Below are 124,842 nucleotides of genomic sequence, written 5' to 3' on the forward strand. Positions count from 1 at the left end.
TGAAGAGTTTTGAAGGGCTTTCACAAGCTGCTCACCAATGGACAGAGTCATCTGAACTGGGAGCCAGGGTGTGTGTATTTGTACCCCGTGCTGAAATACGTGCACCACGGCAGCCCTGGCTGATAAGGACAGCCCCTCCTGCAGTTGGATCACAATTTGCTCTGAATAAAACAATGGATGGGTAAAGCTGGAAGGGAAAGAGATAAGATCTCAAGGACTGACTTTTTTCCATCTCTGTGTCATTTTAAAAAGGTGTTTTTCTTTGGATACGCTATGGTGGATTTTACATCTGTTCGCTCCTAAGCAAAGTCTTGCAGAGAAGATGATGGACTTATTTAATCAATAGAACAAACTAACCAAAAAAAGTTGAAGCCCTGTCCTTTACTCTCTTTTCACATTTGTAATACTCTAGTAAAATTGGACTTTTTCCCTTCAAATGGTAAGAAATAGAGAAGGCGATATTCCTTAATGTTCCTGTGTACCTGCAGCCATGCAATACCAAATAATTGTCCTATTTTCCCAGGACTTAGGCCCATTCCAGTGTGACAGAGAATAAAGCCACTTAGATATTTACTAAGTGACCGTGTTGCTGTGAGAATCAAAGCTTTGTGAGTTTATTTTTTCTCCCTTCTGCTGTTACGAATGGTTTTGAAAATCCCACTCTGAATGTATATGGCTGTCCTCTATTACATGGATGTCAAATTTCCCTCTTCTTATACCCAAAGGCTAAAGTTTACTCAAAGCAAAGAACAGCAAGGATCACATTGCTCTCGTCAAAATAGCTTACAACATGCAACCAATAAGTAGGTCACTTATCTGAATGGGATACTGTATAAGTAGCATGTTTGCCACAAGAGACTTATGAGCGAGTCCCCTATGGTGCACATATAATAGTCTGTCAGTCTGATTCAATTCCCACAGATGTTTCAACTAGACCTTGGTTTAAATGGGGCTGGATCAAGGGGTGTGCATCACGTATGAACTGTGGATGGGCCTTTTTCCACAAGGGCTTACTGAAGTCGCTAGGGATGTCACAAAAGGCCAAAATTGATTGTATAACTTTTTTCAATCTTCACAAACTACTTGAATGATCCAGACATATTCCTGCAGAAAATGCAGGGGAGGAGAATAATGCACATGGCAGCGTTAGCTTGGGGCATCGATGAACTGTTCAAATCTTGCAGATGACCTGACTCTGACCCTTTTAGCAACTAAAGAATTTCTTTTAGGTTTGTCTTCATTCTCTGCTGGCTTTGGAAGAATTGCTCAAAGTTGGGAGGAAAATGACAGAGACAAAATTCCCAACCAAAGCAAAGGAATTCTGAAAGTCTTTCTGGAGAAGCTGTAATTTAGGGAATTGTCTGCTGACTGCTTTTGCTAATGGAGCACATTACATCCAACAGCAATAGTTTGGGAAAGGAGTTGTGATTCCAGGCTTGGAGGTGCTGAAATTCTCTTCTAGTGCTGTGTGTTTCGGCAGCACTAGAGGAAAATCTCCTTCCCTCTGCAGTGAAATTCCATGTAGGGAAGAGCATGACCCAATGTGTTTAAATTTTGACATGGCTTACGTGGAAGATAACCTTTGACTGCAAGGGCCCAGCAAAGCACTCACTTCAGGAATCATCCAGCTGAAATCTCAATGACGAGTTTGCTTCCCTCTGAGTTTTGAAGACTGTGACTATAATTAGGAGGTGCCTCTGATGGATTCCACCAACACCTCTTCCCCAAAAGGACAGAAGTCAGACTTGTGTGGCTAGTGGGAGATCAAGTGTGAAAGCCAAGACTCCAACTGTATTGCAGTGGACAACCACAAAGAAGGGGTCAGCATCAACACTAACTTAAAACTATTTAAAATGCTGATAACGAGACAGAGAGAAAGAATTGGCACTGAGAAAAGATTGTTCTTCAAAGACAAGTTAGTTCTTCTGCAGTTCTCATTACAGAAATTGCCTTGCTTTGGGGAACTGTTCTTCAGTGGTAGAGTACAACATTTTTAAGTGATTTTAAAAAACACAACACTAGAAAAAAAACAGCTCTCTTTGCCCTTTGCATAACTGCTTACGTTCAAAGTCTGGTGGGTCAGTCTAGGGTAGAAGAGTTGAGCATTGAACAGAACTGAACTAGAGCAGACTGCTGGACTGGACACTACAACCACCTGTTGTTTTGTAAGGGAGAGGAGATGCCTCTGGATGTATTGCCCTGGGTATAGTATCTGGAGTTACCTGATTTCAAGGAACATAGAAAGGAAGAAAAAAGTTGTGCCTTACTAGATGCTCCATAAACACCTTCCTGATTCCACTCTCGCTCCTCACCTTGATGTTGTTCTCCTTACAGGCAGCACAGGTTTTACACAGGTCTACCTTTTGCCCTCAGTATTTGCATAAAATTTCAGTGCTGAAAAATATGCTTAAACCAACTGTTCTGGTTAAGGTGTAAAATTAATTGTGATCATCACTCATGCCTGGACCAAGATACTTTACTTTAAATCTGTGTACAGGAACCCTGGGTGCTGCCATCACAAATTATGTGTATGTGGTGTGTCACAGAGAAGGAACGTGTGACCAGGACTTTCATTAGATGGCAGATTTCCACACTAAAATGAACATTAGCAATTTCAGCCTCAAAAACACTTCTTCCTAAAACAGTTAAAAGGCACTGAGAGCAATAAAGTATTAATCATTAGTAAGAAAGTAAAATCATTTCTCAAGGGGCATTTTGTGGTGCTACAGCTTTGCCTTATGCACAGTTTCCTATCTCACACTTCCTTCCTCATTAGGTTGGCATTGGGATAAAAGAGCAGAATGGGTCAGGAGGTCCTGTTCCAAGTAATTAGAGAGTTGCTTCTTTTATCTAAGTGTACCTTGTTAAAGTGTATCAGTGTCAGCCAGGTTAATTGGAACTGTAATACATAATTGATGCTAATTTATGGTTGTTTTTGTTCCGGGATGCTGATGCAGACCCCAAAGTAAGGATACAGTTTTCTTGTTATTAATTATATACTGAAAACCAATATCACGTTGGAAGGAGACCTACAACTTACTATGTTCTATAGATTTTCTGCCACAAAACCCCTTGGTTCACTTTTTGCATTGTTTTTTTTTCAAAAAGCTCCTACTTAGCCTCAACAAAAAAAAAGTAAATGTTTATTTGTTTTCATCCATAAACTTACTCAATGGAAATGTTCCTCAACTGTGCTCCTGTAAGGAGGGCAGGACTCCAACTCTGTAGCTGAACTATTGTTCCCAAAAAATGCTTTTCCTCCTCAAATTGACAAAATATCCATGAAGAAAGAAGTAAATGCTATTGCTGCATTTTAATTAATTTTAAAAGTGAAGTCAGGGCTGTGCATTGGTGGAAGCTATGAGAAGGAAACACCTAAAAAAGGTGAATGAGAGCCAAGTGCCCTGAACCTTTGAAGCACATGGATTTCCCCATCTGAGGTTTGGACTGCCCATGGGATGGAGGAAGCAGCTTTTCCTGAACAGCATTATTTAGTGTGGTTGGAGGACTGAGATTTTCATGGTGGTGTTTCATCTGAGGCACCTGGGAGTCTTTTTCCCTTGCTGCAGTGACCAGGAACTACAACAGAGGGGGTGTGGGTCAGTCTGCAGATCCTATGTAAGATACGGAGCTGCTTAAGAGAATCGCAGGAGGTGTAGGATGGCCGGACCATGCATTTTTTTCATAGTTTGCACATCTCAGATTCAATGGCTATGGGCTCTCAGTACTTGTACAGGCAAAACATGAGGAATACTTTTCCCTCTTGCCAGTTTATCTGAGATTTTAATCAGATTTTCTCTAAAGAGGGTTCTTGTAGCATCTAAGTACGGCAGGGATTGCCCAGATAATATGCTGTTATCAGATGTCCCTGCTTAGACATATCCAAAAATAATGCTGTTTCTGGGGTTAATGATGGTCCTGCAAGTACACTGGAAGTTCTCCTGCTCCTGTATGTTGCCAGATATTTGAACTGGTTAGATCTGATATGTGTACAACTGGTTCCTCCTTTAATTTGTTCCTCAGTTGATTTTGTTCTCTGGAAACCAAATGTGGCATAACATGATAACATACCTGTCGTGGGTTATACTGGAACATGACACAACATGTGTCAAGTTTCTTTTGAACTTTTCTGAGATCAGGTATCAGTCAAAAGAAGGTCATTTTAATTATCAATGATTAATTAATTAGATGATTGTTGGACAGATGAATCCAAAGATTATATAGCACTCTTAATCAGTGTCTGTAACCTAGAAGAAAAATGAAGATTGTTAAGATGAAAGAATGGAAAGATTGTTGCTCAAAATGTGAGTTATTTGTGTTACATTTGTGTAGCACTTTAAAAGTGATGAGGTGAAGTAGCATCTCTCAGTACAACCTCACGAACAGTGGCAAATAATTAGGAATCACACTGCATTTCAGAAACTACCTCTTGATTTAAATATATTCCTACCCCATTTTGGTTTTTAGATGTCCAAACTGAACTATTTTTATTCATGCTGCTATTTAGGGATTTGAGTGCTGTGTAGAGCCAGCCTGCGCCAGCAGTCCTTGCCCAGTTATTCCATGTGGATCCTCCTGCTGATGCTGCTGGCTGGGATGGCTGGGGACCTGCAGGGTAAAGTGATCCTGATCAAATCGCAGGCAGCACTGATCACATAAGGCAAGGTGCAGACATTGGAATGGGGATGGTTTAGCAGCAGAAAAATCCTTTTGGCCAGATTGTTTTTAACAATGCCTTGTGTGTTCCACAGCTCCGTAAATGCTGGGGCGCTGAGGCTACTGGTGCTCCTTGCTGGCTCTGAGCTGGACAGTGACCAGTTCAGCCCAGTCGTGTGCACAACTCAAGCACTCCTGTGCCCAGTACTGTACACAATCCAAAGTGTGGCCAAACTTCAGTACAAGAGCATTGCCTTTGAAAGGACAGCCTTTTGGAGACCAGTTTACCCAGGGAGGAGCTCAGGGGATGTTAGTGCTTTGCTTCCTACAGTATTTCACTGATGTAGCATTTGCCTTTGCTGCATGTGAAATGTCCACATTAGACAAAGGTCCACCACTGCCCCAGTCATGGTTCAATTCACAATGTGAGGGAGAAGAGGAAGGTCTGGAGGCCAGTCCATGTTTTCCATCAGCAGCAGAAAAATACAGAGGCACCACTGAGCTCCAGCTGCTGCAAAGTGATGAGGAGTTAGGAACTTTCAGTAATAAAACTGCATTTGTGAGTGCCCAGTCAACAGAAATTGTGGCAAAGAGGGCAGAGGGTTTGGCAATTTGATCAGGTTCCATGTTGCCTGGATGGCTCCATGGGCCAGTGTTTAATATGCCAATTTCCATGTGTCTATAACCACTCAAATTTCCTTGCACTCAATGCTCTTCGAGTACCAGGCTGTACAAGGTAAATATCTTCACAAAGTTTTGGGATCTCGAGTGGTTCTAGTAACTCACATGATGTTGCACCGTAACTTGCTGTGTAGTACTTCAAACATGGCACAGACTGGGTGGTCTTGGCAAATAAGAAGTGCAGCTCAGTATTCAGGGGTTTTTATTTAAGGAGTAATTTGAGTATCTAGCAGCACACTTTCCAAAGATGGTGAGACTGAGACAAACACCATTAAAGACTGAAGCAATCTTGAGGCTATAAGGATTGCATGAAAATCTCCCTTGGCTTTTTATCTCCTTATTCTCTCCTGTCCGAGAATTTCACAAGAGAGGACTGAGTGGAATCGATTAACCTCACAGAAACTCCAGCAAGTCTTAATATTCTCAAAGGAAGGTCACCAGGTTTCAGTTTGTGCCAGCACTCACTGTCCCGAGGTATTGAAGGCTGGGGAGCTGGAAGTGAACCCTGGTCTCCAGCAAAAGAACTGCAGGAATGTGCCAAGCGATTTGAATAGAAATTGATGTTGCAGTAATTTTTTTTCCTTTTTTTCATTTCTTTTTATTTCTTTTTTTTTTTTTTTTGGAAGTTGCTCCTGTTTTCAGGACTGTGCTCACCTCAGAAAGGAGGCTGGGGAATAAGGGAATAATGCTTCACATGGCTGATTGTCATTTTGTGGCACAAAATAAACAGAATGGGGAAGGCAGCAAGTGCATTAGGGCAGGGGAAATAAAGAAGCATTTCTAACCTCTCGCAGCAATAGGCAGCAGGGCACATAATGAGCTCTCCTGCACTTGTGTGAACTAAGGGAGGTTGTTCTTTCCCACCTCCCTCCTGATGGCACATCTACTTGTGCCCTGTGGAGAGCAGTCAGCCAGGGTTAGCAGCAGATAACCCTGTCTTATTAAGTGCAGGGTCTGATTTTAGGGGTTTCTTATTGGATTTGATTGGAGGATTTTATTCTCCCTAATGGGTGGCTAAGTAATGTTCAGGCCATCACCTTGGAATTGGCTGGAGTTTTTCCAAAGTTGGGATGGAAACTGTCCGTTATCTTCATTGTAGCTGCAGCTGCTCAGGTGAGGAGCCATAGCTGAAGTAAATAGCCCTTAAGAAAAACAAACCTCCCTTTTTCCTGTAAATGCTGGTAGTAATTATAAACAAATGGATCATGAATTGTCTGGGATACCCATAGCTTTGCATCTGTACAGGCACAGGCTTGGCATGGCAGACAGGCAAGTTGTGGGAATTTCCTTCCTCTCAGACATTTCTCAGCTCTTTCTGAGACTGCCTGCTCGCCCCTGCTGCTTTCTGCACCATATGTACTGCTTTGCATTAAATGAATAATGATAATGAATATATTACTGACTTGGGAGTCTCTTCAAGACAAGTAACATGCAAAAATATCTCAAGGTCACCTGTTTCTAAGCAGTCCCCCAAAGTCCATGGGTTTGTATTTTTATTTTTTTGTGGGAAGAGACTGTAGAAAACAAGGTATTTCACTTCTTAATAAACAGTTAACTCCAGCAGTGACTGAACAAAACTGGCTAATCAGGGTTCCCTCAGGAGGGCCAGCAAAACTGGGAAGGGTACCACTGCTCATGCCAGAAGAGTAGCTTTTATAGCTTCATCACCTGCTAGAAACACTTAAAGTGAGAAATACTCTCCTGCCTGGTCCCCAGCCCCGGGAGCAGCCCTTCCCAGCCATCACTGCCTTTGGAGGTCCTTACAGGTTTTGATTTTTTTGCCTCAGGGACACTTAAATTGGGAGGCTGTGCTTGCCACGAAGCAGATGCTGTTCCCTGGGGGGTTTTACTGCTTGGTGTTTAAATCACGCTGCCATTGCAGAACAGTTAGGTCTTTGTTTGGGTTTTTTGTTTGTTGTTTGTTTTTTGGTTTTGGGTTGGTTTGTTGGGGTTTTTTTTGGGGGGGGGCGGGGTTGGTGCTGTTTTCCTGGTTACAAGAGTCATGGGGTGTTTCTGCTGAACTGCCCTGCTTACCTGTCGCAATGTTTTGGCACCGATGGGCACTGATTGCACTGACGATGCTACAGGAATGCGAAGCTGCCGTGTGCTTTCCTGTGACAGGGTGATGTGCCCCTCGGCAAATACCGCCTTTGCGACCGAAATATTCCGGTGTTACACAGCACCCCTTCAAAGCCGGTCACATTAAATCAGTGGAGATAATTTATTTCAAACGTGTTTTTCTGTCCCAAGCTCTATGTGGTGCGTAGCTACATTTTTAAACTCTTAGCCTTCAAAAATTGATCACCAGAACTGGAGGTTTATTGAGCCTCTCTTGACAAGCTTAGGCTGTAAGTGGTTTTTACACCAATTACAGAGTTCGGCTCGAAAATACAATACATCTTGAAGACATTCCCGGGAAATACCCAGTGAAATGGTGCATATCTCAAATTTTCTCAACGTGTGCCCCGTTCCCCAAAGAGTTTGTAGCCGCTGTGTCGCAAACCTAAAGTGAAGGAGCAGATTTACGTTTCGCAAATGACCCTGTAAATGCCCCATTAATTCCACGTACCTGGTTAGTGGAGGAGGGAAGAGAACGGGTTTGGTGACATTTGAAGCGGGAGGCAGAGCCGAGCTCTGAGCCTGGAGCTCCCTTTAGCGACGGCGGCGGGCAGTGCACGGCTGCGGCTCCCGCATCCCGCCCAGCTCCCACCCCGGGGAACTGCTCACAGAAATCCCGGTTCTCAGCAGTGTTGACACGAATCTTAAAAGGAATCTCACTTTGAGCCGGGGATAGATGCCAGCGCTCCCAATTCCCACCTGGTAACAGGAGAGCAGCCGGTCCTTCGTTTAAAACGCTCCGGCGAGCAAAAGGCTGGACTCCTTCACAGGATGCGAGTCTGGGCTTGAACCCCCCAGCTGAGCTGGTTCTCCTGCTTGATTTAGAAAGCAAGTGCCTCTAATGCCGCGCTCTTAGAGCTGGGACTGGTGGGATTTGAAATGACGTTTTCCTTCTTTGGTCAAGTGGGTTACAAAAACAAGTGTGCTGTTGTTAACTCTGGGCTCCAGCCAAGGGCGATGGAAAACCTCAGGACCCAAGAATTTATCTGTGGAGAGTAAAAGAGGCCAGATGGCCTCTTTTGTCCATCAAAAGCAAAAGACAGGGAGGAATAATCTCCTCTCTCCACTGAGTGTGAATTTCCCTGTCACTACAAGGACACCCCATAGGACTCTCATCTCAAGTGCTGAGTGTGTGACTTGCCGGTTTCACCTCCTCTCTCTTCCACCCTGCTGAGGTGGCTGCACCTTGGGCGTTTGGAGCACTGTATCCTGTGGTCTCTTTCCCCCTTTTTGATCCCATGGGCAGACTGTGCTGGCTTCTCTGGAAAAGCAGGTTCTGGTGGTTTTCTCTGGCCTGTGAGCTCTGCTTCCCTGAGCCCCTGCTTTGGGAGTGGAAGCTATAAAGCCTCCTGTACCCCATGGCTGTGGATGTGGAGAGGTGGGGCAGATAACAGTTTTGTACTCCAGCCTGTTCCCAGCAACTTGTGTGCGTTGCCCTCAAATCCCTGAGGTGATGATGTAGGATCCTTTTGCTGTAGCCCTGCAATCTATGGCATCATAAGTTTTCAAGGAAGTAATCTATAGCTTTGATAATAAATATTCAGAGGGCACTGAAAAGCCTCTTCCCTGAAAATATATCTTTATAAGGAGACTCTAAGTCCAGTCTCTGTATCCATTCAGTACAGATAAACAAAAACCAGTGATCTGCATTGCTGGCAGCTTATACTGAATTTAGACTGATGGCCTGGATGTAAAATGTTTGATTTCAGTATCAACTGGTTGTCCGGTCTGCAAAAGCTTTTCTATACCCTCCACAGAGATATTAGAGTAAAAATGCAAATTTGAACCCCCTATATTATAGGATTTGGTGTGTTTTAGAAGAAGATAAAGAATGAATGTCTTCCTCAGGAGCAAAAGCCAGTGCCCAACTTTGGAGCAGAATCTACATTTCCTAAATTCCAGGAGTGGTCAGATCTTGTGCTACTCAGCTTCCAGCACACCTCAGGGAAGACAAGTTGCATGGAGTAGCACATTCAACAAATGGGCAGGAAATCAGCAGCAGGTCTAATTGATGACTTTGAAAGATGGGGAGCTGGCAGGAGAGAGCAAGGGATAAGATCTTGAAAACATTGCAACTTTCCATAAACTTGTTTTGTTTAATTCCAAGATTGTGAACATATGGTCCATCAACTTCTCACAAGCATTTAAATTTCATTTCCTAGAGCGACTGAGGGATAGCTATTAATGCAGGATGGTGGGAGGTGTGTTCACAAATCCGTTTATCAGATAATGGGATTAACGCGAATACCTCCGGAGCACTGCTTTAGAAACTTACTTCTAAATCTACATATTCAGCGACTACAGCAGCCACATTACAGAACAACAAATGAAAGTGCTGGACAAGCGTTTTAAGGCCTTCTCTCACCGTTCTGATAATAAAGCAGTGGCCCAAGGCAGGGACAAACTCTCTTGTTACTGAGTGGTTTGGAGGATGTGAGCTCCTCCACCACTGATAAAGTGAAACAAAGGCAGAGGAGATTGCAGCTGCGTTTGAAGCAGAAAAGAGCAGCACCCAAACACTGAAGGATGCTGTCCTGGCTGTATCAGCATCTCCTTTGCTTCTTATTTTAGCAGGAGACAGAATGGGCACAGGCAGAAGAGAAAAGATGCAGATGATTTAAAGATAAGACCAGACCAAAACTGTCCTATATGTCTCGCGATTCCACAGCCTGCCTCTTTGCATGCTCTGGAGTATTAATAATTTTTGTGGTTTCATATCTTATCCCACACAAATTCTAGGCTTTGGTTTTTTTCCTACTTTCTCCCATATTCTTTAGAGTTAACTGCTTTTTTAATACATAAATTGGGGTTTGAGGTGTTCCTTCTCTGCAGAAAAGTCTCATCTCTAGAAACAGTTCTTTGTGTTTAGAATATGATCAACCACTGCATTTTTACTATTGCAAGCATTTTATTTTCATTGTGAAAGTACAGGAAAATGCACCAGAGGTTCTCTATGTGAATAAGCAGAACAATGTTCTGTTCTACAGGGAGAAGTACCCTACTTAGAGTGAACTTTTGTGTTATATTTGGCCTGCCACAAAGCTTCTAAAAATTATTTCCATGGGCAAATACAGTTTAATTCAAACATTACCATTTTCTCTCTTTAAAAAAAAATCCTTGAATGGAAAAATACTATGGTGGGGTTTTACATCAGGAAAAGCATGGCAAGTTTATCTTTGCTGATAGAGACTTGAACAAAACTAAAGCTGACACTGTGAACCTGTAAGTGTTGTCAACACCACCTGTGGCTTTGTAGCACTGGCCTTTACAGTTCTCTCTCTGCTTGTTTATTTTTGCAAAGAAGAGATGAAGGAGCAGTTTCAACACACAGGGAGCATTCACCATTTGCAGAATGAGGTGGTTTCTAAGAGATGCTGGTTCCTGCATATGTATCACCTGGTTTTGGTAAGAAAGCCCTGTTAAAAATTCCCCTCCCCTATATAACCTGCTGCATCTCCTTGCTCCCCTGCTGCAGTTCCTGCTCCAGCCCTGTGGTGCTGACGGTGCCGGTGGGGTGGGCAGGGGTGGAGGAGACTTGCCTTACCCTGACTTTGCAGCTGAAAGCAGCACATCCAGCATCCCCTAAGTGCAATGCTCTCACAGTGCTTGTGTTAATGTCCACCTACTGAAGAACATGCACAAATTTAAAGATTAGCAATAACACAGCAAAGTATATTGTGAGATAGGATATGGAGTTTTATGGAGGAAAAGGATTAGTAGATATTGCAAAAAGCTTCTGCAGTAAAAGAAGTGCTGAGATTTTAATACCCTAGGGTATTAAGTTTTTATCTCCATTTTTCTAAAACTCTGTATCAAGGTTTTTTGGAGGCATAGGGAGGATTTACACACATGCATCATCTATTAATGGAACCCTGAAGTCAAGCAGAAACTCGAGGCATCTTGAGACAATTCAGGCTCAAGGTTAGTGGTTCTTCTCATCATACTAGTCCAGGGTGCAGGGACAGGGTCAATGTCCTGTTTTGGCTCCTACCCTTCAAATGACAAGGTAGGCTGGGTCTGTGTGAGTCCATCACACACATTTCTCCCTTTGTACAAGTAGAACATCGAAGCCATTTACTCTTCATACTCATAGAAGTAAGACTGTGTCACTGCATGTGAAAGGGGGCTTTTCTACCCTGTTCTGATATGGGAGCGTGGAGCCAAATGAACAAGAGCTTTTCCTTAATTCTCCCTGGTTGCACTGGCATGGTCAGCCTGTGCCAGCCAGCATATGGTCTCTGACAGGAGTGCTGTAAACAGAAGTAAGAGAATGTGAGAAGCTCAAGGTGGATATGACAGGAGCAAGAAGAGTAAAATATATGTGCAGGAAGTTTAAATCCTTAAGTCCCAATAGGTAGTCAGGGCTTTTTTCCTTTTTTTCCTAGCCCTAACTTATTTTTTCAGTTATGATTACAGCCTGACTCCCTTCAAAAGACAAAAGAGAACATTCCTTCCCAGGGAATCGAGTCCATACCCTGATTTATTTCTTTTCCTTAGTGCATATCACTCCAAACAACTGTGTGTCCAAATCTGACCTTACAGGGATTTATTTTCCACTAGATGGAGCTTGAGTATCTCCTCACCACACATCCCTCCAGCTCCCAGCATCCATGCTCTGCCCAGGAGCAGCAGCATCCAGCCGTGCAGTTATGGCTCTTGACCTGCACAGTCGGCATCGTTCTTGCCACACCATGTCATTAATAAGGCATTTATTTTCCTCCGCTGAAAACCACGAATTATTTCTTAGTGGAAAGCCAGAGACCCCACAACCTAATTCCTTGTGGGAGGATTCCTGGAGTCACACACTTGTTTGCATCACGTCCTACAGATAATCTGAGTGCTTTTATTTTGGAAATCTTCAGTGTAGCTGTGTTTCATCATAAGCTTTGGGCTTTTATGGTTTGGGAGAGTAACTTCCAAAATCTGTCTGGACTCTGTTCTGGTTCAGGGCCATTTGATGGCAGAATTGTCTGAACCCACAGACCTGTAGTGATGATGGTGTGGGGAGAAGGAGCCAGTGGGCTGGTCAAGCTGTGCTGTGTATTGGCTCTGAAGGTCAGTTACAGAAGGGTTCATGTCACTACTAAAATTCACTGCAAATGGTTCTAGACAGATATGAAAACTGTTCTGTGAGGGCCTCTGTGAAGACCAGATAATCTTTGGAATTTCATTGAAGCTTGAGAGGAATGAGGAGTTTAATTGTGTTTCCTGAAAAAAAAATCAGATTTCCCGGTCCACAAAGAAAAATAAAAAAACATCCCTTTCCTTGTATCTTCTGAAATCATCATCAGTAAGCCTACTGGGTAATTTTCTGAGGGTTTCATACTGTGTATGTGCCCTTCTCAACCCACGCATATGCTAATTTCAACTGCTTTTATATTGTGTATTCCACAAGCAAAGTCTTCAAGCTCTGAATGGAAAAGGAGTTTCTGTTATCAGGGGAGGAGGGAACTACCAGCTGCAGAAAGAATTCAGTGCTCAGGGGAGTAAAGTTTAAAGCAAAGTTGCCGATTTCCTCAGACCTGTGACTCTACATCTCTGAGATGATATAAATCAATCTTTTAAAACAGCTCACATAGGTGAAAAATAGTCCTCTCCTAAGTATTGCTTCCCTATACAGTTAGGAAAGATTGTTATTAATCTGTATCTGTATTAAATCTGTGACATAAAACTGAGCACAAGTAATTTTCAACAGTTCTGACTGAACACCGGGAGCAGGACTGACATCACCTTGGTGGTTCACGTGAGGCTGTACAGAATGTAGTATGACTAGACTGAAATGTCTTGGAAATCACAGCAATACTAATAGGAAGTGTGCATAAACACGGGGTGCACTGAGCAAGCAAGATTCCTTAGGGAAACATCCCATAGTAATATTATTTCCAGGCTATTTTGTTTGAGACTTTAGCTGCCAGACAATTTATCAGCTGAAAAATTCAAGATGCTCTTTAAACTGAATTTTGCTGATCATCATTAAACTCTGTTGAAGAGGTGTTTTCCCTTCTCCTGAACAGGAAAGTTGGAAGCTTGCTCTTGAAATAGCAGTTATTCTGCTATAAGTGAAGATTTTGGCCAAAATTACACCGGTCATCCTTGAAAGCCCAGGCAGGTCTGGCGCCCAGACAAGCTGCTCAGCCCTGAGCCTTCCCCAGGCGCTGGCACAGCTTGATGTGGGTGTCAGGTTTCTGACTCCCCTTGCAAAGTGCTTTACTGTGCTCGAGCCCCAAATGATCGGTCGACTGTGTCCTGTCTGCCCCAGCGAAGGGTGTCCCTGTGAATGGCTCCTGCTGCATTAGCTCCCCCAAAATACTGATTACAGGGATAATCAGTGTATGCTGGGAACTACCCAAAGTGATGGGTGAGCTTTTTGGAGCCTGCCTCTGTTGCACGCTTCAGTCACAAAAGGCATTGCCTTTTTTTCTCCTCTTGGTCTCTAGCTATTTTGAAAGTGTGTTTGGTTTCCAGAGCTAATGGTGACATTGTTTGCTTGCCAGTCAGCTGATTGGCCATTGTACTTTTAAATCAGAGGGATTTAAACTAATTCTCTCTAACTGTTCTGGAAAAAAATGTAACTTTACAACTGGGCTCAGATAGTGGCAGAGAGCAATGACACTCACTGTTGCTGGAGGGCTGCTTTCAAAATGGTCTGGGGCTGCAGTGGGGGAAAAATGTTGACTGGCAGCTGGTAATGTAATGATCCAGCTGATGTTTGGAGGATGCTGTTATAGATGGTTTGTCAAGGGCACCTGAAGAGTCAGCTATTGCACTGGAAAAGCAATGGAAAAGTTATCCTGGGAGTGCTCAGAAACTGATATATCACCATTTCAGGGTCATCCCTGCAGTCTTGCTTTGCATTTCCAAGACACATTTCTGAAGGGAAGCACTTGGATGATACTGCCTGACTTTGGTGCTTCCAAAGGCATCTCAGTGGGCTGGGTGCCAGGTCAAGGCTGAGGCTGGCTGTATGAGTTAAGCCTCTGTGAGTCCTGTCTGAAAGCTGGGGAGACAAGCACATTTAGGGCTGAAATCAGAAAAAGTCCAAGATGTGTTCAAAGGGAGGTAAGAAGTCTGTCACAAACCCAGAACACATCCTCCCCGCGGAGCAGAGGAGCTGTCAGACACACATCTCTGATCTGACTATTTACAGCATTCTCACACTCCAGGCTTTTTTATTTGTATTCACAGAGAGGGACAGAGAAGGGTGCTTCTGCTTTCAAATGAGGCTGGAGCAGGAGAGTAGAAGAGTGTACCAAGTGCTCCTTTTTATCTGCCATCTTTCCACCTGCCTGCCTGCAGTAATAATGCCCATGGGGATTTGCACCTCTCAGCTGGAGCAGGAGAAGTTCTCCAAGCCCAGGCAGGAGAGGGAGGCTCACCGTTTCAGAAAACACCAGAAATAAAACTGCCAGGCTCAGGGGAGCACAGATCAGAGACGCACATTTGAAGAGTTAGAAGGAGGGGAGCAATTCACCTGCGGGGATTAAGGATCCAGCTACAGGGCAACAGCAGTGCTGAGGATGAATGTGGAAGTCGGAGAGGGTAGCCAAAGCCACATAGCAGGTTCTTGGGCGCCGGGCTGTGTTTCTTCAAGGCAGCCATCTCCTCCGGAGGGGAGCACTTCATCTTGCAGTCGGTGCGTTCGTTTGTCAGCTGCCTTCACACCCAGCCCTCCCACGCTCTGCGGTGACTTTCTGAACCCTCTGATGCTCCTGTGCTCAAATGTATTTCCTTATTATTTTCTCCAGAGATGAATCTCTCTTGTCACTGCACTTCAGGCTATGCTCTAAGTTGTTTTTTTGTTCTGTTACTCTCTGTAAGTGCTGGTGTATAACTGAGCTGTCACAAGAACAAATCAGCAAAATAATTGTCTCTGACAGGGTGTTCACATCATGTAACTGCCAGTGTCTGGCACAGATATTCAAACTAGCCAGAGAAACCACTCTGAATCACAGAAAGGCTTTGATTTTTGAATGTGTTGTAGGTCTGAGTGTTAACTGCCCATCTTGTCTCACCCTCAAGGTCCCACTCCTACCCCACCCCAGCCACAGTTTGGAGGCAGCCTTTGCATTGCCATCATGTCCAACCTGGAATATGAATTGAATGTGTGAAAGATGGAGAAAACAATAATACAACTGTCTCAAAACAAGCCTCCTCATACTTACTACCCACAGTCCTGTTAGTGGCTCCAATTCACACTCAGGGATGGGGTTAAGGATCTGATTTAGGGGTGGGGCTGGTTGATGGGGTTACTACTGCTGCCTGTCCATCCCCTCATGCTCCCTGGAAGCTGGGATGGTTGTGGCTGAGCTCCAGCCCATCTTCAGCCTCCACCTCAGCAGTGCAAAACCAGGCAGAACTGGTAATACCAGGGAAGGGATGAGAAACTGCACTTCTTACATGGGCATCTTATTTAGGCACACAAAAATAGGCTGGTTACATGCTGGATTGTAATTTATCCTGTTCTCCCTTCATTTTGATCTCAAAAGGAACAAAGACTAAATTTTATGAAGTGTATTCAAGTATTTAACTAAGCAACTAGGAAATGCAATTTGAAAGTCACACTAATTGCCTGTCTACACCATTAGCCATTTAAATAGTTTAAAAAAAAAATCTATCCCCTTAGTACTTGACCCTGTTTCATAGAGCAACTTCCTTCCACTTGGGCACCCAGCCAGTACCCTGGGTGCAAAGGCGAGTGACACGGTGCAGGGGAATCTGCCTTTAAGAAAAGGAGTTTCTCCTGCAGCCTTGGGGTTTTTTTCTCCTCCCCTTTCATCTGCATCTTCACTCCTCCCTTGCAGACAGATTGACAGTAGCCATGAGAGGGAAATGCGTGGCAGTAAAACAGGGAGGATAGCTGCACTGGAAGTGGTGGCGGGGAAATTTAGGCAATTGAAAGCCCTGAGGTTGCTTTGACTCCCACGTAGCCAAGATCATTTTCAAAATCACTGACCCGCAGATACTGACAACTATAATATCCAAGTATACTGCCTGAAACCAACACCAGATTACAAGGAGGACTCCCTGAATGTGTCCCTCAGTCTCTTTCCCTAATCTGCTGCTGACTATTTTGGAAGACTGATTCAGGCCAGCTGTTCATATGTGTGTATTTATACACAGAAATATTTTCATCTGTGATTGCTGTATGGCTATGACTGTTAGATTCAAGAATGCTATCAACTTCAGAAAATGTTTATTAAAGGTTTTTAGTTAGTGATTTGGCTTAGATTACGTAAACATTGTTAATAGTATATCTTGATGAGGAGAGAATTACACCCAAGACTCATGTATGAAGACGTGTAATATCAGAGTAGCTCAAAATTTGTTCTTAATTCCATGTATAGAGATAAGATTTTTTTATATTCTTAGGTAGACTTTGGTACTAGAAAACTGCAAGCTACTAGCTAATTATCACTGTTATTAAATGTCTGTCTTAGTGCAGAATACAGCTTATGAGCTTTAAAGCTTACACTAATCAAGAAGCCTGATCAACCAGTGATGTAGGTCACTTACAGCTCAGCTGATACGTAGCTGCTCCTCATTGATGTCACTGCTTAAACATTTATTTTGATGAAATAAAAAGTTACAGTTCCATGATGTGAAGTAAGGGAATAATTACATTTTTGATTATTAGGAAGTCAGTCACCAGTCCCATTTGCACAAACACTCAAGCTGACAGAAGGACAGAAAACTAAATGGATTCAATAATACAACGTCTGAATTGTATTGCTTGTAAAAAGCACTGGAGCTTCCATGTAAGTCTTCATTGCTGTAATATTGTTATTTTAACCACAATTACTGTTTAACATTGCAGAGGTACTTAGAGGTGTGTGGTAATTGGGCTGTGGGCTATTGAGAGGGAATCTTTCTAAATCTCTCCTTTGTTTATGTAATGCAGAGAGGGTCCAACCCTTTTTTGGACAAAAGGACCTGAACACACATCTCAAGGGCATGTCCTGACCACCATGACATGTAAACCAGTAATTACTTTCTTCATTTGCTGCAAAACTGTTTCAGTTGGCAGGCTGCATCCCACGGCACACTGTCAGAGCTTTCTCCTAGAAGAGAAGTGATGCAGATTTGGGTCTGCATTTCACTCCTGACTCAGGTTGCTCTCTTTCCTTGGTTCCCAAGGATAGCTCCTGTGAAGTGCCTTAACATGCTTAGAAGAAAGATCTTGTATTGATGCTTGGAAATGACTAAGAAAGAAATCAGAGTATGTCAGCAACTTCAGAATAACTCTGCTTCCCGTGAACTACTGAGCTACTAATTCCTACTTATATTGAATTCTGGAGAACGCAACTTCATTATTTTTGTTTATTTATCATAATATAAGAACTTTTGCCTTAGAAGTTTAGAAACTTTTGTGCGTGTTAAGTCATCATGCTGGTACTTTCAGCTTGGTTCTCCTCTCATTCACACTGGTGTAACTGCAGAGTGGTTTGGTGAGAGGGAATGGAGACCAGCACAGTACTGCTCATTCATAGCCATGGTTCATAGTTCATAGTAACTGTGGTTCTTGCCCAGTAGACTTATACCAAGGTAAGGCACTACAACTTGAATTCAATGCCATAACTGACATTTTAATCCTTGAAACTGGAAGCAAGTAGTCCATGGCTGTGAGGTCTAGGGCTGCTTAGCACAAGTATAGAAGGAGAATATTCAGGAAGAATACAAAAAGGTTGAGAGTTTATTAAAGCTTAGGAAGTCATTCACACTCTTTCCTTGGATTACTTGGATATGTATTTTAATACTGTCTCCTTTCTAGTTGAAGTAATATTGAGGTCACAAACCAAAGTAGCAAAGCCAAGAAAGTTCACAGTTAATGGTGACAGTATCCTTAACCAGAACAGGAAAGGAGCCTTCATGATACAGCAGAGGACTCTAAGGACACAGCAGCAAAGTTAACTCATGTTTTACCTCTGGCAGTGTAGAGTGCAAGTGTAAAATAACTTAAATAACTTGGTTTTTTCAGTTGACAAACAGTATGGGGGAACACATGCCTGAAATGGGCTGCTAGGGATACAGCCAGTTTTTATTCTCAGTTCTTCACTTAGAGGTGCTCTTCTGGATTCTTTCATTTATATAATAATTTGCCCAGGGATAAAGAATCTTGTGACGATTTGGTTTGCCATTCCTTGTGCTTACCAGTGGATGGTTTTCCATGGAGTGCAGTGAATACTGGGTTAGATCCCAAAATAATTAATTTTCCAATAGCTTGTTCTAGAAGTTATTTTTAGTTTATCCTGACCATTGTCGTTTTGTGAAGAGTGCATTGGTAAAGTAATTCAGTCAGATGTACTATTAAACAGAAGAATCCATAAAGCAACATCTTGTGTAACAAGAGAGATGTAACCGGAGTTATCAGGTAGGAGTTAACATTTCCATCAGCTCATGGTATGAGATTCTGTGCAACATTAAACAATCCTGGTTTACAAGTTGAAACAATCCATCAATGTGAAACTAAACATTCACTGAGGAGATTTAAAACCTTAATTCTTGCTTTTAGCTATCTCTGGTGTAAGGGTACATCTCCGTCTAGGTGAACCCTGTTTCATTTTCCAAGCCTCTGCACCAGGAGGTTTGCAAAGCAGTGGCTGCCTGAACTTCTTACCATGTGGCAAACAGCCTTCTCTTTTTCCCAGCTCCATTCTTGTAATTGGCTACAGTTGTTTAGAGATAGTTGGTTTTGGTTTGGTTGGGTTTTTTTTTCCCCACAGAACTTGGCCTGTTGCTGATCCCAGCACAAAAAGTCACAGCAAAAATTTCAGAGTGGAAAATTTGGCCTCACTTTTAAACAATATGTTAAGCCACAATTTCCAAATGCAACTGCCTAGACACAGCTCTCTAACATGTGTCTTTTGAAGCCACCTGCAAGAATTTAAGAAGCAATTGCCTACATTTTGATGTGGCCTTTCTGACAGGATTCACCACACATGTCAAGGAGGGCATGAGCCCCTAATTCAGAGGCTCCAGTTCCTGCTGTCATACCAACACAGGTAATCTAAATTGATGATTTCTTTAGGATCAGCAGTGGGAACAACAGAGCTTGAAGTTAAGCATCTACTTGAAGTTGTGCATAATGCCAAACTGGCACCTTAAGTCTGCTCTGAGGCCTCTTAACATAAAGCTGAGTGTCTTGGCAGGCTTATGTCCACATTATTAATAAATCCTGGTGACACAACCCCTTTAAGAAGAACAGTAAGAGCTGAAGCTTCCTTAGTGGAAGCAATCTGCTTTGTTGTGCTTCAGTGTAGCCAGAATACTCGGAAGATCTTTCTATTTTATTCTGTGCTCTCTCTCATTATCTGAGTTTCCAAAAGCAGTATGGTTCAGTAATACTGTTTTAACTAGCTTGTTCCTTTATCTGGTTAGTCATTTTAAGAGCTATCTACTTGCTTAGAGAAGTCCGTGTGTTTTGATTTTATTTTTATTCTGAATGACTGCAGTCATCTGGCTGTTTATGTGAATGATTAAAGTCTTAAAAGCCCTGATGGATTTTTTTACTCTATTGCTTCTGTTACATTCCAGATTTCTGCAGATGCAGAAAAACATACGTCATTTTGTAAAAGCAAAGGCTGTTATCAAACAGTAAATAAACTAAACTGGGCTTCTATTATAATGGCAAACTAATGAGCCGAGTAATTTGAGTGGTATAAATAAGGAATGGCCAGAAGTGAGGGAGGCTGTAAGAGAGTCCATTGTAAGAGGAGACTGGGTTTACTAAAGCCTTTCAGCAGAGTGATTATTTAGTAAAGAGCCTTATAAGCAAATGTCCAGGCTGGAGCCTGCTCATAGCTCTGTATTGCTGATAACAGGGTAACAGTGTTAGCAGCATCTGGTTCTCTTGAGTTCCAGTAGAACTGGAGGGGAATCTGGTCTCATTGATAATCCAATATGATGCATTTGATATGTGTACATACAACAGATTTTGGAGCATCACAGTGTAGGAAATATGTAGGCATAGGCCCTGGAAATGACACTAAGGTGCAATAACAGATGAGCAGGACACTTTAGGGATTATCCTCAATCATTTGAAGAAAATGAGTGGATCTCATTCCACAGCACCAAGTCCTTTGCAGACATATTTCTGGACAGAGAAATGTTTCTATTACATCAGCTTTCAGAACTGGTTTATGTATATCTTTAAGACAGCTTCTTCCTTGCACAAATCCTGCCAAGGTGTGGATATACCCACGACTTCTATTTGTATAGGGTGAACTGAAAATGTGCTGGTAAAGAGAAATCCCTGCTATCCCCATATGAGCTCTTATGTGGCCAGTAATAAACATTTTCCCAGTGCATCAGCTGCCAACAAGTGGCACAGGATACTATAAGTACTTGTCACTCCTGTCCCATAGTTTCCTGTAATTTTTGATTGTGCTTACTTACGGCTGTGTTGAAAGAAGATGGTGTAAATTAGAGAGTTTTAGCTGTTCCATTGTTCCATTCTGTATTTAGGTTTTAAATTATTATAAGCTCATGCCTATAAAAATGTCCTTTCCATCACCTGTGTTTGGCTTCCAGGCTACATAGTGAAATTTATAAATACGGTGTAGCTTGCAGATGCTTTATTGAGATTTTTGAGGAACTGTGTTCCCATAGGCTTTGAAACTGAGACCATAATTGAGTGGAAATGGTGTTCAGGGAACAGAAAAAAAAGAACAGGCTGAGCAAATGCAGCTTCTAGTGAGAATAATGGCTAGAAGTCTAAAGCCATTCCAAAACGGCTGGGAGAGACTCCCGAGTTATTTCAGGCACTGCAGAGTAAATGTTCAGCCCCATTTGTACAATCTATGATATGATAAGAACCAAGATTCATCACCTCAGTTCTAAGGTATTGGTTGATGCCAGTAAGATTCAATTAGCTTTTCGGGCTGCCAGAAATCATTCAGTGCAAGTGAGAATGGCCCTCAGAGAAGGACCACTGAATGGCAAACTTACAGCCAATGTCTCTTTGGGCTTTGCATTTCCCCAAACCTGAATGTTGTGTCACCCTCTTCTATTTAGATGCTGAATGGCACTAAGGAATGGTTTCTGCTGCACACAGGGAGTGGTTTGTCCTTCCATGGCATTTCTGAGTTTTCAGAAATGCCCAGAGAGCTCTTGGGACCTTGCAGGGGCAAGCAGACAGACATCAATGCTTTTACAAAAATATATATGACTGGCACTGTGCTTTAAACTGAAAAAACCGTCTTGTAATATCCTTCATATATTTGTAGCGAGGATCTGAAATTGTAGCTTGAGAAATGCTGATAAAGCTGATTAGTCCATCTTATAATACAGAAATATTTGTGCTTTACAAATACTGACCACTCTTCTCTGGACTGGTTCAGCTTGCTTTTGATTATATTTTGAATTTGTGTCATGTTGAGTTTTTCCCTGTAGCAGGTGCAGATGAGCATGAGAACTGAAGCAGAGAGCAGCAGTGTGCTGCTTGGGGAAATGGGAAGTGTCTCTATAATTTACTCAGTGGTGTGTTTCTCCTTAATTATTGCTAATTCAAAAAAAATCACTCCAAATTGCATGTGAGCATTGTGTAAGATGAGTGTAGAGATAAAACATGAATACAACCTGTTCCTTGTAGGCTGACAAATTAAGTGTAAAGTTTGTTTACTGACTGCCTAAGCATGAGATGAACGATTATCTCTGCCCAAGGTTTCCAGAGGTATCAATCTTCCCATTTGTGATTCATTTGTGCAAACAGTAGAAAGCTGAGCATGTCACTGTGAAGGCGATTACCCGATTACTTCTCTGCCCCTTAAAAATTGTTGCTTCTCCACTCCCTTTTGAGACTCAGGATTACACTGGGAGGGTGAGCCCCACTGCTGGACATGACAGGGCAGGTCCAGACTCACGGTCCTGCCTGCAAACCTCTCCACGGGGAATCGCTGCTTCCCAGCAGCAGGATGTTTCTAATGAGCTCACAGGGAGTGGGAGGAAAAGCCAGATTCACCGAGGTGCATCCAGGACTGCCGAGGTGTGGGAGCAGCCTGTCGTCCCTCCCTGGCGAAGGCTGCACTTCTCTCAGTGTCAGGAGGCTGTGGGAAAGGGCTGGCTTAGGGTGTGACATCCTTTTTGTGGTCCCTGAGCAGAGTCGTGAGGCAGCTGCAAGGGGAGGGTTCCCCAGTTCGCACCGCAGCTGTCACAGCAGGATGAGAAATAGGTGGAGTCCTGGGCCTGCTCTGTGCTCTGCATGGCCCAGCTAACAGCAAACTCAAGGGGGAAGCTGGCCTGGGCAGTAAAAAACAAACAAATTAGTCAGGTGTGAGCCTGATGGGTGTTTGAGTCCTCTTCTAAACCCGGTCTTGCCAGGACAGGTAACACTGTTTTCCCACACCAAGCATTTAAGTGATGTTTGGCCTTCACAGGTGCTTCTTTCTTTCTGGTTTTGATCTGTAATACTTCATTCATTCCACTGCTGGCTGTCTGATTCCCCACAAAGCACTGCTTGTCTGCAAACCAGCCGGAGGAGTAAGCTGGAAAATGAACAAAGCTCCCAGTCAAAACTGTAGAAAGCTTAATCCATTAACACAAAGGTGAAGTGATGACTAGACAGTGGTTTGTAAATATTTACATAACTAAGGTATCTGATAGTATTGAACTCTGAAATCCAGAGGATACTTTAAATTAGATTAGGGATAAAGTCTTGCCTCCATTTTTAACAAGGATGGGATTGAACACTGCAACAGCTTCATAAGGGAGGGCTCGGCTGCTTCTCATTTGAAGTCATTAAGTAAATAATTGGTTCTTTTTTTTAGTCCTTGATTTAAAAAAAAAAGTACCTGGTTTCACTAAAAAGTAAAGTCTGCATATGGGACATACTGAGTGAAACTCCTCGGCCTGTGGGAGGAGAAAGTTTAGACTAATACGCCTGACTGGCCTGTGAAACTACACTATCATTAACCACTAGAATAAATGTTTTTAAATTAATTTAGCAGTTCACCAGCAGCTCTTGAAGAGAACACTAAAAAGTGAACTGTGGAACTGTAATGAAAGCAACACCATGACAAGACAGAGTCTTAATCTCCCAATTTACCAGGCCATTGAGGACCCTGGAGAGAAACCAGAATCACTTCTTGGTGTGTGAGAAGGACCTTAGAAGAGCACCTCGGTGCAGCAGATCTGCTCACTGGGGCAAATAAAACACCAATGACTTAAAAACATATTCCACATTGTCAAATGTTGTTAACTTTTGTCAGAACCGCTTTTCCTTTAATGGCAGAATTGGAAGGATGGGGACAATTGTCCCTCAGGAAATGCACTGTTGGCACAGCCAGCTCACAGCCCTATGGACTAATTAGGAACAAAAAATGCAAACAAACACAAATCATTATTTGACCATACTAGCTTTCTTCTGGAACTCAGTTTGGGTGCTCAAATAACGTGCACCCCATTAACTTCAGTCCTGAATGCTCCTGGTTTCCCCCATCCTTGTTTGTGTAGCTGAGTGTCTGCAGGAGCATCACTGGAACCTGATGATGATGAAAGAGGTTCATTCCCATGGATCTGTTGGAACTAATCTCCCAGATGACTGACTCTCCCTATCCATAAATCATTTCCTTTCTTTCTTCGCTCCAATTCACCATTGTTCAGCTTTTGTTAAAACTGAAAAAAAAGGTAATTTTTTTCTGCAGGAAATAGAGATCTCCTGGGGGAGTTTTTTCTTTTTTGTATAACTCTTAACCTAGCAGCATCACTGCATTGCTTTCAGAGTGGAAATGTAGACAGTACAGGCTGCAGCCTCAGTTATCTGATCTTATATAGCACAGTCTACTCGTGTACCAATTTGTAACACGTCCAAAGCCTTGTGAGAGCATCCCCACGTGTAGAATTACATGTGTCATATTTATTTAACGATAGATTTGCTAATACAGCTCTGCTCAACAGAATTGCAGACTACATTGAAATCAATCACCGCATGCAAACTGCTTCTAGCAAATGGGGTAGGATATCTGCCCAGCTGAACTGTGCAGATCTGTGTGCATCCGGTCATCTTTTTTAACATAGCTATTAATCTGGACTGTCAGACTTTTCAGACACATATTATACAGTTCTCTATTTCTACTGTGTTTAACTAGATGAAAACTGGTGCCCTCTCTAGACTTGGAACCAATTAAAGGAAGTCAGTGGGTGTCAGGAGTCAGGGCCTCTGTGTATTTAGGGAGAAAATTCAGTTTCCAGCCTAGAGCTCTCTCTAAAGCTAGAGTTTCTTCGTTGTGTGCATGTCCTGGAAGATGCATTTAGGGATGTTTGAGCCTGAAAAGGCCATATTGGGGTTACCACTTTCTGGAGATGCCTTTCTGGGATGCTTGTGGCTGCAGTGAAGTTCTCATGGGCTCCGACCTGCTGTCACCCTGGGTCATGTTCTGCTCGCCCTCCACATCAATATGCCTGAGAGAGGGAAAATCCCATTCCACTGTGGTGTGTTGACCTAAAACAGCCCCTGGGAAGGGAAAGCATGTCTGGGAGCCCAAGGGTCTCATTCCCATCCTGTTTACATCCCCGTTGTAACTCCACTGGCTTACCAAGACTTCTTCCTGGTGGACTAGCACTCCTAAATGCCCCCAAAATACAAAAATAAACATTTGTCTCTATAAATTTCAACAGAGTTTCCTTGCTTTGGAATACTGTTTTATTTAATTTGTGGTTTTAACATTCACTTGGAAGCTGGAAGTTCTTGAGTTATAAAAGGAGTTTTGTGCACTGGATGCAGCAGATTTGATTTCCATCATGAAAAATACCTGAATCATCAGCTGCAGGGTTATTTATGTGTTGAATGTTTCTGAAAGTGGCCCCCAGAAAGATGACCTAAAAGTTGAGGTAAACAAAAGAAATCTAGTTAGTTTGTGGATTTTTTTAAGGCACTGGTATTTATTATAATGTAAATAATGTGATATTAAATAAATATTACATTAATGATAATTAGTTAATGTTTAATTAGTGGTTCAATAAATTAGTTAATGATTCCATATTCTATCAAAGGCTGACATGGGGTTAATTGTACTCATCACTGGAGGGGAGAGCCAGAATCCTTCCATGATTTATATTAATGTCTTTTATTCACAGTTCTGGATGAAAAATGAAGTGGGTATAACAATTGCCAGTGTTTCTTTAACTTCAGAGGCAACTTTCATATTGGTGTTACAGGTTCTCACTGTCATAAATCAAACAAGATGGTTCATCACTTCCTTTCCATATACGCTTCTCACTTTTTGGTTAAAAGACTATTTTTCAGACCTGCCACAACAGTAAGCTTTACTCGCTCAAGTATTGGAGAGCTTTTCTAGAGCAGGAGATACCAACAGTAAAATTGTTGCTCAGCTGTAAGTGTGCCATCATTGTCACTCTAAAGGGCACTGGCAAATGAAAAATATCTGACAAATTGACAACTTGACAGCGACCCGAGATAGTGAATTAATCCACCTTGGCAGAAGGCTGTTGATGAATATTTAAATAGGTTAATAGTCAACATCAGAACCCTGAAATGAAATACAGGCTGGCAGCAGTAGGGAACAGGTAAATCTGATATCTAAATTATACTGTTAGAAGTGTGCTTCAGTCTCAGAATGAAAATCAGATCCTCAAATCTGAAATAAAAGAGTTAATAATCTTCCCTTACAGATATTTCTCTGAGCAACAGCCTTTTTTATTAAAAGAAGGTGCTTGTTTCTTTAATTTATGTGTGCCCTTACACAGGCAAATCCCCAGTTCCTTATGCAGCTCAAAGACACATGCATTCAAATAAGAAGATAGGTAAGTTCACAAAAGAAGAATATATTAAAAATAAGTAAATCCCACCTGAATTGACTCATATCCATGAGTCTCTCAGTTTCTCTGTTCTTTCTCCCAAAACACGAGAAATACTTCCTGTTTTGACCATGTATGACAGATCATAGTGTTTTTACAGCCAAGATCTGTACTCCTGAGGGTACCATCAGCCCAGCACCAGAGCTGGAGTTGCAAGAAAATGAGAAGTGAGAAAGGAACAGAAGGCTGTGTAGCAGTGGTGTAGATGATCCAACCTCAGCTCTTCACTGCGGTACTTTCTGGGTCACCTGCAGTATTGTTTTGGCAAAATGCAGAAGGGCAAACTCAGCTGGCACCACACACATTTACCTTCCAGAATATCATTAAAAATGTACAAGTTGGACAATGCACTTTGTCTGTATCACTTTCAGGCACTTTCAGGTGGCATTCCTCCAATGGGATGATGCAGTTCAATAACAATGGTTTTAACCATCTGTGGGCTCTGTAATGAATTCTTTGACTAACCCAGAATCCTGTTTGGCTCAAGAAAGGCTCCAGGGCAGCCAGGCAAGTTGGGTGCACTGGAATCTATCTGTTGTCTAAGGATAACTCAATTGCATGTTAATAATAAGAGCTAGTGCTGATCAAACCCATTTTCATTGTATAAATCAAAGAGTGGTTCTTGAGGGAGTCTGTTCTGGGTCCAATACTAATCAGTATTTTCATTAAGCACTGGGATTAGGGAATACTGTGTTACTATATTTGCAGATGATACCAGGATGGGAGGCACTTTGGAGGAGAAAAGGTAAATTCCAAAAAATCTTGGTAAAGTAGATAAATAGTCTGGGTGGTGCTAAAATAAAAGTGGTCATTTTTAAAAAGCAGGAATTATTTAAGAATAATAAATTGCATGAACAGTTGACTGACAGTGACTGATTTGGCCTGACAGAAAAAAAGTTTAAAATGCCATAGCAGAGCATACATTTGCCAGTAGTCAAAAGTGTAACAGCTACAGGGGAAAAAACAACCATATCTTATTATGGGTTATACAAATACATGTGAGATAAGTGAAATATTTTTTCCATTGCGTGCAGCACAGATAAGCCCTCAGTTAAAGTACCAGCTCTGCTTGGTACTTGTAAATTTGGAAAGGAAGTGGCCAGGATAATGTCCAGATGAGAGCAATAAAAAGAACAACAGATTTTATCAGAAAACTTAAGGAAACTGGATGTTCTTCAGGTTAAAGAAATAGAATAATTTTCAGATAGTACATGGGTATTGCTCAGTATTACGCTTCATATTTGGGCCAGGATAAGAAGAAAAAATTTACTTATTGGTGAAGAAGATCTAGGTTAGGGGTTCAGAAAAACTTAATGCTTTGGGGGATATTGAGCTTTTGTGATTGATTTTTAGGAGCAGCTGGATGACCAGGATTGGTTGGTGCAGCAGGCCTTGGGTAGGAGTGTGGGACTGGAAAACTGCTGCCCATTTTATTTTCTAGAAAACAATTGCTTAAGTCCCAGCTGATGTAAGTGATACTGAAATATCTGAATATATTTTTGTGGAACAAGCAAAACTGAGGATAAGCCGAGGAGGAGGAAATACAGTAACTAAAAAACATGGAACACAATTTTGTTTGCTATGGCTCATCATCTAACGGTTTCTTCCAGATGTATTTTAACAAATAGATTCATGGGCAGTATGATATTAAAAAAATAAGTACAATAAAATTGGGGAATATTTGCAGGTCTCATTCACCAATTTATAAATGTGAATTTTCTCTTCTTAAGAATGATTTTTGTTTCAGCAAGAAAGAAATAGAAGGAATAATATGTCAAATGTGTACTTCCAAAGAATAATTTCAGTAAGATCTACAGAGTAGGGATAAACCTGCAGTGGCCCAGCATTGTTCCTGCTCAAGTCGATGAAAACCTGCTATTTTTTTTAGCTGGACGATCTCACAGTTATTTTAGCAATTAGGTTCACATAATGAATTAATTACATAAAATTATAAGCAATTTGTAGACAAATACAAAGAAATTAAATTAACTGGATAAATTATATGCTGTGAACCACTCATCTGTAATACTTATCTTTTGCTATTGTGCACCCTTAGAAACATTCCAGATAAGACATACAGTTTAATAAAGGTGATTTTAAAAATATAATTGTTACAAGATTGTTTAATTGATATGTGGATTATTTTATAATTTTTTTGGTGAAATTATTAAGTAAATTCCAAAACATCTTGAGGAAATATATCACAAAACAGAATCACTAGCACACTCTCCCTTGTTTTTCTGAGTCCAGCATTTAACTCTGCACTGGATCCTGTCTCTCCTGACTGTTTTTCATTGAGCCAGTGAAATAATTTCAGATTATAGCACAAATCCTAGGGTAAAATCAGAAACAGGGTCAGGTTGGTCACAGGGAATTTCATATTCCAAAGCTAGAACTGATTTATTACCAACTAGTTTGTTTATAGCTATCTTTGATATCTTCTGGCTACTTTGAAGTATGCATTGTTGACATATCCTCAGCCAACCTCTACTGATATTAATAAAACATTGAAAACAGATATTCAGCTGAGGACAGAGCAAAAAATATTTAAAGATCTCCTGATTTGTTTCAACAGGGTGAGGCTTAACATAGCAATAACATCAGTACTGTACATTTGCTGTGATCAAACATACAGTACTGTAAGAAAACTGGCAGAAGGCTAAAAACCAAACTTCTCATTCCATCAGAACCATTAGCAACTAAAAATGTCTGCTTTCAGAAAGGCAGGAGATTGGGAAACAAAAATAAAAATATGTGAGGAAATCACAAAATATGGGAGATTTATAGATTTACAGCTGCAGCAGGCCTAGATGGAGAAAGTGAGACAGCAGAAAAGGGATTAGGATTAGGATTACTTATGCATTTATATAATGTTTGCTCTAAATTTGATTACAGTACTCAGTAAAATGAGAACTCAGTATTCATCATGCACAGCAAAAAACTTCACGTCAGCATCTTCATTTACATTTGCAAAAATAATTAGGAATAATATGTAAAATGCTTTAATTATGTTAATCAGTCAATGTTTTGCTACACTTTGAAGACAAAGCATTGTAGGAACGTCATACAGAGCGACCATATGTTTGTTTGTCTCATGGCTGTAGGAACATCATCTGTCATGTTCACAGCCATTTTTTTTTTGTCTGCAGAGTCCCCAGTTATCCCTGCATGGTAGATTATTGCACCCTACTTCTGGAATACTAGGCCATGAGGGGATTTTTTAAAAAATAATAAATATATGCACACATACTCTCAAATTTTGAGTATCCAGCTTCAGATTTATAAAGCTTAAGTGCTAAACACTTCCCATGGGTTTATTTATTCTGTAGCTACTTCTGAAACTTGACTGAAATTGTAGACAGGTTTTCAAAACTCTGAGCCTATGTGACTTTTGCTAAAGCTTAGCTGGAAGTGAAATGTGAAGATGTTGTAGAATCAGTGGTACCATGACCTGTCATTAGACTTTATATATATTCTTCCTATACGATACACAACTTGTCCTAAAAATCACATTTTGGTTATGGTACTCCAAACTAAAGGCCAGTAAAGTCTCAGTCCCCAAGAGCAGTGTAAATCAACCCGTTTTGCTCTATTTATGCCAAAATAAGGAGGGTGGAAGGGGAGAACCCAACCAAAAGCCTTTTTTGTGATTACTAGTCAAACCCATCAATGTGACCTAAACAACAACGTGCTGTGTCTGTGTGAGGGAAGCGTGAGTGACGTGCACAGCCCGGTCCGGGGCAGGGCTCCGGTGGGAGCGAGGTCAGCAACTGCTGGGAGCCAGCTTGGCATTCCTGCTGGACACACCTACACGGGAGATCTGCCCAGAGACATGCAGGGTGCTATTAGCATACATGTGAACACACTTGGTTTAGGTAGGAAGGATGGTGCTGAAAGGAAAGCTGCTGGAAAGACAGGTCCCATCAGAAATATCACCTGGAGGGAGATGTGATTAATTTACAGTTTCTGAAATGCCACTGTGTGGGAAGAAAGAAGTGGTTTTGTCAGCTTATTTTGTTGGTAAATGCTTTTGTTAAACCTTTTTGCTGTATAAAATGCACCTCTGTTAGCAAAAATTGCTTTTACAGCTGCTAATGAACAGCATCTCCAGTGTTGAGCAAGTACAAGTGATTTTGTCTTCGTCTGTGAGAACCTCTTCTACTCACTGACTTATTTGAAACCTGTGTTCATGGCCAACGTTGGCAGAGCTCTTGTATTTTGTCCTTTGTCACCCAAGGTGGCTGTATCAGTTTTAGATCAGGCACTGAAATTTTCTTCACCTCTCCAAGGTGTCTGTCTTGCCTCTCCAAGCTTCTCTGCCTTGTTTCCTGAGGCATTTGTGTAACCCAGACAGGCTGGAGCCCTGGGCTTTGTCATGGACACGCCTGTGCAAGGGAGTAACCACTACTCTTTAAGACACCTGTACAAAGCAGGTACAGGGGTAAAGTCAATGGACATGAATTTATTCTCTTACCCTTGAGAAAGGGAGGAACTCACCAATACTGGCTAATATCCTGCCACTTACCATTGAGGCACAAACATAAATAGTGAGGAATTGATGGGAAGCACTGAATTAAGGCTCTCTTAAATTATTTTTTTCCCTTTTCCCTTGGATGAGTTGAGAAAAAGGAGGACCCTTGAAAAGGAGTCTGTATAATCACAGCTTGTTGCTGCTGGGACAGGTAAGATCCACAGGCATCCAAGTTAGGTTTTCAGCATTCAAGCTGGGTACAATCCAGCCAACAGCACAGCAAGGACCACCTTCAGGAGTATCTACTTTGTAATTTGAGTGCAGTATAGGAACATGTTAGCTGGCTTTCTATGAGCTAACTCAAATACTGAAAAACTGAATCCTGGAAACATAAAAATACGTTATGTTAGTTATAACAATCTTACTTCATATCTAAATCCTACAGAGATTTATGTGACTTGTAAAGTCTGAACCAGAAGGTGCTCTCAGAAAACCTCTATCCAATCCAGCTGTTTTTCCTCCAAGAAATGGGAAACTGAGGTTCTATCTGAGAGTGCTCAAAACCCTACTTCCCACTACATGGAGAACATTCCATATAGCAGATGTTACACTATTTTGAAGCAAGCTATTAAGTTAAAAGAGAGTGTACAACCATGAACAGAATCCCTATGTTCCTTTCCCACAAAGCTCTCAAACTCCTTTCCAACGTAACATCCCTAGGTGTGTAACTGTTTGTATTACAGTTGTCACGGTAATGTTCCAGGTGACCGGTGTCAAGAGACCTGGACACCAGGCCCTGTGTTTATTCTCCAGAATTCAATCTTTCTTTATCCACTCAGTGGTCTGAACTGAGGAGCTACAAAGCAGAAAAAAATTCCTCGTAGAATATTATGAGTTTTTTATTGAGATGCATCATTTTCTGCCTGGCAATTTTTTACAAAGGTTAACCATGAGGTGATGCATGAATTCCAATAATCACCAGGGCTTGTAAATTAGAAAAGTAAATCATTATAGCAAGATGAAGATAAGAATTAATTAGTTGGAGAAGTGTATTTTTATAAATCATTAAATAAAGAGTCTGGAGAAAAATTACATTTTATAAGGTTATTCTTGTTAATAATACAGAATCGCAAGATTATGTCACTGTCAAGGATATACTAGAAATTAACTGACTTACCTTAACACATTTCCTCCCAAAACCCTTGTTTTGCAAGATTATGAGTCCTCCCCTGTCCATCAAGACAGGGTCATTGGAGATGTTCCAAACTTTATGAGCCATGGGTTAAAAAAATGTATCTCTTCCCTTAAAAAAAAACATAAGAAAGAAATAAAAGAGCATGAACAATCAGTGTTTTATTCTTTACCGGGGCCATACTCAGCTTCATGAAGATAAGGGATGGCTTTTCAGGATTTCCTATTTCCCCTAATCTTGGACTGCTTCTCTGGGGAAAAAGAAAACAAAACAGCTTTAGAGAAAGCCACAAGCTGAACATTATGGCCTACAGGCAACACGTAATTAAAAGGTAACAGTGAGGCTGAAAGGGAAGATGAATTTTAATGCTTTCCACAGCTTCCTGTTATCCTGGGGCCTTGCAAACTGAGTAGCAGTGATTGTAAACTCTCTTGACTTGCATTTAGCATGCCAGGCCATTCCACACAGCCAGGGATAAGGTAAGTGCAGAGCATCTTTTGGTGAAATGTGGTGCAGTGGAAAGTTCTCTGTGCCTGCAGGGGACTGACAGGTTTGGCCTTCTGTGTGTCACATGGAACCCCTCACCTGGCACTTGGGATCCAGCTCTCTTGAGCTTAATGTGTTGGGTAGAAGTTGAAGTTCTACACTCTAAGCAAAGCTCTCAAATGAAAAGAAAAAAACAACAATGGAAAGGTAAAGTTTTACATCAAGATCTAGGTTTTAACAACTGAGAGAAAGGGTAAGAAGAAATTAAAATTAACGCATAATTTTGGAGATCCAGTAGGTGTCTTGGAAATGTCACCTTGTGCACCCTGTAATTTAATCTGATCTTATTTCTTGCAGGGCATAAAAAAGGAGTGACAAACTGCACGCAAGATTTTCCTTTAAAAAGTTCAGTTTGTTTTCTAACTCTTTTACTTTTTCCCTGAAGACTGGTTGCTCTAGGTAAGAATGCACATGTGTCTTCAGATGAAAAGCCTTGTGACTGAAAATCAGCCACTGATTATCTCTATATAATTGATGCTTCAGCCAGTAATGCTTGTGGAATAAAGATGCCTTGAAGAAACCCTGTATCTCTCATTCTCTCTATGGATTAGAAACAAAACAGGCATTTTTACAGTGTACATTTTTAATTAGCACCATAGTTATCTAAGTAAATAATGCATAGATTAAAATATTCATTTAGAGAAATTACAAAATATTTAATTAAAACCAAAGTAATGACTGAGAGGAATTTTCCACCAGGAAAATGATACGGTAAGGAGTATTACTGGTTTCTGCTACACAAACCTACATCTCTATGCTGCACCTCTTTGGCTTTGCTGTTTTGCTGGCCCAAAGGACAGAGGTGTTTTCTAGATGCAACACAAGAGCCGGGCTGCCCCAAAGTCAGTGCACCAGAGCACACCACCTCCTTTGCTATCACGTGCCTTGTCTGCACTGCAGCAGCACCCTGGGAGCCTGGGATGGGAATGGTGCATCCAGGGATGGGGCAGGTGAAAGGGCTCAGCTGCCAAGCACTTCAGAGCTTTCCAAGGCAGGAATGCTGCAGGCAACTCACCCTCTGGTGTCAGTGCCACACTTCCATCTTCTCTCACCATGTACTGGATGTGGCCATACAGCCTGACAGCACCTCACCAGGTCCTGCTTAAAAAGGACCCCAAAACACCATTCAAAACTAATGGAAATGTGTTAATGTCTTGCACAGGAACAAGCTCAGGGAGCAGCACCAGCAGCCCCAGAAACAATTTGATGGTTGCGTGTTCAAGCAATGATTCTGTGGTTACCAAAGTTTAATTTTATAAACCTAAAAGTAGCACCATTGATTATATAAGAATTACTCATGCACATATAAATAAAAGCTTGCTGGACCTAACATTTAAGTGTGTGTTTTTATGTTTATGTAAATATTTCTTTATCAGACAGCATTTGTATCCTGATCTTGCTAAACAAACATCTGAAATCATTGCTCTCAGATACTTAAGTGGAAAGCTTGGAGTCTGATCTCAAGAGCCTGGGCAATGGGTTAAACCTCATCTTCAGAAGGTGACTTTTTTTGCAGCAGTTGCTTTTTTCCTGTATAAGCCTGCTGTGTGAATTCAGGTGAGGTTTCAGGGCACTATTTCAAAGTTGGATCTCTGATGTGGGAATCTTAATTCTTAATATAGTTGACCTCTGATTTGAGAAGTGTTGGAGTGTTACTGGCTAATCAATATCTGGCTTGGCTACTCTGCTTCAATTTTCTCTTCTGAAAACTATTTATCTCTCAAGGGTGAGATGAAACTTCATAAATGTCTAGTGTGGGCTTTTGAGCAATTTAAAAGGTTCAAAGTTTTACAAGGCAGGATGCTAGGAAAGGATGTTTTTCTAGTGGAATTTTTCTGTATATTTGAAAAGGTGCAGTCAGAGCCTTTGCTGCACAGAGCAAAATAATTCCATCCTATCAATATACTTTCATCCACTAAAATACAAACAGAGTGAAAAATACAAACTGCAGGGTTCAAATCACTTGCAAATTGCTTCCAAGTTTTGTCTGGTGAAACAGTATCATTACAGCAAATGTGGAACAGACAGCGCCAAGCAGCTTTATGTAACACAACTGCAAGCCATGGAAACAGAGGCTTGCAGAAAGTGCAACTCATACTTGAATTTGGCAGGGACAGAGTGACAAATACACTTGCACTTCAGAGTAATGGCACGTGAATCTTAGTGTGTAGTGGTCAGGACACTGTGCTACACCCGATGATAAAGGAGGAGCACGAATATTGAGTGTATCAGTCCAGCTTCTAGCTTAAGGCCACTCTCCAGGCAACGTGCCATAGCTATGAAATCACTCTGTTATTTTCAACCTCACATTAGATTAATAGGGTAGAGCAAGCTGTTTGAAACTCAGCTTTGATGTATTTAAATGTTTTGAAATAATGCCTAGCATTTAATACAGAGTTTTGCTAACATTAGCTTCCCTAAGTGCCTGATAAAAATAGTTTTATTCCCTGCTGTTTAAACGTTACTTTTCTAATTAAATGCAGATGCTTAAACCATCAGCACTCACCACGAGATTCAGTTGCTCAGACATTAGATCATCCATCTTAAATCCTGAATTACGTTCTAAATTTCTATGTGAACACTAAAAACTATAGCAGATACAATTATGATTTGTTGCTACAAATCATAATTCCCTGGGAACAAATGGGAGTGGCAGGAACAGTGCTCTTCACACACAGAAACACTTCTCTTTAATTCAGTGTCACTGACTTCGGTGACAACTGTATTTGGTCACAAATGCCCAGGTCTGCTTAAAAAAATTACTGCTTAAAATAATCTCCTTTAGTTCTTAGTCACACAGGCACAGAAGCTGCAGACTTGTATAGGTGTGTCCAAGTGTTTGGCGCTGAACACTGTTTTGTCTTCATAAGCAGCGGCTGTTTTTAGAGCAGAATCACAGATTTTTCAGGTTGAGAGGGACCTCTGGAGATATCCAGCCCAACCCCCCTTGCCAAGGCAGGGTCACCCAGAGCAGGTGACACAGGAACGCGTCCAGGTGGGAAGATTTCAAAGAGATCACTGTCTGACATCAGCACGTTTCTACACCCGATTTTAACAAACAGGAGTTCATGACAATGCTGCCAGCAGCAGGGCGCCAGGTCCTCGAGGCAGCACCTGTTCCTGCTTTGGGAGACCCCCACACCGTGCACTTGGGCTTTAACTCTAAATCAGGGATTATCTGGCCTCGTTTCAAAGTCTTTATTCCAACATGTGTACCCTTTGCATTTTTTACAAGAAAACGAAGATAAAACAATCAAGTTGCGAAGTAGCTTCATCTGGGTAGAACAGGGGGCCCTCATGAAGCCCTGGCTGAGGACGCTGAGCGCTGACGGGCTGCGGCCGGAGCCCGTGTGGGGAGCTGCGATTTTGCCCGAGGAACACTCGGGCCCACGCACGGCTCTTGTGCCCGAGAAGCCGTACCGCGGGGCAGCGGAGCAGCCGGCCCACGGCAGCCCAGGCCCGGGGTAGGCGACGGCGGCTCCCCCCTCACGGCTCCAACGCTCACACGGGCCCCTCTCCCCGCCCTGCCACGTCACTTCCCGGGGCGGCCGCAGCTGCCGGGTGTCAGCGGCCGTGGTGTGATGGCGGCGGCAGCCGCGGCTCGGGGCGCCGGCGGGGCTGTGCCGCTCCTGACTCGGCGTGGGCCCCGCGCCATGGGGAGCAGCCGCGGCGGGCGGCTGGCCTGAGGCGGCGGCGGCCACAGCGGAGGGAGGGCGCGGCACTGCCGAGGGAGCCCCGCTGCGGGGGCCGCGACCCGCTCCGCCGGGGATGCTGCGCTGGGTCCGGCAGCAGCTGGTAGGTGCCTCCCCTGCACCCCCCGCGCCCCGGGCAGGGCGGGCTCTCGGTTCGGCCCCGTCCCGATGGCGCTGCCCGGGCCGCGGGTCCGCGGAGGAAGCGGAGGAGCGGGGCCGGGGTGCGGAAGGGAGGAGAGTCCTTCCCCCCGCAGGGGCTGGGGAGACCCGCAGGCTGCACTTGGATCGTTATTGTCGGGTTTTTAATTTTTTTTTTTCACCTGTATTCGAGGGTTTGGGTTGTTTCGGTTTTTTTGGCTTTTGGTTGGGTTTTTTGTGGGTTTTTTTTTTCCTCGAAACCCCCTTGGTACAGAGGACAGCGCGTTCCCTTACGTGCGGCCCCCGTTGGGAAGGGCTCCCCAAACTTCCCGGAGAAATGACGGTGCCTTTTTCCCTGGACAGACACTTCAGAGATTCGCAGCTTCTTCCTCCTTCCCGTTGCGAAATGTTTTAAGGCTTTTTCACCCGACGTGCGTCTCTCTCTTATTTCCCCGTACCTGAGCGCTTTGCAGCCGCTGCGTGCTGAGGATTTGAAAGTGAAAGAAATTGAAGGAAAACATCCGTGAAATGTTTTTGGCGGGGAAAACCACTTGAAAAAGGAGGCAGTGAGGGTGCCTGTCCCCTACACAGGCGCTGCTTGCTGTGCTGGGCTAGAGCGAGCAGGGGAACCCAGGCGGCTGTGGCTGTCACGTCTGTGCTGCTGTAGCAGGAAAGTACATTGAGTTTCACAATTTTGATTTGAACTATTGGCCGGCTTCCTGCCCGGACCGGCATTATCCCACTTGAATTTTCTCTGAGGGAGAAATTCTTTCTAAATGATGTATTTGTAAAATGACTTGTTCCATTCATTGGAGTTACTTTGCATCACGGATGTTGTCCAGGTTAGTGCAAGGGCTTACATTAGTTAGGTTTTCACATTTTAGTTGTTAAAGCTTCTGTCTCACGAATGATTTGTTGAATTTGTTGCATCACTTTTTACAAAAAAAAAAAAAAAAAAAGATAAAAATTTTAGTGTTTTCTTTTTCCTCCTGTTTTTCCCTGACCTCGTTTCCCATGGCTCATAGATTTTCCCAGTTCTGTGTCTGAGGCAGAGTGCTTGTGGTGATGGTCTCAGTGGCAGCTTGACAGTGCTCGCTAGTTTGGTGTGACACCAAGAGTTACTGACCTGGAAATTAATTGCTCTGTTTGAGCTCTGACTGCACTCTTCTGTTCTGTTACAGTCGTACACTTGGTTTCTAGAAAAAAAGCCTGTTTGGTGTAATATAGCTGTCATTTTCCACTTGAAGGTGGCTTGAGGTTTGTGTGTGTGGTTTTTAAAGCAGCATTATGCTGTCGTCTGTAGAGTTTAGATTAGGACTGTATCAGTGCTAGCAATTCATGTATCAAACATGGTTGCTTTTTTCACTGCGAGTAGTACACTGACTAGCTTTCCAGAAATCTGTTTGCCCTTAATAGAAAGTAAAAGATAAGTGTATCAAAATGAGCAATAAACTTGGCAGTAGGAGGTTTTAGTGCTTCTAAAGGAAACTGGTGGAAAATGACTGTTTCAAACTCACAGTAGTCTTGACAGGGAAGAATTAGTGTAGTAGAAAAGCAGGACAATAAAAAGTCAAGATTCTTGGTAGACATTTAAATATGATACTGATGAGAAAAAATTATTGCAATGATATGTGTTTTGTGTGGTTTTTTTCTATTGACGTCACAGATGTTAATGGCTTGGTTGTTTCACAGCTCATAAAGATGAAAAATGGCCTAAGATAGGTATCACACTGCATGTTTCTTCCTAAAGACACTCAGACAGCTCATCCCTGTCTGTAATCACTGGTTTAATATAGATCCCACCATATGTTTGCTTGTTCACATGGCTGTGATGTTTAGGTTCTGAAAGAGAGTCAGAGGGCTAAAAACATGGGGAAAGATGCTGACAAAATAACCAGAATGAGTAGGAAGAGTGAGGTGTCAGAAATATTTGAATCAAAAGGTGCCAAAATCTGTGTCTGAGAGGAGAAGAGAAGAATGCGTAGGTTTGGATGCCTTTGGAACGTGCATTTGTACCTGTGCTTGATGTGGCAGTGGGTTTTAAAAAAAGGGTCCTCATCCATACAGGAGGGTTGGAATCAGGCAAATACGTGGGAGTGATGTAAGGGGGATGTTGTAGTAATACAAAAGAAAATCGTTGGTGTGCAGAAATGCTGGAAAAGTAGTAAGGGATTGGGTAAAGGGGGAGGTACTCGTACTTTGCTGAAGGTGCTTTTAGGTAGTTATTAAGTACTCTCTGTATGAAACCAATGAATTGTTTTGCAACTTCTTGTTTGCTTAAGAGAACAGTATTTCATATACTAAGTGCTCATGAATGTATATGGCCTTGAGAACTTGCATTGTCAAGGGTTGTAAAGGCAACAGGGAAAATGAAGCAGGTGAACTTAAAGTAAGGAGAGGACCTAGTACAGAATTCAAACTATTTTCGCTAAGTTTTTAAAGTGGTGGCTTTGCTGTGCTTTGCTCTGTGAAGACCTGTGCATGCCTGTAGAGCTACAGAAAGGGATAGAAAGACATGAGCAGTCCTCTGAGGAGACATGCTGAGAATGTAAGACTTCCTTCATCCTTATTATCATCTTACAAGTCCGTAACAGTTTTTTAACTGAAGTATTAGATGTTTTTTAGTGATTTGTTGTATCTGAGAAACTGGTGACAGTAGTACAGCCTTCAGTGCCTATGTGGCACAAATCATCAGGTTGTTTGGTATCTTGGCCTTCAGTCTGGTTTTTTTGCTCAGAAACAATTCACACCATCCTAGAGAGACAGTTTTTTACTTTTTCTCCATCTGATGCTGCCTCATGCTAAATAAGCTGCATAGTAAGTCATTAACTTTCTAGTTAATGTGATATTATAGTATGTAGTTAATAGTTGGAAGTACTTAGGTTTTAGTAATGAAAAAATATAGAGACAAATGGAGTTAGAATTCATGGCTTTGAGTAAAATGCCGTGACAAAAATAAGCTTTGGGCGGGAGAAATGTTTGGGTTCCAGCTCTGTTACCTTGAGAGCTCAGAGAGCAGTAGGCATGTGGATTTGGACGGTTGCATAACGCCGCAGGCACAGCCAACTCTGCTTGAAAAAAGCAACCGGATCAACAACAGTTGATAGGAAGCATCATTAATATTCAGGAATAGCACAGTATGTTTTATTTGCATTTCCAGATATGATGGGTTAGACCTCATGGCTAATCTGTGTACCAAGTGCTATTGTGGCTCCCATGGTCGAGTTCGTGCCGTACCAACACAAAACGAGAGTACGGTGACATTTGTAACACCCAGGGACTTTCTGTTCCACTTCTCATTTTGTGGGTTTATGACAGCGTTTGAGCTGTGCTGATGCCTGATAGTGCACAGGGAGTTGCACAGGAGCTGTTGCAGTGCTATTAACAGAAAGTAATGACACCTTTGGCAGGGTGGTCTCTGAAAATTGTGGTAGAATGTACGTATGATTTTAGCTGCATAATTTTGAATTATTAGTCTTGTCAAGTGGAGAAGGGTCTCAGGATTTCTATTGCTGTTATGAGGAGTTTGAGCCTTTTGATCTGTTGTCTAGCTCAATGATGTACAGAGGATACTGCATGAAGAAAACCTAAGAGCTGCCTGCCTAGCCCCTCTTTTATAAATGACAATTCAAGACAAGTGCTGTGCTGGATTTGGCAGAGTATCTTTGCAGTTTAAGAACCTGAATGCTGTAGTGCACAACAGCTTTAATGCTGTGGAGAGCTGGGTATTTTGGCAAAGGCAGCTTTCTTACTTAACTGTAAATCAAAGATAAAATCTATTGATTAACTGTGAAACGTAGTTACCAGACTATTTTATTTATTTCATGGTTACCAGAAGGTTCAGATTGGGAGGGATGTCAGGAGTTTATCAAATCCAGAAGTTCTCCATAGGCTGCATTGAAGGGTGATCACCAGGAATGTTTTTGACTGTTCTGTGTAGGTAGTCCCTGTCACACCTCACATCCTCCACAGCCAGCCCTGTATCTGTAGGAGTGTTCTTCTTCATCTTCTAGATGTGTTCTAATGAAAAATTTCTACTAATAAGGGGATGTTCTCAAATAGATTAGCACTAGAGGATTGTATGTCTGGGATGGTTTTTTTTCCCTTTCAGATACTGGTTACTGTTAAGATGTTCTGAGAGGACAGATGGTATTTTGTAATACCTTGCAGTTACTGGCATTCTGAACAAGGTGGACAGCGTTTATCTCATTGTTAGCACTGACAAATGTGTATTATTTTTACTTAATCATTTTACTGAATACAGTTACCTTTTTCTTTCCCCCCCAAAGAATTCCCTCTGTTTTCTGAATGCCAAAAGTACTTTAAACTAATCTAATGACAGAATCTAGCTTCTGAAATCACCTTGCTAACCTGGAATACAATTTTCCCCCTTTTATTTGTCAATGAAGTGTCTTCCCCTTTCTGGTTAAAACTAAGTGGGTGCCTGTTATTTTATGCTAGGAAAATAAAAAATAAATGCTTATTTGCTCAGAACAGTTCCTGTGGTTCAGAGTGCCCAGTTAATACCTTCTGAACTGTGCATGTTGGAACAGCCCAAAGGTTGTGTTGCTTTGCTAGAGTAGTTTGAGAGCTGGAGGTCAAGGACTCCCCTCCTGTAACTTAGTACAGGAGAAAATGTGGCCCGTTTTTTTTGCTAGAGATATTCTTTGATCTGCTGGACTAGTGCTCCCATGTGTTTGGGTCTTTTAACCTTATTTTCTCTTTGTATTCTGCGACTGCTGAGGGCTGATACATTTGCAGCACAATGTGTTCCAAAGCGTGCAGAACCTGGCCCTGTCTTCAGCCAGCTGTCTGCTCCAAATGGAGACATCCGTTGTGTCCTGTGTGTAATTCTTAAGTCTTACCTCATGAAAATTAAACTCTCAATCTGCATACCAAAACCTAATCAAACCAGTCTTGACACTGATTCTTTCAAAGACTTTAAAAGACATTTAAAAATGGGAAGATTGGTGTTGTCTGATGTGCTGCCTTGCTGTGAGACTTGGATATTCGACCTGTATCTTTTCCCATCCTCTTTTCTTTGTTTTCCTAGCCATGACCTTTTTAAGCAGCAAATTTTTGTTGTGCCATATTTCCACTTACCACTCAATAATAGGACTATTTAATTGACTGTATGATATTCCTGCACTAACAGGATCCTGCTCCCTTAATAACTTCTGTCTGCTTATGGGTTTTATGTGACTAAGAGAGAAGAGGGAAAAAAATAAGGGAGAAAAATAGAATTTTGTTGACAATGAGCAAAACTTATTTATGTTCTGGTCAGTAGGGAGTATCTGGTGGGATGGGTAGAAGGCTCTGTTTACTGCTCAGAGATTGTTTCTGTACTCTCAGTGGAAGATAAAATTAATAATCTAAGGCAAGTAAATATGTGCTGAATTTAATAACATTCAACATGTGCTTTGAATAACATTGGTATTGGTTTTTTTCTGGTTTTAAATGGGTTGGCTGACTTCATTAAATCTGACATTTGCTTTCCTCTGGGATGGAGAGACAAGTTATAAAAGAAAAATTTAACAATGTGTTTAAATTTCATTAAAAGCATCATGACTTGTGACTTTCACTGATGATCTGCTCTTGCTTTTAATTGACTGTATTGTGATGTGCTTAGTAGTTATGACTGGTTTTGTAATTATGTCACCAGGAAAAAGTTTACCTCTGAAAAAAATCCTTCAATTTCTAGCACTAAATCTGTTTGTTAAGCCAGCAGATAAGAACTGCAGCAAAATAGATGTGGCAAAGTGTCTCTGTAAATGCAAGGTCATATCTTCCAGCAAAACACAGGTGACATATTTGCAGCTTGACTATTTTTTTTAATACAAATGTCTTTCCACCTGCTGTTGAGAAAACCATTTAACATTACTACAGACCACGGTAGAAAAGATAGAAAGGAGGACTGAGAACTACACTGTGAGTTAAAAAACAAACCCCTGCAATTCCTTGGCCTCCCACATGCAGTGACTTAAGAGGATTTTTTTCCTTGTTTACTTTGAATAAAAATAAGTCTGGGAAAGGATAACTTTCCTGTAAATGGGAAGGAGAGATAATGATGTAGACAAAAGGCAGACTGTTTGTTTTTATCCTGAAATGTTTTACTAGGGGAAGAGGTTTTGTATGGTTTATCCCCCAAAATACATATTGTCATCTGTTGTTGCATTTCGTTACTCCTTTGCACGTTTTTGTGCTCCTTTGTGTGGTTGTGCACATTTTTGTAGACATTTACATATCTGTTTGGAAAGGGAATTGCAACAAAATGGAAAGGAAGCTTAAGGTTTACCAAGCTTTAAGGATAGACTACTTTGTACACGTGTCTTGAAAGCAGGCATTCAACTGGCGCTTAGGTTATAAATCACGTTCGAAATGGAATTAGAACTAAAAATGCTTTTGGATGGATGCAGTAGACTCAAACTGTAATGTTTTACAGAGCAGGCTTTCTCAAGGCATGTTAAAAGGAAGAGCTAGACACTTCCAGCTATGAACTAATTCTCTTCCTGTGAAATCTATTGAGCAGCCACTGTCAGCAATTGTCAGTATAATTTTGGCACACTTTTTGAAAAAGCCTTAAGATTTATTATTTAATGGTGATTTTGGGGGAAGATGCTTTTGGAAAGGATTTGTTGGGTTTTTTCCATGCTGAAAGAAAATGTGAATTAGACTCACAGCGCAGGAGCTGATTGGCATAAGTAGCTATTGCCTACTAGAACAAATCCAAATATTGAAAACAGGGGTTTTCAATAATGGCTGTATGAGTACTCCAGAACAGGAGCCCTTCATGCTGGTGTAAAATACTTTTATAAATGATTCTTCAAAGCAGAGGGTAAACAGCATTTCATTTTAAGATAATAACGTATATAGAATGCCAGTATGTGAAGGAATGTATGATTGCTCTGTATTTTTCCTGTCATGGACTTGACAGATGTAATTTTTTTATGGTGAAATTGCTATCTACAAAATTTGAGCTGCTTTCTAGTTTTAAGAGAAAGTTCATAGCCTGTCACAGATTTGAATGCTTTATTTAATATTGAAAATATTCTATAAACCTACTTAACAAATGCAGGGAATGTACAGAAAGGATGCACTTGGGGGGTTCTTTTTCCAAGATACTATGTTCATTCAAGATATGTGAAGGATTTGTATATTAAATGTTTCATTTCTTGCATTGGTTCTGTATTTCTTAATGTGGCCGGTTTAATAGCTGCTATTTCTGTGATAGATTATTGCAGAATTGTAGCACTTTCCGTGTTTAATGTAGTTTATATATTTTGAGAAGTCTTCTGAAAAAGTGGCTTGTGATTTTTGAGCTCTCAATTCTTATTTTATAAAGTGCGATGCCCTATGGTTGTCTCCTGATGGGTGTCTGAAGTCACCCTTCAGCTTTAAAAATCTTGCCTACTCTCCTTTTGTACACACCTGACAGGACGATGATATTGCAGATAAAGAAAACTTAATTGCTGGAGCCCACAAAGGAAAACTTTCAGTTCAGAAATTAGAACTGTGTGGTTGGAACTTCAAAAGCATCTTCATTTCCATGTTAGAGCAATGGGCTGCTTTGGGAACAAATGGCAAAAGACCAAGCATTTTGGACCGCAGATACTGTCAAGCCTCAATGTCTCTTCAACTTCTTGGACTTTACATAAAGCATTTTTTTAAAAGAAAAAAAGAGTTAGAGAGCACTGACTGGCCTTGAAATGTAACTTGGGAGCCACTAGCCCTGCCTCTGGGATTGAGGCTTGCGTGTTAGAACCTAAATGTTAACTAAGTTTCTTCCTTCATTGGAGCTGAAGACACATTTATTGTAAAGTCTCTTTTCTTCCAAAAAGCATCTGAGCAAAAGTTATTGATGATCTGTGTGTCTGACAGGGAGGATCCTAAAATAAAGCAAGGACGAGGATGCGTTACAGGCATTTGGTTGGTTAAACACATTGAGGCAAGAGGATAAGCCCCATCCAACCTGGCCTTGAACACTTCCAGGAATAGAGCATCCACAGCTTCTCTGGGCAACCGTGCCAGGGCCTCAGCACCGTCACAGGAAAGAATTTCTTCCTTATATCTAATCCAAATCAGCCCTCTCTCAGTTAAAAGCCATTCTCCCTTGTCATATCACTACATGAACTTGTAAACAGTCCCTCCCTGGTTTTCTTGTAGGCCCTCTCTGGGTACTGGAAGGAAAACTGTGAATCTTGGCATTCTGTTGAAGACAGTCATGAAGGAGCAGCTGTTACAAGGTCTTAGGCTTGTTTTATCATATGAAGTCCAAAATGGATTATGCTTTATAAATTCTGTGATTAGAATTGTAGAGGAGAGTAAGAAGCCATTTCCTTCATTGATGCAAGTTGGACTATTTTAGAGTTAAACAATTTACCTGAATCTCTATTCAAATCCTTTGCTGCTAACAAGAACTGGACATGCCATAGCAGTCTTTCAGAGTGCTGCATTAGAAAGCATAACTTGCCCGTTCAGCTCATTTTTCCTTTCTTATTTTATTGATGTTAATAGACCAGTATGTTTGGCATCAGTGACCTGAGCAGAGAAACTGGTGCAGGGCAGTATGTTAGCAGTGAACGAGGCCAGTTTACCTTGTTTGTTATGTTTGCAGATAAATAAAGAGGAGATAGGTGATTTTTTAAATTTTAAGTAGGGATTTTTCCAGGTTATATTTGGTGGCCATCTTGACAAAATAGAAGGTAACATAAGAACAACTCGAGCTCTATGTAACCAGGACTTTGTGGCGAGCACCAGTATGACTTTTCTTAATACAGTACTAGGCATATTTTAACTTTGTGAAAGGAAGGGTTATTGCCCCATGATTTCTCAGGCCTTGTTGCCTAGAGGGTGTGTTTTCACAAAATAATGTGATCAGGTTATAGGTCTTTTAGGAGGTTACAACATGATTTATTATCAGATATTTTGAACAGCTGTAGATACAGTAAGTGGGAAGAGGAAGTTGCATGAGTAGTGCACAACTTTTAGTACAGTTTTATTTCTTTACTGCAGTGATATTTAAAAGGGGGGGAACGAATTGCATGGCACTGTGTACACATCAGGGTGCTTCAGCTGATTCACTATTTTAGTTGTTAGAGCAGTGTTTTAAATTGCTGTGAGAGGCTGTTTCTTCCTTCATGCTAACCTTTGATAAGGCAAATTCAGTTTGACTACTGCCCAGTTACGTGACTGAAAGAATTATTGGCTCACTGTATGGAGTACAAATTTACACAGACTTCTGAAAATGGGCGTGGAGTGGGAATAGATCATCTTATCTGACAGAGGGAAAAGTATTCTATGTATAGTCAGAAGAAAATCCAAAGCAAGAAAATCCATTTCCTCAAAACACCTTTAATCAAAATATATCTTGACAGCAGTGTAATAGCAGACTTTTGGGCTGTCTGCCAGGAAATGTGGTGTTCTGCTTCTGCAGCCACAATCAGTCAAGTCACTTCCCTAGGAGAAAGGGTTTCTGAGACCAAGTTTTCTTCTGTTTATTAGCTTTATTAAGTAGTATATGATACTCAGAAGGTTTTTGGGGGAACTGCTGCTTTTGTCTGTAGTGTTCAGTGTGGCTTTTGAAAGAAGGAAGAGGCTCTGAATGAGACTTCCTTCTTTCAAATCGCTTTCACTTTTCAGTAGTCACATAGCAGAAGTTCTTTTGGCAAATATAAGTTTGGTTTTTCTTCCCCCCCCTTAAAAGCTGTGAGTAATGAATAAGAAACCCTGGGAGATGATATTAAAGTATACTGAGTTTATGCAAGTCATCAGCAAAAATCACCTGTCAGATGATTAATGATTATCAATGCACGTATTGCAAAGCTTGATAATGAGATTGATGTGTTGTTTGTTGGTCTCACGTCACTAATCCTTGCTGAAGGATTTGGATTTCTGCTAACTTAACAGTGCTGTAGAGTGGGGAGGGGGGCATTGGTGCACACTGACATGCATTAGTAGTGGTGTTGAAGTGCTAAGACTCTTCAGTAGATGTGTATGTTACAGCAACAAGTTGACTGCAAAAGCGTTTTTGTCTTTTCTTTGTTTACACTTGCAGGTGTTAGGAGGGTCTTTTTTGTAGTGCTGCTTCTCATGTGCTTCCTCTCTGATTTCCTGATTTGTTATCCGTGTTATTGAGGCTTCCTCAGCAGCAGTGTAAAACTCTTCTTTCACGGGGAAGCTTTTTATTATATGACCAATTGGTATGACATATTAAAAAAACTGGGGGAAAAAAAACCCAAAACAAAACCAAAAATACAAACCAAAGTGGGGAAATGGTGATTTGGTTGGATCTGTTTTCCTTACCTGATGGCTGATGGGCAGTTCTCCAAGTACAGTGGTTGAGATGCAGACAAAATGTAGGAAAGGGTTGTTTGGGGGTGGCTGTTGAATCCCGTTTCTTTCATGAAATACATTGCATAAAATTGCAGTCAAATATTTCTCCTCAGTTCCCCAGGATATGTTTTCTGTGCTGATTTAAAGGGGCCTGATTACTGCACAGAGAATGTCTAACTTTTAGAACAGTAATGAAATCATTGCTGAAGAAGTTCAGTAAAAATTACTTCGACTTTGCTTAGAGTAATTGAAATTTATAAAAAATGAAAACTATGAATCACTTCTTTCTTTCTTTTTTTAAAGGTTATTTTCATTTGTGCTTTATAAATCAGTTTGACTCAAGCATCTCTGTACTGTATGTAAGTGGTGTGCTTTTAGGCTATTTTCAAAACCAAAAGTTCATTTGGGTGCAGAATTTCTGCTGGGGAGGTGTGTATCAAAGATTAAATGAGGGCTGTATTCCAAGGGTAGATAATGCCTGGTTTGTGTTTATAAATCATCTGAAGGACTGAACTTTAGCCAATAAATCTGGATTTAATTTGCAACATGAAGGGGAGAAAATCAGGTCACTTCATCTTATGGTCAAGTTTTATTTAAAGGTGATTCATGTAATATACATGCCTGTAATATACCTGGTCAAGAAGCCTTAAATACCAGTTCTTATAATATATTCAGCATTATTTGTTTTGAAATCAGTCATCTGTGAAGTGGGGTAGAAATAACTTCACTTGATAACTGCAGGAAAACTAACTTTTTTTTGGAAAGAGATTGGTGACAACTTAATCACTTTGCAAAACTCTAATTTAAGGTTTCTCTGCTCATGCTGTTTAGCTGCAGAAATCCTTTGACAAGGGCATGTTACCCTACTTTTGCAGCTAAGTTGGAGAATGACGTTAGAAAGAGAGAGAACTGTCTATTAAGTGAAATTAGGAAACAGTGTGCTTTCTGCACAGCTTTGCTGGCTGCATAGAATTACCATGGAAAATCCCTTTGCTGGGCAGAAATTTGGACTACAAATCAGTTTTGTGTCAGGAGCAGGCTCTGTGACCAGCCCCATAGTTAGAGAAGAGTTAAAGGCATTTCAGCTCTTTTACAATGAAGTTCAACTCCTGTGCAGAATTTTCCTTGGAGAGATGTGTAATTAAAATTTCTCTGGAAGATCTGCTTGGTTATGGTCTCATCAGCTAATTATGAGATGGCAGAGTTTTTAGCTAATTTCAAGTGATTTTTAGTAGTTATGGTCATAAAACTTAGGAAATACGAGTTTTGTTCCAAGCTCTGACACTCACTTCCCACTGTGACTACAGTCAAGTCACTGAGGTTGTCAGGGATGTGTCCTTTTCCAACCACAGCTCTGACAACTGAAGGATTTTTGTCCCTGGCCTGCCTTGCATGTGCATTGTGATCTGCTGACTGCACAGCTTCTGTGCCTTCTCTGTGGCAAATGTCAACAAAACAGAATTAAATCTGTATAGACTGCAAATTCAAGCTCTTTTAGCTCCACAACTGCACCTGTAAACTGGTATGGCCTGAGATTCTGATTTATTTGGAAAATAGAGTTCTTGCTTTTAATCATCTGAGTCTGCTTCAGCAGAGGTATTCATTCTAATAGAAGTGCTTGTGCAGTGAGGCTGGAGTTGTACAGAGGTCTTTACTCTTCATCATGAAATGTCATCAAACTCATCAACCTTCAGGTGCTCAGAAAGTGGCCTAAAAAGGGCATATAAAAAAATCAGTGATATTCTAGTCACTCAGTAATCTTTGATTTATCTTTTAATAGCGTTCAGCAAGTGGCATGCAGGTTAGAATTTATCACTGTCAGAAAGAAGACTGCCACTTGTTTTCTTGCTCTTTGTGGTTTTTTTCCTTGCTTTACATCTGTTTGATTTCGAGTGGAATTTTTTCAGGCTGTAGAATCTGACTTTCCAAAGTGAGGATGTCTGGCATTTTGTAAGTGCCAGACATTTTCTGAGATGTAGAAGAGAGCTGTGTACGAAGTCTTATTAATTAGGTGTGCTTTTTCTTGCTTGCAAAACACTTTTATTTGTGGCATCTTCTGGATTGATTTAGAAATACTGTGTCACTAATGTCAGCTATCCAAAATGTTCTGCTACAAATGCTGTTCTCTTTGAATTTTGTGTCAGCAGTTAACAGGTACATTTTTTTTCATTTTCCTTTCATGATTGTATTTCTTTTCTTAAAGCTGTGAACAGCTCCTTGCATTTTGCTTTTGGTATCCTGTGTATTTTTTTTTCCATCCTTTCCCCTATCTACTTTTTGTCTCCCTGCTCCAGTCTTATCTTTAAACAAGTTTTCACTCTGGAGCATGTGACTAGACCAGCCTTCCACTGCTTGTCATCTGAAGTTTATTCTCCTTCAAATCTCTTTGAAAAATCCCCCTTCCTTTCTTTCTCCCTTCATTATTCTGGACCTCTTTCTTTCTAAAGCAGAATGTTTCTGTAGTAATGATGCCAAACACAAACATTTGTATGTTTGAGAGGATTTTTTGATTATTCCTTTACTTTAAAATGACAGCATCTTGAATGTGAACATACCTAATGACCTGCATTAGAGATATTAATGGATTTAAAAAGTTGTTTGGTTTTACCAAGCATTTCTTATGTCAGTCATTGTACTCACTGTTCATCTTCCATAGTTAACTGGTGGAGTTATGTGAAGTGTCACTTTTTCATGAACAAACCTCTGAGCCTCATTTACAAGTGGAGCAACACAACTGCAAGTACATTTTCTTCACCTGCAGTAGTGGAATTGGTAATGCCCTTTCTAGCAAAGGACACCACCAGTTGTCCTTGCACTTGGCGTCGAAGAATAAGGAGATTGTGTAAACTCTGCAAGTTGGTTCTAAGATTAGGAATGTGTGTGATGCTGATGCTGGAATTCACCACTTTGCAGACAGTCATTGATTCCCAATCAAACAACTGTTCCAGATTTAATTCACTAATTTACTTCACGTCTTAAAGCTTTTTGCCTTTTACTTTAGTAGTTTTCTTGGCCTGTTATCTGAATTATTACTGTTTTGTTGTCTTTTGCCATCACCTGCTTCTCCGGGTCAGAAGGGAGGGTTCTGGTGAGTCATGTAGCCCCAGGAAAGGCTCAATTAAAGATAGACTTGAATGACCTAGATATAAACCCTTGTGTTACAGACATTGCAGCCTTCCCTCATGACTTATTTTGGTGCTGAATTATTCCTTTCCACAACGAAGGAATTTGTTTGCTTTCCAATACCCAGACATAAGTTTTCCTACCTGCAACTTAAGCCTACTTACTTTTGTTCTTCTTTGTCCTTCAAAGTAATGGAACAACCTTCTGTGTATCAGGAGATTTACTAGGACATCCCAAGTTTCCTCTTCTCTGGGCTAAATGACTCTAATTTGTGTGCTCTTTGCTTTTTAGATTGTTCAGCCTTGCATTATATGTCATGTTTTCAGGATCTCTTGGGGCTCATGTTCCACTCCTCTGGGTGTTGTCCAGTCAGTTCACAGTGCTTCAGCTGTGGCTCCCACTCCTCCTCCAGACTCCTCTGCACTGAAGGCCTTTTTCTCAGTGGGATCACATTGATGACTCATGTCTAGCCTGTGATCTGCTATAGCCTTTGACATTTTTCTACAAAATTCTTTTATGGGCTTTTATTCTCTTTTTCTAGATGCTGTTTCTTTGTGCTGGATCTTTGTGTTCTGTGCATCTGGTTGGTCAAGAATTTTCTCTTATTTGGTATTCTTGCAGTCCCAGGGTGGTGTCATCTGCAGGTTTAACACTTGTGTTCCACTTCAAGAGGGAGATGATGAAAACACTGACCATTAGACCTGAAACAGGGCTTTGATTCCCAGAAACCTCACTCAGATCATGTGTTTTGGCAGGAAATTATTGATAAGTATTTCTGAGTATGCTTTTTTTTTCCCCTATGAGTTTGCTTTCAGCATTGCCAGCATTTATGTATGAATTGGTGGTAATGGCAGGAAATTACATTCGAAGTGAGACAAAGTGTTAGTTCTTGGAGATAGAACTTGTTTGGAAAATTGCTGCTGTCTGGTCAGATGCGTATGCTTTTGGCTTTTCTGTGGTGAGAATCTTTTCAAAGTCCAGTTACCGCAGCATACTTGTATAGCTTGTATGTTTTGACCTTTTATTTTTCTTAATAACGTGTTTTATTAGGGTTATCGTGAGCGTGACTGTGAGGTTTTGTAATTTATTTATGTTTTCATCTCCATTTCTATTTCTTCCTTTTAAGTTTTGCAGGGCATCAAGTTTGCATGGTAGCAAGTGTTCTCTATCCTTCTTGAGATGGGAGTTTTTTCTTTCATTTTTCCCCCCAGTTCTTGAAAATTCTCTGGACACAGCAGACTTCCATTTTATACAATAATTTTCTTTGCTTTTCAAAAACTACTGCTTGATATCTGAATGCCCTTTTCCACAGAATTTTACAAAACAGCAGTTAATAAAATTGACTTTCTTGATTATGTCTTTTTTTATTTTATGTTTTAGGGTTTTGACCCACCGCATCAAAGCGACACAAGAACTATTTATATAGCAAATCGTTTTCCCCAGCATGGCCATTATGTTCCTCAGAAGTTTGCAGACAACAGAATCATATCATCTAAGGTAAGGAATCAATTTGTCATGGCAAAACCACTTGATGTGTTACTTGGGAAGTCGTGTGGCAGATGTGCACATCTGTATTATGTCTAGTGGTGCATATACAGTATTCAAAATGAAAAAAGCTCTGAACTGTTTTGATGGAAAAGCTAGGTTGCTTCATATGTGGTTTGTCTCATTCTTTCACCCTTCTTTCCTCAAAACTCAAGTACAGAGCAGTTAAGCAAGTTGGTCAGGCTTTCTGAAGAAAAGTAGTTTTTAAACCACTGTTGCCCAAACTACTTAAAAGGCAGGATGAAGCTGGTTATGAGGATTTTTAAAATAGCCAAGTTGAAAGCCAGTACTCTGCATAAAATAAATCAGCAGTGGACTGCAGTTGCGGATTCCCTCCCGGTGTGTCCTTGGATTGAAATCAATAGAGCTGATGCTGGGGATGTGCCTTGTCGCTGTAGTGTTGGAGGGAATGTTACAGCTGCAGGAATTAATTTCTTCCCTCCTACCCAGGATACAAGCAGCCAAATGACTCCAGCTGCCCCTGTCCCAGTTGGAGGAAAACATTTTAAATTTGGCCTATAGAGGCAATGCAGTTGCTACCCTTACTTCCCTGCTAGCTGTACTTAAAACAGAAGAAATAAAAAGAAATCAACAAAAATTGGGTACAGAAGTTCTGTGTGGGAGAAGAGTAAGGTTTGGGGGAGGGGACTTGGGGAATGAGAAGGTTTAGGTTAGGACAGTTCAAGGGAAGCAGAACTGAACTTCACTGAAAAATTGTATGTTGTGTTGTAATTATTCTTCTCTCTCTCCTTTTTTTCCCTTCAGTATACAGTGTGGAATTTTGTTCCAAAAAACTTATTTGAGCAGTTCAGAAGAGTAGCCAACTTTTATTTTCTCATTATATTTTTGGTTCAGGTAAGTTGAATAATACTCAGGAAATTGCAATTTTTGTTGTAAATTCTGCCACTGATTTTTGTTCTGTGAATTTAACTTCTCTACTTACATATTCTGTCTGTAAAAAGAACACATTTCCAATTTCTCTAGGCAAAGAATATAACTTTAAAACTAATTATGTCCAAATTTAAGTATTATCCTTAGGTTTTATCTTCATGAATGCTAATGTATTTAAGTGTGCAGTTTCAAAGTCCATTGCACAGGGATTCAGTTGTCTGCCTCAAGTACAACTTTAATCTCGTAAGTTAGTAATGAATTCCAGATACCCTTTTTATTTTTGTCTTGCTTTTGTAAATCAACAGAGTATCATGATACAGTTCTAAGATCCTCAAATTCAATTTGTTCACATAAAATGAACACGCAGATGTTACAGTTAAAATCGATAGTTTGCCAGTTTTGAAGATCTCAGTTAGTGCTGTTATTGTTACAGTTTATGTTAGAAATATTGCTGTGGCTTTTGTAGCAGACCGTACTTCTTTTAATTAAAAACATCCACAAGTAGATTAGGAGAGTCTGAAAATTTTTGTGATCATTGCCCCTCCAGTTCTGTAATCTACCTGAATTCTGTGGAGCTATTGCAGGCTTAGTAGGTGAAGGATAAGTGGGAGAAGGGTTCAGAGGAGAGATAGTAACTTTTGAAAGACTGATTAATACCTGAGGCAGAGACAAGATTTTGGGCTACACAAACTTTTCTTTCGTTATAAAATAGAATGTTTTGAATACGTAGAGCCCTCCACAGTGATTCACCAACATTTAGAGTGTGCATCTGAAAAGGATGGCACCTCATCTGACAAAGAACGGGGAGAGTGAAGAGTTCATAAAACTTGTCTTTGATTGTGTAAGGTGTCAGTATCAGGGCCACATCTGCAACTTTTAATCCATTGCCTCCTGTGTCACTTGATCTTATTTTTTCACATTTAGAAAGAAGGACATTTGTTGGCTAAAAATTCCTGTGCTGGACTAAAGTCATACAGTTCTAACTTAGGCTGACAAAGTGTGTTGTCCACCACATCTACCTAGTTAAGAATATGGACTGTGTAATTCCTGTTGCAATGTTTCATGCTGTTGAACATATTGCAGCATGAGGAAGATGGGAACATGCTGAAGATGGAACATAAATGTTAGTAAAGTAACCGCAGGCAGCGTGGCTTTTATTTCTTTTTAATGCAGATTTACCTCTTTAGTTCGATGTGGTGTCACAGTTTTTTCAAACTGTTGCCTTTTGGTAGTATCTAAATGTGACATCTGTGAACAAATAAGGATCTAAGGGCATAAATTCTGTTCTGAGTGTAATCCTCTTCTCTCAGTTTGTGTCAAGTGGATGCCCTCACATGTATGGGAAATGTCTTGTCTGTCTGCTTTCTTGGAAAGAGAACAGCACAAAAGCTGCAGTCAGTTTTGTTCCTTTGTTAGAATGGAATTCTGTTTTTATTCAAATCCCTTTTGGAAGTTCATTAATATCTAGTATTTTTTCTTTTTATAAGACAAAGGTGCCTTTTAAAGCTGACCACCATGGTACCTTCCCTATCCTATGAATCTCGTGTGGCCAACATGCAGTGTCTTTCATTACCACCTTTTCCACTGGGGATGGCAGAGCTGGGGCAGGGTCTCATTGTGTGATTTCAACTTGCTGCACAGTCCAGTCCACATTGTTCACCACACATGTGCATGCCCAAAGCAAGGTGACAGACTGCATTTTGGTGACACGAGGTGTGTGTGATGGATGTGTGTCCAGCTGTGTGGCAGGCAGGGGATCACGGTGTCCTGGTGGACGAGGCAAAGTCAGCAGGCTGGCATGACAATTCCAGTAGCACAGAACCTGCTTCATTTTCATATATAACCTTCTCTTGAGAAAGAATGAGAGAGTATAGATGGCAGAAATTTCATGATTAATCCTATCCAGCCAAAAATCAGATGCTTTTGGTATGAGTTTTCTTGGTCAATATGCTGCCAAGCTGAAATTGAAGTGCTACAGTTAAAGAACAGACAGTATTGCAGGCTAGATCTCATTTTTGTTGTGTTCTATAAATCATCTGTGAAAGAAACCAACCAAAAACCTCATGTGTGCATTATAAAGTGGCATAATCTCTTTTGTTTGTGAGGTTCTTCCTCTGTTAACAGAGTAAACTTCATGTATGACTTTTCTTTTCTTCTTTAATGATTCCCAAAGCAATGCCATAAGTCTCAGGTAAAGTGAATCAAATCAATGTCTGTGGTTTTGAATAGTTCTTGTGTATATTTCCTTTTCAGCACTTGACCATGTTGATTTTTTCCTGCAGCAGAGGAGAACCACTAACATCCCCCCACATACAGAACCTTAGTGTGTACACTGCACTTTTGGCATGCCAGCAATAATAGCACAAACTGTAAAAACTGCATGTTAACTTGGGGCAACCAGAAAGATGCAGTCTAAAAAAAAGTGTTTTCTAATATCTAAACCATTAGAAATTACTGTTCTTAGCTTTATTTTTACTTCTAAATGTAATGATGATGTTATACGCTACATGGCTGGTAGGCAGTAGATCATATAGAATGTTGAAACAGCTTCATGAAATGTAGATTTCTTTCCTTTGTAATATACTTTTGAATTCATTTTTGTAGGATGAAATTATACCTTCTTTTAGTAAGGACCCTTGAAATTGTCACATGCTTTACAAATGTGCCTAAGGCTGCTCTGTGCTCTAAAACATCTGTTTGCATCATTATTGACGTATTATTTAGCTGTCAGAAACTGAATTTTGCTCGAGAAAATCGGCAGGAAATGCATAAATACAGGTTATAATGAAGAGTTTGGAAAATAGTTGTCATCTTGCTTCATTTGGGTTTTTGGGGTTTTTTTTGGAAGTACAATTGTAAAAATAAAATTTGGGCTAATTTTCACATTTTCTTTTCTTTTAGCTCATGATAGATACCCCTACCAGTCCTATTACCAGTGGATTGCCATTATTCTTTGTCATAACTGTGACAGCCATAAAACAGGTAAAGGGGAAAAATCTCGTGGCATGAAGTCCTACTAAAGTAAAGTTACTTCAGTAAAAGAGTCTGACCAGGATAGTATTTAGCTACTAAAAATATATAAAAATTGTGTCATTTTTAGAAACTTTTGTATTTAATATTCCCAGTTAGATGCTTGAGCTTCAGCATTTGGTTGGTTGTCAAGCACTCAATGACTCACTGCAGTACCCTAAAATGGACAGTGGATGACTGTCAGGCAGCATTTTTGTCTAAACATTACATGTCACTTGTTATCAGACCTTTTCTGAAAGCTCCTCACTTATTCCTTTGGCACACCTCGCTGCCTGTTAGAACCAGTCCTCCCACATCACACCCCGAGAGCGGAGCTTGGGCAGATGAAGCAGTAGTGCAGGGTGTGTTTGTCAGTAGTTAAAAGGCAAGTTTTGCCCCAAGGGGAATGTTTCATGGTGTAAAATGTGTTTTAACTGTGATCCTGTACCAGGTAGAAGCTCTGTTTAGAAAGCTCCTGGTCTTCTTTGGTTGCATAAAACATTTGAGAGTGTTTCATAGCACTTGAGATAAAAATCTTCTGAGTTTAATAGAAATCTTGTTCAAGCATTGTATTACATCCTACTGAGACCTAGAGCCTCTGGAATCAGAATATAAAAATAAAAGAAAAGAAAAAGAAAAACAAAGTCTTCTGTTTTCTTTATGCCCTTAAAGCAAGAGGAGAAAGAAGCAAGCTCATAAATAAAGAAGTGATGTGGGTAAAAATTATAATCTCTTCTGCAGGGAGGTAATTTTCAGGAGCTGTCCTCTTCAAGGGGTTTGACAGTGCTGTCGGGAATAAATGCAGCCCTGCAACGGAAAAATAAGCAGGAGACTGTTTCAGAGCTGTAACTGGAATTTCAATTTGCCTTCTGTGCCAGAAAGACCCAAAGCCACCCAGAAATAGGGCAAAAAGTAAAAATATTTCTAGCTTTCAGGCAGATAGAAAGGTGTCCAGGACAGAGTGGTTCTTAATGCTGGAGTAATATTTGGACTAACATTTCATCTTGTTGCTGGGCAATTTGTGTATGTAGAGTGCCCTAATCCTATTCAATTGCAGTTGTTACCATCACCCCCCAAAAAATCACATGTTCAAGAGCTACAGTCATAAGTAGGAAATGGATAATAAAGCTGTGTGAACGAAAAGAGATTTTGAAACAGAGTTATAAATATTAGATCACTTTTTCCAGAAAGAAGTTAGACTTGTGTAAGTCTAAAATAGTCCAAAATAATCTTAACACCACCTTGCTTCCAGATGCCCAATCTTATATTGGGAAATTTAAGTATCTTATCATCAATTGCAAAGAACAGAGATTCTGTCATTCCTTCTGGAAGCTTTGAATCATTCATTACTTGCCAGACATCAAGAGATTTTCTGGCTGTCTCAGTATCTCTGCAAGGACTATTGGAATCACCTAAACTGATCGAATGGACTCTCATGTTTCCCCTACCTGCTGCAAAGGAGGCAAGCAATATTTGCAGGCTGTTATCTTGAAGGGACAATGAATTGTGCTATTTCCAACAAGCTGCCCTCAGACAAGGGAGAAAGATAAATTTGTTGGAGTGCAGAGGGAAAAATCCCCAGTATTGCATCAAAATCAGTTCCCATTTTCTCTAAACCAGAAGTGTAATAGGAAGCAGATTTTAAGGAAAGAACCCCATTTTGAAAGCTATGGGGCACTGGTTCTATACAAAGTTACATCAGGATAAATGTTAAACTATAATTTAGTATTCTCTCAAAAGATGAAGGGGAAAAATAGAAGCATTAATCATACGAAGGTTTGAGAAGCTTCGCAGTGGATGGAAAAACTCCCCTGCCTTCCAGAAGACCAGTGAATGTGGCACCTCTGGCATACCTCAGGACTCAGCCTTATTTTAATCTCAGACAAGGAGACAGAACTTTTTCTACTTGGAAGTGTAACTGCACCTAGGTCAGAAGAAGGACATACAGGACTGCAAAGTGATGCAGCTCGTGCTGTGTCATTTTGTCTGTCTTGTTAGCCAGAGCACTTTCCTCCTTATGCCTATGAAGATCTGTATGCAGTCCTCCAAGGAGTTCAAAGTTACCAAATAAATAAAAACAAAACAAAAAGTTAAAAAAAAAAATCCCAAGCCAAAATACAACAAAATAAAGGTATTTCCCAAGAAACTTTAGGAAACTTAGTCCATTTTAGTAAGTTTTTTAGGTATTTAGCTGATGGATCATAGATGCTTACTTGGCTGCCAGGTAAATTATAAACAACTACTTTGCAGGTTTTGATTAACTATAGACCTAAACTGAGAATGACTGGTAGTATAAAATGCAGAACTTTTCTCAATTACATTGATGCAGTTACTTAAGCAGGACTTAAGAATATAATTTAATCGAGGGATTTTAATCTTTAGTCTCTTTCCATGCAAGTAAGCAACATTCCCTGTATTCCTCTTGCATCTTTCTTTTCCACAGTATTTTTCCAGTGTTTTCAGGTGAGGCTAAGGAACTCTCAAAAACGCTGCACTGGGTAAATTTGGGGGGAATTTGAACTGACCACACTAAGTTGGCTCTTAAGAATTCCCTGGTGTGAGGTGTCACCCTTGTGTTGGAGGCAGGAGGTGTCAGGTGGAGAAAGCGCTGAAATCTGTACTTTCTAAAGAAAGGTGATTTTCAGTTCTTTGCCAAATGCCCACATTGTTCAGCTGTTCAGGTTTGTGAGACAAATGCCCCAAGGTTACTGGATGTTAGTTAAATCCTTGTTTTCTTCTGTCAGTCACCTTAACAAGGAGCTGTAGGTACTGACTCCTGCTTTTTCATTCTGCTTAGGAAGGATTCTTAAAAGAGTCATACTTAGGGACTGTAGGATTCTGATGTCCCAGTAAAAGAAAGCTGCTTAGTTTATCAGTTAAAAGCTCGGTTGCTGCAGACTGTTCCATTAGGAGTCAAAAAGAACAAAAATCTTCTCAGTCATCTTCTCTTAGTGGACAGAGCTGATGTGTCAACAGCACGTCACACAAAATTGAATCTTGAGATTTTGTGCATAGGCTGTGGCAGTAACTTATAAGAGATGCTATATGGTATGAATCCATATAGATCAAAGATTTATTGAGTGCTTGGTCAGAAAATGTCACTGCCTGTTTGTTTAAGAGAGCATGGGACTATTAAGTTTCTTCACCACTTCTGCTTTATTTGCCTTTACTTGTTTGTGTGAAGTGACAAGATTAAGGGGTTTACCAGGTTCTTGAGTAACAGCTGGAACAGAAACTCAAGAGAAGTTAAGAACTATATTGAGACAATGTGGGAAGTAGTTTGAACACATTTTCTTAGAATATTAAATTTAGTCTATTTTTTAGTTTTCTTGCTTAAAAAGTAGATTTTTGTGTGTTTTCCACAGGGCTATGAAGACTGGCTACGACATAAAGCAGACAATGAAGTCAATGGTGCTCCAGTTTATGTTGTTCGAAGTGGTGGCCTTGTGAAAACCAGATCTAAAAACATTCGGGTATGTGGCTGAAGGACAAATTAAAGTGTTTTTATCACACAGCTAAAGCTCTTGTTTTATTGCTAACCACTGTGGTTTGGTAACAATTCTGAAATGAATTCTGCTCTTTAAACCTCTCTTTGTATCTTTCCGATCTATGTTCACTTTGTTAGGTGGGGGACATTGTCAGAGTAGCCAAAGATGAGACTTTCCCTGTTGATCTGGTGCTCCTGTCATCTGACCGAGTTGATGGTTCATGCCATGTTACCACTGCAAGTTTGGATGGAGAGACCAATCTTAAGGTCTGGGTTCTTCTATGAAATAAAATGTAGTAAATTTGTGGTGCCATTTTTCCTTCAGCCTGTTGAAATACCCACCCTGCTGCCTGGTAGTCCTGTATTAACCCAATGGGCACTGTTTTACAGACACACGTTGCAGTCCCAGAAACAGCAGTGCTGCAATCTGTTGCCAACCTGGACAAACTGGTAGCTGTTATAGAATGTCAGCAGCCAGAAGCAGATCTATACAGGTATCACTTTATTGGTAAATATTTTGAAATTAAATCAGAAGGAGGTGTTTAATACTGAGAATGTTACAGGTCTTGCTAGGATTAAAATAGCTTCAGACATCTGCTTGAATTTCAGGTTTTAATAATCAGCTTGTGTTTATACATACGTGCTTACTGAAAGTTGTAAGTGACAAGTTAAATTTGAGTACTTGAGTAGTAAACCAGACATTATAATATTTATCTTTTTTTAGTTTAATTATGTACCTTTCAGTTCTAATCAGTACACTTATTTCTAGATTTTAAAGAATTAAATGGCCTACAGTTCGAGGAGGGTGAAGAAAGTTGTATAAGGTCCTGCCAGGAGATTTCAATATTATATAGGATATTTTTAAAGTGGAATTGACTCAAGTCTAATTCTAAGGATATGTGTTGGTCATATTTATTTTACATATGCTCCAGAGAAGATTTGAACTCTATTCTTCGACCAGCAAAACCTTAGATTAAAAACAGGCATATGTGTTTGTGTGCTTTAACATCAGCAACCAATGTCATAGACTCTCTAAAACAGCGTTGTGGGTAGCAGAAGTTGAATTCCCATCCAAGTCTCTTCTGAATTGTATAATGGAAAATGGTAGCTATGAAGTAGTTTTTAAAATCCGAGTATATCATAGCAGCTGTTCTTAAGAAGTTTGGAGATCTTTGAGAAATATTAAGTCTTTTAAAACTAAGATACTTAGTTTGAACAGATGTTCAAATATTTGATATTTAGCAAATTAAGGTACAATCACTATGGTGATTGTACTATATGTACAATCACAATTATGTCCCTGTTTGTAGCTGGGTCATGCTAAATATGCACATGTCAGATTTTTAAATGCATAGTAGATTTGCTTTATTAAATGAAAGTTACTATTTCTCGTGGGTAATATGCAAACTTATATTTTTTGAGGAATTATTTCTTACTGAATCATCAAGAAGTCACAATCTGTTTTAAATGAATATAATCTTTTGTGGTAATTAATCAGAGTTAATAAGCTTTCTCAAATGACTATTTCTTTGAGGGATAAATGTTTCTGTTGCTAAATGCCTCTTGTAAAATTATTGCCAGTTTTGCCATATTGGTTTAGTTTGTTAATAAAAGTTGATTTATTTTTTACTTGTGAACCATTAAGGACTTTTTTGTAAATATAGAGAAGGTTTTTGCATTTTTGAGTCTTCATGTATTTCTAAGACATGTCCATCTTTCATAGATTTGTTGGAAGAATAACTGTAAGTCAACAAGCTGAAGAAATAGTACGGTGAGTAAAATTGTATAAGATGATTGTTTAGAACACGTGGAGGTGGTTAAAATCTTGACCATCACAAGAGTTACTGTTGAATATATGAAAGGAGAGGTATTTTTACTAAAAGTATCAGTTGCAGCTGCATAGTTCAGATGGAGATGAGAAAAAATGAGCGAAATAAGTCATTACTACCCAGTTTTTCAGATTTAATACAAGAGTTCTGGAAAGCTTGACTGTTGTGAAGCGGGTAATTTTTAGTCACTGCTTATCATGTGGTAGCTTTGTTGTTATTTGTTAATTAAAGCATTTATTGATCTGGAACAATTTCCACTGACACATTACGTAGACTACAACAGATCCCCTGTTGTCACAGGCACTGAGAAGTTTTTGCAGTTGAAATCCCTAGGAAATTCCTGGTTTAACAAAGCCTCTGCTGCAAATTTGTAGTTTTTAGTATCTATTTCAAACTACAGCTGGACTGTGCAGATAAGTGCTTACATCTGTCACAGACAACACAACTGTGTGCACATAATCATGTGCTCACCACCTTTCCTTGTGCAGTCACAGCAAGTAACAAACACATGTGCAAATATAAAAACAAAGATGTGAAGCCATTTACAGACTTCCATGTGGACTTCCTGGAAAGATTTCTAATTGCTGTGGGTTAGTCCCAGCTACCAGCCAGGCATCCACACAGCTGCTCATTCTCAATCCTGTTCCTCCTGTTTTCTCTCCTATCCTGTTGTGGTGGGGGGAATTGAATGATCATGGTTTGAAATAAAGACATAGAAATCACTCACAAGAAGTTACCAAATTTTCAGAAATATTTAGCGTTCAAAATCAGTTATTTTATCTTGAGAGTTGTTGATTGTCCAGCTTCCAAAAAACTTTGTCACCTCTTCTGAAAAGGTGAAGTGCTTGTTCACAGAAACGGGTAAATCTGTTCCAGTTCTTTCACTCCTGTCATGTCCAAAATGTTATCTTTTACACTATTTTTTTTTTTTTTGGTGATATTTCTACTTGAGTATTAAAAGAGTACTGCTTTCCATGTGATATGTGCCTTCAGTCTGAGGACCTGAATGTGTGTCAGTCTGAGGCTGGCAAACATCTGTCAACTTTAGATGGGAGTGACATGGAGTTCAGAGTAAATTGAGGAGTTTTCAGTGGTTTTGCAAGAAATATGGGGAGTGTAGAAGCCAGGTCACTTGGCCCCAAGTTCAGTGGCTTAGTCACCCTCACCAAAAAACCCCACCCATGGCACCCCAAAAAACCCACACAGCTGTTTGCTAAGGTCACTGTACATGCTACTTCACTTAGAGCTTTTTAGAATTCAGTACTGCTGAGCTTCACAGGCTCAGCTTTGGGATGATCTATTAAAAAATGATTCAGTTGAGAACGTAAAACAGAGCTGGTTTAAAAGGAGTGTGAAAAAAGTAATTGCAAGTTCTGACTACTAGTGGAGCTGTATGTTCTGTCTGTCAAAGGTAAACTTGCCTGGTCTGTGCTGCACTGATTCAGGTTTGGTATTTTGGGTTTGTCGGACTGGTTTTACAAAATTGAACTCAGAAATATAAGTCATGTTTCTTATATGAAAATTTTAAATGCTCAAGCATTTAGTTGCTTTTAGTTCATATTTTCAGTTGAAGTTTGAGTCTAGCCTAAAATACTAACAGATGCACGTTTAATTTAAAGAATCCATCATAATCTGTGTGTGTAATTGGTACACATGGTATTTGTGATGGTAACTGTTACATTTGCAGTAACACTTAAGTTAAACGTTTGACTGTGGGAGGTGGGTTGTGGGTTTGGCTTTGAGGTTTTTTGAATAACTTCAGATGATACTTTCAAAGGAGCTTGAAGTTTAAGAGCTTTGTTTATATAATAGTGATCATGGCCTGCATGTGGCACAGCTAAAGGAAAAGTAGGGTAAACCCAAGGGCTTGTGTGCCAAAGCACTTTGCATATGAACTTCTAATTCTTTTGCTTCTACCCAATATGTCAATCTGGCCAGTGCAGTTGTTAAATTTCTGCTTTCATTTCAAATAGTGGCAAAAATACTTCTTTTTTTTAATTTCAAACCAACCCTGCTGGCAGTTTCTAAAGATGATGCAGCTTCTGCAGTAGAACATACGGTTCTAACCTTATATTAACCTTGTTTCTAACTAGACCCTTATTTTCACAGCACTGTTTGCAGTGAACTTAGCCAAAGAAATGAATGTGTTATTGTATTGTGATACATGTGAGGAAAAAACATTACGAAATTTTACCTCCTGTGTTAGGAAACAAAATTTGCACTCCTGTGGTGCTGTCCATCTAATTGTTTGTTTCTTTGGTATGAATAGCTTTTGAACTTTCTAGATCATTTCAGTCTGACAGAGGGGTAGGGGATTGGTAGATTAGCCAAACCTAAAGCAGCACTTTGGGAGCACTGTGAACTCAAATGGGTTCACTGCTTGCTTCCCAAGTAACTTGTGGGTCTCTCTGAACCAGCCATTTGGAATATTTAGCCCCGTCAATAATTATGGGATATGGAACAGTGGTGGGGGAGTATGGCAGTGACCAAAGGAAACATGAAAAGAAACAGAGAGCTCTGTGGAGATGTGTGGGAGGTGTGGTGAAAGGGGTAAGATGGACTGATGGAGTTGCTGCATTGGGAATTTGTAGGGGATGTAGGACAGCTTTGCATAGGAAACTGGATTTCAGTAGTTCTTGAATACAGAACAGCTGATGTTTACATGCTGATATGTCTATTTCTTTTTAGACCTCTTGGGCCTGAAAGTCTCTTACTTCGTGGAGCAAGATTAAAAAACACTAAAGAAATATTTGGTTTGTAGACATCTAAATATTTAAAGAGTATTCTCTTAAAGCGTGTTGATGAACTGTGTTTTAATTCTACTTGCACTGAAGAAATTGTAATAATCTTGCTGACTGTTACCTGAGGGGATATGATTATAGATGAAAGTAATGATATTACACTGAAGAATCTCTAAGGGTATAAAGTTCCAGCTCTGCTCTGTGAAAATATTTGAAGTGGTTTGATAAAGGAATAACTTAACTTCAATGGATAAATGACTGTTCTTACTGTTACCTATTGTTCAAGGTTTTCTCCTGAGATTTACCATGCTGATTTCCATAAAATATGTATTGAAGAGCAGTACAGTCATAGTAATGAACACTGTTAAAGTAGGTGTCAAAATTACTTCAGTAGTACTGTTTTACTATAGAAGAGTATTGCAAATAGTACAAAATACTGTCTCATAGTAAACACTGAAGTAGTACCACCTTTTGCTTTTATCCTATATCTCTCAAAATGAAAAATTCTGCAAATTGTATTTATGCAGAAAATGAAATCTAACTCTTCCCCCCTTCCTTCCCAGGTGTTGCTGTGTATACAGGTATGGAGACAAAGATGGCATTAAATTACAAGAGTAAATCTCAGAAACGGTCAGCAGTAGAAAAGTATGTTTATTTTCTAATATCTCTCTTTTTTGTAGAACTTTAACTTAGTTTTTCCTCTGTAATCTTAAAACCCTGGTGGTCTCATCATTAAGTTGTAGGCAAAGAGAAGAGAGTGTTAATTGCCTTGCCTTGCAGTAGGAAGCTATAAAGATAAAATCCATTTCTTGATATTTCATCCTTTAGTAGTGTACAAATTGGAAATACCCAAGCTTGCTCCTTGTTGCAGGATAGGTGTTAGTATGGTAGATATTTATATTGAATCTCATGATTTATTTTAAAAGGAAAAAGAGTTCTGATATGTTTCCTTTATTCCAGTTACTAAAAATCTGAGAGAGCCCCCTGGCATTCTTGTGCAAATGTGGGATTGATTATTCCTCTATAGCTACATACAAACAACAAACATACATGCAAACTTAACTGTAGTGTGCACAAGAGAAGTTCAGTCACCAAAGGAGGGCTGGAAGGATGGTCTGGCTATGGCTGGTTACAGAACACAGAGGCAGGTGTGACTGTATCCTGCTGTAGGCTGGCCTGAGTTAAATACTCAGCTGCCCATGGCAGTGCTCTTCCAGCTGGGGAAAAGGTGCAGCCATGGGTTTCTGCTGTGCTTGTTTGTAATGCCTTCACAGCCTTGCAAGGTCCTCAGGGAAAAAGAGAAGATAAGTCAGCCCCACTAGTCTGGGACTGCAGGTGTGACACAAGTCAGGTGTTGGGGTGTTCCTGCACATTAATCTAGTCTTCATATATCTTAGATGTAGAATTTCTTTCCCATTCTGTTGCTTGCTTGTCACATAGAAAGTTTATATCCATATCAAGCACAGGATACGCTTTTTAAAAAAGGTCCGACAAGGTTTTGATCAAGTCATGTAACCACAATGTGTCAACAGATTAAGTAAAACTGAAGTTGCTTGCTTTTTTTTTTTTTTTTTGCCTCTTTATAGGTCCATGAATTCCTTTCTGATTATTTATCTAATAATCCTCCTCTTTGAAGCCATTTTGAGCACTATTTTAAAGTATGCATGGCAAGCTGAAGAGAAATGGGATGAACCTTGGTATAATGAAAAAACAGAGCATGAAAGAAACAGCAGTAAGGTAACTTAGTTCTGCCCACTTGTGTATCTGAGGACCACTCAACCAGTATACACTCGATGTAATGTATATTATGTGTCTATTCGGTGTGTAACCACCACATGATCCATTTGCCAGTCTGTGTGCTGTTGTCTCAGTGATTTTTGAGAGAGTTAGTCCCATGTAGCCTCACCATTGTGTAGAAATATTTCTATCTCTGTTACTGGTTGAACTTTTTCTTCCTTTTATTAGAAGACCAAGCTTTTTGAAAATTTTTGAAAAGGCCTTGTTAGGACATATTTCTGATGGTCTATGTTCTAGTTATTGTTCTTTAGGATGTCTTTTGTCATTCCATAAAGGAAAAGAGGAGGAGAATGGCTGTTCTTGTGTATGTTCTATTGCAGTGATTTCACACTTCAGGAATTTTGTACGTTCTGTGATGTTGGGATGGTTTGGGCAATTTCGTAAGGCTGTAATTTTGCTCAAGCTCCTGCTTGCCTTCTCAGTTCTTTTTAAGAGGGTGAAGGGATACTTTAAAGTGTTTCTGAAATCTGTGGTTCTGAAAAGTGTCTCTTTTTAATTAGTCTGTATTTTTCTGTGTTCTGTTTAATTTTTTATTGCTGTATGAGTCTACCTTTGTCCGAAGTATTTCAGGGGCTTAATTTGAAATAATTGCTATGCCTGTGGAGTTTTTCAGTTCTGAATAGAACAGGGATAAGTATTTCCTCAATCTTTCCATTCCTTTACCTTTGCCATCAGGAATGTAGAGAGCCATGTCTGTTTCTGCAGTGTCATTCTCCTTCTGTCATGTCTTTGTTTTTCTGTCTGCCATGTTGACTTCCACAATCTGCTTTGCATTTCTCAGCATGCTGGCATCCTTACTCAAAGTGCTTTCCATCTCCTCCTGTGTGTGCAGATTATTCCTTTGCCATTGCTGAAGAAACTCTCTAACTTAAGTGATTGTCGCTACTTCTCTTAGGTGAATTACTGCTCACACTTTCTATCTGTCTTCTCTGGTTTAGTTTGGAAGATCTCTTTAGGCACAGAACTTGCTGAGTTTTTGTCAGCTACTTTAATTATTTATTAAATACTGACAGCAGTGCTCCCTAATGAGGGAGAACAGACATTATTTAACTTTGCAAATTGTTGACTACTTTTACGCTTCCTTTATTTAAAATGTTCTCCTGCACCAATATCTGGTGGAGTTAAAAGAGGTGGCCTGGTTTTTGTCATCTCTAATCTCTTGCTCAGTATTCAAGTGTTGGTAAGAGTCTTCCCAAAGTACAATTTAGATACTGAGTTTGTTGTGCAGATGAAAGAGACTGTAGTGTTGCATTTTAGGGTTTGTTAAAATTATCATACCTAGTAAAGAGAAGTTTCTATCCTGTTACATAGGTGTTTGCCTGGAATGTGTGTGTGGAACACAATGATTTGAAGAGGCATAAAAGAAATCCCTTTCTTTTCGTGTTGTCTGGATCACTCAAGTCACTGGGGAATGCCAGCAGACAGGAGCCCTCTTGACTTTGCTGTCCTGAAACAACAGAGTACTTGCAGATTCCTCTGGCAGCATGGAAAATCACTTGTTTGCCTCACAATTCAGGGTTCTGTAGAAAAGCTTTTATGAATCATGCTGTTTGATGGAATGGGGAACACATTCGTTTTTCAGACCAAACCCTTTCAGAGTTCAAAACCAGAATCACCATGACAATTAGTATTAATTGGCAGCCCTCCTGACAGATTCAGTAGAGAGATAAAAATTAATGAACTTGTGAATTGAAACCTCCAGTCACAGCTTAAGGCAGACTTTTTGCATCAGTGTGAAGGCGTGTTACTGGGGCAACCTGCAAATGCCTGTGTTGTCTCTCTCATGTGTACGTGGGACTTGGGCTTCTCTGGCTCTCCCAGTTTGTCATTTTTCATGCATATTGAAGCCTAATTAAGTCACCATGTTTCACCTGATCACTGTGGTAATCTTCACGTTTTCTTTTTTTCTATTGTAGATTCTGAGGTTTATTTCAGATTTTCTTGCTTTTCTGGTACTTTACAATTTTATCATACCTATTTCACTCTATGTGACTGTTGAGATGCAGAAATTTCTTGGATCTTTTTTTATTGGCTGGGATCTTGACCTCTATCATGAAGAAACAAACCAGAGAGCACAAGTAAATACTTCAGACCTCAATGAGGAATTGGGACAGGTAGAGTAAAAAATATGTTGTCTGTTGGGTTTTTTTAACCTATTTTCTACTTAGTTTTCAGTACTAAAATCTGTTATTGCAGACTTTTTGTTACCTGTGATTTGATTTCTGATTAATTTTAAAATAAGGTACAAAGATGTGATGGCAGAAGTTAAAATTCTTATATGATTTAAAAAATGTGTATAATAGAGTGTGAGTGGATATTATTGTATCTTTTTTCTTCTAACAAGTACATGCGATTCCAAGTCTGGGTTTTTTTGTTTTATTTTATAAAAGGTAGAGTATGTGTTTACAGACAAAACTGGTACATTAACTGAAAATGAGATGCAGTTCCGGGAGTGCTCCATTAATGGCATAAAGTACCAAGAGGTCAATGGTAAACTAACTCCAGAGGGATTTTCTGAAGATTCTCCAGATGGAAATAGGCATGGTTTGGTAAGGCTCTTTGGTTTTCCCATCATTAGTCATCCTAGATGGAAAGTGTTTTATTTCAGAGAAATATTCTTGTACCATTAACATAAAAAAGACAAGCACCAAACATAAATCAGAATTTCTGAATAGTTAGAAGCTTTTAAGTGTTAATGGGCAAATAATATTTATTAAACATGTTGAGATGTGATTATTAAATATTAAATGCTTGACAGATTTTTAAGTAAAAACATTTTATTAAGTGTGTTCAAAACTGTGTTGTTATGTAAATGTTACAAATCAAGTTTTTTCTTTCTTACAGGTGAAAGAGGAAGAGCTCTTCTTGAAAGCAGTTTGTCTGTGTCATACAGTGCAGATCAATGCAGATCAGACAGATGGTGCTGATGGTCCCTGGCATGCCAACGGAATAACATCCCCGTTGGAATATTACGCTTCTTCACCAGATGAGAAGGCTTTAGTGGAAGCTGCAAGCCGGTGAGCAGCCCTGCCAGGACTGTCTGAGACAGGATCTGCCTGCGAGGGCAGGCTGTCCATGGGGAGAGCAACCGTAAAAATGGCTCAGGACATTGGTGAAGCCCAGGGCCTGGCACTGACACTTTACTGGGAAACCATTCAAATGTGAAATACACAACCCCCTAGGTGTATTATAAAGTGATGATTTGAAATATTTATGAAAATACTTGAGAAAATACAGTGGTCAGAGTATGATGTGAATAAAATACTGCAGAAATGGGCATTCTTATTTTGCCCTAGAAGCAGAGAAGAGTAATGGGGTGTAAGAGTCTCTCCTTTTTTTCCCTGCCGTCTTCCCATCCCTCCATTAATAGGCATTTTGTCTAAAGTGATAATTAAATGTATATTTCCTTTACTTTTAGGGTTGGAGTAGTATTTACTGGAATTAGTGGAGACAGTATGGAAGTAAAAAGTCTTGGAAAACCAGAGAGGTATTTGTTTTTATTCCTTGATTATTTTGAAGGACAGAACAGTAGTGAAGATTAATGTAATGTTCTCCTCTTAATCCTCTCTGTTCATAAGCAAACCTTGCCTTTCCACAGCGTGCTCTGTTTAATGCTTTTCCCTTGATGTCTTCAAGACACCTTGCATCTTATTCCTTACCAATTGTAGCTGAGATGCAAGAATTTTGTGTGAGTTACTCTGTGTAGGTGTGTGTTGTAACAGTTTGTATCTTTACCCATTCCTCAAAGGTTGAGACTGTAGCAGAGTTGGGAAACTGAATTGCTTTTTCAAGCCTTGTTTCAGCTCTAGAAATTCCCAGAATCAGTCTCATCAGTGCATAATCTAATTAGATATTTTAAACTTTCCCAAAATGAGTACAAATTATCGGTAACTGTGTAACTCCTTTTACCCATCTGATCTGTGTCAGCTAGTTGGCAGTACTTTGAAGTTAAATGTCTAAAATTAATTTTCTAAGCTAGTGGTAACATAACAAAAACTAGTCCCCTTACCAGGGCGCACACACTTTTTTGACAGTGAAGATTTTTTACAGATGTCAGAAACAAAATACAGTTTCCAAAGTTATACTTGAAGTAACAACAGAAGGATGAAGAAATAGATAAGAGCTGTTTGTAATCTCCGAATGTCAAGTTAGTATTCAGGAAACTATTCCTGTTGGTAGAAGAACCTTTTATTCTTACAGAATGGAGTTAAGCATATATAAACTGATAAAAAACAATGAACAGTGTTATTCAGTAGTGGTAGCATTGCTTTCAGAGTTTCTGTATAAAAATGACACTTTGAGGAAAGGTCTGTGGTGTAAGAGTCTATTTATAAGTAATTGTCTTTGGAAATTTATTTCTAAAAGTATTTTCTTCCCGTTCCTTCTTTTAAAACACAAAATACAGGTATAAATTGCTTCATGTTTTGGAGTTCGATCCAAATCGCAGACGAATGAGTGTCATTGTAGAGAGTCCCTCAGGTAAGTGATCACAAATTGCACAAGCAGCACTTGAGAGCTTCCTAAATGGCATTATTTTTAATTTTAGTTCTATCTGACTTTCTAGGGGAGAAGCTTTTATTCACAAAGGGAGCAGAGTCTTCCATTCTTCCTCGTAGCAAGAGTGGAGAAATAGACAAAACAAGGATACATGTGGATGAATTTGCTTTGGTAAGTGTATGTGCTTGCCCAGCTCCCAGCCTCAGCTGATCAGAAGGAAATTCATGCACTATGAATTGTGACTTGTAGTGAAAAAATTGCTGGTGACATCTTCTTAGATGGAAATCTTGTCTACTCTGAATGTAGTCTTTTATTTTCTCACAGAAGGGCCTAAGAACTTTGTGCGTGGCCTACAGAAGATTCACACCCGAGGAGTACCAGGAAATTGGCAAACGCCTTCATGAGGCCAGGACTGCCTTACAGCAGCGGGAAGAGAGATTAGCAGATGTGTTCAACTTCATAGAAAGGGATCTGGAATTACTTGGGGCTACAGGAGTAGAAGACAAGTATGCAGTGGAGTTACTGCTCTCTACGCTCAAACCCAGCGAGTTTAGGATTTATACCTGAAATACGAAGTGTGAAAAACTCTCCCACTATGACCAAAAGTTCTGTGCTGTTCTTGTTTAGTATATTTACCTTTGGATTGAGGCACATTCGAAACAAAACTAGTACCAACTGATTCTTTTATAATAGCAATGATGCAGTGTGTGTTGCATCAGGAGAGTTTTCATGTATGTGAAATGGAACAGTTGCAGTAAATATTTAGTGTGGCAGCAAATTCCTTGGGAAAGCTTCTACACACAGCTCCTTTGCAAAGCATTCTGCTTCTGCTTGTGCTCTGTAGGTCACAGGGTGTGTTGCACACTGAAGTGAGCACATGGGGCATGAGAAGCTTTTCATGCACCGCAGTAGCCAGGAATTACTGTGGACTGTTCTGAAGCTTCTCAAGTGCAGTGATGGTGCCTAGTTTAAATCAAGATATGCTTATTACAAGGTTTTGATCCCTTAGCGGGATTGAAGTTTAGTTTTTGTTTCATCAAGGCCTTTGTTTTGTTGCTGATAGCAGAATATCATCTGCCAGACTATGATTCTCTGATGATACATGTAACATTGGAAAGGGAGACTTAACTCACCATGACAGTGGGGTTACAGTGGTAACATGGAGTTACAGTGTGAGCTCTTTTGTTTGTAAAGTGTTCAGTTGGTTATTTAAGATTTTTCTTGTTTCTAGACTGCAAGAGAAAGTCCAAGAAACCATAGAAGCCCTCAGGCTGGCTGGTATCAAAGTGTGGGTGCTCACTGGAGACAAGCACGAAACAGCTGTTAGTGTCAGTTTATCCTGTGGACACTTTCACAGAACCATGAACATCCTTGAGCTTGTGCAGCACAAGTCAGACAGTACCTGTGCAGAACAACTGAGGCAGCTAGCCAAGAGGTAAAATACCTGACATGTCACTATCTCAGTGATGATCTTAGCTTGGGTTGCTTTCATTTTTAAATTTTATGGCAGTCTCTTTGATGCATGTGCCAAACAAAGAAGTTGCCTTTTAAAAAAACTATTTATTAATATAAAAACAGGCTGGAAGAAGCAGTCTCTCTGACAGATTAACTCCTTTGCTTATTGTCTGGCCAACAACATAATTTATAGCAAAATTGGAATTTTACTGTTAACACCAGTACAAAGTCAACATTTTTGTCCCCAAATAGAATAAAGGAAGACCATGTTATCCAGCATGGACTGGTTGTGGATGGGACCAGCCTCTCTCTTGCACTCAGGGAACATGAAAAACTGTTCATGGAAGTTTGCAAAAACTGTTCTGCAGTGTTGTGCTGTCGCATGGCACCCCTTCAGAAAGCAAAGGTAAGTGAGAGTGTAATCAGGATTGCCTTTGAAGTATTTTTATCATGCTTTGAAGAGGCAAGGATTTCTGAAACGGTTTTGTTTGTTTGTCTGACCTTTTTTGACTTCCGAATCCTTGTTAAATTCAGTTGGTGTGGAGTAATTTGCTCAGAAGTTTCTACATGTGTGTTTGAAAATTTGCAAGTGAATGGAGAAGTCAAAATACTGCCCCAAGCTCATCTTTATTCTGCCTCGAGTGTTCAGTAAGGCAGCATCTCACCTGATCACCTGCATGCTTTTGCCTTAGCTGCTCCATCACTTCTCCAAACCAAAAAAGCTGCATTGAAAATTTGTGAACCTGTAAGGAGCAACTGTGCTTCTCTAAATTCTTTTAAAATACCCAAGTTTGAGGAGGAAGTAAAAGGGAAGCCAAGACCTAGTCTTCAGTAGAGATTTGCCTTAATGCTCTCATCTAATACCATTTTTCCTTCACATGTACTGAATTTTACTCAAATACCTGTTGGATGAGATTCAAATTCAGATTTTGTGATTTTTTTTTTTTTTTTTTTTTTTTTTACTCCAGAAAGCTAAGCTATGAAGGACTGTAATATTCTTTCCTTTTGAAGTTTTCTCTTCATGAAAAGGCATCTCTTTACCTTAAAGGACTAGGAAACTGTTCTGTGAGGTACTAGATGTGCAAGAGGGCAGGCTGTTTTACTGTAGCTTTTTTACCTGTTTTGAGGTCACTCTTCCTGCTTCCAGCATTTGGCCAGAGTTCTAATGCAGTCTTTAGAATCAAATCAGTATAGAACTGTTCACCTGGTATAGTGCTAGTTTCAGTAAAATGTTAAAAGGAAGTTGTAGCTACACAGAGTAAACCAATCTGTTGGATATGTCCAGTCTGTACATTCTTTTAGCTGAAACTTTTGCCATCCTCTTTCTTCAAGGTGCAGTTACTTGTCAGTGTCAGGTCCTTGTTCTTATTTTGTCATTTAACTTGATTTATGTTTTGTACTGCTTTCCTTAATTCCTCTCCTCTCCAGCAGATAATGGATATTATTTCCTGTCTTGAGTCATGAAGTACAGTAAAATGTAATTTTGATAGCAGTGACTTTTTAGTTTCAAACATTGAAGTATATAAATGACCAAGACAAATGCCATACAACTTGAAGTGCAGGGAAGTTTAGTCTAGTCTAGCACATGATTTTTTGCTGTAGGCAGCCTTTTTGTAAGGTTTATTCCAAGATTAAGCTGGAACTCAGCTTAATATTTCCTGCATCTTTAATTATAATGAGTGTTAATGTATGGTTAGCAGTCTCACTACTAATTTTGGTATGTTTTATGACTCAAAACCTTTTTTAAACATCATCATGTCAGTCCTTTGGAGCTGCTGCCAATTGCTGCTGTTAAAATTTGCCAGAGGATTTGCCTTGACCTTTTCACAGAGATGGTTGTCTGTCTAAATTACCCAGGCCTTGGGGATCTTCAGAGGACTTATCTGGGCAATGTCCTGCAGCCTTGTTACCTCTCTGGGGCTGCTTCCTAGGATCTAATGCTAAATGTACTTGAAATAATTACCCCTTAGGAATGGGGAACCTTTAAACATGAATATTAATACCTGCAATTAGGGAATGTATTCCCACAATCAGGTGGATTTCTCTGGGCTGGGGGCTGTGTTTCATCACTGTTGTGTTCCTCGTGTGAAGTGAATTCCCACTCCTGTGAATCAATGGCCCTGACACTGTCAGCTACGACTCAATTACTCCAATACAGTTTTTTGTGTCTGCTTAACCTCATGCAGTTGCTTCATTGGTATTTCCACTTTGGGGTTTCTGGAACTTGAGGGGGAAAATGTTTTTCATACATATTTATTTTCTTGGTTTGGGAAAACCTCTTGATCTGCATTCATACCTTTGCCTGCAGCCCTTTTACAAGTGAATTAGTGAAGCTTCTGTCTTAAGCTAGAGCTCTGTGGGAGGTTAATGAATCACTAATTCACCTTAACCAAAAACCTCATCTAACTCCTCTGTATTTAGAATATTATTGACACTTACATTGAAGATCTGATACCACTGCTCCTCTTCTGAGTATTTTAGGGCCTTGCATGTCAACAATTTTTTCCCTCATTCTGTCATATTTTCTTGTTTCTTTGTCAGTTGAGAATACCCCTTGGTGATAATGAAGTTGCATTAGAAAGAAGCTATTTTCCTTAATAACAGTGTATTGATCTTTTAGCTAATGCATTTGCTTTTTCAAATTCTTCTTTCACCTGGATTAGTTCCATTAATTATAAATATGAAGAATCTGGGTTATTAAAGGGCACTAAAATTGTATTACTCAGTAAGTAAATTTTCAGTTCCAAATGTGACTTGACTTGACTTTGTTTTGTATGATAAAGCTCCAAACTAAGAGTTGTAAAAGAGCAATGAAATAAGAACAGGAAAATAGGCTCAAGGCAGATAAAATATTTAAATCAGGCTTGTGCTCCAAAAAAGGCAGCTTTCCTAAAGAAGGAATTAACATATGCATGTGATATGCCAAAGATTTTTTTTTACCCAAACATGCATGTTCATAAAACATATTAATTATATCTACAGATATGCAGCTAACTGAGATACTTGGGAATTGGTTTGTAGGTAAACTGTCTAATCTGAGAGTGTTTCATTTTCTTTTTCCAGGTAGTTCGACTGTTAAAAACCTCTCCAGAGAAGCCCATAACGTTAGCAATTGGAGATGGTGCTAATGATGTGAGCATGATCCAGGAGGCACATGTTGGCATAGGTAACTTGATTTTGTCAGAAGCAATAGAGGCTTTTTAATATTTGAAGCAGCATCAAATGAGCTTTTTCATTTAGATGTAAGTGTGAGAATTAATGTCTTCTTTTGCAACAGAAAGCAGCTGAAGTCCTTACAATGTCGAAGTGCGAGAAAACAGAACTGTAGCTTTAGATGTATGTTGTTGGGTTTTTTAAATTTGAGTTTTTGTTATACTTAACCTGTTTTGTGTTTTTTTCCCCCAAACAGGAATCATGGGCAAGGAAGGAAGGCAAGCTGTAAGAAATAGTGACTATGCAATAGCACGGTTTAAATTCCTCTCCAAGTTGCTTTTTGTTCATGGGCACTTTTACTATATTAGAATAGCAACCCTTGTACAGTACTTTTTTTATAAGGTGAGTTTTTTTCCCCAGTAAGAAATTTTTTTCAGATCTGAGATTTTTGTCAGGATCAGGTTAAATATCTTTGTTCAAACATGTTTTCTGGGCTTTTTTATTTTACATTTTAGAACCAAATGCAGTAGTTTAACTATGAAATTTTTCAGTCTTTCCACCTAGAAATAGGCTTTAGGTACCACAGTGAGTTTGTCTAGGCCAAGAGGCAGATGTGTTTGTTTTCTCAAGGCAGGGCTTTTGGTTGGTTGGTTGGTTGGTTGGGATGGTTTTGGTTTTTTTTATTTGATCATCAGTTTTCTTAACAAGTCAAAACTCACCATCTTCATGGAATTTTATCTGGGATTTCAGCTTTAGCTCCCAAGTCCCTTTTTATTTCCTTTCATTTAAAGGCAATAGCATGGTGTTATATTTTGGATTCTGCTTTGTTTGCTCCCATGCAACAAACTCACAATGAGCAGGGCACAGTTTTCTTGAAAGAAATGTGGAATCTATTTTAATTCTTAAAAAGGAACTGAGGGGAAAATGAATGGATTTCTTCTACTTTAGTACTATTTAGACTCCATAGTGAGATGTACTCATCAAGCACATATAATTAAGTTCATACTTTTCAGGTTCGTTGTCCCAAAGGACAAACAAACAAAATATGCTCTCAAGCAAAGCATATTGCTTTACTTTGCCAAGCAAAATGCTGAAATGCTTTACGCTCCTCCTGTGTATTGTTATCAGCTTATAAGAGTTAGCAATTTCTTTTAGGGCTGTGAGGCATGTACTGAGGATTAACTATTTCCTTCACTTGTCTTTATTTCAGAATGTGTGCTTTATTACACCACAATTTTTATATCAGTTCTTCTGTTTGTTTTCACAACAAGTAAGTACTGCATGCCTTACATCTTGGTAAATGTCTGTGAAACACTTGGGGTCCCTATTTAAGAAAATAGGAAAGAGTGACACGAGGATCAGTAGAGATGTTACACTTAGCAAATACCCAGCTTCATTTTCTGTATTTGATAGCTGATGTTATTAGATTGTTATATGAGTACAGTTGTTTTCCTAACTAGCAAATTCATGTAAGTAATCAATCTTGCTGCTATTAGTGTGCTGATAAATCTTAATAAATACAAACACTTTCTGTCTTTCTGAGACATAGAATATGTTTTGCTTTCCTTTGCAGACGCTCTATGACAGTGTATACCTGACTTTGTACAATATTTGTTTCACTTCCCTGCCTGTCCTCATCTACAGTCTTTTTGAGCAGCATGTGCACCCGCATGTATTGCAGAGTAAACCTGTGCTCTACAGGTACGTATGTCCTGCATCCATTCCCACAGGGGCACATCCTGAAAAGCAACAGTGGCATCTGCACAACTCTGGATTTGCTATTAGCCATTTATACAATATTTATCTGTAATTTAGGTGCTTTTAGTAGCTATCTTGATGAGGAAGAATTGAAGTTACATAGTTCTCATCCTGAAAGTTAATTTAAAGGAGTATTTTTAGAGAAGTGTCTTTTTATGTTAGCCATGTTAAGAGTGGAAGAGCATTGAGCACTTGGTCAGCTTACATGATTGGCAGCCTTCCCCTCCATTACATGTAGGAGGTGAAAATCACTCAGACAGGAAAATGAAAAACTAGGACACCGTGGTTTTGGGGAATCACCACAAAAAAATCCTTTACTAAGAGTAGAAGTGATTTCCTGTAGAATTAGATGTCCTCCCAGTGGTAGCATGTTGCACTGCATACTGCTTTTTGGAGAAAAAAGTAGATATTTTTGTAAAAAAGAGATGTCTCTCTGATGTTTCTCTTTTTGTAAAGGTCTTCTAAAGCAGAGCAAGGGGTAAGTATCAGGAGATGTGGATTTTTCTTCCTCTTACAGTTCCACCTCCAGGAACAAGAATTCTAGTTTGTGCTATTCTGAATTTGACCCATTAGAGACCCTTGCCTTTAGTGACCTCTGCTTAAAGCAGAGCCAAATCATGAGAGCTCAGAGTTCTTTTCTTGCCCGTGATTTATGTATTTTTTTCATATGTCAGCATTTGTTAAATGTGTCTCAGTGCAGTTGAAAGTTACATTTATTCAGAGAAGTAGCAGTCATGCAGTGTGGATCGCTGATGGTTATAGGCAGTGTGAAATCCAAAATCTGTTTTGTTTCTGCAGAGACATCAGTAAAAATGCCCATTTGGGGTTTAAACCATTTCTTTACTGGACCATCTTGGGCTTCTTCCATGCATTTGTTTTCTTTTATGGCTCATATCTTCTAATGGGAGAAGACACTTCTCTGCTGGGAAACGGCCAGGTACAATATCATAAGTGTTATTCTACCATTGTATTTTTGGTGATATTTCTTAATTTTCTTTAGAAAAATCCTCCTGTGTCGGAAAAATTTTGGTTTTATGAACTACATAATTATCAAAGATTCTTTTTCAGTCTTTGTGTATGCTCTCAAGAGTAACATTTCTTAGTATAGAAATTGTAAGGTGTTGTCAGAAAGCATATGTCCCTGAAAAACATATCTTTCAAGGTAATAGGTGTATCATGGCTGTCTTAAACTTTGTTGTATTTTGTAAACTGTTTTTGTCAAAATTGTATTTCATAATTTCAGCAAATGAGAATTTATATTCATTCATTCAAATCTCATTTTGAATTGGACTTAATTGCAGTGTCAAGCAATGGTTTCTTTTCAGTAACTGTTATAAAGTTAGGCTGAAACTTGACAAAAGTGTTAAAGCTTCTCCTGAAAATATATTATTTGGATTACTCAGAATGTTTTTTTAATTTAGTGGTGCAAGCTGCTTTTAAATTATGCTTTTTATTCAATAAATATTTTTAAGACTATAACTTAATGAAATCATTAAATACTAATTTGACACTTTCTGTTTTAAAGATGTTAAAATTCACAGGAAGAATCGTTTACAAAAAAACTCTAAAGCTTGAATGAAACCATTACAAGTCTGTTTCGTTATTTCCCCTGGTTCTGAGTTAGTTAACTCAATTTAGAACAATTAGATACTGATTTTCCTTTGTTAAACATGGGTAGTAATGGGAAAATACATTTGCTTCTCATTATGCCATTCTTAATACTGGCATGAAGAACTTGCCAATTCTCATAGCACTTGGCAGAGTTGCAAGTTATGGCACAAGGGACAAAACCAGCATCCTGCTGAATTCCCAGGGGTCACCTGGTGCCAGGGAGTGGGCGTGAGCTCAGGAAGTTTAGTCAGAAATACAGTGATGTATGAACAGTGAACAGAATGGTCCTGAGGGGCTGCAGGCTGAGCTGGTGGTTGGCAGCCTCCCTGTGGAGGGAGGAACAGTGAAGGGGGAGTGCTGCAGCCACCTGGAGCACTCCTTCCATCATCAGATATTTGATGAGAATGTTAAAATACTTGTGCTTTAGACTAAAACATCTCTTTCCAGCTGAGGTATGAGTGTGTCCTCTCTTGTCATTTGTTACAAGCTGTGGGATTTGAAATTCTTGTGAGTTGTAAAGGTCCTTCAGGACTCTTGTAATGAGGTAATTTTAGACTGAATCAGTGCCTGTGGTACATTCATCTTCAGTTGTCAAAGCACCTCACTTCAAAATTGCTTAGTAAATGTCCACAGGGCAGGAAGAGACTTCTTTCATTGTATTTAGTAACAACTGTTTGGTTTGGGGAATTGGCAGCTGCCCTTTAGCTTCTCATGTGATATGACTTCAAATAAATTCTAAGACTTTCCTGATTTTTTAGTTACTCTGCCTCTCTGTGTTCGCTAAATGGTGGTGATTAGAACTGGTAGAACTGTGTTGCAGTGAAGTATCTGCATTGCATAAAGTTTCTTGCAAACTTAATGTGTGCCTGGAAAAGCCAAAATTAAGGGCAAGAGGATTTTGTGCACTGCTGAAGTGCTTTCTTCATAAGTCCTCAAGAAGTGATCACCTGTAAAGATCTGTGATACAGGGTAGTGTTAGTGCAAGGCCTCACGTTTCCATTCCAAGTTCTCAGTTCAGAGCACAGCAGAACAGGAGGGATTGTAAATAATTTGTTAATGCTGGTGCTTTGTTAGGCTTACCTCAACACATTGTGCAACTACTTGATCTTTTAGTTCTTTTTTCTCCCCCCTTTTTCATGCTGTGCATGTCGTCAGATATTGAAACCTAACAGACAAATGGTAAGAGTTTAGAAGAGGAGGAGATACAAAATATTGTATCTGTTACTTCTTAGGATTAAAGGATGCAGCATCCACAGTGTAAATGTTCAAAAATAAAATGGTGGCAAGAACCTGTTCATGTTTTGTGTTCTAACTCTGTGACCATTGAGAGCAGCGTTAGCAAAGACACTTTCTTTCACAGGTCACTCAGGAGAAGAAGTTTAATTTTACTTTTAAGATGAATATTGCAGCAGTTCACAACAAGCACATTACTTGTCAACCATTACTGTTGGTGGGACAAGTAAATCCAAGGCTTCAAGAAGGCATGTTATAACAAAGATCTTTAAAATTATCAGTAAATCCAGACTCATGGCTGCCTCAGTTTTGTACCTTGTATATAGATGAGAGAAGCAGTTGTGAGATCTGTCCTCAGGCTGTTGGGATGTTTTTGTCAGAGCTCTGTAACAAGAACTACAACTGTGTGAATCCCAGTTCCGAGCCCCTGTGCTCTACTGACACATCAGCTCTAGGATGACCCTGACTGCCTCTCTGCATGTGGTACCTTCCTCCTTGCTTGCTTAGTCTGCTACCAGTAAACACAGAGTTGAGGATTCGGTCATTGTTCAGTTTGTCAGGGGCAAAACCAGCTATGAAATAGCAACATCTTCCCTGTGGTCCCCCAGCTGGTTCTAGGCTGGACCTGGTGTAGAATGGCAGTTCTGAGTAGCATGTGCATAGATAGATACAACCTCAGCATCCCTGCTTGGTTGTCAGAGCTGAGATTTTATTGTTGTAGACCTTGTTCAGAGTTTTGATAGTTTAATTTATGTGCACAAGAGAATACGAAAGTGACAGATTTTAGTGTTTCAGAATTGAAGCTTAATTTTGTGTTTATTAGCCTTGAAACAAAGTGTCTTTTCCTTAGAATTTTCTAAAATACAATGGCACCATTATTTTTGAATTGTAGAATTGTGCTTGGGGTTAAAAGTGAACCTTCATTTGATGCTGCATGTTTAAAATTATCTGGAAGTGTTTAAACTCAAAAGTGTTTTGCACTTAAAGTGAATACCTTCCACACAATGTTTCCTTTCTATGGACGCTTATAATTAATTGATCAAATTGGTATCTTCATTTCCTATCATTTCGTATTACTGTTTTGGCCTTTTTTTTCCATATTTCATGTAGCTTTTGTGGTGATTTGTTTTGAACCAAGAAGAAAGATGACTTGTGGGTTGTTAATTTTGCTCTTATCACAAGCTGTAGTTTTTCTAGTAGTTTGTGTTGTATCCTCCTTGCTTTTTTCATGATGATTACTTGTCACAAGCTTATGTCTTATTTCTTTAATGTAGCTAACTTGAAAAGATTCCTACTGTGAATGCTCTTAACTAATATTTTTTTCTTCCATGATTTTTGCCTTGCCATTTTCTTAGATGTTTGGGAACTGGACATTTGGTACTTTGGTCTTCACCGTTATGGTTATAACTGTTACGATGAAGGTATGATATTACTCCGACTGCTCTCTGTGTTTGGATGAATAGGCAAATATGCAATAAAGGAATAATTTAAAATTTATTCAAAAGTTATTGATTCTTGAGGATTCCAGATAAGTGACTTTTACGTTTAGTTTCAACAGTGGTTGAAATTTTTCTTTAGTTTTTTGTGTGTTGCAACAATATTTATTGTTTGGGCTGAAAGTTCATAAGTGTGTTCTGACTGGTATTTATCATTTTCTGTGAAGTGAGTGGAAAACAGAAGCTCATGGAAGTTATCTTTGTTTTAGATGGCACTAGAAACTCACTTCTGGACATGGATAAACCATTTTGTTACTTGGGGATCCATTGTATTTTATTTCATATTCTCCTTGTTTTATGGGGGAATTATCTGGTAAGTGATTCTTTTGTTTCCCCCTTTTTATTACATGTAATTTTGATTAAGCTAAAAAAACCACTGAAATATTATTTTCTACCATCTTGCTCTGAATTTTATGACAGGTTTGTGGAAAAAGATGTTTTAAACCTAGACTGGCTACTTGCTTTTGCTGATTGAAAAATTCAAGCAGTGCTGCTTTGCTGTCCTGTGCTCAAGGACCCACAGTACCTGACTCTGACAGCCTGTAACTGTAAAGGCATATTTAAGAAGTAAATAGGTGCCCAAAGGTGCTATGTAGTAGTTAAATAATTGCAACAGAAATAAAGATGCTGGGGTTTGAATCAGTAAAGTGAAGCATTTTTGCTTGTAGTTTGGAGTCTGGAGGGATAGGATGGTGATTGATTCTCTGCAACTCAATTTAAAACTATATCAGAACCTTTTCCTCCGAAGTTCAGTACTCTCCCTGGAGTTTATTTGCAGGTCAGGTCCAACAGGTTGCTGAATTCTACATGGACATGGTGCAGTTGTGACTCTGTATCCTGAGTCTCACTGCTTGATATAAAGTAAGATACTCTTGAGACAACCTGTGCTGTACTTCTGTTTCTAGAAGTTTTTTAGTAATTGCCACTTCTTTTAACTTTTCAGGCCATTTTTACATACCCAGGATATGTACTTTGTATTTGTTCAACTGTTGTCAAGTGGTTCTGCTTGGTTTGCCATAATCCTCATAGTAGTTGCTTGTTTGTTTATTGATGTTGTGAAGAAAGTGCTGTACAGACATCTGCAACCAACAAGTACTGAAAAAGCTCAGGTAATGTTATGCTTTTGTATCCAACTTGACCAATAGTTACCCTCTTACATTGCTGTCATGTTTAATGCAGAGAAGTGTTCTCATTTTGAAATACACTTGTTAATTTAAAATCACAAAAGTGAGGACACCATTTTACAAGGCAGTAATGTTTATGTTTAAGTAATTGATAACAAAAAGAATAGAATTATTTATGAAGGGGTCACTCAGTCTTTTGCATCTCAGCTTGCTGCTGTATGAAAGGATCATACTGTGCATTTTTATACTGCTTTGTAGAGGGTAACTTACTTTTTTCCTAGGCATTAGAAGTATTAGAAGCTGCCACTGTAATTGGCACTGAATAGTTCTTAAAATGTGATGGAAACAATAATTTTAAAAATTACTTTAGTAAAACTTGTTTTAATTAGTATTTCTTAAATCTCAGTCATTTCATATGCTATGTATTTGATTGTTGATTCTGTAATTAAAGCTAATTACCCATGTGGCGGTTTCCCAGATTCATAGACAAGGTCTAAAGTTATGCTGTGGTAATGGAATCTCTCTTCTGCCTGACACAGGCTGCAAAACAATCCTTTAAATCATTCTGTTGAGATTAGGCTGTCTTTTAGGTAAATATCTCATCTCTGTTTGAGGGTTTTCTTTTTAGAGACAGTTATGGAGAAGTCACCCTGACCTATTGTTCTAGTAGTGACTGCCTCTCTGGTTTCAGTTTTCAACATTTTATCTTTTTGTACTTTTTCTGCTAACCTGAGAAGGTTTCTATTACAGTTTTTGTTTTATTCACAGTTAGGTTTGTGACCAAGTTAATTTTAGCACTGGTAGGTAGATTGGACTTGCATCTTCTGTCAGAAAGGTTCTTTTAGAATCTTTTCATCATTCTTGTGTTCCTCCTGTAATTTTCACCATTCTTCAACCTCATCTTGAATTTTGGATTTCACCAGTGGACACAGTATTTCCAGCACAGCAGACATCAGTGCCAAGTATGGAAATAATGAGTCCCCATTCAGATTACAGAATAACATACATCAATCACCTGTTGTCTTCTGCTTCTTCTACATCTGCAGGTGGTGATTAATTTCCTTCGGGTCATTGATGAGAAGTCAATTAGCATAGGGCCAGAAACAGTGAAAGTGAATGAAGGACCCAGCTGTCAGAGATATCCCATGCACAGTTGCAGCCTGAAACCTGTTAGCAGTTTCTGTCCATCTGTGTGCCATATTAATTTTGTAATGTCCTAATTGCTTAATGGAAATGGCACTGAGCTCTGTGCCATACAGAACTCCTGACTGCACTGCATCAGTGCTGTTATCTTCAGCATTGAACCTTGTCATTACTTTAATGTAAGTGCACGTTGATTTGCTTAAATTATATCACCCTTCTATTTTGTGTGGTAGAAAAAATCCATGTGAGACGTTCTCTTCATTTGTCTAGGGATCAGCATCATGCTGACAAGCCTACTGCTAGCCAAAATACCCCATTAGTCCCTTTTCAGAACTGGAATATTGGCTGCTTTTTCCTGTCTTGGAATTTTCAGCTAAAAGCTGTGGTAAATAACCAATGACTTTCAGAAGACTGTTCAGCTAGACCTGATAAGACTCTGGATTGCACATTACTGCACTTCCTGGATTAGAGTGTCTATAGGCAATGATACCTACCTATCTTTTTTCCCCCTTCAAAAGCTAGTGGCAATATTTATCAAACATTCCCTTTCCTTCCTTGTTGTACATCAGCTGTTGCTGTCTGGCAGTGTATTGGGGTGGTTCTTGAGGTTTTCATGTTCTTGAAGTGCTTGAGTTAAAACCCAAAAATCCATATGTTTTTTTCCTGCCTTTATCCATATACTTCCTGCTGCATTCTCTTGCTTTAGGAGTCCTTTCTAAAGAATTTTTGGGTTCAATTTGCTTCCATTACAGCTGTGCTGTCAAGGACACAGTAGGGCCTCTTATTTTTAAGAAGGAATCTTGATGAATGTCTAACACCTTTCCTGTGGCTATGGCTTGATTCCTGGCCATGGGGATTTTGCTTTGTACATCTCTTTTAGTCAATTTTTTTTCTTTTTCTTATTTGCTTTCTACTTTGCATTTGACAGAGTCACCATTGAGTCTCTATTTACCAAAATACTGTCTTTTTTCTGAAAATTCTTAATTCCTGATGCTGCAATGTCAAGGTGTCTGAAATGGGATTTGACCGGAAATTCTTCAGCAGCCAATGGTTTCTCTTTGTGTGTCTGATAGTGAAATTGTAGTTAAAAATGTATTTGCAAAAAGATGGCACCTCCTTGTTCCTTTCTTGAGGTTAAATCTGCTTTTAATGAGACAGTCAGCTCCACTGGATTTCATTCACTGTTCTTGCAGTGAGGAAGTAGATGTAACTGAAGAGGAGCAGATGATCAGCTTAGCACATTTGTTGTCAAGAAGTGACAGAATGCTTCTTTTACGATCATACCTCATCATTTGTGTTTAAAAATCCTGGTAAATATTTGTCTTTCTGTTTCCAAGCAGAGGAAGAGACCGACTTTCAGATAGAAAGGGTTTGGAGAATGTCTTTGTCCTAAATGCTGAGGGTGATGACTGATGCTAGGGACTTCTGTGGAAGTCATTGAAGGAGTAAATATGGAACTTTGTATACTGTCCTTTTAAATTATTTTTCATAGTGTAAGTGCACCCTCTGTATAACTGAATATTTTTAATCATTCATTTTTAATTGTAGGACTACATTAGTATATTTTCATATTGGGGGAAAGAAAAAGCTTGATTTACAGTTACTGTGGTTTTGTCATGGCAAGACAAATTGTTACATGACCTAGTTCCTTGTTTTTAAATTGCAGCTATTTAGGTTATTTGTTTCTGTTTGCCATCATTTAAATTCTAAAATCTTCCCAGCAGTAGTGAGCAAAACACAGGTTTTTCAGCTGAAAATGCTTGCTCCTATTGTTTTAATTTTTCAGAAATTGTTTGTGTGTGACCTACCCGACTTAGTGCTTTGAATTCACTGTATCTGTAGGAATCTGCCTTACCTTGATTTTATATCTTTTTTCTTAGTAGGAAGTGATAGCATTGAGAGTGAGTTTGCCTCTGATCTGTTAGATGTTACATGTAGCTAAGTTACTCATAAGAGAGCAGAGAAATTTAACTGATATGAGAGAGAAATTTGATAGGCTTTTACCTGTAAATATTGTTCTGGCACAGCAACTTAAATCTCAGTCGTCCATTTTGGGAAACTAAAAATTAAAAATTTGGCAGGCAAGCATGAGTTGACTTTTTATAGAGAATGAGCTTGGTTAATTTTACGTTCCTTAATGCACTTAAGGTGAATGTGTGTTACTTCATTTTATGTTAGTTTTGCTGGGTTCCAAGGGTTTTTTGCTGGCCTAAAGAAAAGCTGTCTTATGTTTCACTTAGGTCAGTTGCCCTGAAGTAGCTTGTGGGCAATTTCTCAATATAGGTCTGTTACAGAATCTTACAGGAGGAATTGGACAGTAAGGTAAATGTGAATCAAAATATAAATCTCTGGGTAAAGATAAATCACAGCACTATTGAGGGGAGAAGGCAATACAGAATAAAAGTGTCTGGTAAAGCACAGATGTAAAAGTGTGTAGGCCTTTTCTCTCGGTATGAAAGCAAAGGTACTTTAAGAATGGTCCTACCAAACAGTGACTGGCTGTGATGATCCCAGGAGCTGTCTTGAGGGTACCAGACTTGTGTTCTGTATATGATGTGTATTCCACTTAAATAACAATGTGTTGTCCTGTGTCTTTCTCTCAGAAAATTACTGCTGCTACTTACTGACATGTATGTTCCATCCCTTCTCTGTCCAATTGTAGATGTACTCCAACAGAGTTGCTTTAAGTGACGAGTTCATCGCACTGCAGCCATTGTCCAGGGCAAGGAATCAGCTGAGCAAAATTAGGTAGAGTAGGAGGGACAGTTCCTCATCAACTCTTATGCATGCTCAAGGTGAACTAACCAGTGCTGAGAGAGATGGGAAGAGGCATGAATATATATTAGTGGGGTGAGAGGGCAATACCTCTAGTGCAGAAACATTCAGTTTGGTGGTTTCTTGGCTTTGCTCTGTGTTTCTGAGCCAAATGCTTCTCCTAAGTAGCATGTGTTGGACATACTTTTTTTTTTCTTTTCTTTTTTTAGGAAAAAACATCCCTAGCATGATGCTCAACTTTCAGAATAAAGATCAGCTGTTCTTGCATCCATTTTTAAATAACCGTAATTTCTAGCATGGTTATAATGCTTTTAGTTTCTTTATGATAAAAATTAACAGTGCTTTTTGCATGCTGGATAATTTCAGCTTCATAAGGCTGTGACAGGAAGATCCATGTACTTCAGGCAGCAATTTCTTGCAAGTTATTTGGCCATTTTAATTTGCTTTCAATTGTGTCGAAAGAGCAGAAAATGTTTGAAGCTTGGGTGTGTCCATACCCTTGTGCAGCTGAGGCTTTTTGTGTCTGTTTTGTGCAGCTATAAAGTGAGTGTTGTTTGTTTTCAATGTGTATAGATACATATTCCTAAAGGCATTTGGCTACAAAGTCCCAGAAAATTACTCAAAACAAGATCAAAGCGTACATGTGTCTGTGTAGGTAAAACATGATTCTGCAACTCTTCAAATGTACTGAGTTCAGCACATGAAATGCTGTCAAATGCTGATTCTCTTTTGTAAGACTTAAACATTCATATGCATCAGTAATGTCTCAATCTCAATCCCACCAGTATCTACTTGTACATCCTACAGCAAGAATTAATGCAACGATCTGATTCCTTTTAAATATTTTTCAAGGCGACTTTGTTGTTAAAAATGTACGAATAGGTGCCTAGGAGAACCAACTAACCTACATTTTAGGAACTTAATTGCAGTTTGTTTAACCAAAAGAGAAAAGTTTTGTGTTTTCTCTGGGAGTGCACTATACCTTTACAAGGCAAAACTTGAAATGGCCATTGTGTTGTGGTGTTAGTGACCCCACTGTGGAACACACCGCTTTGGATTTCCAAATCCCCAGGGGGATAGTGGTGGGCTGGTTTTATTTTGTTTTGTTTTGAATTCAGCCCTTAATAGCTTTAAAACAGGCAAAGTACAATATACCTTTTGAAAGCTGTTAAACTTAGCAACATATTGGGGAGGTTCCTCTGCAAAAGCCTTTACAAGTTAGCTTTTAAAATTCTTGGTTTATCAGATATCTTGGTTTATCAAGTTACCTTTTAAAAACTTTGGATAAGTGTATGGAAGTCTCTGTTTTCTCAATGAATTATTAAAGTGAATTACATCACACATCATATCTACGCCAAAGGTTTTAGAACAGAAGATTCTGTTAAAATTTCAGAAACTAGGCACATTTGAATGGTTTTGCAGCTGGATAGTCACAGGAAAATAAAGCTGTCTAGGAATGCAGCACTGTAGCCATTAAAATGCTAAAACCAGGAGAACCCTTGCATTTTTTTGTAAGGCAAGTTTTTTGTGAGGCAATTTTCTTCATATTAAAATCAGGGAAGGGTTGGAAAAAAGGGGAAATCTGTTTTGTCCCTGAGTTACAAATGATCATGAAAATCCAATTCTCTTGTAAGTCAGAATTTTCGCACTTGAGTATCTAATAGTACCTGAAGTACAAGCACTGGGTGCTTTCTAATATGTACTTGAGCTTGTAAAGTGCAGCAAGAAGCAAACAAGGATTTGGGTTTCTCTAGTTTATTCTGTCTTTGGACAAAGTTCAGAAGTTATCCTGTGGATCCTTGCCTAAAACAGTGAAAAGGAAAATCAGTCGATAGACAGAAAGTACTCCCTTCACTATACTAAATAAAATCTAATTTGGAGGGAAGAACATGGGTTGGTTTCTGTGGTTTTCCCAAAGCAATGTGGCAAAGAAGGCAAGGAAAACTGTAGGAGGATGAAACAAAACAGCTGCCAGGTGAATGTGTAGCTGTAAAGCAGCTAATCTGTCACACCTCATTTGTACATGCCCACCCACAGACTGAATCCTTTGTGACTCCAGAATGCATGGAGGTTGATGAACAGACTCTGGCAGGTTTTTGTTGTTTGTAAATATGTATTAAAAGTCTCAAAAGGAGCATAACTCCAGGTTAAACTGAGTTATGCTTTGTTCTGCCAACATGCTTCCTGTTCTCTTGGAATCAAAAGGAGACTCCCTTTATGAATGCAAATTAAAAGAGAAGTATGATGTTGCAATAATGTTTTATTTCTGTAGGCTTCACAGCGTGCAAAAAAATGTTCAAGTTTATATTGAGTATGTTGGTGATGTACAGTTAAGATCTTTGAGGGGGATCTTCTAAGTGTCCAGGTGATACCTGTAAGTCAGAATTGCAGTCTTGTGTGTGCCTGTTAAAGTCTTGCTTCTAAACTTCACTGTCCCTTTTGGAACTTGGGATGAAGAGGAAATGAGGCAGCACAGGCCAGGTGCAGGTGTTGTGCTTAGCTGGAATCTGGCTGAGCACTGCTTTCCTCCATAGCTGTCTCTCCTGTTCTTGGAATGTGTGAAATATATGTTTTAGGGTACTAGCTGGGTCCCATTGTATCTCATTCCATGTTTTTATCTGTAAAGAAGGCGTTCTGTCTGCATGTATGTCAACATGTCCTGTGCTTTGTAAGAACTGTCAGAAATCTTAAGCCACCTTTGAGCAGGACAGATGTTTTAATACTGCTTACTTGATGGGATTAACTGGGTTTATAGAGTTTCTACCTTTGGACAGTGTGTTATGAACTGTACACAGAACTGGGGAAATGTAAGACACCAGAAAGGGTTTTATTTACAGAGAGGGCTGTCAGTGCACAGTGTTATATCCAGGGCTCTGGAGCATTTAGCTTGTCACAGCCAAACCCTGTTCTTTCCCCATCTCCAGCCCCATGAGTCTGTTGCTGCCTGGTTTTCCCTTCATCTCAGTCGAGATCTGCTCTTCAGCTGTCTCCAGAACTCCAGGCCCTGGTTGTATGGCCTTCATTACTTGTCTGTATTTTTAACTCTAGCTCCTGTTCTGTAGGATTCCCCCCCTATAGCCTTCTGGTCTGACCCAGCCCAGCTGTGCCAAGAGCAGAGAGGTCTCTGTTCCTTTTACAGCCTGTGTTTTCTGTAAGGAACGTGTAATTTCCAAGAAAACTGTCCAATGGAAGCATGAATTCCCACTAGTGAGGTGTACTAGAACACCCTGATGTGCTGCACTTTGATCCAGGGTAGTCTCTTCCTTTACAGGCCCGTTCATTGTGTTAGCATAGCTTGGTGCTGATCTGTTGGCTAATCCACAGAATCTGTTGCAGGAAGATGAGGAAATGAGTAAAGAATGCACCATTTTGGATTTGTCTTCAGTCACAAAAGTGCACATACTACTTACCTGAAGATACTTTTGTCTAATGACTTGGAAAGAATGAAATAATTTGGCATTTGTTGGTTCATTTGATGCAAAGAGTAGAAAAAGAAGTGCTGAAAACATCATGGCAGTGAAGTTGTTAGATGTCAACATTCCTATATACTTTCTTTAAAAATTTAAATCTAATTGCTTGGGATTTTGGTATACAGTGTATTAAGGGTTAAAGAAAGTGAGTTTTACAGTAGGGAGCAAGTTTTAACTTATTTGTGGAATAGTAGTAACCATATATATCTTTTTTGAAGCATCCATGTGGCATCAGAATATTGGCAGCTGGGACCTGGGCTCAGGAGAACACCCTGCAGTGCCCTTAACTTAGTGTACAGGATTAAACACGTGCCCTGTTCCTCAAAGTCCCAGCTTTTCAGTGTGATTAAATGTTGGGTTGAAATGTCTGTCCTGTGGCATATGGAATAACCTGCAATAAGACAAACTGAAATGGTCCTTTGTGTTAGAAGGGGGAAAACAAAACTCTAAAATCTAAGAATTGTAGACAGATTCCAAATTGGGTTTCCATGTAATCTGTGGAGCACAAAAAGACCAAACACTTTTAACACTTGGGTGCTGAGAAATTTTTGATCCACCAAAAATAAAAAGTGCCTCTTGACCTTGTAAATATGCCTTGTTCTCTCACGACCAGACCTGTGAAAGTTCTTGTAACAATGGTAACTGTTTTAAAGCAATTCAAGCGCGGTGCTTTATAAGATCTGTTGCTTTTCTGTCCTTCCAGATGGAAGAAGATAAGGGTTCAGTCAGCTCAGCATGTGACTTTGCTGAAAGCAGGCACAGAGGGGAAGACAATAGGCAGCTGCTAGACCCATCTTGCCTGCTCGACAGTTCTTACCTCCACTAGGTAGTACTCCCACTGTACCCTAATGTGTGTCTATTTATTTACATATATCATATAGAGACAGTCATTGAGCCATCTCCAAAATGCCCATGTTTTTGGTATCTACAAGAAAAATTGGATCATAGAATGTTGGTTTGATTTTTTTTTTTTTTCTTTATCAAGCTGAATCATTCTTTAAATCTGCACCTCAGTTGCTTTTTGATTTATTGCATCCAATGGGCCATTCTCATATAAAGTATTATATTTATTGAGATCCTGGATTTTACCTTATGAACATACTTTATTTGCCACTCAAGTATTAATAATATCTGGTATTTCTCTATACTCATTAGTTTTTTTAAAGCATTGTCTCTCCTGCCTTCTGTTTCCTGAGGGTTTGTTTCAGGTCTTCAGGGAACATTATGCCTTCCTGCCTTGCCATGCCAGGTTTTACTTTGGTATAAAACTATGACCATATTTGTCCTCCACAGAGAGAAAGGGAAAAAAGGGACTCTGTAGCGTATGTGTCTTCCTTCCAGGTAGTGGATGTAAATCCACGTTGACCAGGCAATGATAAACAATATAGCTACATATAAAATTGAGTTGGGTTTTTTTGTCCTTAATGTTCTCACAGTATTACTTTACACTTAACAACTGTTCTGTCAAACTCACAGTTGTTTCCAGGCTTATGTAAGGTCTCATATGAAATTTTTTAAGAAAGTAATACTAACTTTTCCATAAGTTGTGGTTCAAGCATGCTCCTAGGTTTTTATATCTAACTTCTGAAGAATAAAGGAGATTCTCCAGAAAAAGAGACATCAGACCTCCAAAATCCAGAGTTGAGAGTTCACTCCTTGGAAGCTCGTTTGGGTTACTCTTGGTTCCTCTTTCTGATAGCCTTTGGATAATATCCAGGACTGCTGGCTCTCAGGGTAGCAGATTCTAAGGAAAAAAATGGTTTGGTTGATCTGATCCAGCATACAGCCACTGTAAAGTGACTTTCTGCAGTAACTTTAAAGGTCTGCTTGAGGATAATGGATGAACTAAATACTCTGAAATTCTGAGTGTAGGAATGTTCAGTTTTGTAATGCTCTGACCACAGCTATGAAGGTCACTCCATCTGCAGCAGGGGGTTTGCCTGCTGACCTCCAGATGGGAATTTCTTCTGCTCTCTGTAATCTCTTGTGTCACAACTCTGGGAGCACAGTCTGAGGTGGCTCTGAAGGTCATATTTGCAGTGCTGCAAAGTGTGCTATTCCTGATTTTGGTATCTTCTGTGGCACTGCAGTTGGGACCACTCGTGGTGGCCCATCGTAGGAGGGTGTTCAGGGACTCAGGCTCTGTTGAGGTGTGTTTAGTTTGTCTTTTAACCAGAACCCCTTTCAGACCTGTCACTTGCAGTTCTTCTGCTCCTGCCTCTCAGGTACAGAAGTTCTTTGTCACAGTTACTGTTCCTTTTGTGTCCCAAAGACCCCCCAGATGAGTGTGTGAGTTAAAGTGTGTTCTGCCTGTACTCAGCTGCAGCCTGTGAGCTGTGGCATCCACAGGATCAGGGGGCTCAGTTTGTAGAGAATGCTGTATGTTCCAACAGCTGCTGAGTGCCAATCCTGTAAACATCACGATGAGTGGTGTGATGGGAAGGTCTGGAGGGGCTGTGGGGAATGTGGCATGGAGCTGAGGAAGGGGCAGGCACAGGAAAAGGTGCATGGAAACAAACACCAGTTCTGCCTGTGGGTTCCTCCTTGTCCTACCAGTTGGGATTTTTCTCTTGTATTTCCAAATGCCTCTTGTTTCTGTTAGCTGCCTCTTCTTTGTTGTGTAGGCTGTTCTGTCGTGAAGCTGTAAATGTGTCCAGCTGCCTGTTTGGGGGAATTAGGAAGGAGAGTGTGTCCACTCATAGTAAACCATTCCCATAGGGAACTCTGAGGTTCCTTGCTTTCCTTGCAGTGTTTGGCAGCTGTGGGTGGCATGGAAGAAATCGGGGCTTGAAAATAGAATCTTCAGACAACAGTCAGTGACCTTTGGTGTCACAGTGAGAAATTGTGGGAAGGCCTTAAGTGAGCTGTGTCCTATCATGGACTAAGATGCCTCCTTCCAGAATTCTTCTTTCACTGGTGTGAGGAGAGAGTAATGGATGCTTAAATTCAGCCTGTGTGTTCAGTATTTATTTGACAGAATGCTCTCATGGAGAGCTTAAAATTAAATTAAAAAGCATCCCCACAGTTCACATTTTTATTTCTCTTTGGAATGGTTACTACTGAAGTCAGTTTAGGATATTCTCTGTGCAGAAGTAGGAGATTCCAGTTATGCTGCCGTTAGTGCTGCAGTGCTGTAGAGGAGCACACTGGTAGGTGGCACTTACACCCATACATCTGTTACTGCTTTCTTTTCATTTTATTTCTTTTATTCCTTTTTTTCTCACCTACAAGACATGAGCTTTTGAAAGAGTTTATTATGCTAATGTTGAATTATTCTTCATGCTGGCATGAACGTGACTAAACCTTTTTGACATCGGCCTTGTTTGCTTTTGGAGAAACCATGTTCACACAATCAGGAATGTGCTTTTGTTCCATACCAAGCCAAGGGTATCTATGGTAGTGATATAATGTCAATTGTTGTAGGAAGCTGCATTGTGCACTTGAGGAAAGATTACTTGGGATAAGATTGCTGTGTTGTATTCTGCAGCCTGAAGCTTTCTCTTGATAGATTTCCCTTGAAACAGGGCTGAGCTGGTATAAATTGCTGTAGGGCCACAGAAGTGAATCAAGGCATCCCAGCTGAACGTGCATGTGCTCTGCTGTGGGGTTTGTTGGAGGGAATTCCTAACCAGCTCATTTCCAGTGTTAGGCAGATGCGGTGCCAGACCATTTCCATGTGCTCACCAAGGCTGCACTCAAACCTTGGGAAGAGCAAGTGTATGTAGACCTTAGGAAGTGGTAATATTACTATTGTAGTTCTCCTATAAAATTGAAAAATATTCAACACTCTAGCTTTAAGAAAACCTGCTTTTCCTGAATATTTTTTGGTAACATCTTCATTGCTAGAATTTGTGAGTACTGATTTTCCTTTTTTTTTTTTTTTTCCCCTTTTATTTCCTCTTTCCAGCTTACTGAGGCAGGTTCAGGTATCAACTGCTTGGACTCCATGTGCTGCTTCTCAGATGGGGAAACAGCATGCACATCTGTTAGAAGAATGCTGGAACGACTAATGGGAAGGTGTAGCCCAACCCGGGTCAACAGGTGTGGCATTTCTCTCAATAGCCTTTGCTGCAGACGATTCTCCTATAAACTGGAACCTGATGAGCCTGCAGCAATAGATGTCTAGAAACCAGCTGCAGGTTCTGCTTATCTAAGTAGAAAATGCAGCTCTTTATTGTACTTTCTTTCATCTGAAAAGATTAGCTTCTTGTTTCTTTTTGAGTGGTTTCTTTTGGGATGGGGAGGGGAAAAACGGTTTTCAAAAGATTTCTGTTAAAGTGTTTAGTTTGGCGTTACAAGTTCTTGTGTTGTATCTATCATAATTTTCTCTTGATTTGTACATTCTTCTCTTTAGAAAATCAAGTCTTGCTGCTGTTTTTGTTCTCCTTTTTATGATTACTTTTTTTGCCTTCACGGATCAGGAGTTGTTTGTAAAGTCAAAAGACTTTTCCCTTTGGTTCTTGATGTACAACCTCCAAATATTTACCTTGGAGCTTGCATTACTCCTGAAGGTATACAAAAGGCTCACATTCCCCCCCTTAAATATAACTTCATTGTTAGGAGGGGAGCCTTTAAATCTTTCAGCCATCGATTGATATGAAGATGAAATATTTTTGTAGTATAACTTTTATAAGCTATTTCTAAAATCAGAGTGATTGATAGAACAGAGTCTTCAGGTTCTAAGAATTTTAAATGTTTTTTGGGTTCCAGAAGGTATATTGTCAAAAACATGTGTGCCATTCCAAAGCATGTGCTAAATAAATCTTTCCTTCACAAACCACATGTGAAACAAACGTCAGTGGGGTAAAAGCACGTTGAGTAATTGAATATATCTGAGGAGCAGCACTGCTCTTGCAGTCAGCCCAACTGGAAGAGGAGCTCTCACTGAATCCTCCCATGTGCCATCTCCCCATTTCCAAACCAAGAGGGTTAGCAAACAAATATGGAAATATTTGGGGGTAGAAATAAAAATAGTCTTTTGTACATCGTAATGTCTGTCCCTGAATGATACCATGGTCCTCCATTGGTCAAAAGGCAAACCTTAAAACACCGAACTTCACACATTTTCAAGGAAACTCATTTTGTAATTGAACAGCTTTGTCTCTTTCAGTTAAAGGTTGTGAGATCGTTCATTGGGTATCAAATCTCGTGTGGGTAATTTTCACTGACAGCTTTGTCAGCTCTGATTCTGCCTTTAGGTATTGCCTGGTCTGTAGCTCATCTCTGTTGGAACTCTTGTGTTGAACACGGTGTCTGTGCTTTCAGTCAGTCTCTCTCTTCTGGCTTGCTTATAAAACTTACTGAATGTTTCTACAAACCTAGGGTATGAGTATGCAAGAAGTTTCATTTCATATGAAAAATGAACTGTTACAATTAAATACATTTTTAATTCAAACTTGCTGTGTAGAAAGCAGGCATGATGTGTAAAATAAACAGTTTAATAGAATTTTTAATCTACAAGGTGAGCATTTAATTGGTCTAAAAATGAACATTTTGGTAGCAGTTGCTCTAACTTTTCTGGGTTTTTTTTTCACTTCTCTGTAAAACTGTGCTTTCCAAATGAGGAATTTCTCATGCTACTTCTTTTCACTTACTGTTATCTAATTAGGGCAGATTGTTAGTTAACAATTACCTTAGTAACCTGTAGTCTTATAAGGTAGGTATTCTGTGTTTTGTTTTCTGCAATGGATTTGCAGTTTTACAATTTGCTCTTTGTTCCACTCAAATTTTCTTTCCTTAAGAACTCAGAAATATTTATTGAAGCTAACTCGTATTTGACAGAATATTAAACACTTTTTTCAAGACTGCTTTTTCTCAGGTTTCTTTTCTGTTTACCTCATGTAGTTTTCAGATGAAGTTCCATCTAGCCAAATAGTTTTAGAGTTCTTAGAACACAGACATTAGGATTAATTTTAATGAATATGCAAAACTATCTTGGTGCTACACTAAGGGCTTGAAATTCTGTGGGTTTTGCTTCTGCCTCTGGTTGAAATTGCTCTGAACAATCATCTAGTTTCACTTAAATTTATGAACAGTACAAATAGAAAAGAGAGAGATTTTTTTAAGTCAGTCATATTTGCTTTCTCCAATGATTTCAGCTCCTTCCACTCGGTATTGACATTTAAAACCTGGCTTAAAAGTCAAGGGACCATTTTATCTCTAACACTTTCTTGGTAATATGAGAAATTCTTTATTCATTTTTTAAATCACTAATTGTTTAAGTCACATGAAGGAGTTACAAGCTGTGAAATGCTGAAGGTACAGTTAAGAAAATTATTGGGTGATTTTAAAATGCTCACAAAATTATTTAGGCTTTGTTCACAAGCTTGAGCTGCTTTGTTTTTATCTAAATCTCCAGAATATTGTGCAGTCCCCAACAGGATGGTCTTTTGAGTACTTTTACTCTATAAAACAGCTAAGTATTCAACCAGGAGGTAGCTGCAAATTATTTTTTTTGATTGAAGTGACGCTGATGAATATGTTGTTTGTGCAAGTGCTGTAGAATTAAGGGCACTGTTTTAAATGATGTTGCTGTAGCCAGTTTGTGTTGTATTCTCTGCTCCTTATATTCTGTCAAATACGATATTCTGTCAAATATGGTAACATGAAATCAAACATTGTGTCAAATTTTGATAAAAACTTTGATGAATCAAAGTTGTACAAATGCTTGGAGTAGTGGGCCACAGGAATATAGTCTCTTGTGCTTAATTTACTGCTTGTAAAATGTATTTGAGAAGTATTTTCTATAGCTTCATTCACCAGTTAGAATATAAAATGTGTGGTGTGGTATGTTAAAATTCATTTTTGTCTGTCTGTTCCATTAAATTGTCTGTCAAGTTGTCAGTCACTAAAATATTAAGAATGCTGGATCACATACATTACTTGTACGGGAATCATTGCTGAGTTGTTGGGTCTCCCATTAGTGGTTCTTGTGTCAAGGCACTGCATGGAACAGCTCTAGAGAAACAGCAGATTTCTGACTAATCCTAATTTGGAGGATAAGCTCGTTGTGTTTTGATTTCCTGCCTTCCAAACTTGTTCAGCTTTTCCCACACAGTCCTGTAATACTGTCCAACTGAGAGCAGTATTTCATCCCAAGCAGCAATGTGTCCAAAGTGAAAGGCATTGCGAGACCCCTCTGAGTCATCAGCTGTGATGTCTTGGGTGGTTCCCTGATGTTCTGAAGTGTGACAGGAAGGGATGAAACAGGTTCATGGCTGTAGATAAGTGTTGCCTCTCCCAGGTTCAGCCGGTGTGGATGTTTCCCGCTGAGACGCGGCTGTGCCAGGTTTCCAGGGTTGGCTGTGTGCTCCACAGGGCTCTTCTGGAATGGCCTCACGGTGCCTCTGTAGACAGGTAGCATTCACAGCCTCCCAAGGCACAGCACTAAAGCTTCAGCTGCAAAACAGGCATAAAAACCTCTGCTTGTTTTTAATTCATAGTGATGGAAATATCTGTAGCTGTGTTAATTACACAGCAGGCATGAATTGGCCTCTGTTTCCAAAGGTCTGAATGAACTGCAGGTACCTACATGAAATTAGTACATTAGTCCCTTAAAGAAGTACATTTGCCCACTCTCGTAACACTTCTATCTCTTGCTCTCATAGACTTTCTCCTCACCTCTAGAGTACAAGTTCCCAGTCAGCCAAACTTTTCTTTTATTGTTACTTTAGATCATGGAGTTCATCGGATCCCTTCTATGCCAACGACAGGAGCATCCTGACTCTCTCCACAATGGACTCAGCCACTTGCTGACAGGGACATTTTTGAATGCCTTGTGGAAGCCTTGTGGTGCTCACACACCTGTAGCAGGTGCTGAGGCGAGTTCAGTGTCCGGCGCTGCCCTGGGAAAGCCCAGAGGGACTCCTGAGTCCAGGCAGGGCTTGTCTGGCCTGGCATAATCTGCACAGCAATCGCTTCCAGGATTTTTTCTAATTATATCTACAAATTGCTAAATAAGTTGGGTTTTTTTTTTTTAAGGAATGCTTTCACCTCTGACCATTTGGTCCTTTTTGTTGCTGTATGAGCAGATTGGAATCCTACATTTAATGCTTGAGTTGTCCCTGTAGCGCAATGACAGAAATCTTTCTCCTCCCAAATTTGAGTGATCCAATTTGAATCAATTTGAATCTCCACAATGAAACTTTTAAAAGTTGTGTTTTTCATGATGACCCTTCCCGTTAAACACACACATTCATTTTGAGCTGTCTTGCAGATGCTGTCTTAGCAGTTTGCAAATCAGTTTTGTTTTGTGGACAGTTACTGTATTCTATAAACAATCAGTTTAGTAATTTTGGGGAGTTAAATGCAATTCAAATATTTATGCTGGTGTATGAGTGGCAATTTATTAGCCATTGCTTTGAAAAACACTGTTAACTGAGACAAATCAGTAATTTGGAATAATAAGGGATATAACAGTTCACTGTTCTCTTGAAGTACAATACAGATGCCAGTCATCTTTTATTATGCCCTGTGTATTTTGTTAACAGTTCTGGATCCATGGAAAAATTTTTAAAGAATCTGTGGATTGAGCAGAAGTCTCACTAGCATAAATTTTTTGAATTATTAATCCTTTTAAAGTTGGGGAATTTTTGCATGTTTTGTTGTTTTTCATGTATTTATATTTGGTCATGTTGTACTTTGAAGATACAATTAATGCTTAATTATCTTCGTCTGTCGGAGGAATCCGAGACCTTGATGGCAATGTTTTGATACCTAAGTATGCCAATAAAAACAAATTGCACAGTTGGAGCTCTGGGTGGTGCATCTTGCAGGTGCCCCCCCTGTCCCAGTACAGATGTGTCTGCATGGTGGGGGCTGGGGAGCAGCAGCATTTCACTGTTCCCTCAGCCAGGGTGGCTGAACCCCCTGCTTGTCCTTGGATGTGGGAGATGAAGTGGAGGTGCTGCAAGGGTGCCTTAGGAAAGGTGCTGTGCATGGCTGGGGAGTGGGAAAAGTGCTGCTGCTCCGGGACACCCCCTTTGGTCGGTCTCTGACAGTGAAGTCCCATCAATAACAGCAGTACTCTTCCTGTCAGACAGTTAAAGGTGTAAAGATCCATCTTAAAATTAGCTCTGGGTAAAAACTCTAAATCTGGGCTGCTGTAAACCTGACTGACTGTAAACTGGGCTGCTGCCAGAGGAGTTACCCTGTTGTCATCCCAAATTCTCCCAAGTTCAATGAGCAAAGGAACAGGTCCCACTTTCCTTGGATCATATCCTTTAGATGCTCCTTACCTATAAACAGCTCTGCTGTTCATTTTCCTGCCCATGACTTTAACTGGGATTATTTCAGCTCTCCTCTTGGAGCTTTGTTTTAGTGTTACTGCGTGGCAACTTCACTCTGACCTGAAGGCTGCAGGTACTGTGGAGTTCACAAGACCTCAGTGCTCAAGGCAGGGTCTGGGTAGCAAAGAAATTGTCATTGCAACTTTGTTGTTAAATTTGTAGTGACTTGAACCTGCAACACACGAGGGATTTTTCTCACTGCTATAGATGAAGACCAGTTCAGAAATTAAGAAGCTTTAAAAATAAATTACGAGACAAGAAGAAGAAACAAAATACAGCAACCTTTCCTTTTAAATAAGTGTTTAATTCAGCGTTCACAGCGCATTTCTGTATCACGTCTTCAGATGCCTGAGTGCAGTGAAGCTTGAGGTTGAACATGTCAGTGTGCACTAGATCCCCCCAGTGAGTGCCCAGGGGATGAAGAATCGCTACCATTGAGCCTTGCCTTCTCAAGCAGCAGGTATGAACATGTGACTTATCCCACTGGGTATGGCTTAAAACCTGGATCTGGCTGGAGAGGCAATAACCTGATGGTCATCCATCCAGCCCCCCCCCAGATCTGCACTAATAGCAAAATACACTTGAATTTCACTCCTGTAACTTCCTTTGTTTTTCATATCTGTATAAAACCTGAGTTTACAATAGGAATTTTCTTCCTACTAGTTTCTCTTTCTAGAAGTCTTTATGCTGCCATGGATACCTAGGAAATACAGAATTATTTTACTAATCAGATATCTGCTGTTTAGCTGTATTTTACACCTCAATCACAGTGTTTCACTTCTCAGCAGTGCTTGTTTGTCCATGTCAGGCACAGCATTGTCCTGTCAGTGTGTGTGACCGTGTGCCCTCATCCATCCATGTGGTTCGTGTGTCCTGCCCTGAATCCCAGACGGGCTCATTGTGTGCAGGGGAAGCAGAGGCTTTGCCATAAACCCCACTCCAAGCATTTCCATTGGCCCAGCTCTGTAGGTGATGTATTTTGGCTTTTACCACACCAGTGCATTCAGTAGATTTGCACAGAAGCAGCACAGTTGTGTACTTGAAGAATAATTTGCACTCATTATGTGTTTCTTTAAAACCTTCCATCTCCTCTCCTCTCCTCTCCTCCCTTTCCCCCTACTTTCCCTTTTCCCAGTGTTTGTAAGGTTACCGAAGAAACTTGCATTTAAACAATTCAGGAAGGACTTAAGAACCCATCCCTCGGCCAAGGTATATTTTTCTATTTGCAGTAAATCTAAGTCAGTAATGTCTCATTGAGTAAGAGCATAAGCCATGGTTTGAGTAAGGGCAGATTTTTTGGTGTGACAAATACTTTGTGTGGAAGTCACTGGGGTTTTGTGTTGATGGCACAAATCTTTTAAAAATGCTCTTATTCAAGGAAGAAGGACTTTGTGTATTTCTTTGGTAGCTGTAGGAACCAGTTCATTGTGCCCTGGGCATGGTGCAGAGTCCTTCACGAGGAAAAGTGAAAAAAACCAGCTAATTCAGTGTAATGCTGGCATTCACCTCCCAGTGACAGTGTGAAGGGATGGAGGAGGCTTTGCCATGAGGAGGAAGTGTTTTATTATTTACCATTTAGCCTTGAAATGCATAAAAGCCTGTAGTAGATGTTTATAGTCCAAAGCAAGAGTGGTGTACACTCACTTTACTGTGCAGTGTCCCTAAGGAAGTACCTTCTCCACAGCCGCTCCCGAATGGGATCGTGTTCCCTGCAGGTCAGTTCTGCTTCTGGGAAAAACTGGGCTTGGTTCTGTTACTTAGGAAAACAGTTTCAGTTGCCAAACTCATGCTTTCATGAGGATGCAGTGGAAAACAACTAAGCGAGAAGATGTTCTGAATTGTTTCAATAACTAAAATGTAAATATTCCGCTTAAAAATATTCTATGTATTTTTTAAGATTACAGCAGGGGAGGGGGAACAAAAGCTTCAAAGGAAGGAATGCTGAAAACTTCAGCTTTTCATTTTCAGAATTATTTGAGAAAAGCTTGTGCAACTTAGAATGCATATTAAGCACCTATAATTTCTTATTGAAAATCTTTAGTAATACTTTCAAATGTGTATTTTTATGAACGTGTAACTTCTATATTGGAATATAATACCATTTTCTAGTGCTAAAGTGTCTTAAAGCTGCAGCCTAAATTATTTTTCATAGTTTCATCTGCTACTTCTGTACTTCTGAATATTTGTCATTTTGGTGAAAGTCAGTGTTTTAAAGTGCTCAAGCAAAACGTGCTTTTGAACCATTTAGTTCGAGGTTTTCAATTTTTTTTGTGTAGAATCCCTAATAAACTCACCGTTGTCATTGCCCTCACCACTGCCCTGTTACACAGATGTCACTGCTTAAAGGAGCATTCCTAGAACTGGGCAAACCCTTCACCAGGGACTCATTTTAGCCTTTATCCTGTTCCTAAATTATTTCCCAGCCAGACTCTCTCGTTTGCAGCTCTAGGGTGGGGGATTTTTTCTGCAAATGTTTTTATTGTTGGTTGTTTCGTACGTTCCTTGCTTCTATTGTTTGTTTCCAGTGGCACGGTTTGGTTTCTGCTCTGGGAATGACTCGGTCGTGTAAAAGGAGGGCCGGGATGCTGGGGATGCTCGTGGCCTCTGCCAGCTCTTGTGGCTCCTTAGCAGCGCGATTTGCCAGGCTTCTGCTTTCTATAGATTTCTTTCTATAGATTTCTTTCTCCCTTCAGCTCAGTGCTGCTCCAAAGGCGTCAGGACTCGCTCAGAGCCGTGTGTGCTGCCCCGGCCGCCTGGTGCTCCTTAGGGGATGTTGTTGTTGTCACCGCCCGGCTCCGACTGTGCCCGCTCCGGTGTCCCCAGCCTGTCCCACCCAGAGAGGCGCTGCTGCTGCTGCTGCTGCTGCTGCTCCCGCTGCTCCCGCTGCTGCCCGTGTCACCGCACAGCGCAGGGAGGGCCGAGGAGCTCTGCGGGACACGGGGAAAGAAACGCGCTGCTCTGGGAGCCGCAGAGCGTGGCTTGGCTGAAAGAGACCCTGGCGGGCACCTCCGCGGCCTGGGGGTGTATTCATCTCTCCTCAGCAGTTTTCAAGGATATTACTTAAAACAGCAGCAGGTTCTCACCCTTTTTACATTTTGACAACAGGATAAAAGATGATCTGTGGAGCATGCAGTTGAAAATGTTTAAAAATGAGGTGCACCTTGCTGCAGAAGGCTCTTATTTGTATCTCAAAGAATATATTTTTACAAGTCCTAGTTGCAGTCCCATGACAGATTTCAGATTTAATGCATACAAAAATAACAACTCATCATCTAGACTCATGTTTTTAATGAAGTGTGATTGAGTTTGCTGATCTGAAGAAAAAAACTGGAATGGTCTCATCTCTGCAAGAAGTACCTTTTAAAAGATGTTGACCCTAACTTTAGGCAGACTAGGGGCATTGCCCATGGGAAATGAGCAATAAGTTAATACAAAGAATTTTGGACCTCTGACACTGTGGCTGCCTCATGTTATTTTTGCTCCTCTGCCAGCGAGGCCGTGTGCTTGCTCCTTGTACAGCTTGGTCAGTTGTTGTTTTGAAAATGGTTTATGAAAATTATATTTATTAAATAAAACTTTCACTTCTAGCTGAGTCATTGTTTTAATTACATAAGGGGTAGAGGAAGACGTGGCAGAGCAAAGCCAGGCTTGCTGCACCCCAGGCCCAGGGTCAGTCAGGAACAGGGCTGGAGAGAAGTCACCAGCAAGAAAAAGAAAACCAACCTGGGTCTCTTCCCCACACAAGTTTTACAGCCCCCTCATCTCTCACCCTCAAAGTTTCCTCACCTAATGATTTATCCCTCTGACTCCTGCCAGTTGTCCTTTGAACAAAGACTTGAAATGTTATATTCTGAAAACACAGAACTGAGTTGTCTTGGTTTTAAAAGACAGGTGTCTGCTAAGGAAGGCAGAAGCCTCCCTTGAAGTGGCAGATATAACCCCTTTCCCTCTGAGTTATTATAATTTTGAAATCAAGGACCTTTAGGCAAAGATGTGGGAAATAAAAGAAACAGTTGTAGTTTCATGCAAAGCATTCAAATTGCATTTAGGCAGCTTTCACTGACTGAGAACTTCCACCAGCTGGGTGTTGAGTTTTGTACCAGTTTCAATGGTCAGACTTGGGCCTGAGTTACGGGTGCCTATTTAGGAGCAAAACCCTTGGTGTTTATTTCTGCAGATACTTCTACATGTTGGTACTAAACCAGCTCTGTACTTACAAAGCTAAGGCCTATTTTTGATAGATAAAATTATAATTACATCAGATATTTAATGGTATGGTCATCTCCTGGAGAGCTGAGAGGCCTGAAGGGCACCACGGGTTTTTGTTTAAAAGCCAAACCCAGTCAATTTACCATCCTCAAATAAAATCTACAGAGACTTCTGGCAACATTATTTAAATAAAAGTGTGAATGACAAAAGTTTATTAAACGCATTCTTTAAAAAATTGTATCTTTCTTAAATAAGGATGTCTCAGTACGGATTTCATCGTAGAACAGTTTTGAAGCAAGTCATAAGTTACTTATTAACAGGCTGATCAATAAAAAAGTTGCTTCACTACTGAACTTGAGGCATATTTGAACCACTGCAGTGTGTGGGATCTTCCTTCACAGGCTGGGGAAGGGCAGTGCCAAGAGCTGGGAACAAGGAAGAGGCGAGGTGGCAGAGCAGAATTTTTTCCCCAAATGAAAGACTTACCCTAAACTCTATTTTATGCAGAACACACGTAGTCCATGCTTTTTTTTTCCCCCACACTCCCTAAGAGCACATTCTAGAAACAAGTTTTACAAATAATACACTGAAACAATGCAGTACAAACCTCAGTCATGGCAATTTCACTGGAGCTTTATTGCCTCTGTTGGTAATGAGAGGGATTGTAAGAAGTTACATTTTGAACTTACAGAGATATGTAAATGATGGGTTTTTACTAAATATAATCTCAAGATTGTTTTATATCAGGGCACTTCTAATTTTGTACATATTTTAATGTATAAAAACAGCTTACAAACTTGATGTTTGCCTTCATTTTTTTTTTCCTTGACATTTGGCAAAATTAAATCGATCCATTTGCAGGGAGATCATCAAATTGAAGACATAAGCACTTAGGAATTAAACCAATCCAAGTAAGCAACTGGCTGCATTCTTAAAAAAACCAAAAAAAACCAAACAACCCCACACATATATAAAGGAAAAAACCACATGGCCACATCCGAGCACGTTTCAGTACAAAATATTCCCTGTAACCAGGCATTTTGTCTTTAGAACAACACCCTGTTAAATCAATGTTCTTTCAACTTCAGTCGTTTTGAAAAACTTTAAGATGCCATGATAGCACAAATAACCCTTTTCTGCAACATAATTAGTCAAAGTTTTATGTATTTCTTTATAATTACACAGTAATTATAAGCATGTAGTACCAAACTGATGACAACACTATTTTGTTGGAAAGATCTTGCATTTGAAAGGAAGAGTCTCTAAAACACCGTGGCCTTTTGCCACTGCCCAGTCCCAGACTTTTTTGAGGGACAAGTCTGCATTGGGATGAAAAGCAAGTCAGTTCTCCTCTCCAAACACAGCATACTTGAACTAATCCATCTGAAACAGTACCAAAACCCTCAAGACAGAAAACAGCACGCAGAGATAACCTTGTCGAGCTTTTTTTTCCACCCCACCCACCCCCATAATTTCAAATCCCCATTTTTATTTACACAAAATTGAGAAAGGAAATACTGAAAGCAGCAAAACACACAGTTTTTGGCATAGCCAATGCCAGTAGCTGGAGAAAGTCTGCAATGTTTTTGAGGAGCTGTATTTTTGGAATAAATGCACAACTGGATTTGCCAAAAGGGCACTGCTGTAAGGGGAGCCAGCCTTAAGGTCAACTGCACAGAGTACAAATAAAAATTTTAGCTGTTTAATAGTCAATTTTTCCCTAAAATCCTTCTAGCATTTGCAAAAAATCGTGCTGCAGTTTAGTGCAAGTACCAATGACTCATCTCAAAAATAATTCTGGCCTTATCAGGGCACTATTTAGAGCATGGGCTTAAACCCCCTCTCCTCACTTGTAACTATGGTCTGTCTCCTCTCTGTTTTCCAGAGCAGAATTTATCAAATCTCTTCACAAGTAACTTAGTAAGGAGTAAAAGACCATAAAAGCAGCTAAAGAGCTCTTGTATTATTAAAGAATTGCATCTGCTAAAACCTGCTTTGATCCAAGTGACGTGATTCAGTCAAACGCAGCAAGACAGAAGTAGTGATGATCCACAAAATAATTTAAACAAACAAAGCCAGTGTAGTAGTTTGCATCTGATCTGTGCTTGTCTGGGAAAGCTTTACTCTTAATTTCTGTATTTGGCAACCACAGTGATATGTCAATTTAAGGAAAACTCAACAAAATAATTTAAAAAAGGGTGTCATCCATAATGGCAGTACCTCTATGTTACAAAGATTTAACTTACCAGGATCATGGTTTCAAAACCCAGATTCACATCAACCTCACCAGCTTCTTGTACAACAGGGCCATTTGCTTCATCACACCTCAGCCATAAAAGTCACATCTCAATTTAAAATACTGTATTGTGTAGCAAACAGTTAAGACACAAATTCAGTATATTCAAGTGTTTGATTTCCACATAAATGAAAAACCTTTCTCTGACAGACAGATAAGCATTTCAAAACTGTAATGAAATCTGATTTCTTAAGAGAGTAACCTACAGAACACTGGGTTCTGTGAGGACACACAGCTCGTCCCACTGAGGGCTCTGCCATGGCCCACGGGATGGAAGTGCACGAGCTGTGTCGTCCCCCAGCTGTCCCCAGAGCAGCTGAGCCACGAGCAAACCTCACCCAGGCACCAGAGACCCCCAATCACCAGCCCTGGGGCTCCTTGGTCATTGCTGTCATTGCTGTGACCAGAGACTCGAACTCAGACAACACCTGCACTTTTCCAGAAAAGAAAAAACTCGGACCCAGTACACTTAAATATATCACTCTTGCAGGAAGTGCTATCAGTACAGTCTTTGCAACTAGCCCCAAGTGTATATTTAAGGATTCTTTTAAAAATTGTTTTGATGTTGATCTGTATAATTCAGATGCCATACAACAGTTGTCTGATGATGACCAGCATTGTGCTTTATGGGAAATCAGAAACCTCAAAATAATTATAAAGCTTCTAAGACTTATGGGAGATGAAACTAGGGCGATCCACCAACAAAAAATAAATCCATGATGAAATCCACAATGTTGGAATTTTAACGGGCAAGAGTGGTCCAGACTAGAAGAAAAGCCCAAACCACCAGTAGAAGAATGAAATATGATATGGTCCAAAATGTATCCTTAAAGGTTTGTCTCAACCCTCAGCCATATTGTGAGGATTGATCTTCAGTTCAGTCCAGCCAGCAGAAATTGACTGTGCAATTTTCCATTTCAGGTATTTGTACAGACTATGTACATTCTAGAAGGGTCCTTTAGTGCTACACTGTCGTACTTTTTGTCCCAGCAATTTGAGGGCGTGCAAATTCCACAAAGTCATCAATAAGAACTGGCCATGCCCCTATAAGAGAGAAACACCACAATATAAGAACTTGGTTCAATAAGGCATTCTTTCACAAGCTTCAGATCCAGACAAGCTATTTACTTTCCAGTATTAAACTAGGAAGAGTTTGAAGCAAAAAAGTACGATTTTATTTTTCTCCTTGAAATTTAAGAGCTGATTAAAGATTTCTGCTTCCTTTAAAGCCAGATAATACACATCTCTTTCAAGGGTCATCTTCCACACAAAAACAAAAAACTGACCAAAATCCTAACTCAAAACTGACAAGGGAATGAGGACAGTCCATAATTACTAAATAAAGTTGTAGAAGTTTGCTCCCCTCTGCTCTGGAGGTATCACAAGTTTAGTTTCACTGAACTGATGTGCTGCCAAGTGCTGAGGGTAATCAGCTGTTCCTGGCTACAGATGGACTGGAAGAGGAAAGATCGATACAAAAGTTTACAAGAAACACATTTGGTAGGAAGCAACTTCTGTTCAGCAAGCCCTGTGTGCTGCCAGCTTCACTTCTATGTCAAAACATGTCCAAGCCTCACATAAACTGAAGCAACCAGACTTAAAAACATTCTCAGCTACGAAATGCAATAAGCAGAGGACCCTACAGGGAGATGGACAGACCATGGATCAGTAACTTGGATGAAGATGCCAAGAACTGCACCAACAGAGAATCTGTGGGTTTTAAATGGACAAATATCAGGGTTTGTCTCAGTAAGAAAGAATTTGGGTTTGTCTCAATAAGGAAGAATTGGTGTCTGAGCTTAGACAGAACAAAAAAAGAAAATGTATTCCATGAAAGTTTCAGCATTTCTTTTTTAAAACAGCAGTAACAGAGAGATGATTACAACATGCATTAAAGCATCCCTAACTGGACTTCAGATCACCAGTGATACTCCAATTGTGCTGTTAAAGACTGTGCCACAGCAGATACCCAGTAATAAATGCAGCATAAAACACAGTTAGAAGTTAATAAGAGAAAATGGAAATGTTTACCTTCCTCATCATAGTTAGACATATCATCTGCTATCATTGTACTAAAGTCTAGAAGAAGGTTCCAGGTATCCTTAGGAATTGATCTTTTATGATGTTCCTGTTTGGAGAGGTGGAAAATTTATATTTAAAAAAGACATACATTAAAACCCTATTACACGTTCATTTTTACTGTCTCAGACACATCCATATCCCCAAAACGTATTTCTCTTGTACACACCATGAATACCTGGGATTTAGGTCAAGACAGTCTATTTCATCTACTCAAAAAGTTAAACATGTTTATCTTCCAAGTTCTGAAAATACTGCAGTCCAGATTATGTAAAGGTTTAAACTTACCAACAAAAATTTGTTCCACAAGTCTAGGAATTTAAATCTTCCATTAAGTACTAAATTCCAGTAGGCAATGGCCATTTCTAAATCTGTAATATTAAAATATATTACTTTTAGAGATATACATATCAAATACATTATCTCCACAAGTATCTAACACCAGGATGAACCATGTATCCATAAATGTGAAAATATTAAACTTGTATATACTCATGGATCCTTTACAAATAGGCAACCATAAATAAAGTGTTACACATATATATTTTGATACTATTATTTGAATACAGAACTGAAAATTGCCCATATTAATATCTAACATATCCAAAACCCCCCGGACATTTGATGTGTCTTTTGCTATCTAACAATACTTCAGTTAAAAGTCAGCAAAATATTTTTGGTTAAAAATGCTATTGGCTTGGAAAGAAAATTTGTAGTATTTTGTATTGAGACTTTCATTTTTTTTTAATATATAAAATACAAGTTACATAAAACCATCTTTTAATGATTTCATTTTTAGAGCAACCTTATTACAGGTGCTGCCTTTCTAATGAGGCTTCTGTCAAGTTGCTCATTTATGCAGTCAAGATTTCCTTTTGAAAAAGAATCTTTAAGTAGTGTCCTTAAGCAGACAGGAGATAGTTGGTTTATTTGGTGGTGGTGGTATTTTGGTTGGGTTGAGTTTTTGCTTGTTTGCTTTAGTTGTTGGTTTGGGTAGTTTTTTGTTGTTTTGGTTTGGGATTTTTCTTCTTCTGTTTGTTGGGTATTTTTTGTGGTGGGTTGGTTTTTTTTTTTTTTTTTTTTCCTTTCAAAGCCTCCTGTTAAAATTCCTGTTTGTTTGGAATGAGTGAAGCCTGACCTGACACATTAGAGAGCAGCTCCCAACAGAGTCTGGTTAGTTTGGAGGGAGGGGAAGGACAGAGCCAGCTCCTCTCCCTGGGGTGTGCCAAAGGCTGAACTGCAAGGCATTCCCTGCTCAGGAGGGGCAGACAGGAGCTTGTGAGCAGATAAAAGACATTTCAGACTCAGGTACACAACTCTGCCCAGGGTCAGCTGCACTACCAGGAATTACCAGGTAATTGCTCTGTGCTGCAGCACAAAACACCACTCACTGTGAATTACCAAATTCCACTCACTGTGAATTACCAAATTCAGTATTCTCAGCCAAGTACACACAGTGACCCCAAAAGGCTGCCTAGGTAAGTAGCCTCTTTTTTAACAGATGTTTTTATATATTTTGCAGTCTAGTAAATTTCTTCCATAAACAACCCCCTTGTGAAAGCAGGGGGAGAAAGCACAGGATCAACTGCACACCTCAGGAAAAAAAATAAAAAAACCCACACCAGTAACCCAAGAACACCACTCCCTTCCTTCCCCCAGGATGCCCACATATTTAAAAGAACCCAGGGAGGTAGATCTTGGAGCTGAAATCAACAGCAAACTAAGTATGAAATCTGCTTTGCTGGAGGGAAAATAGATGCTGATGGGGAGTTTCTGAATTGTTTAGTATCTCATATTAAAAGTTCTCAAACAGCAGAGTCACATTATGATACTTCCTGACCAAAGAATAAAATTGGTGAAGGATTTTCCAGCAGCTGCAAAGGCATTTGATTTCAGACAGAAGTGTAAGTTTGAATCTCAAGAAGCAGAGACAAATTAGACAGATGTCACTACACCTCAGTAAATAAAGCTGCATATGGAAATGGCAACTCATTCAAGACTGTAAAGGCTCAAAATCTCTCTTTAACAGGAGATTCAGGTACAAAAACATGCATTTTAGCTTTCAACTAAAACTACTGCCTTTCTAAAAATTAATAGACACAAACTTCAGAAGAAGCTGATCAGCTGCTCAAGGAAACAGATTAAAAAAGGAAGTTTTATTTACTTGTGCTGCATTAATGGTGTGCATACAAAAATGCAAGGTCATCAAATCACTGCATTTTACAGTGGGGTTTGTAAACAATCACTATAAACAAACTGTGCATTCTGACATATTTATACAATTTTGAGATAATTCTTGTGGGTAAGCAAAGGCTGTTAAAAGCCAAATCTCAGGATGCTGCAACCTCAGACTCATTATATGAGTCCAAACATGTAAAGCATGATGACATAATGCCTTGGGACAAACTACATTTTAAAAAAGAAATTATATGAAATAACAAAATTGGAAGGTAAATATATAATTGTAGGTTTCTGTAAGTGTGAGAATGCTCACGGAAATCCTCCTGGATCAAACATAAGAGTCTCGAGATACATCCTCCATTTTGAGTTTTATCCAGAGAGATGCAAGAGAAGCAAACAATGTTTGAGATGAACACCAGCTACAGGGAAGTCTCCAATGAGATGCAAATATCACAAGAACTTTCCAGACACCCACAGTACTTACACAGTAGTAAGGAATTATGCAGAGGAAATATATTTCCAGAACTGTGCCTGAACTACTGCACAATGTTTGCAAGATTAGAGGTCAATATACATTAAAATCAATTTGCAAGTTCCTACAAGCAGTTATTTAGACACACCAAAATTAATTGCCTAACTAGGAGTACTTACTTTGCAGCTCTGTACTTCTCCCAGTATTCTTTTGCTCCAGGGTTTCCAGAATTATTCTGCCCTGTTGTAAATTCATGCCTAGAACTGTGTATTTATGAGCACCGAAAGGGCTGATGAGCATCCAGACTTTAAGCTCAGGTCTACATCACTTCCAGACCAAGACTTAACAACAATTAAAAAAAACCTACCTTACACTATGTATATGCTATATGGATCTCAGAAAACTATACTTGTCTGGCACTGCTAGAGCTTAACCTGCACGAAGAAGCTTTATGATGAACAAGAAATAAAGCAAGTGAATCAATTTTCCTGGTAAATAAATCCCACAATTCAGTTGTTGTCCCTACTTTCCTTGTTGTACCAGCCTAAAAAAATTATTATGACTTCCTACAAGAAATACGAATCAGCCTATTCATTTATCTGCATGATTCAGAAATTACTACAAGCATGCACAAGTATTTTCAAATGGATTAGCAGCACTCCCAGCTTCTTGGGATACAATAAAATTCCCAATCCACTGAAAACAACAAACAAGATACAGCAAGATGTCAAAGAAGGACACAGTCGAAACCAAGACAGAGAGCTTTTGCTTCTTTACTTATTTTCCAATACTCATTTTAAGCCAAAAGTTGGTCTATACATAAAAACCAATTAAACTAAAGCAGAAAGGTAATCTTCACACAGCCTGGGAATGCAAAGCTGTCCAGCAGCAGCCAGTTTAGAGCACTTTCATTACTGAGATAAACAAATTCACAAGCTGCCAAGGAAGAACCTACCAGCCCTGCAGTATTGTATTACTTCTCAAAAGCAGAACAATTAACTTAAGAAGTTACAGTATCATGAAATGCTAGTAATGGCTAATATCCAAATCACACTGTAGAGAAATGAATGTGTATTCTGGCTGTTTAACATCACTGCTCAAAAGAAATTTTTATTCCCTCATTTTTGTTGTTTTGAACGGACAGAGATAGAGTTTGTTCCTTTAATTCCATCCAAACTGTGGTGTTTTGAAATTAGTTTTATTAAGTTATTCTTCCACTCCACCTGTTACACCAACCAAAGCCACACTTAGCATGTGAACTCTGAAATAATGGCAAAAAAGCCTTCAGTGAGGTAAGGGGGGAAAAAACTCTGTAGGGAGACAGCGCCAGGCATCAGGCCCAGAACACAGGAATCCATTCGTACCATTCCAATTCTATTCTGCTAAGACATTTGCAAGCATTTTTGGTGTTACAAGGGACTGTACAAATGTGCTTACACAGAAAATGGTTCTACAGCTTCAATTTATCCTAAAAGTAAAAATTCAATTAATCTGTTCAGTGCTGCACATTCTAAGTGGTGTAATTATGTCTTCAATGTAAGACCATAATCCATTGTGCTTACTGAAAACTGCACTTTGAGTGAAAGAATAAACCCTCTCTCATAAAATTCTGTAGCCTTTATTAATAATCAATTTTAGCACCTTAAATTGACATCTATCTTTCAAAACACAGGGATGTGTTTCATCCCAAGGGTGATTATCTTTCAGATTCATTGGATCACAATAATACATTCATCTGCTGCTTTAGTCATTTCCAATATTCATGAACAAATGCTTATAAATAAGAATACATACCTAAACCTTTCTGTCCCGGGTTCTTCGCAAAGTTGAAAGTAAATTGATAAAAATCCTTAAATCTTCCTGGCTCTTTTAATTCTTGTTCCATTTTAGGAATCTGGGCCTTCAGTTTTTCTATGCTGTCACATCTGCATTTTAAAAAGCACGTTTATTTATTCATTATTCCTTTTGCCATAAAAACATGAGCTAAACAAAAATCTATAAACTATTTGTGGAATACAATACAATAATCAAAACAGAATTCAGGAAGCCTTTAATGAGTCTGCACCTCTACAAGAATTTAATTTTTTTGTTGTTATCTCTTCACATTGCATTTGCACATATATCTGATATATCAGGTTCTACAATCCACAAGATTTTTAGGAAAATGTGATAAAGACTCCTGCGCTCTCACAAGGCAGAGAAACCCCAGGCCTACCTGAGTGCAGCCCAACATCCCTGCTCTACCTGCCAGAGCAGCTCTGTGCCAACCACCACACAATGCTCACACAACCAAGGTAGGGCTGCATTTTGCCAGAGGCAGACAAGTGATGCTGGGCTCCGAAACACCTCTGAAAGGACACCATGACTGAGAATTCCCCAAAACAGGAACTGATGGTGACCACTGTCACCATCCAACACTCAGTGAACACTTACCCCAGCTCAGTCATTCCATCCATGAATTCCAGCTTTGAAAATTCACACTGTGTTGCAGCCCGGAATTTCCATGCAATGATGAGTACGGTGATGCTGGCTGGGTCAAGAGCTAGGTCATCACAGAACTGCTGTATACCATCTATACCAATCTTATTTTCATCTTGTGGATCTTTGGGGCATAAAAGTAAGTATCAAGAAAAACAGGTATTTGAAAAAGCTGATTTGTTCAACAAGTATATTTAAGACATGGAAACATTTTCAAGAAGCCATTTTTGGGATCAGCCCTTGTAAGAGAGTATTTTAAAAACAAAATTAAATGAGTATTCCCAATGGTTAAGCTTTTAAACAATTGAGGCAGTTACTGCAATAAAGCCTCCCATACAATGAAGCTCGTGTTATTTTCATTGAGAGACAAAAGCACCACAAACATTTGTTTTCTGCCTAATAATATGCAGGATCTTCTGACTCATTCCCTACAGAGCAGTGGTTCTCTCCCCCCAGCACACTCCATTATTGGCCTCTTTGGTAAGACTGATGATCTGAGTTCCATTATAAGCCATTCTGCAGTGTTCATTTCCAAGCTGTACCAACACCCAAATCTGCCCATCCACTGCCACCCCAACAGCAGATTTAGGCATTTCCTGGTACCACCAGCATGCATGAGTTTGGACATGGTAACCTCCAGGGGGAGGTTACACTGCCCCATTACCAATTCCAAGTCAGCCAGGCCCACTCCTCTTTCCATGAAGGAATCAATATCTGGTCTGGAAGTGAGATGCTCACATTTCAACTGCACTAACAAAGATCTACTGATGCAAGCCAACACAGACTTCAGAAAAATGGTATTTGGATTATACATATAAAACATAGGAAAACTGTCAGAACACACAACACTCATTTTTAGATTTTTTTTAAGTGCTAAAACACAGGATTTGTTCTGCTGTACTGAATCCACTTTACTTCATGTGGTAGGATATCAGCTGAACTCTGGCTATATAACAGATAAAGAGACTTTGTTTTCTTTTACACTCTGTTTGTAAGAACAAGCTGAATAAAAATTAAGGCAGAACCCATTCCTGGTACGCAACCTTTCACTTTGTCAGATCAAGCTTGTGTGATGTGCTTTCCCCAGAAGAACAACCTAAAATCCTCGTTAACCATTACAATTACTCACTGTACACACTATTCCAGCTCAGACCCTAATGTCCTATAAATGTCGGTACATTTGGAGCACATAAAGCAACTGCATGTAATCCTTGTGAAGCAGAAACCTACCTATATTTCCCTTCTAATTTGTATTACTAGTATAGAAAAACAAAGCTGAAAGAGTCAGTTAAGATTTCCCAGCACAAGAGCACAGCAGCACCAATACACTGTAAATAAGAATTATATATACAGCTAGATAATAAGCCTTAAAATTCAGGGTACTCACCTTTGTATCTGTTATATAGTTGTTCTAACTTCTTTCTGTCCAGTGATCCTTTAACACTCTCTCGTATATAAAGTTCAGGATTTTGGAAAAAGTTGTCTGTTGCAACATCTAACTTCCAGTCATTTTGAGACAGACAACTCACTGCTGTCTTTTCACTAGATTGTGTGAAGACCATAAACTGACGCACTTTATCCTTCTGTGATGATTTCAACTTGTTCTAGTGAAAACAGACAATACTGTAACTAGAAATGTCTACTGGACAAGAAACCCACAAGTAAACAAAAACCAGTCTCTTCATGTTTTTTGAACCAGTATCTGTATCATTTTCCCAAGCAATTAGGATATCAACATACTTGATCAAGTGCTTCCAGAAGCAGGGCAGAGCAGGCCACTGAACAGCTCAGCACCACTGAGCAGCAGACTGGTGTCCTTCTGGTCCCAGCTACTGCAGGACCAGGGCCACACCTGGAACGGGATCTCCTGAGGTGGTGCCTCTTGAGGCAGCAAGGGACTAGGCTGGGTCATCCATGAGCTACACACTGAAATAATACCTTAAAGACCTCTTTCTTTTTTTTTAAGAGGTTTTTCACTTTGAAGGTCCTCAACTCCACCTACATAATTTGCAAAACATTCCTGCGAGGAGGCATTGTCTCCATTTCACAGGTGCAGCAACTGAAGCAAAGAAAAAAAAAAGGCAATTGTGCCTGAGGCAGGTGGGGGAGTGAGTAGCCAAGGTGAGAGCTCTGGAATTCCAGGCCTCCTGCCCAGACCCAGAGACGTCTCGCCCTGGTCTAGCCCAGAACTGAATGCAAACTTGCTGCTAGTAGCTTATCAGCAGAGAGGGATTCCCAAGGATATTTCTGACTAGGAGAAGCACACTTGGTATTTCAAGGGTACGAGTTACACAAAACTAACTGCTGATCAGGAGAAAACAATAACACAACTGCACTACACCCAAATTCAGTTCTGCAGTTCACTCACAATATGGTCAAAGCAAAGACTCCCAATGTTACAACTTGGTAAATTAAAGTTCTGACAAAATTCTAAGTCAGTATTGGATTTCTTACATGGCACAAATATTTCATTTTTAGCTTACCTTGTATTCTAACCAAAGCTTGTATACTCTGTTCATTATTGTATTCGTACTTTCAACAGCTCCTTCTCAGGGAATATGGAGAAAAAGGGCAAAAAAAATCCCAAGACATTATAAAATTCAGCCAAAGAGTGAATGATTTAAGAGCAGTATGTGGTCACGCTCTTAATTCCAAAGGATAATTAGTGTTCAATTACATTATCATTAGAAAAAAGAACTAATGCTTCAAACACAAATTCATCTGTCCTAAAAGTCAGGATCAGTTTTCTGTGGCTTGATGACAATGAGTGTGAACACTATTATTTGTAAGAATAGTTAAGTTACCAGCTTCAGAGTTACACCATTAAAAAAAATACAAAAGCATCACATTTGGTTTAAGCTGACACCCACATAATATACTAAATAGAACAATACCCTTAGTTTAAGCATCCTTTAATTTAAAAAAAAAAAAAAAAGGACCCAAACCAAACCCACCCTGTATCTACAACACTTAACTGAAGTCAAACTTTTAGCTCAGACTGCAGACTTCAAACAGAGTGATATTAATTAGGCTGTACCATTTTTAAAGCTATTATGTGTTGCTGCATTATTTCAGTTTCTTGACCAAGTTTGTCACACTGGACCTTTGGCTACAAACACATTTCTGAAACTGAGATTTTCAGTTGTGGTTCCAGGTAAAGGCCAGGCCATCGGAGCAGGTCCTGTGCACCCCATTTGTGCACGCTTGGCTCCACACCAGACATTCAGCACCTTGCACTACTGAGCTCAGACTTTCACAAAAATCACTTACACTGACAAAGCCGTGTGGAATGACTTCCAGAAATGACTGATGGATTTTTAGTTGCAGCTTTTTTAAATGTACTGCAAACTCAGATATATTAAAACAAACCATTGAATGAAATCCCAAATGAAGACGAAACAATCCCAAATTTAATTTTCTTTATCAATTATCAGCTTCCTCTAATCAGTTCCACACAGCCAGACTACTGCATCACCACAGACTCAGTTTCACTATAGGGCAGCCATACTTAATTATTTTAGCTTTTCTTTTCTTTTTTTCTTTCTTTTCTTCACAAAGCTGGTGCCTTTAGTTTTTGGGGTTTTTTTCAACATGTACACATAAGTATGCATAGCCCATTTAATAGCAAGTACTCTGTAAAACCACAAGAGCCTTTGTTCTGCCCTGCTCCTGCAAGGGTGAACTCCAAAAGCAGTGACATCCCACAAAAAGTGAAGGAACAGGTTTAAATAGGCTTTACCATCAAGGCCCAGGACCACAGAAGGTGGTGTGTTTTGCATCTCATGCAATTTGTGCAATTTGTTAGATCAAAAACTTGCAGCTTAAATGCCTTTCATGATAAAATTTAAACTCTACATATGTACATGAGATCTTCCCATGCTTGGGGCTCCCTAAGTGATAGTAACAACATAAAACCTTTTTAAAAGATCAAAATTGCAAAGACTCAAGCAGCTAATTACACTCATCAGTACAACATTCAGTAAGGTATAAGATGCAACAAATCACACTGCTCAGACATAATCTTTTTCTTGAATAATCATATTTTTCCTGGACAAATATGAGTTTATTTTTAGTGAAGAAGTGCCAAAGCCCTTTCTTTATACTTGATGAATGTTTCTACAGAATCTTGCCAATGTGGACAAGACACTCCACAACCTAAGTGACTGGACACTCTTTGCAGGCCTACTACAGGACAGCAAGAGATAGAATTACTGCTTAGAATTACTGCTGAGTTATTATTATTCTATTATAGCTCTTCTTTCAGCACATTAAAAACCCACACTTCAAACACGAACAGGTTCCAAACCTGCACTTTTAAGGGCTATTTCTAGACACTGAGCACTAACAGTCTATTATTGTTTTAAGTGCAATACAGAGCAGCACACAACCTTTAATCCTACAGTCATCGGGCAACAAATACCTGACAATGAAATTGTGCTCACTGTAATGCAACACAATCCACTTAAAACATCTCAACTTTAACACTGGAAGATAGAATTTTATTTAACAGATACATGTCTTGCCTATATATACAAATGAAAACCAGTGGAAAGCAAATGAAACAAATTTGTACTGTTATTTCTTGGGTTAAGAGGAAAAGGAAAAATGCAGTTCTGCAAGCCTTTGATCAAGTTTGTGTGGTATCCACGCTACCTTTCATAATAAGGATGTCACAAGACAGATAACCTTACTTTTAAAATACAGAATAACTTCTCCAAATGAAAAGTTACTTTGTGTAGGTTCATAAAACTACACTCATTCTAATTAACATCTGGTTGTATAACACTGATTTTAAAATGAAGATTTGCCTCTTACCATAAAGTACCAAATTTGAATATTCTAATTCAATAACCTTTTCTTGATCAGATACTTCAGTGAAAGACTACAAATAAAAAAAGAAAAATACTTGGACTTTTATTTCCCCAAGTACTTTTTTTTCCTAGTCTTAGGAACAAAAAATGCTAGAACTTCTCTAGCAACTCTGATTACAGCACTGTTTTTCCTTATCTTCTGCACTTCATTTTTAGTCACCCCAGATTCAAAGATAAGCTCTGCACACTGGTCAACAACATTTTGTGGACAGCTAACAGCCAAATGAGGGCTCCACTCTCCTGGATAATGTTCATGGGAAACAGCACCAACCTTTGTCCCACACTGCCTGGATGGGAGAGCAGAGGATTCCTACCAGAGCCCTGTTCCTGGACTTGGCTCGAAGGTCACAAGCAGCCACCAGCGAGACAAGCAGGGCACGATGAGTTTTGCTGCCCAAAATTCCTTGTGGCCCCCAAGGAAGGCATTCACCCAGTCACTCCTCAATGAGCAACTGCTTTTCACCTTTCCCTTCCCAGCCACTGATACAGATGATCCGATTCCTGCTAGTTTCACTGCTAAGTAAAGCAATTTGAATGATGTGACATCTGTGCTTTTGTTTCAGACAGGACTCAAAGAAAAGCCTGTTAAGTTCTCATGCATGTGACAGGTAAAAGCCTTTTCTAAAATAGTATCAACCTCCACAAAGTCTAGGCCTTTACACTGACTGCATTCAGACTCCAGCAAGAGCTGTGGCTGCGGGAAGCACCCCTGCACTTCCCAAGGACCCCGCTGACGTCAGTTCAATCCCAGAGGCTCGGGCACCCTCACCCGATGCCACTTCTGTCACGCCTTGATGTGACACGAATGGCCAGGGGAGTTCTGCTTTCTGAATCATCCCACCTTGGGCTGTATCCATGAAAGGAACCACGAGACACCTGCAAATGTTTGGTTTACTGCTAGTATTCAACAAATACATGGCCAAAACTTAAAAGGCAAAATCATAAGTATTTCTCTTTGTTTGGCAAGAAAACAAAAGTTAATTACAACAAAAATCTACAAATACACAGAACCGCATTTTAACCCACCAACAGCGATGGCACACAGGTATACTACCAAAAAAATCTAAATTAAAGAGAAAAGCAATTAAAGTAAATAGCCACAGTTTCTGCATAATGTAAACAAACATGTCCTTCAACTACATTTTATTTTCCACAGCAGTTTCTCTAAGAGAGGGCACACAAAGTAAGAAAGTCAGGACACTTGCAAGCTTCTGTTTCAAACTGATGTGAAATCCACTTGGCTGCAGTGGAACAGAACAAAAACATTTACAAAGTCTGTTGGGATATAAAATCCAAGAGAAAAATCACAAGCAACACAAAATTGAAGCTGTTTTCCACGCTCTATAATGTTCTTTTAGTGGATAAAATAATTCCAGTATTTGCATGCAGGCAGAAGGTCAATATACAGAAGATTGCAGGAGATAAAACGGTAATTCATGCTAACCTGACAGGTGAAAGAAACATCAAAAATCAGGGCTTTTCCAAATAAAAAAGGACAACATAAAGCAGCCAGTTGTTTAGCATTCTTAACTCTGGTCTGGGGCAGAAGCTCTATTCATACTGTATATTTGCATTGGCACCATAAAACACGAGTAAAATATCAAGAGCAACATAATAAATTTCACACCTTGTTCTCAGAGTAGTTCATATTCTTGAATATTTTTTTCATGGCTCTAGTTAAAAGTGATTTAAAGCTTTAGTTCAAAGGGATCTCTGGTAAGCTAGGAGAGGAAACAAAATCATGCACCGTCTTGTCTAGCACTCTGACTACTCCATCCTTAGTGTAATGCCAAGAATCTAAAGCTGTACTATGGGACAACCAAACCTCAAATATTTAATATCAACAAACTGCTACAGACATGCATATTCACCACAGAATACATGTATAAATAGCTGGCCTTGCAAAATAGCTTGTTGAGTTAAACACTACATAACAATGTCATGAAGTATACTAACATTACAGGAGACAGCGTCAGACACGAAATTCTTGTAATATTAAATTTTACAACTTCCTGTCAGCTGAGGTTTGCAGTAAGAAATTAAGTATTTATCAGCACAGAAATATTCTTCAGAGAACACAAACTGGACAATGTAATAGATAAGGTAAATAGAGACAAGGTTAGCACTTGGCTCTGGACAAAGAGATCACACACTTGCCTCGAGTACCACACACAGTTCTAAATTCATTAGGTCATTCAGAATTGTACAGGCAGTAGCTCTTCTCCTGAAGACGGCTCACAGCAAAATGGACCAGCTTACTGCTCTGCCTTGGTTCATGGGCACACCATTGTCCTCAGGATGAGATGAAGCAGTAACACACTAACAGGGAAGGTGAAGGACACCACTTCTACAGGTGCTGCTCAGTCAGCTCAGATGAAGAGTGGGTAAGAAAGGCTGACTGCTCTCAGCCCTCCAATGTATACTGCCAGGGTGGTGTCCCTGAGTGCTGAACAGAAACACTTCTCAAGTTACCTAAAAGGACAGAGCCCAACAGGCTGCTTTGTCCAGATATGGGACAAAGACAGACAATCTCTGTCCTAAAGGCACAAGGCTCTGGCCATACGGACACTGGTGAGACTAAGCCAGAGCCAGCAGTGCTGCATGGACAGGTGGGAGCCAGGCCCCAGCTGTGGGAGGCTGTGCCATGGCATTTACTGTGCTGGACAAGCCACCTGACCACAGCCACTGGAAGGTTGAGCAAGAGCAGTTGTGTACATGGGCAGAAAAACAGGACATTGAATCTCATGTTTCTGGATGGGCATCCTCAAATCTCTGTGAAGTCTCCCTACCTTTCCCCTAACCAAACAGAGGATTTTGACATACCACAAGTATAGGTACAGAATCCTACACCTGGGCACTGGAAGCTGTCCATACGTGTATTTACTGCCTCTAAAAGCTGCAGCCTGTCATTTAGTCCCACTTCAGTGTCTATGTCATCCTTTCACCTGGGTGCTGGAGTCAACAAGCACAACCTGGAACACAGTTGTTTGCACAGGGCCTAACAGCTCTGCTCGGGGCCATGACTGGAGTATTCACGTACCCCCTCCAATCTGATAAACACCAATCTACCAGTACAGAATTGCTACACAGAATACGTCTGCTGGTTCTTTAGTTAAGTGTTTCCAAGAAGACCAAGCAGGCAGAACTGTGCTGTTTCTCACAAAAAGTTATTCTCAGAATAATAAGCCTCACTCTTTCTGTTATGATGCTACTTCCTACAGTATTGTTCAATTTAAATTCCTAGTCTCGTAGACAGCCAATAATATAAGTTCGTACAAGACATCAACTGTCTACTTCATCAACTGTGTATTTATTTTGCCTACCTACACTGGACATACTGAGACAGCTCTAGGTGATTTTTATGGAAAAAAGTCTTCATAAAATGTTGTGTAACATTACTGTGTAAGCACTATTTGAGATAGTCCCAGACCTGCAGAATTACAATAAGACACCTTCATAGTCTGAACTTTAGTCAGACTTCAGTCTTAAGCTCTCATAAAAAAACACAAATGAAGATCTACATCAAACTATTCAATTAAAAATTATACTAGTTACATAGTGACAAGTTCATTAGAGGTCTGCACACCACTAATTTAAATGCTGGCTAACCAAATTTTTATGCCAACGTGACTCCATCAATTAAAGGTGACATTCTAATTTTTTTAATATGTTTTTAACACTACTTGTCAGAATGATATTAACAGCAGGTATAAAATATCTTTATGCCAATAAGCATACACCAGTAGATCTTAAGACTCCCTCCTACACCCTTCCTAAACTACACACTGCTACCGAAAAGTACTGCTTTAAACTGTAAAGGTGTAGTAGCTAAAGCTGTTACAACATTTGAATACGGAGAAAGCCTGGAAGTGCTACTATAAACTGTTCCCTCTGGTGCATAATTCACTGTGCAAGGAGCCAATGAGGACCCCCTTAATTAAACTGAAGAAATATATTTTTCTTTTGTTTAGGCCAACAAAACCAGCAAATGTTGTTCCAAACACTGCAGTTTCCCCCCTACAAGAAGCACGGGAGAAAGTCAGTCGATTTGGGAGCCCGCTGCAAATCCTCAGCTATAAGAATAGTATTACAGAGAAGTACAAGATAAACCTTTACAAGACCTTTACTAGGAGAACCTCTACAAGGCCCTCCTTTAGAACACTTCTATGAATAAAACCAACCAAAACCCTAAAACAATTATCCAGAAATTCTCCAACATAATCCCAGCTCAAGGAGCATCAACACCCCTAAGTTTCCCTATGAACTGACAGCACTTAATGGGCCCTGAGACGCCTGAAATCCTGAGGAAAAACTCCGAGCACCCCCTGTTCCTAGCAGACCCCTGCACTCCCTCTCAGTGCGGCTGCAGGCACAGGGCAGGCGCAGGGCACAGACCGCACAGAGCTGCCCACAACACGGCCGCTGTCTCGCAGAGGTGCCTGAACCCTCACACCAGGTGCCAGCGAGCTCCTCCCCGCAGTGCGGGGCCTGGCGGGGCCCCGCGGGTCGGAGGCCTGGGCGGGATCCCGGCGCCCCCCGCTTAGGCCCCTGCCCGGAGCAGCCCCTGCCGCCCGCCCCGCAGCCCCGGCCCGGGCCCGGGCCCCACACGCCGGCCCTGCCGTGCCCGGCAGGAGGACAAGCAGCCCCCAGGCCAGCACATCGTGCCCGGCTGCGGAGCTCCAACACCGGCCCTTCGGCCACTCCCGGACACCCAGCGCGCCACGACCAGGCCGCGCTGCCCCTGCCCGGGCCCGAGGTGCCGCGCCAGGCCCAGAGGGGCCCCGGGCGGCCGCTCACCATGGTGGGGCTGTGCGGGCCTCTCCCCTCCCGGCTCGGGCGGACACTGAAGGCGGCGGCGGCGGCGCTTCCTCCGGCGGCGGCGGCTCCCGGCTCCTCACGGGCCCTTCCGCCGCCTTCACCCGCTCATGCGCAGTGCGGGGAGCCGGAGCCCTCACGGGGGGCGGCCCCGGCCCTCGTTCCCCGAGAGCGGCGGCAGCGAACGGCGGGCGGCCCTCGCTCGGCGCTGAGGCTGCGGCGAGCACCGGGGGGGGGGCTCGGCCCAAGCAAAGAAGGGAAGGGAGGGGAAAGTGCCCCCCAGCCCCCTGGAGGCTGTTACGGGGTGGGCTCGGGGCTCGGAGGGGATGCGGCGGGGGCAGGCAGGGGTGCGGGGTCCCAGCGGCTCCTCACCGCGGGACCCGCTGTTCTGTCGGGAAAAATCCGTATGTGTTCCTATTTCGTCAATATGAAAAGGTCAAACACTTTTCGAGCGCCCGGTGTGAGCGCCAGCCCGGCCCCGCCGAGCTCTCGGGGTCGTGTGGCCGCCTTTCCCGGGGGCCTGAACATGGAAAGGGCGAGATGGGAAAATCCCTCGGGCTTTCCAGGATGGATTCGCAGAAGAGGCAAAATCGTTTGCTGAGCAGCCACGGGGAAGGTGAAGTCTCGGGGCAGCAGCTTTACAGACATCTTCGTACAGGAGCACCTCCACACCTGTAAGATTTCCCCGATTTCCCTGCTCCAGGCTGTGATCCCCTTTGGGGAGCTGTGGACAGATGTGGCTCTTCCTGCAGTGGCATAGCTGTACTACCAAAAGGGGCTGCAGTGGTTAAATCATAGTTTGTACCACTGTCCCAGACAGTTGTTTTTTCCCAGGAAAGCTTACTCTACCTACTGCAGGCTTTTGGCAGCCGAGGAAGTTTGGGGAAGCAGAATATTTGCTGATAAAACAGTGGTGGCAAACTGCTGTTGTGAAGGACAAAGGTTTGAGATCTGATCTTGTTCTCTCATCTCCTGCTGAGCTCGGAGCTATTAAAGTAAGCTTCTGCATTTATATTACATGACTGATATGATTGCACACACCACAGAGAAATTAAGACTTCAAAAAGCCGTTCCTCATTATGGATGTTCACAGTTTATGTATGTGTTTTTATAGAAAAGGGTCTGAATCGTTTCTTGCTTATTTTGCTGAAAATCAGAGCAAAGCTTAGATGGGAGTATGAGGAGTTAAGTTGTATTTGGTGAGGAAAATCAGGCCTGTCTTGTGTAGTGTCCAATTTTGCTGGTGTTACGAAACAGTAAAATTAAGAGCTTGATAATCAAGTATATGGGAATATAGCTGAATTCAGCTATCTTTGGAGACAGTAGTTGCCTGGATACCTTGAACCCTACCAAAAAGCATGATTTTCAAATTGGGGATGGATGCAAAGTGGCCAGGAAACAGCCATCAACACTGCACACCAGCCCAGTCCATGTAACCACAGCAGGGGAGGCAAAGCCAAACCTGGAAATCTCTTTGATTGAGTTAGCTAATTGCCATCACTGTAATGTGCTGTGACAGCCCTCCTGCCAGCTGAAGACAGTTTAGACCTGAAGAATTACTGCGACATGTAACAATAATCTGAGAGATGAGCTGTGCATGCTGGGGATTCCTCAGGACAGAAAGAGGATTTTTTAAGTGGCTTGTTTTCCCCTAATACCTGCAGACCTTGCAGGCTTTCTGCAATGCAGGGTCTCTTAGTGGGTTTTTTGAGTGTATGGGTGCACACTCCATATGTGTTTAGTTTTTTGACAGGCTTGTGATTTGACTCCCTAACTTACTAAATTGCTCTACAGTATGAATTCCTGTTGTATGGAAAATCGTATTTAACTGCTTCTGAGCAGGGTAGATAATCCAATTATATGATAGTGAAATATATTAAAAAACGTGAAACGCATATTGCTGCTATTCACCGCATGCATGCTACTTCTCATGGATTTTTTTCCAATTTAAGATCACTCCTAAGGTGAAACTGTACCTGAGAAAAGGAATGGCTTCCTGCTGCCATTTAAGTTGTAAAGTCTAGTGTTACTGATTTTAGTGGGAGCTGCAGTGTGGTCTTCTGTATTGGTTTCCAGAGCACTTCCATGGATGATATGGCTGAACTGCTGAATCTGAACCAGATTCAGAGCTCTTGGCCACCATGGTCTGACTAGACTTGAGTTACTCCTCCAAACACAGCTCGCTGCAGTAGGCAGGCACACACCTCAGGACGCAGCCAGATTGCCCCAAATTCCACTCATATCCACACACCTGAGCCTGCCTGCAGATGGAGACAGGCACTTGCATGACCTGTGTGTGCTCTCTGAATCTCACCCTTTCTGAGCAAAACCAGATGCTTCATAAAGCAAGAGGCAGCATGAGGCCACCAAAAAGTGTATTTGTACATATTCAGGGTAAGTTACCCGCATTGGGCTTGTTGCATGGTCCCTTTTGCAGAGCTCCCTGCAAGATGGAGCCCCAGGTCAGAGCAGGGATACCCAGCTCTGCTGGTTGTGAACGTGACACATGCACTCAGCGATACAGACGAGAAGGAAATTTCATTATGCAATGTGCACACAGCATAATCACTGTGACCACGGTAACATGATGACTTGTTTAATTTATTTTAAGGCTGACACACTTGCCTTGTTTTGTTGTGCGAGCGAATCATGTTTTAGCTTCTGATGTGAACCCCAGGAAAACGAGGCAGTGATTTTTTTTTTTTAAATCCAGCTGTGTCAAGTGCATAACTGAATATAACACTGAGCTGGTTTGCACTGACCTGAGCTCTCTCCTTGGGCAGACAAACAAGACTCATGTTCAGTCAAAGCAGACTCCATTTAGGGTAATCCCCTTGCTGAGAACTTCCACTTAGAGCACTTTCTGAGGAAGAGGCCCAAAGCTTTATGAAGGGTAACAATAACCTGGCGCGGCTTGGCCTGGGCATGTCTTTCTGACCTCCACATCTTTGTCGGCTACTTTGTGCTCTAGAAAGTGAAACCACAGAATCAGCATATACTGATGGAACAGCCATAGGGTGATTACAGCTATGGCCCTTTGCTTGCAAACTGAGGCCATGTTAAAGAGAAAACAAAGTCCCATGAACTATCCTGCACAGGGAGATTTAATGCCAGTCTGTAGGCATCCAGAGGTACAGAGCCAATGGGCTGCTCCTGTTGTGCTGTTCAGCTGATACAGGTCCAATGTCTCTATCAGCCCATATTGGTTTTTTTCTGCACTGAAAGAAGCACAGAGGAAGTAAACAGTGTGAGTCCTCCTGTAGGTGTCTGAGCAATTTAACCTGCAGTGACACAGCACCAATATCAGAAGATGGTTGTTAATAGGTTGCAGGGAAGGGTGTTCACCTTCTGTTACTTTTTTCATCCTTCCTGCATTACACA

At 40.1% G+C, this 124,842-nt stretch overlaps 2 protein-coding genes and 1 long non-coding RNA gene across 15 annotated transcripts in view; 1 reads left to right on the plus strand and 2 right to left on the minus strand.

Annotated features, from left to right (window-relative positions):
* The window catches only part of LOC104688002, an 11,724-nt gene extending 3,442 nt beyond the window's left edge, over positions 1–8,282 (minus strand). Inside the window, exons 1-2 of the long non-coding RNA XR_751604.3 lie at positions 7,907–8,282; positions 4,072–4,247 (exon numbers count right to left, since the gene is read on the minus strand). This is a non-coding gene — a long non-coding RNA (uncharacterized LOC104688002). The remainder of the gene's footprint in view (positions 1–4,071; positions 4,248–7,906) is intronic.
* A 27,835-nt stretch (positions 8,283–36,117) lies between these two features.
* ATP11B (ATPase phospholipid transporting 11B (putative)) lies at positions 36,118–101,647 on the plus strand. 13 transcript variants are annotated; one of them, XM_039556636.1, is made up of 32 exons: positions 36,128–36,269; positions 51,140–51,256; positions 52,070–52,159; positions 55,097–55,177; positions 58,570–58,677; positions 58,830–58,958; positions 59,082–59,185; positions 60,415–60,462; positions 63,209–63,273; positions 63,825–63,906; positions 64,848–64,998; positions 66,975–67,172; positions 67,449–67,607; positions 67,903–68,075; positions 68,477–68,545; positions 69,464–69,537; positions 69,623–69,726; positions 69,880–70,061; positions 70,787–70,990; positions 71,263–71,416; positions 74,074–74,176; positions 74,420–74,565; positions 75,374–75,433; positions 75,737–75,864; positions 76,720–76,858; positions 78,688–78,711; positions 80,121–80,186; positions 80,471–80,574; positions 81,205–81,370; positions 85,191–85,276; positions 92,681–92,814; positions 99,196–101,647. In XM_039556636.1, exons 1-31 carry the CDS (start codon positions 36,243–36,245, stop codon positions 92,781–92,783), a joined length of 3,444 nt encoding a protein of 1,147 aa, XP_039412570.1. In that variant the 5' UTR covers positions 36,128–36,242; the 3' UTR covers positions 92,784–92,814; positions 99,196–101,647. The 13 variants fall into 13 exon arrangements, 12 of the variants coding, with proteins under 12 accessions (XP_039412578.1, XP_039412570.1, XP_039412571.1 ...); XM_039556637.1 differs by lacking the exon at positions 99,196–101,647 and adding an exon at positions 89,477–89,599 and having other exon boundaries at positions 92,681–92,766; XM_039556640.1 differs by lacking the exon at positions 85,191–85,276 and having other exon boundaries at positions 36,129–36,269; positions 99,196–99,269; positions 100,754–101,647.
* Positions 101,648–102,881: 1,234 nt separating this feature from the next.
* On the minus strand, positions 102,882–121,577 carry DCUN1D1 (defective in cullin neddylation 1 domain containing 1). Its single transcript, XM_039556646.1, has 7 exons — positions 121,444–121,577; positions 113,163–113,379; positions 111,731–111,899; positions 111,092–111,222; positions 106,933–107,015; positions 106,597–106,693; positions 102,882–105,609 (listed from the first exon to the last, which is right to left on the minus strand). The coding sequence occupies exons 1-7, from the start codon at positions 121,444–121,446 to the stop codon at positions 105,530–105,532; spliced, it is 780 nt and encodes a 259-aa protein (XP_039412580.1). The 5' UTR covers positions 121,447–121,577; the 3' UTR covers positions 102,882–105,529.
* Between the last annotated feature and the right edge of the window lie 3,265 nt (positions 121,578–124,842).

This window comes from Corvus cornix, chromosome 9, assembly GCF_000738735.6.
Source record: "Corvus cornix cornix isolate S_Up_H32 chromosome 9, ASM73873v5, whole genome shotgun sequence".
NCBI lineage: Eukaryota > Metazoa > Chordata > Aves > Passeriformes > Corvidae > Corvus > Corvus cornix.

What these genes read in the sequence shown, in the direction of transcription:
- ATP11B (XM_039556644.1), top strand. Translation starts at nt 36,243, where the DNA reads ATGCTGCGCTGGGTCCGGCAGCAGCTG. An exon ending in AAACGGTCAGCAGTAGAAAA is followed by an intron (nt 63,907 to 64,847) that starts GTATGTTTATTT and finishes GCCTCTTTATAG; the next exon opens with GTCCATGAATTCCTTTCTGA. An exon ending in CTGAGGCAGCTAGCCAAGAG is followed by an intron (nt 70,991 to 71,262) that starts GTAAAATACCTG and finishes GTCCCCAAATAG; the next exon opens with AATAAAGGAAGACCATGTTA.
- DCUN1D1 (XM_039556646.1), bottom strand. An exon ending in GATGGAATGACTGAGCTGGG is followed by an intron (nt 111,223 to 111,730) that starts GTAAGTGTTCAC and finishes TTTAAAATGCAG; the next exon opens with ATGTGACAGCATAGAAAAAC. An exon ending in TGTGGAACAAATTTTTGTTG is followed by an intron (nt 106,694 to 106,932) that starts GTAAGTTTAAAC and finishes CTCTCCAAACAG; the next exon opens with GAACATCATAAAAGATCAAT.